The sequence below is a fragment of the Micrasema longulum genome, unplaced genomic scaffold (assembly GCF_059751315.1).
Source record: "Micrasema longulum isolate JH-2025_06_02 unplaced genomic scaffold, ASM5975131v1 h1tg000938l, whole genome shotgun sequence".
Taxonomy (NCBI): domain Eukaryota; kingdom Metazoa; phylum Arthropoda; class Insecta; order Trichoptera; family Brachycentridae; genus Micrasema; species Micrasema longulum.
This window is the reverse complement of record NW_028278129.1, coordinates 50,910-195,088: the sequence shown is the minus strand read 5'-3', so window position 1 is coordinate 195,088 and position 144,179 is coordinate 50,910. Positions and strand designations below refer to the sequence as shown.

General features: G+C 32.3%; 4 protein-coding genes and 1 long non-coding RNA gene across 10 annotated transcripts; 1 reads left to right on the top strand and 4 right to left on the bottom strand.

Annotated features, from left to right (window-relative positions):
- Positions 1-31,874: 31,874 nt before the first annotated feature.
- On the bottom strand, positions 31,875-72,246 carry snama (something that sticks like glue). 5 transcript variants are annotated; one of them, XM_088232021.1, is made up of 17 exons: positions 72,000-72,246; positions 69,835-70,040; positions 69,441-69,693; positions 68,229-68,343; positions 67,934-68,058; positions 66,781-66,941; positions 64,323-64,493; positions 63,107-63,223; positions 62,329-62,499; positions 60,445-60,512; positions 58,169-58,245; positions 57,127-57,237; positions 56,769-56,966; positions 55,951-56,121; positions 54,259-54,381; positions 51,517-51,645; positions 31,875-35,807 (listed from the first exon to the last, which is right to left on the bottom strand). In XM_088232021.1, the coding sequence occupies exons 2-17, from the start codon at positions 69,998-70,000 to the stop codon at positions 32,300-32,302; spliced, it is 5,664 nt and encodes a 1,887-aa protein (XP_088088147.1). In that variant the 5' UTR covers positions 70,001-70,040; positions 72,000-72,246; the 3' UTR covers positions 31,875-32,299. The 5 variants fall into 5 exon arrangements, with proteins under 5 accessions (XP_088088147.1, XP_088088148.1, XP_088088149.1 ...); XM_088232022.1 differs by having other exon boundaries at positions 62,392-62,499; XM_088232023.1 differs by lacking the exon at positions 63,107-63,223.
- Positions 72,247-76,135: 3,889 nt separating this feature from the next.
- On the bottom strand, positions 76,136-81,513 carry LOC148278023 (soluble calcium-activated nucleotidase 1). The gene is made up of 4 exons (XM_088232029.1): positions 80,554-81,513; positions 78,445-78,654; positions 77,505-77,738; positions 76,136-76,434 (listed from the first exon to the last, which is right to left on the bottom strand). The coding sequence occupies exons 1-4, from the start codon at positions 81,088-81,090 to the stop codon at positions 76,231-76,233; spliced, it is 1,185 nt and encodes a 394-aa protein (XP_088088155.1). The 5' UTR covers positions 81,091-81,513; the 3' UTR covers positions 76,136-76,230.
- A 3,381-nt stretch (positions 81,514-84,894) lies between these two features.
- beta'COP (coatomer subunit beta') lies at positions 84,895-100,384 on the bottom strand. Of its 2 annotated transcripts, XM_088232028.1 has the most exons (19): positions 100,285-100,384; positions 99,685-99,843; positions 98,141-98,333; positions 97,464-97,612; positions 96,658-96,832; positions 95,845-95,950; positions 95,297-95,377; positions 94,718-94,851; positions 93,689-93,988; positions 92,739-92,829; positions 92,429-92,594; positions 91,017-91,186; positions 88,718-88,886; positions 87,893-88,118; positions 87,200-87,353; positions 86,565-86,694; positions 85,947-86,137; positions 85,210-85,336; positions 84,895-85,081 (listed from the first exon to the last, which is right to left on the bottom strand). In XM_088232028.1, the coding sequence occupies exons 1-19, from the start codon at positions 100,285-100,287 to the stop codon at positions 85,040-85,042; spliced, it is 2,766 nt and encodes a 921-aa protein (XP_088088154.1). In that variant the 5' UTR covers positions 100,288-100,384; the 3' UTR covers positions 84,895-85,039. The 2 variants fall into 2 exon arrangements, with proteins under 2 accessions (XP_088088154.1, XP_088088153.1); XM_088232027.1 differs by lacking the exon at positions 100,285-100,384 and having other exon boundaries at positions 99,685-99,849.
- Positions 100,385-105,316: 4,932 nt separating this feature from the next.
- Positions 105,317-108,462, top strand: LOC148278021 (uncharacterized). The gene is made up of 2 exons (XR_015823312.1): positions 105,317-106,705; positions 107,847-108,462. It is a non-coding gene; the product is annotated as an uncharacterized LOC148278021 (long non-coding RNA).
- Positions 108,463-109,361: 899 nt separating this feature from the next.
- On the bottom strand, positions 109,362-110,663 carry LOC148278020 (uncharacterized). The gene has a single exon (XM_088232019.1). It carries the CDS (start codon positions 110,660-110,662, stop codon positions 109,817-109,819), a length of 846 nt encoding a protein of 281 aa, XP_088088145.1. The 5' UTR covers position 110,663; the 3' UTR covers positions 109,362-109,816.
- Between the last annotated feature and the right edge of the window lie 33,516 nt (positions 110,664-144,179).

The window sequence follows — 144,179 nt, the reverse complement described above, 5'->3', positions numbered from 1 at the left end:
TTGACAAGTCCCTTTGACTAATCACTACATGCACATCGTGTAAATCCTCATTTAGACTCTTGCATCGCGCTTCCAGTTGCATTCTCTGCAGACTAAAAAAGGGGCAATGCATCAATAGATGGGAGACATCTTGGAGAGTAACATCATTTCATGGACAAGTGTTGATCTCAGATATTTTAAATCTGTGTAAATAACTCATAAATCCTTCGCATCCTGCACGCTGCAGTTTCCTGAATTCAAAAGCATGGTAAATAGATGGAAAAAACATTTTCGTTACCTTTCCTGTGGGTTCTGCCAAATGGCGATCATTCCAGAGCTGTAAAGTTCTGCTTCTTATTATTCTCTTAGCAAAACTTATTGGGAAGTCAGCAAAATCAGGAACTGTTTCTTTTAATGTTGCTTGACGTTGAGTCACACCACATAGACAATGTCAATTTCTTTAAATATTTAGGTACTGAAATGACTAATGATAACAATTATAGTACCGAGATTAGATCACGGCTATCGGCAGCAAGCAAATGTTATTATGGCTTGTTAAAACATCTGGGATCCAAATTGCTTACTAGAAAAACTAAGACCATTATGTACAAAACTCTCCTCAGACCGGTCATTACATGTGGTGACGAATGCTGGGTTATGACCAAAAGAGATGAAAATATGGTATTAGTGTTGGAAAGAAAAATATTAAGGAAGATATTTGGTGCTGTCAACCAAAACGGAGTGTGGCGAAGACGGTTTAATCATAAATTAGAGGCACTGTATGGCAAACCCAACATTGCACAATTCATCAAAATAAAAAGATTACAATGGTTGGGCCATGTGCACAGAATTAATGATAACCGCACCCCAAAAAAGATTCTTTATACCACTCCGGAAGGCAGACGAAGCAGAGGCAGACCAAAATTAAGATGGCTGGATAATGTGGAAAGTGACATTAGAGCGATTGGCCTGACAAACTGGAGAAGAGCCGCGGGGTGCAGGGATGAATGGAGACAAATTCTGGAGAAGGCCAGGACCCGCAACGGGCTGTAGCGCCACTGATGATGATGATATATATACTACAATGATGGTGAAGGTGGAGGTGTATTTTAGTATTTGCATGTTGGTGTAGTGAGTGTCCTGACGAAGAGATGGGTACGTCTCGAAACCGGTAGACTAAAAAAATTGTTAAATGATTTTATACTTATATTTACTAACATTAGTTTTATTATATTAGTTTTGATATATTAGTAATTTAATACAGAATAACGGATCATAAGTCTAAGCAGTTGGACGGTTTGTGATACACTTGTAACAATTACTAATCTGCCTTTATTTTTTTCCTTTTTTTTATCGTATCACTTACACTACAAATAAAAATACTTTTTTACATCAATAGATTACAAAAGAGATAAAAAAACATTTTAGAGAAGGGAATATAGACGTCTATATAATACAGGGATGTGACCTGTCATTAGTTGATTTAACTGGCCATTTTACCCACAGCGTAACATTCCCCATTTTGTCTATGTTTAAACATTCATATTCCTTCAATTCTTTCATCTGTTGATTTTTTAAAGCCTTAGCTCTTTAGAACTTAAAGTTTCATTGATGCGGGTGAGGTTCATCTATTAATTAGTTTGAACATAGGCAGAATGACACAGTGTGTAAAGTGGTTGATTAAACCAGCCAATGACAGGTCATAAGCCTTTTTAATGCCTATACTTCTAAATATCATCTCTATAATGTTCCTCGTATATTTTGTAATGTAATACCAGATACATTATCAGAAAATATTTTCAATGCCTAACTAACAGATTTCTGCAGATTTTTGATATTTTCCGGTGGAAAATGTACATCGAATTAATGAATAGAAAAATTCAAACTTATATAGGAGAAAAATACAATAATTACGTTATAATCATCAAATCAATTTGGAATTAATAAACAAATAGTAATACAACACTAATACTACATACTAATACATTCACGTCCTTATGGTAATCTCAACATTTGTTGCCAATGCGTGAACTGGTGAGTGGATCCACCTCGCGGAGATTTGGAGGAGCGTTTTATTGGGGCTAAGGCTTATGAAACAATGACCTGTTGATATTTTTTCTTATTAAAAGTCTTGAGATATACGTACATATAAACACTTTAGCCCCGTCTTCCCCGTAGCCCGTCTTTCCTCTAACCTCTCCACCCGGCACAACCCTTCCTACCCTATCCGCGTCCCCCGAACAACAATGGGTGTCGTGTGTAAAGTGAATTACGGTATTTATTGGATCCCGAATTGGTTTCGTCGCTATGTCCCGAATACGTTTTATCGCTTGATGAATTTTTTCGAACTGAGCTGAGCCCGTGGCATAAATAAAATCTACTTTCTTTAGCCAATTGATCGCTTCCTTCGACTTATTTTGTGATGTACGTACCAGCAAATCAAAACGTTTCATAAATAGTTTTAGACGATTTGGTAAGGTGTATTTTTTTTTTAATAATTTGACTTAGATTACTCGTTTACGTGTTGTTAGATAATTTTTATTTACTAAATGGATAAAAACATTGCAATTTATCGTAGATAGACACTTCAAAGATATGATACCTACGAAGAGATTTGCAGAACCAGCAAAATAGAGGACATATTAAAATGGAGTAGGCAGAAAAAAGCAGAAAAAAGGCACAGAAGAAACATTCACATTCTATCACTTCTTCACAATATTTTAAATAATCCCACTTCATCTGTTTATCTGAGAGAGCTCATCCAACCTCTTTCACAACACGGACTATCATTTCGTCCTAGTAACAAGTGAACCCTTTTAATACCCTGTCGTCGCTCTAATTTTCTCTATTTCACAGTAGTAGCCGCTCGATTGTAGAATAATTTACCCACTAATGTTAGAGACGCCCCTTCTTTATTTACATTTAAGTCAAGATTGAAATATCACTATCTAAAAAAAATAATTCTTTCCTTTATCCTTCTTATTTCCTTCCCATTCCCTTTCCTCTCTTCATAGTATAGTGTAAATTTTAATTTTTATATTTTTATTTTGTTAATCTTTATTTTTAATTTTTGTATAAAATTGTAAAATTCAATATGTCCATGTATTTATAACTTTCTCAAACTGAACGGTTTGGTTAGGTAGGAAGAAATTTCCTTAAGGCAATATGCCCGCCCTTATATGTATATATATGGTATATGTGTATAAAGTGTCAAATAAATAAATAAAAAACTATTCCGAAAAGGCCACGTTAAGAGTATGGGCACTTGCAACTCCAGGTGCCAGGCCCACCAACGCAGAAACACAACACGTCATCAACAACTGAAAAACTAAATTATGACTCTCGCCGCCCAGCCTTGATTCCGGTTGTCTTTAAAGCAACGTTGTTATTACTTTCAACATTTAATGTAAATTCGTTTCAATTATCACGATAAGCTTCAACCAGTATTGTTGAGCATTCGTTTTGTTGTATTTTATTTAATTATAATTTTTAAAGTTGATAATGAAACTCCACATATAAGTGAAATATTTTAAATAGATCAAGTCAAAGAAGGAATCATGTGTAAGAAATATCACATTGTAAAACGAGGTTCGCCCAGAGACATGCATATTTTATAGGCCCAATTTTTTTTAATTCTTTTTTTACTGATAACGATTTCATTGATTCCGAACCTTTAAAATTTTCCTTCTTTTAAAAAACACGCACTATCCTGGATTTGAACTAAAGATATGAACTTTTTTTTCTATGATATATTTTGTTGCCCTTTAATAATAAGGAATATTATTATGTTTTTTTAATATTTTTCTTTTTTTTTTAATTAGTATAAAGAAAAATATAAAAAAAAAAATATTTTATTTTTTCTTTCTTTTTAACTGTCTATTTATTATAGGAGCAAAAATTCATTAAAAAATTTTTGTATACCCACGAACAGGCCATGCCTTTGTGGGATTTTTCGTTTACTGTTTTTACTATAAATATGTATTTCATTGATATGTAATTATCCTTTATTTTTTAATACTCTGTTTTACCTCTTATGTATATTGTAAAAAAAAATAAAAAATTAATACGTGTATGTAATCTTGTAACAAAACTTCATAAAGTCAAAATTCTATATAATTATCATTTTACACGAAAACAGCTTCAGTACAAGAGGATAGACCCAGCCAAGATTCCCAAGATCGTAATGCAGGAGACTTCTGAGGGTCTTCGGCCTCCAGGACGACTACCAGAGATGGAGAGAAAGTTGGAGGTGTGTATTGCAGGACCAAGATTGATATCGTGCCTGAACTGATGGCTGAATTCATAGAATGAAGATAGAACTTTTTTTTTTAAAACACTTTTGATTGGAAATATTTATTGCTACAATGTTTTGAGTTTGTAAAAAAATTTGTTGATTAAAACTGGATGTAACTTTCTCGGGAGTTATAAATATTAATATATTACAACAGAGACAAAGAATTTACCCCAAGAGGGTTGAATCTTCTTTCAGTTCTTGTCTACAAAAATTTGTACTAACTCAAAATGTTGTAGATAAAACCAGGTGGTCCAATACGTAGGTGGAAAATTCGGTAAAAGTATCACCCGTATCAATAAAAGTTTAAGCTCTTTAACTACACAAAGATCGACAGATGAAAGAATTGATGAAATATAGATGTTCAAACATAGGAATAATGGTGAACGTTACACAGTGTGAAAAACGGCCACTTAAACCAGCCAACGAGTCTCACTCTTCGGATGGCTGGAGAAAACTGAGAGAGCCAGCATTGTTAGGTGACTTTCCCCACTACCATTTCCAACAGTCTGCGCGCGCTCCGACGTACAGTCGCGTAAAAAAAATCACTGACACTTCTTTCCGGATGCACCATGTATGGTAACGAAAAGATTGAATTAAAAAAACAATTTGGTAAAAACCAGAAGATTGGTTGATTCATGCAAAACAACACTATCACCGAACCACACAGCAACCACCGCAGTCTATAATACCAAGAATGTTTAAACAAAGTAATTACTTTAAAATTAGTATGTAATCATATTTCGGGTAGGCACATAGAGTACTCCGAGTATAGAGGCATATTCATACTACATACTTAGAGATACATAAGAAAAGATAAATGGGGATTTTCCCAATAGAATTTACCACTTTGGAATTCACTATTAATTAATTACAATTAAAGATAATCACAGTAGATGAATAAATTACACACTTTTAAACATCGTGTATTTGTTTTTCCGGGTGGATTATTTACTTAAATTGTATTCAGTTATGTATGTGTGTGAAATATGTATTTTATAGGATTTTTACCTGAGAATGGCCACTAAATAAATAAAAAAAATTAAAAAACATAAATTGAATGGAACCAATGCTTCTTTAATGCCTTCTTAATAATTGGTACCTATTTTTTTTATATGTAATAAAATCGGCTTTAAGTTAATTAATCTTTTTACTAACTACAACCAATATTTGTTCTCTTAGTTTATTGTTAATCGTGGCAATCTAAGGATGAGTTCGATATTCATTCGCGAATAACTTCTTAAAAACTGCAACAAGCTCACGCACAACCTTTTGCCTGAGAAGTTATGCACAGACTGAAGTAAAATTCACTGCGCTCCGTCTAATTCTGAAATAAGAAACTGCGTAAATCTGTTGGTTCCTTCAGTCGTTCTCCTGGTCGCCCAGTACTGAATTCACAAGTCCGCGCATGCGCGAAGTGAGCTCTGCGGAAGCAATTTAAACAAACATGTTTAGTTTTCATATTTTGTGACTGTTTTACAACAAATTTAGCATGTGAATTGGTTGACTAGATGGTATTATGATATTGAACTATAAAATATAACTCTTTTATGCTAACATTTTGTAAAATAATTGGTTTTAAGTTTATTTTAAAGCACTCAATTTGAATTTCTATGTTAGTAGTACCCACATATTTTACCTATAATAAAAAATAGCAACGATTTAAAGTTGCGTGCCCTTTCTTCGTAGTCGTTTAAATTTTTATAGAACATGACGATCACGCTCTTAGTTTGATTTTTTTTTTATATACGGTTACGTGAGAAGCTTTTGTTTTTTTTTTTGTTTTAAAAAAAAATAAAAATATTTTTGGCGAATTTCAGAAAAGCACATAGTTCATTTTAAAATTTTCATCGTAACAGCGGGAAAAACAGTTGGTAACAGTCAATAAAAATGCGAAAATCGAGCGAAGGCCTATACCTAGTACCAATTGACTGCTTCCCTACTCAAAAACCTCACCGGACGCTTCTGGAATACACTTCAATTTTAGTGTGTTTTTTGGTTAAACGTATTTATTTATTTATTTAAATCTTAAAGTAGGGCACACATATCATACATATTGTTATGTGTGTTCTAATAATAACATTACAAATATATTTAATTTATAAATTGTTTATCACATATGTCTTGACCATTATTTTAAATTTTGATATGTTTTTTTCTTCATAAATATTTTTTTCCATTTCGTAATACTTTTTAATTGCTTTAAATAAAATTGAATTTTGTGACTTTGCCTTTTTCCTAAATGGAAGTCTAATTTTGTTCTTTTCTCTAGTATTGTGATCGTGTTCATGCTGGTTCCGATCATTTTTTTTCCAAAATTCTGTTTTTTTATTAGAGTTTATAATTTTATGAACAAATATCATTGTATTGTAAAATATTCTTTGTTTATATGTTAATAATTTCATTTCATTTACCATCGACTTTACCCTCGTATATCTGTTTTTTTTCAAAATGATTCTAAAGGCTTTATTTTGTAATACAGTTAGTTTATCTATGTTTTCTTTGTTTGATAAAAATAAAATGCTACTACAGTAGTTAACGTGTGTTTCAATAATTGCTTTGTAAATAGTTTTGCAGGAGTCCTTATCAATAAATCTTCTTCCTTCCCAAAATTGATATAAAATGAGCCACACACAGTACACAAATAATAGCTAATCTAAGATGCTTTAAACATCGTCGCTTCGTTCCAACGATTGAATGACGAATAAATTATGATCGGACATAGACTGAGCCCCCCAAGCCGATGTACACAGCACAATAATGGATAACACAACATTCGGGGAAATAATCGTTTGTGGTTGGGAATACACCCATTCTGTGGGTGGCTTTAAATGATATAGGATAATTTAATTTTAATGTTAACCCATTAGGCCGGCCAAAAAATGTTGTTTTTTATCATTGTACTCAACTCATTATTATTATTAGTATCCGCACTCAGTGGTACATAGGATACTGCATTTGTATTCCAATTGCAGAGTATCTAGTTCATGTTACATTATATATATATTTAGATAATTTATATAGAGCCGTTGTGAAAATCACCCCAAGGGCGCTGTACAATAAATAAATATCCCACCACGTCCTGCAGCTACAGAGCGCATGGACGGTTGGGATTCTTGTTCCTCTCCAATTATGATATACAGGAGCTAGATTACATTACGTATTGCAGCTACAGAGCGCATAGATAATAAGAAATCTAGCCCCTATTAACATTTTTTATTTGACAATAAAGTTAAGAGATTTAGTGATATTTTAAAAAAATATAACAAACAAATTTATAAAAATAGAAGTTAGATAACAAAAGTCTTGCAGCTACTGAGCGCATGGACGGTTGGAATTCTAGACCTCATTAACTAAATTAGTATATTTGATAGTTGATAACATTTACCTCAATAGGTAGCTTCAATAAGCTAGATTACTAATCGTCTGGCAGCTACAAAGTGCATGGACGAGTGAAATTCTGCGAGTGGACGAATCGAAGTTAAGGCGATCAGTCTTATGCTTCAGGTGCCGATACAGAGACAATGAATTAATTTTATTTGTTTGTCCAATTTTTCTAAATACTTTATACTTTTCTCTCTTTTTACAACATGCTATTTTTTCTTGTTTCTCTACTTTATATCTGTATTTTCTTTTTTATTTTTATTTTTTTTGAATTCAGGTAAACATACAGTACAATTTACATTATTTTAGAGTATACAAAATTGTTTTCCAAAAAATGAAGTTTTCATAATTATACTACATACTGAGTACATGTTATTTTTTTATTTTTTTTACAAAACAAGTATAAAATAACAGATGTTTTGTACACATGAAATTTATAATAACGTTTCTACCTCTCTATTTAGTAAAAACTTGTATTTAGAGAGGGAGCTCGTGCTACATTCATTTTAATTTATATGTATATATTTATGTTATATTTTATATACATTTCAATTTTTTTTGTCTAAAACAGGTTTCTTAAAATAAGATATTATATTCTAAAAGATACATAAATTTTTACTGTAAAGAGTTCAGGATAAATTGACCTTCTCACACCTACTCTCCTCGATTCATTTCAATATCCCACCTAGGTGGTCTCTAAACACACGAAACTTTTCCCATATCGAAATACAATACGAATGCAGCAACTAATTCACCCATTAATCGTGCCCTGACCTTGTACAATAATATAAATTTTGACATCGACATTTTACTTGAATATTCTGAAAAAAAAAAAAAAAATTAACTGTAATTATGCTCACTTATATCTTTTTAATGATACTCTCTCACTCACACACACACACACCCTGTTTTGACAAACCTAGTAAAAAAAATAGGCTCTAATTCGAATGCAACTATAATGTCATTTTTTACCTTAGAATTATTCTCTGTAACTGTCATTTTGACATATTTGTTGTGTTGTATTATGTTGCCTTCATAAAATAAATAACTTAAAAAACATAAAAAAACTAAAAAAACATATTAAAAATAAAAAAACATGTTCAAGAAACTACAAAAAACAACATTAATGTAAAAAAAAGTTATATTGAAAGTAATCAAAATTAATAAAAAGTATATTATAACGGAAAAGAAAAACTTACTATCAGTAATTTAAAAATACGAATTGAAATTTATAAAAATAAAAAACACGCATTCTTTTTACTGTATTTCTTTAACTGTTTACTGTTTTCGTACTTAGGTATCCTTAAATCATTTATAAGTTAGTTAGCCTTGTAAGCGTGAAAATTAACTTTAAATAAAATTTAAATAAATAAAATGTCTATGGATTTTCTTCAACAATCATCCAGAGGAAGACTAAATAACTCTTGGATAACTCAATGCTCTAAAATCTTGCAGATAAACGGCCTAAATGAATGTGGCACCCGGAACCAGCCTATACAGCCTCAGAATGAAAAGATCTGACCCCAACGGCCTTCCTAGGCAATGGGGTGGATGAACAGTGCCAGGAAGAAAATAAAAAATTTAATCATGATGTAAAAGCACCTGAAAGGGTTTATTAGTTAATAAATTTAAAATTTAAGTTGTCTGGAACTCTGGTCCTTACTCGGTCAAAACGAAATGCCGATTATCCAACTCTTGTATAATGCCAGTACTCCTATATGGGTGCGAATCTTGGCACCTTACCAAAGCTCAAAACACCAAACCTCTGAGTTTTGAGAGTAAGTGCCTGAGAAGAATTTAGGTATAAGGTGATTTGATTTTCTAACAAATCACCTTATCTAAGTCCGAGAACGAACGTGGCAGCCTCCTATAACTATTTTAAGATTGCTTGGTAAACTTGTTATTTTTTCTTTTTTCTCAGCTGCGCTAGACATGTGATTATATTACCAATTAATCTAATTAATTTTACTATGTATTTTTATTGTTATTTATTGTGACTTGACACGGGCATAGCCTAAAAAGCCTTAATAAGTTCATAAATATTTAATTTTGTAATTTTGAATGAATAAATAAATAAATTTTAAATTTTAAAATTTTAAAAAATATATTTGTACCTCAGGGTGCTCATTTGGCTCTCACCCTGCTTTTCAATTTGTTTATTAATGATGTTGCTAAATCATTCACTCTCGTTTTTGGATCTTCGCGGACGACAACAAAATTCTCAAAATAATTCAAACTTTACAAGACTGTTTTCTTCTTCAATCAGACATTAGCTCTTTTAACCAATGGTGTAAAGTCAATAAATTAGAACTAAATATTAAAAAATGCAAAATAATGTCATTTCATAGAACAAAACAAGATTTCCTTCAAGTACCTATTAGAAAACTCCAAAATTGATGTAGTTGAGTCCATCGGAGATTTAGGAGTTGTTTTGGACTATAAACTGACATACAACGAGCATATAGATAATACAGTAAATAAATCACTGAAATTACTTGGCTTCATTAACACAATACCCTCTGATTTTACTCATGTCCGTACAATCAAAACTCTTTATTGCTCAACTGTTCGCCGTCTTCTAGAATATGCCTCCGTGGTCTGGTCTCCATTCTATGTCAATCGCATACATCACATTGAATCAGTCCCACATCGCTCGCTTCGAAAAATAGCGTGGATGCTTGGACTAGAGAGAGGTTATTATTCTTATGCTGAAATAAAGTCAATGTTAAATATTTCTAGTCTACAAAAACGTAGAACTAATATTGACTCCATATATATGTTCGGCATACTAAATGGTATATTCGATGTTCTATCATTACTGGGACAAGTAAAATTCAATATTCCGACTCGTAGGTTGAGAAACAATGAAGTACTGTTCATCGATAAGCATAGATCAACCTATGGCCTTAATTCTCAAATGACCCGTCTTTGTCGTATTGTTAACTCAAGACAAGATCTGGAATTTTTTGGTTTAAGTTTACAACGATTTAAACGAGCACTAAATAAATAGTCCAGATCTTGTCTCGATGTCCCTTATGTTTGTCAATGCTTCTTTTCTTTTTTTTAAATGTTTTAAACTATTTATTTATTTTAATATTTAAACCCTATAAATTGTATACATGGACAATGTCCGTTAATAAATAAATAAATATATTTGATTTATCAAGTAGACGAAAGTGAAGACCTTCTGTTCGTGTTTAATGGAGGAAATAAAACTGCCAAAGCTGCTTGCGATATTTGCGCAGTGTACGGTGAAGATGTTATAAATAAAAGACCTGTTAGTCAATGGTTTTTGCGTTTCAAAATCGGTTATTTCAAGACCAGTGGACTTCGATGAGGACCACTTAAACCATATTATTCATGAATATCCCCCTTTAAATCACCATAGATTTGACTGAGCAGATGAATCGTAACCACATGACTGCATTCAGCCATCTCATATCACCCTACCGTCTTTGAAATGCCAAAACAATCGACAAGCTGTTCTTTCATTCATAGCGTCTTCACCGTAGACTGCGAAAATATCGCGAGCATCTTTGGAAGCTTTATTTCTTCGACTGAACGCGCAAAAAGATGTATCGAAAAAGCTCACTTGTTTCGCTCATTCTCGAAAAGCTCATTCGTTTACTTGATATTCCGTTTCGAAGGCTTGTAATCAAATAAAATAATTGTTGAAATTTAAAAACAGATACAATATCTTGTATAACAGATTTTTTTCTTTTGAATGACAAATACATATAATTAAGAATAGTCCAGAAACCGCATACGCGCATCAAACAGAACGCGACTAAACTAGTGTAGTTTTACGTTTTTTATTTATTTATTAATATTTTTTCTCTAACAAACTATAATTAATATTAAAAATAATGTGATCACTGGGGTTACCCGTGCCGAGGACACTTAACAATATACTTTTTTTTTTATATTTTTACATTTGAGAATAAACAAAGAAGACTAACTTAATAAACATAGATAATTAACAAAATGTTCGGACAGTTTTAAACATTACGTATTTATGTTTATAATTCATTCATCTACATCTATATTATTTATATTACAAAACGCACAATGAATGAAGAATAACCTACCATAAGCTATACACTTGTGGATCAGTTGATTCAATATTGGTTTGGGCGAATGAGACAATCCATTTTACTTCTACCTAGCTCCACTATCCATTTTTTTACAGTCTTTTTGAACATTTTCTCGTTTGTAATTGTTTTAATAGATAGTGGAAGTAGGTTATAGATTTTAATTGAATAATACTCAAAATCCCTTTTTCCGAAAGTGGTATTAATTTGTATTTGTTGACCCATTAGTTTCTTTGTAGACGTCGCTCAGTACGCAACTCCCGATTTGAATTACATTATGCCGTATTGTGTCGTTTCAAACTGTAGAAATACTGCTTGGGATCAAAAAGAAACAGGACGGGATCACATTTCATGTATAAGTAGCAAATGCATTTACTTATTAAATTTAATTATTTTTCCATCAGTCAGATTGTCAAAGAAAACAAAATGGACATTTTGTTAGTTTTGCCAGGGTAGTCAAATTTTTTTACGCTACTTTGCTCATCTTATGAGTGAACTAGTGAAAATTGAACCTCTTGGATTAAACAACGCCGTATTACCAAATATTATTATCACGACATAAAAATATACGGTTTATGAAAAAAAAAAAAAGGTTTATTTTTTAAGTTCAAAGCTCATTAATTAAATTACTCTTATTAAATTACCCTTTATTTATCTCCTCTGTTGTGCCAACCAATGTTTCTGCGTGTACAATGAAATTTTAGACAAATTAACAAATTGCTTTTTTTTTTAAATATAATAATATTTCATTTGTGTTATGATTATATTTTTCGCGATCTGTAAACATTACGCGGTGACTTTACGCATGCGCTGTAAAGGTGGGGCAAAGTGGGGGGGCTTTTTGGACACAGTCTGATGTAATAAAATATGATTCTACGTTCCTTCTGGACTATTCTTAATTCCGTGGACATATGTTTCCTTTAAAATTTTGTTTTACTTTTGGTGCTCATTTTTAAATTTGGTAGAAAATGGTCACAATTTATGTTATCCCGAATACATATAAAAAAAAGCAATTAACGTCATACAAAATAGACACATAGTCAAAAATTGGCTTGCAATGGTTCTAATGATGCGTGAAGCATATTACCCTTTGGCTATATTAATTCATTATTAAATTGGTGGAAAGCATAGCGTGACATCATTATTGGATGATGTGAATTACGTCATCACCAATTATTTATCGGGCAAATTCTATTCAACTCCGTATCACTTAGTTGCAAAATAATGTAATCCATGTTAAGCATAATATCACATAATATAATCGTCGGAATTTCAAAATACTGTAAAGGACTAATTACGTACAAACTGTTTGATCTCTTGAAAATATATTTTACTTCACAAATATTCATACTGCGAATTTTTAGACTTGTTTCTTAAAAACCTAAACAGTCTAACATTTTTTAATCTGAATCTTCTTCTTTTTCTTCAACCTGTAGCCGTTCACTCCTGAACGTAGGCCTCCTCCATCCTTCTCCATGCCAAACGGTCTCGAACTATTTGTATCCACGCTGTTCCCGAACGCTTCACAATGTCGTCTCTCTGGTTGGAGCCATTTTGTCCATCTATCGTCTGAGTTGCACGCAACATGACCAGTCCAGCGCCATTGATAAAATCGCCCTGACAAAAATATCGCATTTTTTTACCGTCACACCCAATTTCATTCACCTCACAAATTTCATATTCAATTTCATTCAATTCCATTTCTGACATTTGACCTTTATCGATCAGGCACAATTATTGCAATTTAAAGTTTCCATACGCTCATTTCCTCCACATGGTACATTATGCCTTTCCCCCGCCCAGAGTAGGGGATGGAGGGAAAATATTGGGCATCCAAACAAATAATATTAACAAGTACATACTACTCCAAAAAATTTTTTGTACTATTTATTTACAGGTTAACTAGCTTTATTACCTTTATTATTGTTAGCAGATGAACGCTCGAATTGATCTGGTTCGCGGAATGCGTTATCTTTATTTACTTTGCCACCGAACACTAATACAATGAATGCAATTACCGACCTTGTACTGAGGTTCTGGCACCTTATTGCTTGGAACTTATCTCGTGGCAGTCAGGATTAGATAAAATATTGTGGTCAGGAAGGAGAGGCACTCGACGTGGTTTCTTGATAATTATATTGAATATTATATGTGATTACACGACACAGTGAATTAAATGAGATATTGATCGCAAAAATAACTTATTCGCGATTGCGGTGAAAATATAAAAGGCACATGCACACACGATGACAGTTCAGTTGTTATTTAGTTGACTTTTGAAAATCACCTAGACGGTACGCCTTACGATCGTCTGTACTGATCGACAACAAAGTCGGCTCCTTTAACGTCTTGATACATACACTCGGAAAGATAGTAGAACAGATGGAAAAAATCTAATAACTAAATTATTTTTTTAGAGTGGTAACTTTCTAACGCCTGAATACTTGTTTGTTAATAGGGCAGAATCTAGCGGCATTATTTTCACATCAAGGTATTCGTTTTATCAAGGTGACAGGTATGTTGGAATTATATTCGGCTTCAAAATTGACTTATTTCACTCTTATATTTTTAATAGGCTTTTAAGAAAAAAAGTGCCAACCTCAAAACGATTAAAAAATTTAATAAATCATAATTAAAAGAAAAATTGCTCGGTGGAACAAATTTTTTGACACTTTTAATGCGTATATAAACTTATCGGATGGGTTCTAGACCCATCGGTATAAATCGATGTACTTACATCAAAACTTGATGGTGGGGGGTATCGGTAGTGTACCTTTATAGTCGGTCGGGAGACTTTTATCTTCAACTATGACGTCATACTGAAGCTATGTCATTTTAGAGCGTAGATATGTGTACCGTGACGTACGCTTCCCCTTGTTTCATATCGATGTACCCAAAACTTGAAGGGGGGGTTCGGTAGTATATCTTTATAATTGCTAGAAGAAATTTATCTTCAACTGTACCGTCAAGGTGAAGGTATGACGTCTTTATCTTCCCATTATAATCGAGGCCTTGGACATCGAAAAATAAAGGTATGTATTTTTTCATGAGTAGTGTCCGGTGTCCGTCTTTACCCGCTGTCCTGTTCAACCCATCACCCCCCCCCCCTACTCAGCCTCACCTCACTTACCCTTTACGGTGGAAATAGTATGGTCAGGAGTGTAAATGGATTCGCAAACACAATATCCGAACTTCGCTAACAACACTTGATGGAACTTTGTGTTTGATCTGTGGCGACTGAAATTAATGAAAGGCCAACTTTCAGCGAATTTTCATAAATAAACAGATATTTGACATTTCTATTATTAAACTAAAGGTGTTGTATCTATAATCGTCCCGGGAAACTTCAGTTTTGGAAGGGGTGTTGCTACTTTACTACCCGGGTGAGTTCCTACAGAAAGGTTTTCTATTTGCCTTTTAAAGACAAGTAAGGCAACATAAATATAACAAAGTTTGATAGATATCTAGAGATGGTGAATTCCTTTAAAAGGTCAAAACTAAAGTGTACAATAATATAATACATCTAAACATACATCTTAAGCACTGATAAAACTATACATACGTTATTACGAGTACTACTGTAATTTAATTTGTATTATTTACCTTTAATATTAATTTGTTGTTGCTTGTGTTAAAAAAAAAAACAATTTGCTTTTTAATTTTCCTTCTGTTTTTCACTATTATTTATTTTTTTTATTCATAAATTTATTGCAAAAAAATAATATACATACTTAATAACAAGGAATCTATATAAACCAATTAATGTAAAATGAAAACTGAGTGTTCTCTGTTTATGGTAGTCTCCATCTAACATGGCACAGCCTGTTCTAAGATGGATATTTTCTATCTTTAGAGCATAAGTAGTCCTATACTAATAAAACAATAACATAAAAAAGAAAAACTAAAACTACGTTATTATAAATGCCAGCTAATCAAATGTAAGAAATTAAAAATCGTTATTATACAAATATAAAGTATATATATATGCCAAGAATACATGTTACTTAAATATAAATATTATGGTATAATATATAATAAAACAAATATAAAGCAATGAAATACCTAAAAATATAAATAATATGTGTACCAATTATATAAAGTAGTACGTTTTTTGGTTTACATATATTTTTCAAAAAAATCTCTCGCTACACTATTTATATGTGCAGTTATTTTTATTTTAAAATTTGTTTTACATTTTGAGTCTTTTATATTTGGCAATAAATCATTAAATATTTTTGGAGCAATTACATTGTATTTTTTTTACCAAAGGCGGTTGATACAAATGGGACAATACAGTCCATTTGTGTTGCTGAGCGAGTGTTTATATTTCGTTGGGTTCTTTTGACCTCGCTTAATTTATCATAAAATTTAAGTAGTAGGCACCTCACAAACAATTGACAACATCAATCAACATCCAATATCTTTAACTCAGCGGACAGATCTTCCGTTAAATACCTCAAGGGTTTTTTGAGAATGATCTTCATGATCCATTTTTGTGCTATTTTTACTGGTTCAAGGATTGAACGAGAGCAACCTCCCCAAGCTAAATTGCAATATGATAGTTTGCTTTGGCAAAAAGCAAAGTAAATTTGTCTCATAAGTTGAGCATTCAAAATATTTCTTAGGCTTTTATAAATGTTTCTTAAGCTTTATAATGTACATTTTTATGCCTTACCTATTAATGTTATATTTTATCCATATTTCTCTCCTTTTTTACTACGCTAAGTTTGACTTTTGATTTTGCATTGCAGTATCCTTTTTTGGTTTTTACAAACTTGTATTTCAAAATAAATAAATTATTTATTTGTTTATTTTTTAAATTATAACTATATTTTTACTTCCCTGTACTATTTTTGGAAATTCCCCTTGGGCGTATTGTAAAATTAATTATGTGATTTTTTTATTTAAAATGCTTTAACTCTTGTGTGGGTGGCTATGACGCTACATTAGTTTCCATAGGATACAAGACTTAATACATTTATTTATTCATTTTTTTCCATAATAATAAAAATAATGTGACCTCACTGGGGTAACCCGTGCCGAGGACACTTAACAATATATTTTTTAAAGTATATCTCTTATGACAACAAGCTTGCAGACTGGCTGGATTTTCTCCTTAGGTAGTTGTTCATATTTAAATTGCTGAATCTCACTGCTGGATAAATCTCACTGCTGGATAAATCTCACTGCTGGATGAATCTCACCCACATGATAAAGGTTTCAGCTCTTTTACTTCACAAAAAGTCAACAGATGGAAGAGTTGAGGAAATGTAGATGTTCAATCATAGGCAGAACGGTGAATGTTACACAGTGTGTAAAGTGGCAATTTAAACCAGCCAATTACAGGTCATAAGCCCTGTAAATGCCTAGACTCCCATATTCCCTTTCAAAAATGTTTTCCTCTCTGTTGCAACAAATTTTAATATCTCTTATGTTTTAAAATAACGTCTTAAAAAATACGCGTCATGATTATTTTGATAAATTATGGGAAACAGTTTATTAAACAGTTAATCTCTAAGTTTTTTTAAATAACCGTATTTCAAAATATCTCTTTATTTGCCTAACGTTGCATGACATTAAAGCACCGTTAGCAGAAGGATGTTTAAGAGTCAACTCTTGTGTGGCTGTGATGTCACACTAGTCTACACACGACACAAGACTTGAAATATCTCTCTTTTTCTTAATGATGACATTGTATTTTCTGTAATCTTCAAATCGACATTTTCACTCCGGATTCGTAAAATTCGTAAACTATGCTGGATTTTAATTAAAACAATATTTATCCTTGCCATGCGAAGAATGAATGTAACACCAATACGCAATAAATCTGTATAAGAGAGTACGAAGATAGAACTCACATCAAGGAAGACAGAGACGCTATTCTGTGGCCGGTGTTTGTGTGAAACCGATTCAGTTAAACATTGATAGTGATGGGGGACGCATGCATTTAAGATTACCGGCGTATTTATGATTTTTAATATATTTTGCTTTAACCGGGCTAAATTATATCTTAACTTTTTATAATTTGTGGAAAGGGAATTATTAAACAGTGTGGATCCTTGTTTTTTTTTTTTTTAATGTCTGAACTTTAGAATATTTCGCTTTTTGCTTCAAGTAATACGGGAAAGGAATTATTTACCACACTCACAAAACAGACCAAAAGTTTCACTTACATTTCGCCCACATATCGCACACCGCATTTGAGGACGTAAGTCTCCTTAGTGGTACCCACATACAAGGAAATATCGCTAGTTGTAGCCTTGGCATGATCGTACTGAAAGAAGGTAATCCAGAAGAACATAACATTGTCGAGTTTCTGGAAAAAGTTGATAACTAACATTTTACTAGTTTCACGATATTTCACTTTTAAAGTTAAAAGCTCATCCCGAATCAACAATTCGAGTAAATCGGCGAGTTTGATATTGTAAAATATTAAATTTCGTATTTTTATAAATATTTTATTTTAGGGTTCGAACAGTCAGTGGGGTCGCACTGACCATCTGCCAACAGAAAAAATCTGAGGAAATATAAATATTCAAACATAACCAAAATAGTGCGTGTTACACAGCGCCAGCGTATAATTGATCAAAAATGAACTAACTTACTTATTTAGGTATTTGCCGCGTATCAAATTATCAAGATTCACTGCAAGTAGAGTCCAGTACCAATGCAGTGCCCTATGCACCGCTGGATGTGGCTAAGGCAGTGATGATTATGATTACTTTAACAAAAAACCAGAGTGATCAGTACGCCACCTGCATTTTTAATTTCTAGAATAATTAATATTTTAATCACGTAACATGCAGTGAAATTATAATATTTTGTATTTACGTTGCGCTCGGCAAAAATAATTTATTATTGGGACCATTGTTAATGGGAAAACGTGATTTTTGTTTATGCAGTGAGATTTTTAATTAATTAAAGTTATTTGTTTGGTGTTTACAGCAGTAAAACGCTTTTGTGCTGTGAAAACAAAATGCAATTAAGGACAACAAAACCAATCAAAATGCTTTACGTATTTCTACACCAGTGGACACTGATCAATAACCTGAACATTTCCGGATGAATAATGCTGTTCTCTGTGCCTGGACGAGCGTTTTCGGCTCGATGTCTACTTTCGACATTGCAATGTGGTAGTTGGCGCATTCGCCGACCATGCGAGGTCCTGAATTCGATTCCTGGTATGGTGGACAAAATATTGGATTTGGAGGTGGATCTAGGTTCTTCACCGCAATCTTTCGTTGCTTCTGGACTGGCACCTGAAGCGTAGGACTGATCACTTTATCTTCCACCTTACAACAATGATCCAGATACGCTGGAATTAGAGTGCTTAGATTAGAGTTGATAAAAAAAAACTTTGCGTTTTGCCATTACTTATTACATTGCATTATTACATAAAAACTCTTTCTTTACTGTTCACTAGTTCGACCTGTTCGACTAATTCTCCTGCATGACATAATAGAGGAAATGGCTGAGGGGACAAATTACAGAGGGTGCCCCCGACGGGAGTATTTGGAGCAAGGGTGCGAAGGTTGAAACTGCGCCTCATATACCGAATTGAAGAGGACTGCAGAGAATAGAGACCAATGGAGGAAGAGATGCAGGATTTTTCTGCAAACCAATCCCCAGGATTAAAACTGCATAAAAGCAGTTCGACCCGATCTAGAATATGCTTCTCCAATTAGGTCTTGATTCTATAGGACTCATATTGACCATATCGAGTCTGTCCTTCACCGTTTTCTAAGAAAAGTGGCATGGTTGCTCGGGTTGCAAAGAAATTTTCTTCCTCTTGGCTGGATGTCCCATTTACTTGGGGTCAACCCTCTTAGTCTTCAGTCTACATGTCGGATGAGGAGATATGTGGTTTGGTTTATTTTTTACGGCCAATTCCCACCTGACGCCAAGACAGTAACCCCTCTTGCTAACTGGGGCTTAGGATACCGCCGTTGACTATTGTTTCTCCGCTGCCATCCTCAATACGACGTCCTGCCCGACGCCACTGTCTCCCAACAGCCATTGCCCAAAGTATGTCTGTGTGGCATAAGGCCGAAGGTTTGTGCCCCTTTCGCTTGTTCCGCCGTACTGATGCAATTCATCTCCGCCATCATAGCCATTGAGGTCTTTGCCCTAGGCAAGGGATCGCGTTATACCTCGCAATACTGGCTCATCGCCCAAACTTAATCACCTGCAAGGGGGTAATTATTCCTATTTTTAAATGGAGCAATCTCTTAATCTGTTTTCATTTGAGAAACGTAGAACTGAGATGAACCTTATTTACAATTTCAAAATACTTTGATAAAAGTGATGTTCCATCTCTTACATTTAATTTCTTTTCATGTCTCAACCGTGTTAAAACTTGCAATTTATCAAATCTTAGAAGATTTAGATTAAGCTCTTAGAAGAGCTACTTTTGTTTTTATGTTCCAATATCCAGAATGTTTAGATTAGTCAATTCGTCGCACAACTTGGAATTTATTGGGATGGATCTTATTGGTTTGCGATTAACACAATGTGGAATGAAGATGAATTGACATGGCTTATCTCAAAATCTTGTATGTTGATCATGTTCTTGAATATATTGTAAACTATTATTTTATCGTCTTTGTCCTTGTCTCTGCTACACAGATTTATGTTATTTTTGTTCAGTTTCTTGTCCATCTGTGTTTCTCCATATAACTACTGTAATATTAAAACATAATAAATATATTACTCGCGTCAACGTATTTTTTTTCAATTAGGCTAAAATATTTACATTACGCGTCCATTTTTAAGAAAATTGTATTTTTAGTGCGAATTGCAATCGCATTATTTGTTAAAAATATTTTTGGCGTATTAATATTTTTGTTTATATTTATTTATAATTTACTAGCTGACCCGACAGACGTTGTCCTGCCAGAAGGTTGGCTTGCCTTGGAAAAAGACTTTTTATTGATAAGTAGGTACCTAGGTACTTGTTTGTGATTAAATTCTAAAACTTAAAATTGTTAATATTCAAATATTAAACTTAAGCAGGTACTTGTTTATGGTTGAATTCCAAAACATAAAATAAATATTTTTTGAAATATGGCATTCTTTTTGCAAACATCAAACTCCGGTCTTCTCACTAACAGAGGGACTTATGTGGGAATACGATTTTTAAAAATGTATTGAATTTAATGTTATTTTAGTATTTCCAAAAATCCAGTAAAAAGAAATAAATGAATAGAAATAATAAGGAATTTAAGGAAAGAATCCGATGAGATCCACAAAAAACAAATGCTGTTTGTAAACATTCAAAAACATTTATACACAAAAATACAAAATCTTTCCATTTTTTTGTCAATGCATTCTCCTCGAATGCTACCCTGATAGATCGATGAATAAAACATTTATGCTCTTTACTTATTTTTTTACGTATTAGATTGAAGATTTTAATATCTGCGAACACGCACAGCGCAAAGATCTATATTTATCTGAAAACCGCACGTAAATCGGTTAAGCCGTTAAGAAGGAGTTCAGTGACATCACACGTACAGAAGAATTATACATATAAAAATTATAAGAATACGAAAAAAAATCATAATAATATTGCTGTTATATGTAAAATTAGTTATTAAGTACCGTTATTAATAAATTATGTCATCAAATTTGTTGCAACAGAGAAGGAAAACATTTTTGAGAAGGGAAGCCTGGGCATTTACAGAGCTATGACCTTGCATTGGCTGGTTTAAGTGGCCACTTTACACAGTGTCTTACATTCACCATTCTTTCTATGTTCAAAACTTCCGCATTTTCTCAACTCTTCCATCTGTTCTCTTGTGAAGTGAAAGAGCTGGGTATGTATTCCGATGGGAAGTTGAAATGTATCTTGAATTTTATCTACAAAGTAAAATTAAGTTTTCTGTATGAAAAATATAGAATGTTTACAATTTTTTTTTTCTAAGTATGTTCAATTACCGGTTACCGACGAAGATGCATTGAATTTTCATACAAATACAGGGTGTTCTTCAAACCCTGTCACATCCGAAACCACAATGATTAGTATGGAGAAGAAGACATATAAGCATATTTAAAAATATATTTAGCACAAGGAATTTCTTTAAATTTTTTTTTTTTTTAAATGGTTGCTTACTTCTGCAGGGGAGAAGTGAGCGGAGCGCGGCGCAGTATCAGATCCCCCCCTCTCCCTCCTCGTTTCTCCCCTGCAGAAGTAAGCAACCATTTGCTTTTTTTGATATTTTATTTTTTTTAATTTTATTCGTTCTAAAAAATATATTTATGTGCATTGGCACTATATTGATGTATTCTTACTCATACTGATCATCGTAGTTTCAGATGTGACAGGGTATAATGAACACCCTGTAAACACACTTTCGTACATAAATATCGATATTAGTTTATACCGTCTCAGTATTTTATTTATTTATTTTGTTTATTAAGAAAAACAACAGCAATACAAAGAAATATACACAACATTATAAAAAAAACATAAAATAAAGCCAAATCAGTTTTCCACATAAATACAATTATAAAAATCCAGTTCAGTTAAATATAATTTATAGAAGTGCATGTGTGCGAGTTTTTTTTTGTGTGTGAGGATGCGTGTGTAAAAAAGTGGAGAGTGGTTTTGGTAGGTATGTGAATATGTGTGTGATTGTATATGGGTGTGAGGGTAGGTTTAAGGACAGGGTAAGTGTGTATTTGATATATGAGTGAATAGAAACAATTTAAAATTATAATGTAAAAAAATATATATATATTTTTTTTTTATATTTTTTTTTTTTATAATATATATATGTATATACCGATTAAGATAGCCATTCATAATCGCGGCCCTGAAACCTTTATCAAGCGGGTGAGATTCATTCGGCTGAACCATTTCACCTACTTGGCAACGCCTGCAACCCCCTTTATTGTTGATAAATCCACCTGGTCCATGAAGAAGTACAGAAATTGAAAAAATAAGATTTTCAGGCGTTGCCTAGTATGTAGGTGAAATAATTCAATTAGATGAATCTCACCCGCATAAATAAAGGTTTCAGCTCTTCACAAGCATCAACAGATGAAAGAATTGAAGGAATATAGATGTTCAAATATGGGCAGAATGGTGAATGTTACGCAGTGTGTAAAGTGGCCACTTAAACCAGCCATTGACAGGTCATAAGCCCTGTAGATGCCTAGACTTCTATATTACCTTCTCCTAAATGTTCTTAATCTCTGTTGTAATATGTTTATATTATAGAAAATATACCATAGATACTTCGCTAAGAGAAGTGAATTTTTTTCATTCGATTAATTATTCGTAAGTGTGATTTGCCATAATACAAGTGGTAGGTACATTTTGGCCACAGTTGTACTTGTATGCAATAGATTGACACATAGCAAATGAGATTTGTAATTGTAAATTTAAAACGAACACATTTTACTCAAAAAGGATAAAACATGCACTTACAATATTTCAAGTATCAATATTTTTTTTGTTAAATATTTCTTAAGCAAATACATAAAAATAATTAAACCCATTGCGGTGAAGTGAAGCAATTGACAAAATGACCAAACTTTCGACTGAGCTTTTTGCCTGTTTTTTTTTAATGTATTTATTTATTGAAATCTACAGTCATACGTAAACACAATAATACAGTTTCAATATAATCGTAGCTTAATACTAGACTAGAAATTATTTCAAACTTATAAATAACAATATGCTCTAATTAGTCATTGAATTAATATTTAAATTCCTAAATTCCACACAAGTCATGGTATGTCTTTAAAGGTGTAAAAAAATATAATAATATTCCCCATGAACTAAAAACTATTGAAAATAATATATCAATAAAAAAGTTTAAAGTAAATCTGAAGAAATTTTTTGAACACGTGTAAAAACCACATTAAATTTTAATAAGTATGAATGTATTATTGTTTTATGATTTTTCTTTATAAATCCTATGTTTTTTTTTCCTCATGTATTAAAATTATAGAAACTCATAAATAACAACTGCAACTAAGTCACTCTCCAAGGACAAGAGTTATACCCGTATGCAGAGACAAAACTTAAGGTGAGGAAAGTACATTCTAATCTCAAATGCGGAGAATAACCCGAAGGTGAAGACAATAGAATGTACTTTCCTCACCTTAAGTTTTGTCTCTGCATACGGGTATTAGTCTCTTTTTTTAGAGAGTTACAGTGATAACATTTACTAGATGTGTAAAAGTAGATATGTATGGATTTTTTTAAAAACGTGTACCTTTTATAAAATTTTTTAATACATTTTTTTTTTTAATCACTAATTATTCGCATGCAGCGACTTGCAAATCAATACAGTGATGATTAAGATTTATTTTATATCACGCATCTGATGATCAAGTCCTGTGTTTTGAAAAAGAATCAACAATTAAAAGGTCAAAGAATGATTAGTTCTTTACTTTTGTTTGAACCCTTTACTCTTGTGTATAATTATTTTTTTAAAATTATTATTGTTTAGTATTAATATTGGTATTTTTATTTATAACAACCATGAAGTAATCTTTTTAATATATACCTTTTTTATATGGGTAAATATTTATATTTGTTACAAATGTAACATTTCATTTTTTATATATAAATACTGTTGTATACACCATTGTATACAATTCTTGACATTTTTGTTCTTTTTTAATATTATGCTATTTTTTGTTGGACTTTTTATACTGGTTTTATTGTAATTATGTAAAAGGTTCATGGAACCGTAAATAAATAAAAAAATAAATATACATAATGCGTCATAAGTAAATTTATGGATAAGAATTTAGATTTTTTGTGTTGTACATATTCGTCGGCCGCGTGTTGTAATGGTGAGTGCGTTTGCCTACCGTGCAAGAGGTCTCGGGTTCGATTCCTGACATAGTTGACATGAAACATTTATTTAAAAGGGTGTTTTTACACAACAATATTTCATAGTCCCTTGACTGAAGCGGAATATTGATCATCATACCTTCATGTAACAAAAACTATCAAGATACGCTGCGATTGGTATACCAATGCACTTCCCTATACACCATTTGGTGCGGAAAGGGAATGATGATGATGTTGTACATATTTACCTTTGTAAATTAAAAATAAAAATGAAAAAATAATATTGTATTTATCCATCATTACTCACCCACGACGACAATGCCTGCATGCTGTCGCTGATTTCCCTTTTGAATGTAGTATTATTCAAGTTAAAAATATCACTCGGATTGGCTCCAATAATGTTATTGTGCATTTTTTCTCATGTATATTCAAAATTATATAACTTCAAATGGCTAAATAACTACAATAGTGTATGTCACTCTCCAAGCACAAGAGCTAGTCTCTACTTTGGAAAGTTAAAGCTATAATATCAACTATTTTATATATTTATATAAAAGAAGATTGTAATAGAAAAAAAAACATGTATCATGTTATGTTACAATATTGATTAAGAAATAAAAAGTCAAAATAACCCATAAGTTTAACAAATTACAACAGGGATAGAGAATACCTTAAATAAGGGAATATGGAAGTCAGGGCATTTACAGGGCTTATGACCTGTCATTGACTGGTTTAAGTGGCCACTTTACGCACTGTGTAACATTCACCATTTTGAGTCTTTTGTCTACGAACATTTGGACAAACACAAATATTGTAATGAAACCAACTGGTCCAAGAAGAAGTTTAAAAATTGAAAAATTGTTTTCAGGCGTTGCCTAGTATGTGTAATAATTTAGTAAGATGAATATTTTCACAACAATAAAGGTTTTAGCTCTTTAACTTCACTAAAATCAACAAATGGAAGAATTGAAGAAATATGGATGTTCAAACATAGGCAAAATGGTGAATGTTACACAGTGTGTAAAGTGGCCACTTAAACCAGCCAATGACAGGTCACAAGCCCTGTAAATGCCTTGACTTCCATATTCCTTTATTTAAGGTATTCTCTATCCCTGTTGTAATTTGTTAATCTCAATGACCCCCGAGGGGGTAATATCCAGTCTTTTGTCTACGAACATTTGAACAAACTCAAATTTTGTAACCCATAAGTACTTAATGGGTTTCTTAAAGTAAAAGAAATATTTACAATTCTATATTAATATTAGTCTCATATTATTAATCGTAAGAATGTTTTTACTTGGTGGCAATTTTAATACAAAGTTCGAAGTTCGAAAGAGGAATTGTGGACGGGTATTAAGAGAGTGCCTTGAAAATCAAATGAAAACACCAGAATCCAAATAATATCACACTTTATTATTTTTAATCAAAGTTTGTACACTTTACATTAATATTCATACGTAAATATTCTATCTCTCAGAATATAAACATAGGTAACATAATTAAAATTGTATAAAATATAAAAGGCGTAAGCGACTGCGAAAATCGACGACATAATCCCTTTTTAAATCAAATAATACATACATAAAATATAATAAAACAAAAATGTCTGAATTATTTCATTTATGGAAAAGTTTATTTTTTATATTGAAATCAACGCTTTGTTACGCCGCACGGTAATAGCAGGAAAAAATATAGTCGTGTGAGATTGGCTCGTTTCATTAAAGTCGCATTTACCGGTTTATGATTGGCCGACTGTCTACTGTCACAAAAATACGTGTTTTATTTTTCATAGTAATATTTTGGGAAATACGACGATTTTTTTCATTGTACGTTTTCACTTTCATTTTTGTAAAAAAAAATATGGAAAAGGTTTGATTGCGGAATGCATTCAAATTTATTTTTACATAAAAAACTGATTTGGGCTTCGTAATATATACACGGTTTTTCAGGGACAGACCGCGAAACTTCAGAGGAACATTCCTCGTGTTAAGCTTTAAAAAAATTTCTAGTATTTTTTTTCAATTCAAATAAAAATAAAAATAAATTATAATCTCAAAAAAAAAACCTTAAAATTTTCGAACCTAGAATCCCTTCCGCAAACTCCTACCGCTCCTCAACAAAAAAACTGAGATTAAAACGTATTTGACCAACGAAGCGATACGCACTAGACGCGAAAAAGTGAAGCGGTTAGACTAGGAGAGGGGTAGGGGTTTGTGGAGGGACTGCTTGTCCAAGAAATTAAGGATTTACTACATTTTGAGATCATAAAAAAAACTTTTTTTTTTAAATGACTTTTTGGAAAAAAATTATTAGGATTTTTTTTAAAGCTCACCTTTGGGAATTTTCCTCTGAAGTTTCGCGGTCTGGTGGTGAAAACCGTGTATACAAATGTTTATATTTCCTTGCGGATTCCAAATCTATCCCCTTTCAGCCCTGAATATAAAAAAATATATTTATATTCTGTGTACTAAATGAATTATTTGAAATTTTAAGCATATTTAATATTTTTTTTATCTTTTATGCTTTAGAAATTATGTCTCAAACTTAAATGGGTCTCAAACTGATAACCAACCGAAAAAGCTAATTTAAAATGTGTGTATAAAATATATGTTTTTTCAATCAAATTAATTTAATTCTACCGAAATATGTTTGAAACTTGCCTTACATCATTTACAGGGACGACAGAAATTCGCTCTAAAACAAACAAACTAGCCAGAAGCTAGCTGTCAAAGTTAAAAATGAACTTTTCTGTGTAATGCTGAAAACCGACGTATACAAAATAAAATAGGGATGTACTAAAGGGTTCTAGTAATTAAAAAATAAGCTCGTCGCTTTTTTAATTTCGGTAGGGACGAGCAAAAATCTTAAAATTCGTGTATATTTTAATGAACACCCGGGCTGAAAGGGTTAACTTCTTTGTGTCAAAAATGGTAGTTTAAGCCATTCTCCGTATGAGGGCAGAATACGCTACAGCAATGACGCAGTAAAACGTAATGTTCGAGAAAACATTTGTAAAATTCAATTTTGGATCAATTTTAATTTCTTCGTCGCTACATTTTTCCATAAAACTGCAAAGGTTTAAAATGTAAAACACGCAATGGCGTATTGCTGATTAAGACATTAATTCGCTTTGTACATATTTGGCCAGTACCTCGGAAAAAAAAATTAAAACGTATTTAGTACTGTATTCGATTAGTACTAATGAACTAAAATTATAAAAATTAAATGGTTCACATATTGTAGCCCTAATATTAATTATTTAACACTCGATTATAGAAATAAAAAATCAAAATAACCCATAAGTATTTAATGGGTTTCTTAAAGTAAAAGAAATATTTACAATTCCATATTAATATTAGTCACATATAATTAATCGTAAGAATGTTTTTATTTGGTGGCAATTTAAATAAAAAAATATACTAAGTTCGACCGTCGAAAAAAATGCGGGTAAAATTTGTAAGGGTAGGGCTCGTAATTAAGACTCTGAGTAGCGCTTGCTAACGACGCTCAACGTGAACATTTTCTAATATAAATTTTATATTTGAAGCACTAACTTTGTAGTGATCATTACAATAAAATAAATAAAAACCACTTTGTTTTTTTTATTTTTTACCGACCGGATTCAAAGCTATACAAGCTTCTTTGAATGAAATGAATTCTATCCAATTGTATTTTATCAATGTTTACTAAATATTACATATGGCGCAAATAAATCAAGAATTTTTTGTATTGTAAGGACTAGACGAAAGTAAATATTATTTATTTGGTAATTATAATTTTTTTCTTATTATGAATCGCTTTTTTATTTTCTAAGATTTCCAAGTTGTCTAATTTAAATATTTTTTTATAAATAGTAAATTGTAGTAAAAAAAATAGTAAATTGTAGGATTACAGACAAAATGAATTGATTTATCGGCTCCATGTGTAATATTATGTTAACATTGGTAAAATAAACATTCTCGTTTCCATTGCAGTTCTCAACTGGCCATAAAAATATCTTATATTGGATGTTACCAAAAAGTTGTCTGTTTTTTTTTTAATAATGGGAATAAGAGTCAACAAAAAAATAGTCAATAATTCATACCATCTTCACCGTACACTGAACGCGAACAGAAGGTGTCGAAAATGCTCACTTTCGTCTGCTTGACATTAAATTTTGAAGAGGTGTAATCAAATAAAGTAATATTTGTACGTAAAAGCAAACACAATATCTTGAGCAGAATTTTTTCTATCGAATGATAAACCTTTACCATTTTGTTTCAATTTTGGAGTTTATTTTTAAATTTGGAAAAAAACGGACACAACTTATATTAACACCTAATAAAAGAATTCGGTATGTTATGGTTATTACTGGGGTGGATAACGCGTCAGGTATCTCCATCCGACACGTCTGCTATTTACGAAGCCAGTTCGGGTGGATTCCGAAGCATTCCGAACGTATTCACGCATATGCTAGCCGGACTGTAAACAGCTCGGCAAGCGCACACCGCATCTGAGTACTTAAGTACCCTTAACAGGGCCAAAATACAAGAAAAAAAATACTCGTTGCCGAAAAAAAAAACCGTTCAAAGGAGCTCCCTGTAATCTGGTAGCCTTGCCATCTCTGAACTAAAAGAAGGTTACCTAGAAGCACATTATATTATGTACTGTATTCATATATTCATTGAATGGATTGAGGAAAACAGGGAGTCGAATTTTTCACTAACTGAGATTAAATTAATTAGACATGATCAATTCGCCGAAATGATATGCGAATTTTTCACACTGACGTATAGACACGTTATTCCCCTACTAGCCTCGTCTCATATTTATCAAATATTGCGTTGTCCTCAATAATAAGAAATTAGATCAAAATTCACGATACAAATGCAAAAAGTCGTGCGAGAAAGAGATATACAGTCGAACCTATAGCTTAATCACAAATAACTATCGACGTGCTAATAAGCGACGTGATAACAATTTCTCACCATGGTTGTTTATCGTATTCGCGAACACAATGGAACATCCGTGAAAACCTAATATTAAATGTCAACATATTTATGTTTCACGACGCATTAGCCTGCTGCGCAATCACATATTTGAATTTCAACGGTGTACACATGGAAAATATTCCAAAACTGCTATTTTTATTTATTTATTATTTATCATGCTTTTTATTGCATTTAGCCGGCGGTTGGCAAACAAAATGTCAATAAAATCCGTGGTAATTGTAATTTAATTTTCACTTTTTTGTATTGGATACTCCTTACTATTTTGCAAATGCAATATCTGTATCTCAGAGGCAGACGGATGCAAATCCAGAATTTGATCAAATGACATTTCGATTTTCGTATCCAATTTATGATCATGTCCATTGATTTTGAAGAAATAAGTCTTATAATGAAAGAACCAATGTATTAAGATACTGAAAATACAATTTAATGCTGTAAATGATCAGAAATAACTTAAGAGAAATTAGATTATTTAGGCTTTTGTTGAACATGACGTTTAGATTTGCATCCGTCTACCTCTGAGGTACAACAGATATATTTATTATTTTTTAAAGTATACGCCGATTTTTCGCCAGTGAACTGTATATTTATTTATGAAAAAAACAAACCTACACGGGCGTTGACTTAGAGATTACACACGCGTTGACTGCGATAACTTAAGCATGTTTTTTTTTTTTTTTTTTTTAAAAAAGAAATATTTGCGTTCTTATGATTTACCCAAATATTTAATTTTGAGGGCCATTTTCAACGAGTTGTAAATAACTCACTATTAGAAAATGGAATCGAGTTGGGGTAGAGTGGGATTCGAACCGCGGACCTTCGGTCCGTGAGTCCGAGACACTAGCCACAGGACCACAACCCGTTTATTATTGTTTATTGTGATTGCTCAAATGCTTAGCATGTTTTTGAGCATGTCGATAGTTATTTGTGATTGAGCTACTGGGGTGGTATACCAAACGCTCTCGTGGCCGTAAAAAAAAAGCTTTTTATCTCGCGTATTTTGTACATTAAGTGTTTACTACGGCCGCGACAGCGGTTCAGAATAACGCCGCTGGATTTATATCTTTATGAGAAACCTCTTTAAAAGAGAACTAGCTTAAAGTCGTTATTTTACCCCCAAAAACCTCTGCAAGAGAGCGGGAAAAACTCTGTATAAGAGTCATTCTATCTGAAATGACCTCCATATGAGAGAGAGTTGAAACCGTGACCTCCATAAAAGAGAGTTTGGTTTGTAGATGTAACCGCAGCGTCACTGCTTGTGCACGTGCTGACAAGTTGACAATTTGTATGATGTATATGTGTATATCCTTTATGTACATCTTCACCTTATACAGTAGAGCTCCAATTATCCGAACTCTGACTATCCGAATCACTGATTATCCGAATCGCTCTCAGAATTCCAGAAAAAAATAAGACGGTAACGTACTGCGATTCGTAAAATAACGACTTGGCTGCCCGAAAACGGATGATGACAGTCAAACAGCTTACTTTGACCGAGATGTTAAGCAAGCAATGACTTTCATTTACAGTATAGCGCTTGTAACTACGCTTAACATGTCTAAGTGTTGCCTTTTCATTTAATTAAGCAACAGCGCATTTTTCATTTTCAATCATTCATTTTCATTTTCAACACATATACAGTAATGAATTAAAACAGACCCTTTTTTCGGAAAAAAAACTAATTATCCCATTTTTATCCTACCCGAATGGGGTCCGGTCCCAATTGATTCGGATAATTGGAGTTCTACTGTACTTTCATTTTTTTGTACCTGTAACTAAAGCATGTTTTCATCACACACTACATCATTTTTCTGCGTTGCACCACGTCTGATCACGACGAAAGTTTGTTAGAGAATGAAGGTAGGAAAAGCCTTATCGCATATTTTGTATTATTATGAAATAAGCAAAAAATTACGATGGTAACAAGTTACAGAGAAATGTGTATGAACTAAGGAAATGATATATCTTTCTCACACGATCATGGTTTGTTATCTCTTTTTTCTTTATTGTCAAGGGTCACAAAATATTTTCTAAACTTACATTGAAAAATAAAAATAAACTTTTTGTATTCATTTTTTTTTCCTAAAACTTATATATATCTATTGATTATATATATACCTCCTTTACGGAATATTTTATTTATGTTTATCTATAAAGCATAATGTATTTCGATAGTTAAAAAATTTCATTAATAATATTTTTTGTTTATTAGATAAATATTTATTTGACCTACATATTGACTTGTATACAATGAATTTTAATTTTTTACCTGTCATGTAAAACCCCTCTGGGCGTATATGATAAATAAATCTAAGATGCGGCTTGTTAGGGAATAACCAATCTATTTATTATACAATACGTCAGCGACAGAATCCCGTGTTAAAAAACATTTTAAATAAACATATTTATATATTTTGTTTTGCATTTTTTTTATTCTGGGAATAAGTTGTAATATATATATTTTATATGGCTGCGGATTTAAATAAATCATTTAAAATCTGGCAGCTGCTGATATCAGTTTCCCTAACTAGGAATATAAAACAAAATAAATTATTGACGTTGCTGTTAAGGTAAAAACAGTAAATGTCTTCCGGAATCCACTGGGCTTTTCCCTCTCATTCCACGCATCTTCTTAGAAGCGACGCCGACGCGCGACGATTGATCTATTGCAAGTTGCATAAGTACTACAAAAAAAAACATTTTGAATGTGAAGGAAACTTAGATGTTAAGAGGTGCGCTTAGTATAGGTTGATCACTTGTGTTTGGACTTCTTCTTCTTCTTGCTGGCCTTCTTTTTGTGTTTGCGCTTCTTCTTTTTCTTTTTGGGCTCGTCAGAACTGGAGTCGGACTCGCTCGCACTCTCGCTGCTGTGACGTTTGACCTTCTTCTTTTTCACCTTCTTCTTTTTGCGGCGCCGCTTCTTGGATCCCGAGGAGCTGGAGCTGCTGCTGCTGTCGGTGCTGGTCTCCGAACTTGCCGAGTGGGACCTCTTCCTCACGTTGCTCAAGTCTAGGTGAATAGTTTCCGTGTTGCCGGGATCAGCGGCGGCTTCCGGAGTATTCACCTGTTTGTCTTGGTCCTTCGCTTCTGGTTCCGATTCTACAGTCTCATCGTAATCCGGTTCGAAACTCGCTTCGTCCAGTGTCGATTTCTTAACTTCTCCTTCGACCTTCCCGTCACTTTTGGTTTCCACTTTATGTTCTTTAGGATCAGTTGACGTTTGAACTTTTTTAGGGGTCCTATCTCGCCCTTCGTCAGTTTTTTCTTTCTTCTGTTTTTTCTCATCTTTTTCTTTTTTGTGTACCTTTTTATCTTTTTTCCTAATCTTCTTTTCGGGGCTTGCACTTCTGTTAGTTTGCCTATCCCTTTTACGATCTTCTCTCATGACGAGTCTAATATCTCCATCCCCCCTGTGTTTATCGTAATGTCCCGTTTCGTATCTTTCGTGAATTCTTCTCTCGGGAATTCTTTCTCCTTGACTTCTTGGATCAACTTCTTCTATTTTGCTTACAATTCTGCGCCCTCTTTCTCTGCTCGGTTCCATGGTAATTCTTCTATGCGGCTCCTTATCGAATCGTCTCATTTGTGGAGTTCTAGACCGCGACTTAATTCTCTCGATTGTGCTGTGCATTACTCTTTCCTCTCGGCTTCTTCTCGGTGGCTCTTCGACTTTACCTCCCAGTCTTTCCTTGATAGAAAGTTTAGGAGGAGGTGTTCTTTCTAGTTTATTCTTTTTATTTTCATTAATTTCAACCGATCTCTGATCTAAGTTAGATGGAACAGTTATTTGTATATTGTTGATCAAGTTACCGTCGCTGTCCATTGTTTGAGTTTTAAGATCTACAACTTCTCCGCTGTATAACTTAGCTCTATCAGTACTTATTTTCTTGATCTCAATCGGTCGTATGGCATTGATAGCTTTAGCAAATATAGCATTTTCAGCCCTTTTGAGAACTTCCGAGGTAACTTTGCCAGACTTATCACTCGGTGAAAGTTCTCCGGACTCCCGCCTTTCGTTTCCTGATATTTGATCGTCGTCAACCTCCCATTTTGAAAGTTCGGGAATAGGAGCGAGCATTTCACATTTGAGCTTGTCCTTAGTTATTTCAATGGTATCAGGTTTAAGATCAAGGTCGTTAGCTCTTAGTTCTAGTCCATCAAAAGATGAATCTTTTTCATCGTCATTATTAGAATTATCGGGTTGCAAATCCTTCCCATAACTTTCTATTATATTTTTATCTATACCTTCTGATAAAACATCATTATATAAGTCTTCAACAACTTTCTCGGGTGAACCGAGGGTTTCAGAAACATTTTTATCTATTTGTTGAGATTCATCCATTGATTGTGTATTTTGATCTTCCTTTGAAGACATTTTACTGGCAGTGTCTTTAACATCACTCAGCTCATCATCTTTTGGTATGTCGACCTTTTCTCGTTTTTCTTTCTTCTCTTTCCTCTTTTTCTTATCAGTTTCCTTGTCTTTTTTCTTCTTTTTCTTATCTTTTATCTTTTTATCTTTGTTTCTCTCATCGTCCAACTTATTTTTGTCGTGGTCTTTTTTAGAGTCTCTCCTATAATCGAGTTCTTTCGAGCGACCGCGCGACTCTCCACCGCGTCCTTTAGATTTTTCATCTTTGGATTCACGCTTAGGCGTAAGGGATCGCTTTTTTCTCTCTGGACTATAATAAGTTCCATATTCGCGATCTTTTTCTTGATCTCTTGTTTTATCATAGTCTCTGGGCTTATCTTCACGAGACCTCTCATAATTTCTATCGTGGTCCCGATCACGTTTTTCCAAATCCTTTGATCTGTCAGCGTCACGGTGCTCTTTACTTTCTGCATAACGGTCCCTGTTGTAAGGTCTGGAGTGATCCTTCGCTTGACGGTCATGGTACCTACTATTTCGAGAGTGGTTGTCTCTGGATTGCGCATTTGGGTCTCTCGAGTGATGTAACCGTTGTTCATCTCTGGTATGACCTTCTCTGGGGTGGGGCGGACCGTCTCTGGGGTGGGGCGGACCGTCTCTGGGGTGGGGCGGACCGTCTCTCGGGTGCGGAGGACCGTCTCTAGAGTGTACAGGACCATCCCTAAGGTGCCCTGGGCCATCTCTGGGTTCTCTTAGATGGGGTGGCACATCCCTGGGATGAAGAGCGCCATCTCGGGAATGAACTTGAGAATCTCTAGGATGAGGACCGTCCCTGCCGTGTGGGTGTCCCTCTCTAAAGTTTCCATCTCTGTAATTAGGTGGGCCGTCTCTATAAGATGGGCCATCTCTAGGTGGTCCATCGCGGAGGCTTTGACCGTCTCTGAATCTAGGAGGACCATCTCTGAAAAGCGGAGGAGGACCATCTCTGTAATTTCCTTGTTGGTGGTCTCTATATCCTGCAGGAGGAATATCCCTGAAGTTTCCCGGAGGCGGACCGTCTCTGAACCCGGAAGGTTGTCCATCTGGATAGCCATCCCTGAACGATGACGGTGGGCCATCTCGGAAAGGTAGTACTTCTCTGAACCCAACTGGAGGGACACCGTCTCTAAAGGAAGGAGCATCTCTGAATCCAGAAGGAATTTCTCGGAACCCGGGTGGGCCACTATCTCTAAATATTTGAGGGGCGGCATCTCTCATTATGGGGGGCAGATCCCTCATTCCTGGAGGTAGTTCTCTAGCTCCGGGTGGAAGATCTCTCATTCCCGGTGGCATATCTCTAAAACCTGGAGGCCCATCTCTCGGCCCGTGTGGCCCATCCCTGAATCCAGAGGGTCCATCTCTAAAGCTCGGAGGCCCATCTCTCATTCCATGCGGTCCATCCCGCATTCCGGGAGGTCCATCTCTTATTCCATGCAGTCCATCCCTCATTCCCGGCGGTCCGTCCCTCATTCCTAGCGGTCCATCCCTCATTCCCAGCGGACCATCTCTCATTCCCAGTGGTCCATCCCTCATTCCAGGTCCATCCCTCATTCCGGGTGGTCCATCCCTCATCCCGGGTGGACCATCTCTTCCATCTCGGTAAGGTGGTTTGGATTCCCTATAGGGTCCATCTCTGAATGAAGGAATCAGCCTATCTCTCTCTCTATCCCTTTCACTTACACCAGGTGGAACTAAGTCATCCTTCCTATCTATGGGAGAGTGCTCGAATCCAGGTGGAGGGGGTTGCGTTCCTGGAGGAACATCTTCAAATGGAGGCGCATAACGCATTCTAGGAATATCCGGTTCGATAGGAACCGGTAGCAGGGCAGGTGAAGGGCCACTGGTTCTATACCTGCACAAACAAACAAAAAAACTCACTTAGTCGAGAAATATGTTTCCTAAGGATAATAAAGTAAATAAACAATTCATCGGGCCTTACTCATAAACTTGGTATAAAGTTTAGTGGTAGAATAAGGATAGAATTCCCATCCTTATTTTACCACTATGCCTTGGCGTAACTTTATACAAGGTTTATAAGTAAGGCCCATTGTATTATAACCCATCACATTAAAAACTGAGACCCACGTTTCTTCAATGCTCCTCGGAAAACCTTGCTATTTTGTTACCTGGTATTTCTCGAATATTTACTGAGTTCAATAAACTTTCAATGCAAATAATGTCCAGCTGATTTTTCTTATCCAAAAACAATCCTACTATAATCCTACTATAACCAATTAGCTCAAAAGACACAAATAAAGTATATACTCAATGATAGAAATGTAAAAAACAGCGGTCTTGGTTTAAATTTTCTGTATCTTTATATTGTAGACCAAATAAAATACCGCCATTGAGAAAAAAATATTTGTCTTTGTTATAAAAATGCATTACCAGTTGGCCATCACCTAAAAAAGAGCAATCTGACAAAATAAAATAATGTTATATCGAATTCTTGGAGTTGGTGAAGATCAAATTTATGTAAACTGCTTCAAGTACAACAGCGGAGAAGATACCGTGCATACATTTTGTTACAAGAAACCACTGAATTACCATTGTTGTACTGCAGTCGAAGACCCAGTTAGGTTCCAATATCTTAATAATGAGCATTTAAAAAAATTCAATAAAAGTCTCTTTGTTTAGATCAAATATTGATTTCAACACCACTCATTTCTGGAAGCACAAAATATTCCCATAAACAGTTGTAAAAAGTCTAAACAAGGTGTTTTATTTCATTTTTAATTTCATTACTCGAAAAAAAAACCTATATAACAGGCATACAACTGCTTCGAAGCTTAATTTTCAGGTCATTTTTTTACTAATGAATTCAATAAGAATAAACTTTAACAAACTGTTAGTTCGGTTTAAGAATAATTTAATATTTTACATGTTCACTAAAATTATTAAATATTATTTTAATAATTTCTTTGAATAAATTAAATATAGTCCAAATGTGCTATAATAGGTACTGCTCTATATTTCTCAAATTAAAAGTGTAATTTATTGCAGCTAATAAGTTTTTCCCGTAATTATTGCTAGGTTTAATTAATTTATATATATGTCAATCGAAGCTAAACTGGCAGTGCACAACGGAGTTTTAGTCCAAACACTTAGACGAATGTGTGGGAAATCAATGTATGACAGGGTTACGAATGATGAAATCAGGTGAGAGTGTAAATCTGAGACAAGCATAATTGATAAGATTAAGAAAGGGTCTCTGAGATGGTTTGTTCACGTAGAACGAATGGACGACGAGAGAATGGTAAAACAAGTGTATATGGCAAAAATAAACGGCAACGTTAGACGAGGACGACCAAGGAAGACGTGGCATGATCAGATAAACCAAAATCTTAAGTCTGGTCATGTGAAAAACAGACAGAACCGAAGGGCATGTATGACAAGATGTATGAATGTGGAAGAGGCTAGGATTGTAAGCCAGGATAGACGTGTGTGGCGGTCCATTCTCTCTGCCTACCCCTACGGGGAAATGGCGTGATGGTAGTAGTAGTAGTAGTTTAATTAATTTGTCATAATCAATGCGTGAGATTTTCTTCGACTTTAAATGCGGTAAAAAAAATTTGAACTCTTTTTTTTTGTAACTTCATAAGTTATTTTATTTATTTTATTTTACTAACATAAACGGCAAATCTGCCTTTTACAAACATTTATAATATTAACATATTTGGCTTAATATCTTAATTTCTTTATATCTATATATATGTATTTTTGAAACCTGGAAAAAAACTATTTATATAATTTTTCAAGTAAATATCAAAAAAAAATAATGTAGCATTTTTCGCAATACCGTTGTTGTTCTACGATCCTGACAAATTATTAAGTGAAATATATATATATATTATTTTTTTTTGGGAAAATTCACTAAACGTACGAGCGTTGACCACAAATGTGTCATTAATTTCATTTGGGCTAATCCTTTTTAATTGCTATTAAAAAAGCATTTTGTCATCAATTTATATATATGAAAACCAAGCTAGATTATAATTTTCATAGTTACTTGAAAACTTACTTGATCCAAGTTTTACAGTAGAATTTCCTACTACCCGAGAAGATAGTCAGATTCCTTTTTTACAACATATATTTTTAGATAAACATACTAACTATATTTTGAGTTTAGATGGACTAAAGAAATTGCGTTAACTAAGTAGTTCTAACATTTTTACTTAAAGTTAAATTAAGTACAAATTAATAATCCCATATTTTTATTAGAATACATTTTTATATGTATTCTTCCTTAAGATTTCGGATAAATAACTCAATAAAGTTTCCTAAAATACTCCTTTATGTAAAATTGAATTATTTTATGAAAATAGTCAATCCTCAGAATTTGATTAAAATATTGAATTAAAGTGTATCCCGATCACTTCTTGAGGACGCTTCAAGAAGTATTGCTATATCTTATAATACCAACAAATGGATAAAATAAATCAAATGAAACATCAGAAAAAAATTACTGCAAATATAAAGGAAAAAAAATAAATAAATCAAATATTTATTGTAAATGTAAAAAGTATATTCTAAAACTTGGTAATCTTTGGGTAAAAATAAATTAATCAAACTAAATTTGTGAAATATATTCCTGGGCACGGGTTTTCCCAGACAAGGAGATAGCATCCATTTCTTTTCAATCTCATTATGGCCAATTAAACTGGCTAGGTGGGGAAAAGATCAGCATTGCATGTTACATTGATGACGCCGTCGTAATTGCAGAGTCCAAGGATGATCTCCAAAGAATACTTCATAAGCTCTACTTGATATCGCCAAAATACAACATGGAAAATATCCACTGATAAAACCAAAAGCCTCACAATATCAAAGAATCCGGTGAACTGTAAACTAGTGAATAGTAAAATCATAGGGCAAGTGATGAAATTTAAGTATCTCGGAGTTGACATCAGTAGCAAAGGTGAACATAGACAAGGGCAGACACTTCCGAGACAAAATCTCGGCTGAGAAGTTCCGAGCTCTCCGATCTATAACTGAAAACACAGTGCGAGACCGCATGAGAAATACTGATATTGGAAAACAACGAAGGCGATACTGGAATGAACATGTGAACAATGGAACCCCGAAGGAAGAAGACTCCCAGACAGACCCACGAAGAGATGATGCGATAGCTAGCAGTTGACGCCATAAGAGAAAACAGCGGCACAGACAGATCCGTAGGATTTATAGACTAGATGAAGAAGAAGGGAGTTTTCCCAGTAAGGAATACGTAGTTAATTCAACCATATAATATGTTCTAGAGATGAAACGAATATCTAGTAACTATCTGGTATCCAGCCTATCCGGCCTATACGGCCAGATATCAGATAGTAGCTCAATATCTGGCGGATACCTAATATTCATTTAACTGAAAAAATTTCATAAAATCAACACCGCAAAATTGATTTAATGATATTAATTGTGTTTGGGAAAAAGGAAATAACCCTCAGTATTTGAAAAAATGACTTTTTTGCATAAAAAAATTTAGCAGTGTTCAGTATACATCCTAGAAAAAGAATTTTACTCGCAAATAAGAGATGTTCATCAAAAATATTTTTTTGATTAAAAATATATTTGCGTGAAGAAAATAAAGCGCAAGGGATAAACTACCCAAAACCATTATTTGATCAATAGAATTATAAACCATATTGATTAATAAGTGATCGTTAAAAATATGAAGATATTTTAACCCCTTTTTATTTTGAGCCCATTAAAACTTTTGTTTATAACTATGAAAGAAATTCGATGTCCGGCTATCTGGCATAGGGGCTCGCCGAATATCCGGTATCTGGCCAAACTAATGAAGTGATATAATTTTATCTGCTAGTTTTTTTTTTAACTCCCATAAACAGTTTGATCAACCAAATTGGAATGGACATAGGTAGTTTACGCATCATTATATTAAAAATATTAGGGAGAGTCCAATGTCTTGCACGACACCCACTGGCATAGTACAGGTTTAAACTTTGCAATTCTGTTAAGCCTAGACTATTCCCAGTATGCAGTACAAATAATGATATGAATCATAAACATATTATACTCCTTCTCTTAATGCTCTGTCAGGTATCCCCTACGTTGGCGATCCCTCTGGCGAAGGTCGATCTCTGTCCTGTGCTGCCCGGAAAATCTGATCCACAGTCCTGTCTCAAATATTGCCCAGCCAGGACATCTGTCTTCTTCCAGCCTCTCGGCAACCCACAATCTTGTCCTTCAAAATCAAATTAAGCAAGTGGTACTTTTCTCCACGCATTATTTGCCCCAGATATGAAATTTTATAATTTTTTATGGTGGTTGAGAGCTCTCTGTTCATTATAGCTTGACTTAACACTTCTATAGTTCATTTTTAGGTCTATCCGAGATATCTTAAGCATTCTGCAGTATAACCACATCTCAAAAGTTTCCAGCCAAACTGCGTGTCATCTAGATCCCGTTCGCACTTACTCCAAATTCTCGTATGCATAATTTTAAGGAACAACTTCAAGACATGGAGTCATCAGACTAATTGGTCATAGTCACTGCATTTTTTTGAGTGCTACTTTTTGGGCAATGTCAAAAAAGTGGATCTCAACCAGTCTCGGGGATAACCCCTATCCGCCAGCAGGTAGTCAATATTACTGTCACTGATGAGCTTCGATACCTTAACTGGAATATCATATCGTCTGCAAGCTTTTCTATTCCCTGAAGTGTTTATTGCACGAAGAATTTTCGATTTTAACTGTGGTCCATACAAGTCATTATCATTATAAGTTGTATTGTTGGGTATTATCTTTAAATACGTCATGAATATACTTATCCCATGTAAGCATTATTTCCCTTTTGTCTAATATCAATTTATTCGATTCGTCAATCAAGCATGATGAAGCAGTTTTTCATGTGGCACCTGTTAATTCCTTTAGTTTCTAATGCAGCTCTAAAGCATTATAATTACAATCATATAGTTGAAATTCTTCACACTGACACCTCATCCATTCTTCCTTTGCCTCCCTAACTTCATTCCTTATTTCCCTCGGTAGATTTCTATATTGGTTAGAATTCTTCTTGCATTTGTGCCTTTCGTCCATTAAGTGTAGAATGTGGTCAGTCATCCAACTCTACTTTTTGACTGGTTTGTCTGCTTGAAGGTGTTCATTTCAGATCTCACTGAAAACTGATTTTACATTGTTCTTCATTTCTTCCATGGGTTCTTCGGGAAGTCGTCTAATTTTTTCCTCCAGTTTTTGAGTGACAGTGATTCTAAGCACATCCGTTTGTAATTTAGAGTTATCGATTTTGTCAGTTATCTTTGGATTTTTTAATCGTTTAAAGAAAATTTAATACCGGCGAAAAGTAGAATATGACCCGGTCCAATGTCTACCCCTAGGCCTGGGTATGTGGTATCTCTTTTTAGTAAGTTTCTGTATCCATTGTTTATTAATAAATAATATAATCTATTTGATTCCTAACAATGTCATATCTTGGGGTCCCATCCAGTTTAAACCAGGTATTCAAAATAATCATATATAATACTGACACCCTTTAATTCAAATATATTTTCTTAGATTTTAGGAACCCTATAAAAATATCAATAATTGTTTTTCTTTTGTGATTATTTGGGGATCTATAATAGGATTAAGGTCTGATGGTATTGTAGCAAATTTTCTATCTTTAGTCAATAAATCAAACTCCAAATTTCTGAAAAACACAAGTCTTTCTTTAAAATACAAAAAATTTTGATTGCAAATATTTTATCTCTAAAAAAATATTATATAAATAATCTAGGATCAATATGAACAAGAAAAACATACAATCTCGAACTCTTGTTTGGATGAGCTATTAATATCTGTTATTCGAGCCAATTAAGTGACCTCTTCTACACAGAACAGAGTTTAATTTTGAGTAAAATAAATGTATAATTTCCTAATTTTAATCGCCATATTTAGTGCCTATATTGTTCTTGATACGGTTAAAAAGATTTTTACCATAGAGGCATAGACAAAGTTTCATTTTAAATCAAAACCGACGAGTTATTCATATAAATTGGTATCAGTGTGAATGTGGAAGTTTTTTATAGCTCGTGAAGTGTGCAAACTTGAACGATGTAAATGTATCGATAAATTATACACAAATTAAAATATGGTGCTAATAGTAATTTGAGCTCAATTGTGAAAGTTATAAAAGACTAACACAACTTTTAATTTTTTTGTTTCGTAATTAGTTGAAAACATGTTGAATGGCTGTTTTTAAATTTATTTTACTGATTTAAACAACAAAAAAATAGTCCTTTTCTATGGAAGAAAAACAAAACAGCCTTGTTTTACCAATTGAAAGATTATGTATATGAAGTTATTTTTGGTAAATTAATAAACGTATAAAAAAAATGGATACTTTTTAATCTTTCAAAATGGAATAAATTATTTCAAAGTATACTGTCAATGAAGAGGCATCGTTGAAAAATAGATGCTTGAACAATGTGAAGTAAAATTAATATCGTATGCGTAGGTAGAAAATAGGTACCTACAAAAGGTAAAAAATGAACTATTTTTTTTTTACATCTTTTTAGTGGAAGGTAGGAAAAATTTGGGAAATTTTAAAATTGGTTATTTACTGTTATTCATAGAACCTTATAAGATACTTCGTTCCAAACTATAAAAACTGCCATTGCGAATGACTAAACAAGTTAATTATATAGATATGTGAGAAATTATCCTAGTAAAATTGCTTCGAAACTAAGTATGCCTGTTAAAGGGGTCAAACCAAAAATTAACTCCAATTCTTGAATCTTCCAGAGTTCCAATCTTGAGATGATCCCACAGAGTGCCGAAAATTATGAATTCGCTAACAAAATATTCATTTTTATGTTTCAATACGTCAGGTGGAATTCAATATAAAGATTTACCCAAAATACATTTAAAATGCACCATTTTATTAAAAAATAGAACATAAAATTGGATACCAAACATTGTATTCGGATTCAATAATACAGTTTTAAATGACAAACATGTTGTCATTTAATAATATTCTTATATAGTGTTATGGATCTAAGATACAATTATCGACAGTTGAAATCCAAACCGCCAGTTTGATTAATAATTTTAATCCATTAAGACGGTATTTTTAAGACTTAAACTATGTTTTTATAAGAAAGTGGTGCCACTATCTAGCGGCAATATGCTGTGATGTGGTGGCGTAACAAGACAGCCATCTTAACGATGGCCAGAGATGTCAACTTAAAGAGAGCGATGCTGTGATCACCCAATTTGATTAACTGAGAAACTAATTTTACTAACTTATTTTTATAAAACTGAGATGCACTGCGGCAAAAAATGAACAATCTAGACATACTTAGCATTATTAGTAGATATATATGGAAAATGAGAAGCCATTGTAAGTGGTAGTTTGGAGAACGAGATATTTAAAAATCATGTTACAGAGTATTTATTTCAAATTTTTTGTGATTTTCGTAAAAAATCAATCGAAATTTTGATAGTCCAGATATAAAAATCTTCATTGCTGCATGAAAAAAACACAAAAATGTTCCACACTCTACGAAACCTCCGCTATCTGATTTGCAGATAGTTTAATGGTATCATCCATCGCTACATAACGGGCGCTAGATAATGGCACCGCTCTCTTAGGAAACTATATAACCATTCAGCACGTCATTGTTTTTTTGCCTATTAAAAGGAGGAAAGAAAAAAATCTAAATGAAATATTTCAGTGGTTATAATTAATTATCTTATACTGTTTTTGAAGCATAGAACAATACAAATAAAAAAATGATAAAACAAAATTGGTAACATTATAAATTTGTTTTTTATTTTATTTTGATGAAAAAGTTGCTAAGAGTATGACTCATAATTTATACGTTTGGATTGGGTTTCACAGTAAGAGTCACTCATTATTCTGTCGCAATGGGTAAAACAAAATATTATATTTGCAATTGTGTGATTTGTCAAGTTTATTAGGTTTTTAAAATTTAATAATGCTGATATTACAAGTTTTTTAATGCTAAATAATTTTGTTTATCTAAACGAAACAAACTCAGTCAAGTGTATTTGATGACGTTCCACTCTTTTCTGCTATGTAATCTCTATTATTTTTAAAAACTGTAAACTAAATGAAAGGGAATTTCATTTAACGAAATATATAACATGTTCTCAAAATTCAAAACTGCACATTGTATTATATTTTAATTTAGTAGCTTGAAGATTTTGTGTTACTTGTTGACATCCTGAAATTTATATTTTAATTCTGCCAGGATGTGGTGTAATTTTTCAAATCATTGCCCAAAAAAGTGGAATTTTTTAAGTCTCTTTTTTTGTCTTTCTCAAGATGATTTCTATTTATGCAGTTTTTCATATTTTGGAACAGGTTAAAACATATTTAGTTCTACGCAGTCCCCACTGGTGTTTGGTTGTGTATTTTGCTCTACTTGGCTTAAAACAATAAATGTCCCATAAACTTTTCGCATTCTTTTTTTTGTTTTAATTATATGTCTGCTCATAAGAAAAAAATATGGTCAAGCTAGCCAAGAAAGGATGAAAAGAAGGATTGCGAGTGTGCTCAAAAAGATTGGAAAAGGGAGATTGTTTTTATGAATATATTAGTTTAAAAAATATAAAATGTAAAAAATGTTGTTCAAAGACTAATAATGATAAAAAGACAATAAACACATATTTCTTATCATTAGTAAGTCTAATACATTTTCTTTTATACCAGTTTTTGTTCCTAATTTTGCTAAAAAAAAACCCTCTGGAAAAGCTGGTAAGACATATGAAAAAATCTGGAGTTCAAAATAAATGCCCTTCTGTGAAATAAATGTATAAATCCGATAAATTCCACCTGTTTATTGAAAAATAGCTCCTACTAAAAAGGATGTAAAGAGGTCATAAAAAATCCATAAATATTTTCAGTTCATCGCATCTTTATTCTTTTTTACCCGAATTTATAAAATAAAAACAGAATCAAAGTTAACCAAACTATTTTGTACTGCGTTTGTAGCTCTGCGGTGAATAAAAAATCTTTATCGTATCATTGGAATTCCTGTTTCAGCATCTGTAGCATCTTCAATTCATTACAGAATGTTGTTTCAATCCGTTGTTTCATTTCTTGATTTCCCCGATATTTAATTTCTACATGAAATAATTCTTCAATCAACATTTTAAATACTAACAAAAATATCCAAATAGTAATAAATAAAATATGCACTGTACTAAGTCTAAGTTTTTAATACATTATATTTATTAAACAATCATTTTAAATGTCCAAATGTTTGTAGACGAATATCGGATTCTAAGAATTTACAGGGCTTATAAATAGGGTATTTTCACAAATCAGAAATGGCGTTGAAAACAAATTAAATGAAAAGAGAGGATTTTTATGAATCTAATTGATAAAAAACAAGCTTTAAATCATAATTTTCGAGTTTAAAAGCACATACAAAATGGCTCACAGTTGGCGTCATGTCATTTAGATGTCACCCATCATCCCGACAAGTGCACTTCAAAAAACACTGTGCACAAGTATGGCCCATAGGGTGCGAAATATCTTGTTTTCAGGTGATTAAAAATATGGGTATTTTAAACCATTGTAGATAGTTTATTTGATGTCGCAAGGAAGAAATAATAATGCAGTTACCAACATAATTTTTTACTAATTTGAAAATAATGATGATTTTAAAAGATCCTATTGTTGCTGGTTAAGTAATCACTTAAATTTTACATTATCAGATCATTCCCTTATCCCGATCCAATGATAGAATAGGGCACTGCATTTCTAAAACCGGGACTTTGCAGCCTACAAGTAGGACGCACATTTTTTTATCACATGAGGATTTCTAGAAAATTTAGGAAACTTTAAAAATATATATATAAATGTAAAGGAAATGTATTCCCTTTAATTTTGAATGTTACAGCGGTTCGCGTTGTCGATAAAGCAGTGTTTCACAGTTAGACGGTAAAACAGATAAAACCAAGATGGCGACATTATGTCAGATTTTTACATGGCTTAGGTAAATAAAGAATAAAGATTGTTTGAATAAATCATAGGAGTAAATTGGAAAGAGATTGACTTAATAAACTTAAATGTCGTTTATTTGTTTTCACAGGTAAGAGTGTTGATAAAAATATGTTAATGAAGTTCGTTATGTGATATAAAACTGATAAAATAAATCTTTGTTTTCACGGAGCAACACAAGTACTTAATTAGTTAATCAATTAAAAGGAATCAATATTATATATATATAAAATTGTATGTACCTAACAGTGCATATTTTTTACATAGTATTAATATTAAAAAAATAATTAACAATATTATATGACTTTTTCAAAAAATGTACTTAAAAATATACAGAATATAATGCAAATGTTTACATAATAACGAATATGGAATGAGACAATTAAATATTTCAACAGACACATTGATGCTTATTGTGAATTCACTGTACATTTTGTAAGTAAGTCTATAAGTATAGCAATATATACAGTGAACGACAATCAAAGGTGCAAGATCATCAAAACGACAATTGAACTTCGACACTTATTTTTATAACAGTACATCAGGCTTGTAGGTAACATACTCATTATACTTAATTTTATATTTCGTTTCAAATAAATTTCGGTGGAAGTAAAAAGTATTATATAGACTATAGTGAAAGAAAACATTTTTGTGTGTGAATTTTTTAGAAGAGTGGAGTATAATGAAGCTGCTGTGAAAAAATCGCCAAACAGGTTACCTAACGAGGAAATCAGGTGGCGAAGGAAGAGCAAGTTGTCTGATAGAGATGAGCAAGAAATAAAAAAACTATTTTATTATTTTTAATTCGTACTAAGCAAATATCTGCCTAACTGTGGGATCATTCACAGAAGAATGAAATGGGGTTAAGTGCATAGAGACCGATAAAACATCTTTTAACTCAAGAAAATTAAGAAAAACTAGAGTGGACTCTTGAGAGACGCAACTGTACTTAATGATTATTGTGCAATCGTGTTTTCAGAGGTATCAAAATTCTATTTGATTGAGTCGGATGAGAAGACTACATGTATGTCGTAGAAAAGGTAAACAATATAGTTACAGATGAATCTTTCCAACTGTTAAAAACCACTCAATGATTATTGACCGTGAAGTTAGCTACAGATTACAGCAATACAACGGGCTGTAGGTACTCGAGTTGAGAATTGAGAGCGCTAACCGAAACCGTCCATTACGCGTTTGTTAAACTAAAAACCAAACTAAAACCAAACCAAAAATTTGGAACGCTTTTGTTCTATGAAATAGAACTTAAGGGCTTCTCTAGAGAATTATTACTCTGAGGGAGAAATTGATCATAAATTGAAAAAAAAATTGCAAACAAGAAATCATACAGTAAAACCCCCTTTTTACGTTTTTTAAAGGATCAAGAAAAAAAAGTTTAATACGGAGGAAAAAATAGAAATAACATAAAAATAAAATTGATTTGCTACACTATGGTGTACATATACTTCCAGAAAAATAGTAAAAACGGTGATAAGTGGAAATTGACCATATTTTTTTTTACCTATTTTCAATGATCTCACTAAAATATTTTTATACTTTTTCAAACAATATTATGTAATCTATTTTTTTATTTGATTTAAAAACAGCATGTTATATTATTTTATGTGTAATTAAAAAAAACGAAAATATAATTTATGATTTGCATAAAATAACATAGTATAATTTTTCCCCTAAATGTTCGGAAATTTTATTTTTACGGTATCACTTTTTTTTTTAAGGCATCACTAAAAAAAACTGTCATATAGATCGCGGCTTTTTGAACCATCTTTTTTATAACTTTAAATATTTATATTGTTATGTTTAAAACATCGCAATTCAATGATATTAAAACTTTATTGTTTCTAAATATGACGTTTTTGTTCAAATGAAAACTAAGATTAACCCTAAACGAAGACACTTAAACAAAAAGGTTCATTACACTGCACCTGCTTTGAATTTAGGTTAAGACAATAATTTATGCTTTATTAGTTGTTTACCTGTTTTTATTCTTGTGGCGCGTGGGCCGTGGCATCATTTTTACAACATAATGTCATTTTTGACACATCAAGTGAATTCCGAAATTTTTAAGCGTAAAACCGAGGTTATGAAAAATATAAAAAACGTTAATTGGAGGGAATATTTGTATGAGAATGTATGAAGAAAAATGGGTCCTGAACATTTCGGTGTAAAAAGCGGGAAAACGTAAAATCGAGGAACGTAAAAACAAGGTTTTACTGTACATCTATTTTATTTTTATTTTACTTGCTGTTACATGGTAAAATTTTCTGCTTTGGAATTGGTCTGTGGACATTTATTTATTTATTTATTTATTATATATACGGCCTAAGCCAATGCAACAGTTACATGAAGAAACATATATACAAGAAACTAAACAAAAAGAACATAAAACTGTGTAGCAAAGGCAAACAAGGGCAATAAAATAATGGTAAACAATATATTCAAGAACATGATCAACATACAAGATTTCGAGATAACCCATGCCGATTCATCTTCATCCCACACTGAGGTAATGGTAAGGAGATCTACGAAAAGTCGGAAGATCTACCCCAAAGAATTCTAATTTGTGTGACGAATTGACTAATCTACACATTCTGGACAATAGGATATAAAAACAAAAGTTGCTCTTAGAAGATTTGATAAATAGGAAGTTGACTTTCTGGTGACACGGTTGGGAACATAAAAATAAATTGATTGCAACAGAGATGGGGGATCACTTATAGCATTTAATATTTTGAAAATGCATACAAGGGCCATCTCTGTCGTACGTAAGTAGTTATTTCGACATAGAAATAATTAACCCTATGCAACCCGAGCAACGATGCCACTTTTCTTAGAAAACAGTGCTTTGATGGTGTTAATATATTTGACATGGGCAATAAATAAGCATTTTGGGCACACTATGCAAAAATAATTCTCTGTGAGAAAATGAATGAATTATTGGAACAAAAATTAACACATTCCACACTTTTTTCTTGTATGGAAATAAATCATATTTTTTATATTTTTTTTAATAATTCACTTCCGATTGGAACGTAGTTGTTGTTGTGTAGAGTTTATGTTGGAAAAAAATTCATCATTAGGACGCGTTCTAAAATTTTGCAGTGAATAAAAAGATTTAACCGATTTGTGTACGTACTAATTGACAGAATACATTCCAAATCAAAATCTGATCAGTTTTTAAATATGTAAAATGCGGGCTTAAAGAATAGATATTGGGCAATTTAGCAACATGCTTAACATGCATGTATTAATTTGTGTTATTATGTTTTTCCTATAACAGAATTATTTTATTTAATTATTATAACAAACGCAATTTGTTTTGTAGGAAAACAATGAACAAATAGTAAGAAAATAAATTTAGACTAACAAGCTTTAAAAATTTATTTGTTACAAACTACTTTTTTTTAAATCACCAAGGCTAGATGTCTATAATCAAAATCTTCTTGAGCAGAAATGTATCACAATTTAAAGATATAAACATTTGTACATTTTTTGGAAACAAATTGTTAACAAAGTTTCTGAACATATTTATACGTGAAATGTGACCAAATTTAAATATAAAATAAAAAGACAGAATGTTCTTTCTAAGAGTTTATTAGAATTGTAAAAATATTAACACGTATCACAGTATGTATCACAGACATAATAAAAAATACATTACAAATTAATAACTGAAGAAGAGTTTATTTTTAAGAAGTATTTGTGATGTATGTGTAAAATATACGAATTTGCAGGTATTTGCGATTAGGAGACTATTTGTAGAGAAAAGTGGGGAAAAATTTGGATCAATTTTGTTTGAAAATTGTTGCGTTTACGTCATATACCTAAATATTTATTTTTGGAGCCATTTTTAACTAGTCATAAATGACTGCGCAAGAAAATGGTAATCAAGTTGGGCAATGTGGCATCAGAATGGTACTCTTTCAAATGAAAATACATAATGCATATATCGGTGGGAAAAAACTGTAAAATCTTGTAAAACTGACATTTATGTAAAGGGGTATAAGTCACTATTAGTTGATTGTGCAGGAGTCATTTAAAGTTTCTCACTGATTTGAATGTTTAAAACACACTTTTACAAGCTTAGGAATAAATTAGGTACAGGTCATATTGTGTTTCTGCTCATATTTGCGATTTCCATGATATTAAAAGCAATTTTGATACAAAATGTTTTCCAACTTGTATCTCTTCGCCCAACCTTCCGTAGACCTTATGGAATGGAACTGCATACTTACCTCATTTTTTCAATTCTAGTGACATGTACTCTTTACCTAAATGCCAGAGAATTGTGGGGTTTTGAAAATATTTCATTTTTAAGAATATGCATACTATTTTATGATTACAGAAAAAAATATTTTAATGTTACTTTGATTCTTTAAAAAAAGTTCCGTGTATTAAAAACATAATTCAGAAATATAAAGTTGTTTCCATACATGGAAACAATTGGAAAAATGAGAGTAAATTATATTTTACTGTAGTCAGTGGTCATTTAAGAATGTGTGAATTATGTTTTATAAATATAACATACTTGAAATAAAGCAATGATGTCAAATATATTTTTAAAATGTACATATGGGTTCATTTGATTAAAGAAGTATATTCATTTTAAAAAATGCATTAAAATATTGTTATTTAACAAAATAATAATAATAATATTACACATTTTTTTTATTAAGCAAAAATAAAATACTTTAATATTAAAACTATGAAATTGAACATTTACGGCTATTAAGTAATCAGGGTAAAATGTTTTCACTGTCTATGTATCATATGACCGAAAGAAAAGAGAGTAGCATTTAGAAAAAGGGGTGTTACTAATATTATTTTCATTTTATATGCATATTTTCTACATTTAAAATATGTTACAATATGCTTTATTTTATCCCTAAAGGATAGCAAAATGTGATGATCTTTCGTGCTATAAATATTTAGTAGAGTAGGTATTTAAAGTTATGATAATATAAAAGGTATAAAATTAAAATCAGTATCGCTAACATAATGTTTTGTCAGTGAAAATAATTTCTGTGTTATATTTTATCACATATTTATATATTTACTAGTTTCAACATTTAAAAAAAATTACAAATAATATATAACAGTTTCAGGTATAAAAATATCACAGTTTTTTTGTACATATAATACAAGGGTTATTAAAACATAATAATAACAACTATCAAATAATAAGTATTACGAACAGTGTGTCAATAATCAATTTCAACATCCAATAAAATCAAATCAAATATCCTAGTCAACAAAATAACGTTTTCAATAAGTTCAAATTTACAAGAAAAATAAACAACAAAAAAAAAACAAATGCTAGAAGAATACTTCCAATTTTTAAATAATGAAAAAGTACCAGTGTTACCACTGTAAAAAAATATTAATCAAAGAGTGACATGAGCAATGTTGCTATTGTAAAGAAAAAAATACAACCATTATAATTTAAATAGTCAGGTACTTCGGACAAGTTATATTTGTGGTCAACAGCACTTTATACGCATAACACGCGAGGAATTTCCGAACACAATATTTTGTTTGAGTGTAGAGCGTACCTGGATGAGGGGTATCCTGGTCCATCTGAGGGGAAGGAGCGAGGTGGCATAGATCCGGACAGAGGTCGTATAGGGGGGGATCTTCGAGGAGAACGGCTCAATTCACGGTACGGGGGTGCATTCATAAATCTGTAAATATAAAAAATAAGGTTAGGATACTTAGTTACTATGCACTGTGGATTGAATGTATGTTAACCGCTTCGATTCGTTAAAATTGCAGAAATAGATTGTGATACTGGTGTGCCATCAACACACTAAATTCGGTGGAACATGCATTTAAGAAGTGGTATAATGTGTTTTTTTATAATTCGTCAGTGTTTTAGGATAGGTAGATACATCATTTTAAGGGTATCTAAAAACTGCTTAAATGGGATACTTGAACACGCCAATACATGACAGATGATGGTAGACATAACCATAATACATCGTATTCAGGAATAACGTTGAAATAAATGCCAATAATTATTTTTGACGACTTTTACTCGAGAAAAATTAAGTACGAGAAAAGATGATGCAAGTTATATTTTTTACAGTTGTTTGATACGAAAAACAAAGAGAAATTTTGACATTTTGTTTTCAAATCATAATAGGATCTTTTCAAGTTTTTTTTTTTAATGGAAAAACAAATATTTGCATTCTTATGATTTACCCAGATATTTAATTTTGAGGGCCATTTAAAATAAGTTGTAAATAACTCGCTATTAGAAATAGGGAATCAAGTTGGGGTAGTGGGATTTGAACCACGGACCTTTGAGCCGTGAGTCCGAGACACTAGCCACAGGACCACAAAAAGTAAAAAATTACAATATTTTTTTCGTGCGACCTCGGATCATAATGCGTGACGTCAAAATGATGTGTTGTCAACTGCGAGCCATTTTGTATATGCTTATTTTTAAACCCGAAAATTATAAATGAAAACATGTTTATCATACATTGGTAGTCATATCATTAGAATCGTAAAAATCTGCATTAAATTTGTAATGTATTTTTGACGTTATCCCCGTTTTATGAAAATACCCTATTAAAGACCTACCAATCATAATTTATTTTTTAAGAAAAATTTTACTTGATATTTATGTAAAATGATTTTTAAAATGTGTATAATACAGCAAAAATATTTATCATGTTAATAGCAATCTCTCACAATTCAAATTTAATTAAATCTGCAATTAAGTTAGTAAAATACAACTGTCAGTTTGACCACCATAACACTATTTATAATTTCCAACAGACAATAGGTACTGAATTTAATGACGTTTTTATAACTATGCAAAAAGTAATCAAATAAATGTTTTTAAAAAACACTTTCATTTAAAGCAGCTGCATCATTTTAACATTAACACTTGATTATATATAAGTGTACGAACAAATCGTTGATATAACCTATTTCATTGTTTCATTTAAAATGTTTCGATTTAAATAGGTTGGATTAGAATATGGAGCGAAGTCTTTTTTTATTAATTTGTGGCGTATCCGAAAAACCTCAATAAAAATTATGATGTTTCTGTTGATTGACGTCAGTAGCCGCTACTCAGGGGCGACTTTGTGGCGTTACGAAATTCTTTTATGAGAAATTCATGGAGTAGCCGAAATACTGTAATAAAAACGAGGAAGTTTTAAGACTTTTCTGGCGTAGCCGTAATAAAAACGAGAATATTTTTGTTGAGTGACATTAGCAGGTACTACTCAGGGATGAGCTTGTGGTATTACGAAATTGAACAGTGCAGGTATCTGCCTTATTACAATATTATGTATTTACAATTTCTATTTTAGTATTTTTACACGGTTATTTTTTTTGTATTATTATTTTTCAATCTTTATTCCGTTTTTTAAATCATATTTGTAACTCTATAATATAATTTTTGTAAGTATTCTTTTTATATTTTTTGGTGTTTTTCTTAATATTGTATTGTATAATAGTTTATTATTAGAATGTTATTATTTCTTCTAATTTACTGTATTTTTCCCTGTTAATTACTATGGCTAAATATGGGTTCAGCCTAAAAAGCCATAACAAGTTCATGAATACATGTTATAATAATGTGCCGATTGATCACAAATTATGGACACAATCATAAAATTTAAAACTTGTGGGTTTATTTCGATGGCCATGTAACTGTTACTGTCAATAAATAAAAAATAAAAATTTTTGGACATATTTTTTGGTAATCGACACTTAATAAAAACAAGAGATATCAAATTTCAACTGCCAGTTGATTAGAATTTCAATCATCCTTTTTTTGATAATTCTAAAACTATGAAAACCAAATACAAAAAAAATAATTCCTGTCATGTATTGGCGTGCTCAAGTCTCAAAGTTACACCGTGCAAACATACTTATCTTTAACATATCAATAATTTCTAAACAGAAATAACTTGCATTAAAATTTCATCATCATTCCCTTCACACACGTAATGGTGCATAGGGCACTAAATTCGTACACCAACCACAGCGAATCATGATTATTTTTGTTACATGAAGGTAGGATGATATGTCAGTCTTATGCTTCAGGTGCCAGTCCAGGGACTATGAAATGTTCTAGTGTAAAAAGTGAAACACCGTTTTAAATAAATATTTTATATCAACCATGTCGGTAATCAAACCCGAGACCTCTTTCATACACTGTATCTATTATGGAAATGGGTTTTGTGACCTATTATAGCAAAAGAAAAAAAATTAGGACTATAAGAAAGATTGTTCTAGTAAAATAATATACATCGGAGAACAATTTGATAACACACCTCGGCCTATTGGGACTGCCTTGAGCCGGCAGGGCCCGTTGAGGGGAGCGGAATCTGGCTGGGGAACGGCGACGCGGGACTCGAACATTGCGAGGTGAAACCGATCGACTCCGGGAACGAGATCTAAAAACAAAATAATATATAAAATTTATATTCGAAGCATTAACTTTGTGGTTATTCATTATAATTCAAATTTAAAAAAACTTTGTTTTTAACCACTTAACATACCGATTATATTGTGATGATTTTGATTCAATCGACAGGAAAACTAAAAGAGACTTTAATATTAACGAGTAAAATAACACTTAAGGTGCCTAAACAATAATTTTTTGAATTTGCAAACCATTCGGTAGAAAATAATTTTAATATAGACACTGGGTTGAAGGTTCTAATACATATAACATTATAATTAGACAACTAAGAAATATCAGAAATTAAAAAACGATAAATAATCAAATAAACAATATATCCTATATTCCACTCCCGCCGGAGTTTGCTGTGTCCGTTCTCTTATTACTTCATTCTTCAAAAAGTCAAACCACCGCACACCCAAGATTTTTCTGAGACACCTATTCTCAAAACTCTGAATTTTGCTGTTTTTGGCCCTAGTGAGGTGTCACAGGCGTTATATAGTCGGCATTTGGTTTTCACTGGGTAAATATCTGATCTCCAGACAGCCTTCATACTGTTGAATGTGGCGACTGCTATTCCTAGCCGCACTTCCAGTTCTTTTTGAAAGCTGCCATTTTCCATAACATATACTCCCAGGTATTTGAAACTCTCGACCCTCTCGATTACGCGGGGATTTTGGACATCACGGCATAAAGTGTTACACAATACATGGGTTTTTGCAATATTGATTTTTAAACCCATGCATGCGGAGTACCTATTTAGGCTATCTACAGTGGCCTGAAGACCCCTGACTGAATCGTCAATTATAACAGCTTCATCGGCATACTCTAGATCGCAGAGTTTACACGAGGAGATGGATTTTCCTCAATCTAGTGGAATTGAATTCCTTAAGATAAAGTCCATGAGGATTATGAAAAGGAATGGGGCAAGGACGCAACCTTGACGAACTCCGGTGATGACCTCAAACCAATCTGTGACAACATCGTTGATTCTGATTCGGCATACGCCATTTGAGTGAAGGGCTTTGATAAGTTGGACTAGTTTTATAGGCACCCTATATGCTTCTAGCATTTTCCCGAGTGTGGGTCTGTGCGGACTATCAAACGCTTTTTTGTAATCTAAAAAGTAGTCCGTTTATTTTTAAAAACAGAAATTATCTTTATTTCCCCTGTCTGCCCCAAATCGTGCATAGGGTACTGCATTGGCACTCTAATTGTAGCGTATCTAGATAATTTTTGTTACGTGGAAGGTGAAGTGATCAGTCTTACGCTTCAGGTACCAACCAGCCCAGGGACCCTGAAATATTGCAGTGTTTAACCACCATTAAAACAAACATTTCACGTCGACCCTGACAGGAATCGAACCAGGGACCTGAAGAATGGTAGGATGCGCCAACCACTACACTACAAAATTTTTACCCGAGAGTAGCCATTTGAGTCGAAAATGCTCATCCAGGATTCTGGTTCTATTTCACACACAAAGCTGTATCCTTCATCCGCCTGGACACCATCATAAATCCAGTTCTTGTCTATAAACATAAATAGATAAAGAGGACATTACCTGCTGATGGAGAATGACTTGGACCTCCTGTCTCTGGAACGTCTCCGCAGGGGGACTGCAGCGGAGGGGATCCTCCGGGGAGGAGGGGTGCGCGAGAAGGAGCGCCCGTACTTGTCGGGGACCCGGCGCAGCGGAGACCTCACGGAGGGCGGCCGCGAGCGGGAGGGGGATCTGGCCAAGAAATTCACAATCGTAAAGAAACAGCTCGACAAACATTTTTTTTTTGCAAATAGAATATTAAATGATTATGCTTACGTATCCTAAATGGCGACCGTCATGAATGTTTTTCAAATTCATGAAAGAGTATTACTATGCTACTGGTACACAAATAGGAATAAAATAATAATAAAAGGTATAATATATCGACTGTGTGTTCAGGCTTCAAACCACAATCCAGGAAAAACAGTTTTATTATTTTTAATGTATTTTAAACCAATTTTGTAGGTCTTATACATAGTCTAGTAAAAGGATTTGAAATGCAAACATCTATTGATTAACAAACAAATCTCAATCAAAGCAAAAAGTCCTCGCTTAAACATGATTTTGTCATTTCCATTGCGTATATACGTAAGTGTACCGTGGACTTCAGGTGCCCTCGATAACTATCCATGTTTATGCCTCGCAGAAAAACTCACAGATCGGGAGAATTTATCTTCAACTATACCAACTCCAAGTAATGCCCACGGATGTTCGATTAGGTTAAAATCAAGGCCACGGCAAATTGGCACGGACAAATCGAAACCCCAAATAGCAAAAGAGCTGAAGAAAGCACTTTATGAGTTATGTATAAATACTATACGTAGAAACTATGGCCTTACCTGGAATACGGAGTCCTAGATCTAATGACCCTGCTCCGACTGCGAGTTCTAGATCTAGTGAACCTGGACCGAGAACGGAGTGACCTTGTTCTGGATCTAGTGAGTGACCTGGTCCGTGATCTCTTCTCTCTCATTCTGGCGCGTTCTTCTTTTTCTCGGATCATGCGTTCAAACGCTTCCAAAGGATCTTCCGAAATGCTGCAAAAAAAACAAAAATTATACAACGTGGTTTACGAATAAAACATCATTAGATTAATTGAGAAAATAAAACAATTCATTCAACTGTAAGTATAATTTCTCTACAATTAAAATGTGAGACTTTCGTCGGTTTTATAAATGAATAAAATAAAAAATTTACCCCGGGGGTCCTTGGGTAGGGGGCCCTCTTATTCCTGGAGGCAGAGGCTGGTAAGGGGGCTGGTAGGGCACAGCAGGGGCGCCATACATGCGAGGCGCTCCGGCATAGGCACTGGAATTAATAAATAAACTAATTGTAAAAATCTTTACAAAATCAATTCACACAGATGATTGATTCTTCGGAAACCCGAGTAAAGCTAAATTTTAACAAAGGTATAACGAAGATAGTAGTAATATTAAATTATTAAGCATCCAGGAGTTAGTTGAGCAGTTATTCGCCAACTTTTGAAATGGACAAAATTGGAACAGACAAATTAAAATCTCAAGTCTGGTCATGTCAAAATTAAGGCACAATCGAAGCGAAGTCAAATCGAAGGAAGATGAATGTGGAAGTAGCTAGAAATGTATGCCAGGATAACAGTAGACGCACGTAGCATTCTATCCTCTCTGCCTATCCCTACAGGAATGGTGTAATGGTAGTAGTAGGAAATCAGAAGAAAAAATTCTAATAAAACCTAATCAATTTTAATCATGACTTTAATAAAAATACAGGAGTTAAAATCTTACATATACATAATAAAGGGTTAAAAGTAAATAATATGGAAATATTTCACATTAGGAAAGCTTTAAAAAATAATGTTACTTTGATCAATAACCAAACAACCTTTCAATATAGCCCATTTGTTCCATTGTAATGGTCACCCTATACCTACTAAACTCACGCCCCTCCCTCTTTTCAACTATTTCTCCCACAACATAAAATATTTTCATAACCTAATCAGTGCACGTTTGTCCTAATCAGTGCATGTGCTTATTAAAATGCATGTCGTGTTAGTTTTATAATTTCGTGCAACAACTATGGTGGAGGTGTATAGTGGGTTTTGCATGTTAGTTTAATTAGTGTCCTGGCGAAGAGACGGGTATATCTCGAAACTGGTAGACATTGAAAAGTCAGTAAGCGGTTATATACAAATATTTAATAACATTATTAAGATAAATAAGATTTTATATTGTATATGTTTATTATTGAAATTTTAACTTACTTGTACGGTTGTGCTGGAGGTCTGACTTGGCCAGGATATGATGCAGATTGTCCCGGTGGTCGAACATAATCCTGACCCTAAAATAATAATAGACCTCACAATTATAATACATATATTATGTAAGCACCGAGTTCAGTATAAATTGACTTTATTGTAACGAGTATAAGATAATCAACGATCTATTTGTTATGAATGTTACCCTCATTGTGTCTGTAATAACCGATGTTCTAGTAATAATTCAATTTAATAAGTATGTGTAGTATTTTCATTGAGAAACTAATAAAATATATTTTATAATAATTACAAATCTAAAAAGTACATTATGATAAAAAAATATTGACCACATAAAGCTATTGAACGAAATCTGCTGGTGGAGTGGATACAAACAAAATTCTGTTAGTTAGAGACATGCCTGTGAATTTCGATTGATACTGCTCTAAGGCCCGGTTGTTTGATCGTTAGTAATAGTGAAAAATCCGTAGTAATAGTAAAAAATTGACAAAATGGGTTGTTTCATCCATAGTAACTAACGGTGGATAGTAAAAGTCTTTAACCATTAGTTAAAAATTTTACCTGCCAATGTTGGCGAGTAAAACGTTTTACTATAGTAGAATAATCAAGATGGGGTCATTTTTTGACGTTTACCGGTTGTCATTATTTGCTCACGTCTCTCAGTATTGCTTTTATTTATGAATACGGAATGGATTACGCTTATTATGATCAATATAAATCGGAGGGTTCTATTAATGATAAAATTTTGTACTTATTGTCAAGAAAACGAAAACATTTTGAAAACAATTTGGCAGTATTATTTCACCAAACCTAGGACGGACAATCTTGTGTCAGTCAAATCTTGTCTTCTTTTTAAAAATAATTCAGTTAAAGTTTTAAAAAATGTTTTGGATATTTTATAAATTATAAATAATGGTATGAACAAAGAACATATAAATATTATATTATATTCCTGCATTATAATATTCCAGGGCTAAAATTTGCTATCTTGTTGGATTGACAGTATTTTAGTTGTCATTTATTTTTTCTTATCATTCTTGCTTTCAAATAAGATATTATAATATTGTTATTTCAATAATATTTTTTATTTTTTATATTTTTCAAGGATATTTTTCATTAAATTGTATTTAAAAAAAATAATTATAAGATTCTGTTTACCGATGTTATTTTGTTGCGTTTACTCAATACCCATACCATGTTGTCACGTGGTTTAATTTGTTCGGTGTTTAGACGTTTTCAAAGTTACATTCCACAGTGTAACCATTTGTAAAAAATAAATAAAGCACAATATTCAATTTTTGAGCTTTGGAATCGAAAAACCAGTGGTTACATTTTACTATGGTCAAAATGCGGGTGAAACAATGCACTGATAGTAGAACGATAGTAAAACCAAAATCGTTGGTAAATTAAACTATGGTAAAACTCTACTTTTACTAACGATCAAACAACCGAGCCTAAGTTTGCTCACGCTCACTACTGAATTAGTTTACTAAAACATCAAAGAACCGACAGTACAGATAGTATTTTATTTAGTGCAAATTCTAATGTAGTTGTGTTTGGATTTGTCTTGTTTTGATAATTTTGTAATTGTCGAAAATGATACTGAATTCACCAGAAAAACCTAGAAAAATTTGGTAGACTTTTGCAAAAAATCATCTTTAACCTAACAGTCATTGTTTTTCGGCTAAACAATTTTTACTTTAAGGAAATTGTTTGTTTTACATCTATAATTTAATGTGATGTATGACTTAACATATCATGCAACGGACAGAAAATAATAATACTTCTCATACTATTTTAGGTGGTATTAATTATTATTAATTATTTCTTTAGTACAGATATGACTTTTTAGGGGGAAAAGGCATTCATTTTCTTAATTAACTAAATTTAAAACAAATTTGTTTGTTAAATTATACCTTGATAAAGAATCTTGTGTAATAGGTGCGAAGGTTTTCACTGTCACTGTTATCAATATGTTTCTTTTTTGGGTGATACCAAGTTTGTTTACTAAACTGTTGGATTTGTTCCGACAGCAAATCCAACACACACGGTATCACCCAAAAGAGAAACATATTGAAGCTTGTGTAACTTTGAAACCGGTCAGTAGAAAAAAAACTAAATAAGTGGTACAATGAGCTTTTTTAATAAGACATCATGGTCGACAGTATCACACAATATTAGTGCTACAAATATAAAAAAGAAAAAAAAAATATTTAGGGATCCCACTAGTAAAAATTAACTTGTAAAATAAATAGGTAACTTACAGCATGAGCATTTGGCGGAGTTTCTATTCCTGGGGGTTTCAAAGGAGCTCTTCTGTGGGAGTTAGCTCCTGTAAAAATAAATAAATTCACTTTATTGTATGCATGCCCGAACATTTTGCGATTTTTATAATATGTATAAATTAAAACGTAAAACTTCATTATTGTTTATTACTATTAAGCTTATTTAGAAAGAAAATATTTAAAATATAAAAAATTGTGGCATTCCTGAGAAATTTTTCTGCGTTTTGTTCAAATTAAAAAGTACACATATGCAATACACAAATGTAAAAAAACAACCAAAACCAAAGCAGGTTCGATAAAATGAACCAAATATCTACAAAACTTATACAATAAATGATAGGGTGGGTGAGAATGAGGGGAACTCGCTGTGTTGTGGGAAGAAAATTAACAGAAAAATTATGTTAAGTGTTGTAAAAGACGTAAATATTCACTCAGGTTAATAATCTAACACAAAACTCTACGAATACTGGTTACTTAAATCTAAACTAGTGAATTTAAAAAAAAAAAAAAAACCATGCGATTTTGTTAGTAGTTTTATCATTTTGGTAGGATTTTTATTTATAAATGGAACTATCGTTCTTCAAAATTGTATTCGCTAACCATAAATTCGATGTAGCGTGACATGAAAATTTGCAAATAAATATTTGTATATTTTTTTTCCAATTCCAATAATGCACTATTTTATTTTCAATTTCTTCATCTATTAACAAAACTTATCCCCATTTACAGCATTACTTTTTTACAAAAGCATTCAAAAGTCTGATTATTTGTTACAAGAGTAGTCGATTTAGTTTAGATTTTAGATTTAGTCCAGGTATTATGAAATATTAATAAAAAAAACACCACTTTAAAAATATGTTAATGCTTTGTCAGCCTTGTTGAAAATATAAGCTGGGACCAAATGTGCTATAGACAGGCACACTAATGCTAATACCAGATGTTCAGAAAAACAATTCTCCATCTATTGAAAATATGCTATCATGTGTTCTGAATTGATTTTGGAGTCCATGAAGAGAGGAGCACTCTCCCGTTGTCTATGGTTTTCATCGTCTATTCCTGGGTCCTAGTCAATGCCTTATTTTTTTTTTTACATTTTTTTTTTGCACCACAACAGGCCAGGAGGCCTAATTACAGTGGTGAATTACATCACAGAGCACCCAGGCTTGAGAAAAATCACGCCTTACACTATGGGCGTTGTCCATTTCTGCAGATTTATATCCCCGCCATCCGTGCATTTTATTTTTCATAAAGTGTCATTTTCCCAACAAGTTACTATGTTTGTCAATTTTGCCCGATCATTTTGTGAGATTTCATTTTCATTCCATTTATATCTGTAGTTTTACCTATCATTATAACTCTCATTCTGTTTCTTTTGATTTCTGGAGTCCAGGTGTATTACGAGCATTATAAAAAACTAAATCTACGAATGACCGGAATAACAAAATTGTCGGAAATAGACAGAGCGACCATAGAGTAGGTCCCCAGAAATAAACTATAAAAACCACAGACAAAGGGAAAGAAAATGAACGCTTCTCTCATATGAACTCCAGAAATCAATAGAAACACAATAAGAGTATTAATGGTACATAAAACTCCATTGTTATTGGATTACAGGCAAGCTGTATTTGCTGGTATGCCTGTATCTAATCATCCAAGAAGTTTTCGACTATTTCAAGTGGACAACCGTGTTCAGCAAATTATTCTAGTCTGAAACCACTCCGCCGGGGAGACAACTACTATCAGGGACGACAAGGAATGAATATATTTTCCGTTTCGGTGATTTTCTAAGGAAAAGGGGGACAGATAAAGTTTAGTAACAGCATCTCTACGGCATGCAACACTGGACGGGGCGGTGTACGGTACCGTAATTCCTCGGGTGATGGGGGTGATTGTGTGGGTGTGTGTGTGGGGGGGGCGGGAGGCTACCGTTGCTGGGGCCGTGCGGCACCTCCACGGTGATGTTGTCCTCGTAAGAGCCATCCGAGTCCTCCAGGGCGTCGTTGTCGCGGGATACGCGCCGCACGGGCTCGACTCCTATACCGCGACAAACAAATCATAATAATATTTCTGGAGTTAGTAATATAAGATTTCAGGCACAAGAATTGAACCAGAAATTCAAGCAGGGTAGCCAAATGAACTTTTATGTCATTATTTAAACTACGTATTAAACAAATAATCAATCAACAAACCCTAATCCGAACTTGATGGTGCATAGGGCGCTGCATTGGAAGGCTACATCCAGTTTATCTTAACCGCGTGTTACATTGGTATTACAATTGCAGTGTATCGTGGATCATTTTTGTTACATGGAAGGTAAGGCGATCTGTCTTCACTTCAAGTGCCAGTCCAGGGACAATGAAATATTCTGGCGACACTTTTTAAAACACATATTTCACGTCGACCCTACCATGGAAAAGAACACGGGAGTTGAAGCATATGAGACAAATGCGCCAATCTCTACACTTCGAGGCGATATGTATAGGCTCGATTTCCTTTTTCGGATTTTTACCATAATGAAAACACTCACCCAGAGTGAAATAAATTACAAGTAAATTAATTTTACAAGTCAGATATTCTTTAAATATTTACAACCGAAAACAACTTTTATACATCTACAATAATAAAGTTGTTAGTTACAAACCTGGGGGCTGCGTTGGACCATTGGAGGTTTTAGGGTCTTGGTCCTTTTTTTCCGGTATTTTGGGGAGCTCAGTAGCTGGAGTGGATTGGGGCTCAACGGGTGTAGGTTTTGGAGGAGCTGATAAAGTAATAAAAGCAAACTCAACACACAAAAAAATACTAATTAAAAAATTCATCCACCATATGAATAACAAAAAAGAAAAAAGGCAAAAAAAACACGATGTGTTAAAAATTAAATCATAGTCTGCTAATAATAGAGAAGCCTATACACATATATGCAGTGCGAGCACTAAAGGGACAGGCATGAAGTTAGCTATTATACAAATATCTTTCCAGTCACCAAATATGTGGACACAGTGGTAATAGAATTCTACAAGTTTTATGTTATATGACGTGCTTCACCTTACAAGAACATTTTTATCTGGAGATAACTATGAAATTAAGATTGGCTGTAGTTTTATGGTTTGCAGTCCAGCCGGGATTTTAATAAATAAAACACATGTTTCTAGCGGGGAGAAGACAAGATTTAAAAAAGGAAAAAGTTAATTTAATTTATTTAAACATTGTCCCCTGAATCAATTTGTATAAGAAAATTAATACCTTAGCAGATTTCATAAAATCATTCAATGTGATAGGTATGAAATTATGGTATACTCCTGCTTTAATGGACAGTGTTCGGGTTAAACCACAATTCTGGAAAAAGCAGTTTGATTATTTCAAATACGTTATAACCAATTGCGTAGGTCTTATACACATTCTGGCAAAAGGATTTAAGTCAATAGACATTTGCAGTTCTAATTGTTTTGCTAGAATGTGTATTAGACCTACGCAATTGGTTTAAAACACATTAGAAATAATGAAACTGCATTTTCCAGAATTGTGGTTTGAAGCCTTTGACCTGAACACAGTCGATGATATAAACATGAATATTTAACCTCTTACCAATCTAACAATATCAATTACGACAAAATCCGAAACGGGAGGTTTATTTATTAGAAATTATAGAATTATTGTGATGAATGGGAAAAAAATGCCATGATACAATTGCATGAAACAATGAGAATCCATGCCAATCGTGCCAATTAATTCTTCATGTCACAAGGTCATTCCTTCTACACATTTACAGTTAAGAATATTTTTGTTCAATTAAATAATAGCCATCATATCAATATTGTTTAAAAGCATCAGAACAAAACACACAATACGGAATAGTTTACCCTTGGAAACGGGAGCTGGTCTCGGTCTCGGAGTGTATCCGGTCTGGTTCCGGAATGTTGTTACCGAGTTGCGGAGAAACCTGTTGGGGATGAGGGTCCCCGGAGAGATGTCCTTATCCCGGCAGTCGGGACACTCGTGATCTTCGGATTCTAGCAGCGCACTTCTAATACCTGAAAGCGAAATATCTAATAGTTAATATGTTAACCCAAATATGGTGAAAACGTCATTTTATTTTGCTTTAACCCTTTACAGCACACTTAAAACAAAGTGGTACATAAACATACCACCAGGATTGAGGGATTTAAAAAAAATATATTAATAATAAGTCTTATGTCACAAGAGTATCATAATAACTTCCACTGGTAGATCAGTATTTCACTTGGCTTTTTAAAATGCAAGAGGTTTGTTATCTTTAAAAAGAAAATATTTTATTAGGTTTGCAAGATGTAAATCAACACAAAATATGTGTCCTATAAAGGGTTAAAATACTGTTGTGCACAATCAATTTTAGAGACAACATTTTCAAACAATTTTACAGTAAAATTCATTTTCATAAATTACCAAATCAATGACTATTAAATCAAACTCAGTTATGAATTAGGAGGAAGATTGGATGGACTGAATTTGCTAGTTATAAGAATTGCTCGTTTTACCAAGGTTTTTTTTAAAAATCCAATCGCCATTGCATATTGTAAAGTTAACAAATAAATATACATATAGTTAGTTTATACAGATAAATAAAACTACTAAGGAAAATTACTAAATTTCAAATGCAGGTAAAAAAACATTCTTATTTCTCCACTCTGGAGAAGGATAAAGAAAACTTTTTACACACTTCAACATTGTTTGCACCACATTCTGTTTCACAAATAATTGCCACTTTTTCTCGAATTGAGAGACACTTCCTCTTGTTAGTAGACATGTTTATAATTCAAGGGTTAGTTTATAACTGATCTAACATCACCCACTCGTAGTGTTTATTATTCATTGACAATAGAACATTAAAAGAATATAATTTTAAAAAACGTAAAAAACCTTTGAAATAAGGATGTCGTCCATAAACTACAAAAGAAGTTGTAAATTGTAATGCAGTGCCGAGCCGGTACGTACCGAGTTCACAAAGCTTGGATTTTTCACACTTATGGCGGCCGCCGTGGTGTAGTGGTCAAGACGCTTGACTTACAATCGGAAGGTTCTGGGTTTGATTCCCGGTGAGAACACAAAAATTTAATGTGATTTTTCTCAAGCCTGGGTGTCCTGTGCTGTAATTCACCACTGTAATTGGGCCTTTTGGCCTATTGTGGTCCAAAAAAAACATAAATAAAATTTTCCAATGTTATCGGCGAAAACACCAATTATAGTGTCATAAATGTCATCTGATCCCGGTGCCCAGTGGCATCGGTCCCGAGTTAGCCACACATTCGGATTTTTTACTTAGGTTCTTATTTTAAAAATTATGTTTTTAAACAATAAAAGAGTTTTTGACAATATTTTTATTAGGTATGTCCGAAAAATAGCTCGTTATAAATGTATGGTAAAAACCATTGACTAAAATGTCAACAAATGTTTCCTCATCACATCCGAGATCTCGCTATTTCTGTGAACATATTATAACCAAGTTCGACTGTTTCTATTAAAATATTGGAGAATTTATAACCAAACCTAAAAAGAGTATTCTATTATTTACTGTTTAAAGGAATAACCTGCTAAGGCTCTATTGTAGAGGCTTATCACCAGGTAGGGAAGAAAGGATATGGAATGAAGTTATGATTAATACACCACAACACCCAGACCAATTGAGAAAAAAATCTTTGCTAGATTTTTCCTCGCAACTAGCGGGAATCGAACCCGCGACGCCAGTTTCACAGTTGGCCGTCTAACCAACTGCGCCACGGCGCCTGCCGAGATAAACGAATAACAGAGATGGGGAACCTTTTAGAGAAGGAATATAAAAGTCTAGGCATTTACAGAACTCATGACCTGTCATTGGCTGGTTTAAGTGGCCACTTTACACACTGTCACCATTTTGCCTACATTTTGTTTTGTAAACTTAATGAATGTTTTTTTTTTTATTAATATTTTAATGAACACAAGCACTTACATACAATAATTATGTGTGTATTAATTGTAAAATTGAACATAATACATTAATAAAGTATTTGTATATATTGTAGGTCAGCACCCTTGAGGTAATTTTCACAAAAATAAGGTATAAAATTTTTACAGAAAAAATACATGTATGTTGGTAATTCCCATACACAAGCTCATCTTTTATAAAAATTAACTCTTATTATGATTTGCTAAAGTGTGGAAGAAATTATTATCTTTAGAAGTTTGACTAATATTAAACTATAAATTAATAAAAATTTTAATAAGACATTATTTTATCAATCTTCTTAAAGCAGGGTGTAAAAAACTTAATAAAAAAAAAATATTTACAAAACAGTTTGTACTTACACTCGTCACAAAATGAGTTCCCACAGCACGGAATCATGACTGCGTCAGTAAGAAGGTCATGACAGAGTGAACACAGAAGATCTTCGGGTATTTCCTGACGAGGAGCATCATTAGCTCCAGTTACCGGTTCCACTCCAGAATCGGAAGCCTGATAAGCCTCACTGAAAAAATTAGCAAAAATTATTTATCAATTTCAGTTGAAAGCTTTTAATTACGACCATGCACAATCAAAACAATTTACACCAGGAATTTTCTGAAATTCAAAAATTGACTGAGAATGTGCATCAACTAATTAGGAATTTATATTAAACACTATCAATATTTGAGAAGAAAAAGTAAGTTTAATTTGACAAATGTTTTAAATAATAATTTTAAAATTAAAAAAGATTTTGAGAATGAGATTTTTTTATTGGGGATGCATGTAGTTAATTTTTATTTAAATATTCAATACAGAAAGCACATTTAAAAAATACAAATCCATTAAGTGGTTTTTCTTTTTTAAAGGTATTTTTAATTTCTCATTAAGATAACAAAACGTTATTTTGACAAAATAAACTGAAATATTTGCGCATTGTAAAAATTGCATATTTTTCTTTTTGTTATCAATGAAAAATATATAAAAAAAGAAACCACCATCGAAATGTACATTGTTTAAATTATATTCTTAATTTATTTTTAAATGCCACTTAACAGATATTGCAGGCGCAATGATGATACATTAAAAACTAAAACAAACGTCATACGGGGTAAGTCCTCCCTCACACATAGCCACAGTTTTGCTTTTTAAACGTTTTAGGATATTCGAGGCCATATTTTATGCTATTCAGTATATCCAGGCAATTAGCAATACTGCGATGAGGGGTACAATCAAAGCTTTTAAAGTTTCTATGTCTTGTTATTTTTCCGGTTGGATTGAAAATATCAAATTTTCAGAAAATTACTTTAAAAAAATTGATAGTAAACATGAAAAACTGGAGAAATACATTAGTATTTATGAACAGTTTCAGGAGAGGGGTGGGCGCATTCATTGTATTCAGGCAATTTATGTATGAACTACAAACTGCAGACCTGATTTAGAAGGACGCACAATCCTTAAAGCACGCATGTATGTCTAGGGAGCGGACGTGGAAAACAGTAAAGTAAAAAGGCTTACTGATCAACAACTGGGACTGCAAATACTCCGTTTGGAGTCATCATAGCACCCGGAGCAGTAGGACCTTCAACGGGAACCATGAAACTACAAGGAATTCCCGTACTTCTTTTGATGTCTATCGGCTCCTAAAACAATTCAAAACAAAATACCATCACATTCAGAACATAAACATCGAGAAAGAAAATAATTTAAGAGATTTTAGCATAAAGTACTTCTTATCCCCAAAAGCATTATTTTGTACACATAGGGTTAAGTTTGAATGATTGGAAAATAATAATAAAGTGAATGTACTTACGGCAGATGTTGATAAGGGGCAGTTCCTAATCCAATGTCCCGGCATGGAGCACTTATAGCACCTGTAGTTAGCGGGCACAGCACCTTGCTGATTAGCACCTCGAATCTTCTCATAGCTTTATGAAACAAAACCAAAACTTGTGATACTTGACAAATAATGTTTTTCTCAACACTTGTCCGGCTTCGACACATTCCATGAATCATCATGAGTAGTTGCACGTGCGAGCTATCTTTCTTTTCCGCTCACTCACATAATACACATGTACATGCACGTGTCACAAGCGTGAGTGAGACAGATGCCTGGTACATTCGAATTTTTATGTAATGTTTATTTTATAAAGAGTTTTTTAGAATTTTAAAAATATTTTTCTAATCCGTTTATTGCAAAATTTCGCTTATGTAGCCATGTCCAGAACGTATCCGCAGCAATCAACGGGGGTTACGTGTATTGAAGAATTACATTTAATGCAATTTTTTTAGATCAAATCAACTGTAAAGTTTATATTTGAAGCACTCACTTTGTGGTTATTCATTATAATAAAATAAATAAAAGAACTTTGTTTTTAACCACTAATTTTTATTTTTCACCGACCGGTTTCAAAGCAAACAAGCTTCTTTGTCAAGGTTTACGTAACTAATGAATTGATTCCTTTTTATTTTATTTCTATCATGTTCACTAAATACTACACGTGGACCCAATAAATCAAGTGTTTTTTTTTTTATATCAGATTACCACCAGTGTAAGAAAAAAAACATTTAATTTATTGGGTCCACGTGTAGTATTTAGTGAACATGATAGAAATAAAATAAAAAGGAATCAATTCATTAGTTACGTAAACCTTGACAAAGAAGCTTGTTTGCTTTGAAACCGGTCGGAGAAAAATAAAAGTTAGTGGTTAAAAACAAAGTTGTTTTATTTATTTTATCAAATCAACTGTGTTTAGGACAAAGGCTTCAAACTACAATACTGGAACAAGCAGTTTAAGTCTTATACACATTCTAGCAAAAATATTTGAACCACATACACCTATTGGCTTAAATCCTCTTGATCTTGTGTATGGGACCTACCCATTTGGTTAGAATAACATAATAACTAATCAAACAACTAGTGGGCAAAATTGTGTTTTGAAGCCTTTATTCTAAAAGAGTCAAAATTTTGTAATTTTTATTTTATTTTACCTTCGGTTGCTTTTAACGTCAATATCCTACTTACTTGCTGGGATCATAATCGAGGGTAGACTGCGACATCATGGCGTTGATCTTATCATCCTCGCTCCCCTCCATCCGGGAGAGGTCGGACGATCCCTTAGCGGTGCTGGTGCCATCGGCGTTCCGGGCACTCCCGGGCAGTGCCGGCCCTCGATTGGGCGGACCATCCCAGCTCTTTTTAGGCTGCTGGGCCAGGGGAACCCGGGCCACAAGGAGGGAAGTGTTTTTAGGGATTAGAGCCGTATTGTCCGAATATACTAAAAACAAAAAAACAATTATTAAAAAAAAAATTGAAACATTTCATGACAACAATATAGGGAATCGAACCCGAGACCACTTACATGGTAGGCAAACGCGCTGATGAACTAGACCACGAGGTGAAAGATAGATAGTCTTACCTTCCTTTGTCTGGGCATTTGTGACCTGCAGGTCAAAATCTGAGGTCTTCCCTATCCTCTTCTGTTGAAATATTGCGGCTTTAAGGTCAGCCACAGATATGTGCAAACCGTCGAATGTGACCGTATCATACTCCAGCGAACTCTTGAACTTGTAATGCACAGACATTGTGCCTGCTTTAATTCATCATACTGCTAGTCACTACGAGCTGCAAAAAGAAAAAAATCACCAACTAAATCAGGAATGCCCAACTAAAATCAGTTGGTGGGTCAAATAAAATAATGCACTTCTTTGATGGGTCACACATAAATATTTCTTAACTTTATAATTAACATAATATTTTCTTAAATAGAAAATAAACAAACAACTTATTATTGTTTTATGTTTTTTCTTTATATATCCTATGATTTTTTTTTTCTCATGTACTCATATTTAAAATTATGTAAACTCTTATAAATAAACAACTACAGCAGTGTAAGTCACTCTCCAAGCACAAGAGCTAGTCTCTTTTTTGGAGAGTTACAGTGATAACATTTACTAACATGTACCATTTATGAAATTTATTAATAAAAAAAACTTAAAATTAAAATAGATATTTTATTATTTTCAATTTATTTTAATTTTTATGTCAACCTTTAATTTAGACATTGCGCATCGTAATTGATTTATTAATTACGCGAATCAAAAAAAAAAATGCGAATCTTTTGTAAACAAAGATGTTTTTGAAAAAAATAAATTTACCATATGACAGCTAAAAAAAATCATTGTTTTTGCAATGTGGGGATCTGAAAACAGGCCACAAGACCTTTAAAACCGATCCGGGTAAGTGGGTGGGGCTTTCAATGTTGACTTTTGTGAAGTAAAAGAGCCGAAACCTTTATCATGTGGGTGAGATTCATCCGGCTGAACCAATTCTAACTGGCTAAGTGTTGTCACGGCGTTGAACATTCAGAATGTCGATCATAGATAGCAATGTTACGGGGATGTTCACATTGATCGACGGTCGATATTGGTGTATTATTTGTTCATTTCACCAATAAAAAAATGTATAGAAATTTTAAAGCCACGGAAAGGCCACTCAAACCCTTCAATTGGGCCACATGTGGCCCGCCGGCCAAGGTTTGGACATGCAAGACCTAATAAAAGGAATTAAGTATGATTGTATAACATACGGCAATTTGTTATCTACGCTTACCCCCGCAAATCATGGCCTTGATGTAAAATATTTTTTATTTGAAGGGAATATTTTCATTTTTATAATTTACCCAAATATTTCAATTTAGGGGGCCATTTACAAGTTGTAAATAACTCACTATTGGAAAATGGTTATCAAGTTTGAGTAGAGTAGGGTTTGAACCTCGGACCTCTGATCCCTAAATCTACAGGACCACAACCCAACATCGTAAAAAAAAAGTTTTTACTAACAGTAAAATCTTCCTTGTGTAAATATTTTTACATATATTAACAATTTAGAAAACTGTGAGAATCTAATCACTTTAACCTCGGCAAATTTTTGTGCTAAAATAATATAGATTACTAGCAGTGTTTTTCATTTTTCATACGAGAATAATTTAACATAATCTTAAACAAAGTAAAACTTAAAATGACGGAATCGTGAAAACATGTTTTATTGCAGGTACATAGATTTTAACTACAATCATTAAATTGGCTGAAAGTCAGGTGTTTGAAAATTGAAGAACAGGGTGGTTTTGGTTAATCAAACTATTGCATGTAATAATGATGGATGGGTTTGTTTTCGTTATGTGAACTTCTATTATGAAGATCAAAAACGAAGCATTAAATAAGCAAACACATATATGTTGTATGTACGTACGTTATCTTTGAACATAACCCCAAACAATTAATTTTCGGGAGGTCTCTGTAACAATCCAAATAATCTTGTCAAAAAAGCATTTTTTAATTATACATACATTGATTCTGGATTTGAGTAAACTATGACATAGTCAATTAGTTTCTTATTAATAATTATTCACGGCAAATAAAAATCTAAGCGTTGGATAAACGATAAGATTCATCGTTTGAAAATAACTTTTTGGAACGTTACAACACTCGATTAAATTCATCGGAGAATTAAACAAGTTTTCACTTAAGCGTTTCAAAAGAGAAGAAAAAATATTAGAATAACACGCAACGGGAAGTAACTCACTTGATACAACGCTGTCAAGCCGCCATGACTTTCGATGCAGGGAAAGTCTATTCGCGAATCAGACGAATTGGAAATAGATATACACATACTCTGGCGTCAATGATTTTGTTTAGTACTCATGTGAAACGACAAAATATATGAAAGATAAATTTCTTCACTAACAGATACAATGTGCGAATTTAACTAAATAGTTTAAAAGAGCGTTAAAAAAACACTTGCGTCCGATTTCACAAAATAATTCAACCATAGAAAACTAAAATAGATATAACATTATTGAAGAAAAAAAAGGTAAAGGATGTTAAAAATATATATATTTACTGGTACCTACATAGAATTCCAAATATTTTGGTGTTCATAATAAAATGTATTTTGGTATATTCTCAAAAAACATAAACTGATGAAGTGTGAAAATTTATATCGGGTTGTGGTCCCGTGGCTAGTGTCTCGGACTCACGGCTCAAAGGTTTGTGGTTCGAATTTAACTCTACCGCAACTTGTTTCCCATTTTCTAATAATGAGTTATTTACAACTCGTTGAAAATGGCCCTCAAAGTTAAATATTTGGGCTAATCATAAGAATGCAAATATTTCTTATTCTTCAAAAAACTTACGAATGATGAAATCAGGCGAGAGTGTAAATTTGAGTCAAGTATAATTGATAAGATTAAGAAAGGGTCTCTGAGATGGTTTGGTCACGTAGAACGAATGGACGATGAAAGAATGGTAAAACAAGTATATATGGCGAAAAAGAACGGTAACTTGAGATGAGGACGACCAAGAAAAACGTGGCATGATTAAATTAACCAAAATTTTAAGTCTGGTCATGTCAAGAGCAGACAGAACCGAAGGGCATGTATGACAAGATGTATGAATGTGGAAGAAGCTAGGAATGTATACCAGGATAGACGTGTGTGGCGGTCCATTCTCTCTGCCTTTGCCTACGGGGAAATGGCGTGATGGTAGTAGTAGTAGTATATATATAATGTAGTTTCCAAAAGGGTGTGCGTGAAAAAATATATGACAGTGAAAAAAAGTATTTTCAACGCGTACCTATTGATTTTATAAGTTATGGAAATAAAAAAAACCATTTACGAAAGAAAACACTAAATTTTAATTCTGTTTATTGTATGAAATGTTCTGAATAATATTTTGTGTTATTTATTTTTGTTTATTGTTTTTTTATAGTATTGGCGTTCTTATTATTTGCCAAAATATTTCAATTTTGGCACCATTTTCAACGAGTTTGAAATAAATCATTATTGGAAAATGAGAATGACGTTGGGGTAGAGTAAAATTCAAACCACAGACGTCTGATTTGTAAGTCGTCCAGAATACTAGCCACGAAAGCAGAACTTGAGTTATTGGGTACAGGAAGTACACATAAGTGACTGTTTTTCATACACAAATATAATAAACCCTTTGTTATAATTTTAACCGGCAATGTTTATTACGGGTACATAAATATTTTCCAATTTTCTTTTGAAGAAGATGTTGCTTTAACAATAAGTCCGCCAAAATAGTTTTTCTTTGTATATGAAGTTTAGAAATAAATAAAATTTATTTTTATTCACAGTTTTTTTTAAAATACTATTTTATGTATAATTAGCAACCAAATTAATATTGTAACGTTAAATAATATTACAATTAGAAAGGATCAAGGTAACGCCGCACCAAGGCCAAAATAAAGGTACTCATACTCACCGACGCGAGAGCGACGGCAATGTTCCAATTTACAATTACACTCAAAGATTGCAATTTACACCGCTACATCGTGGCCGCTAGATTACGGCTCCGCTTTCTTAGGAAACCATAGCTTAAGGCAGCTTAATGTCTATGATTATACAAAATGTCTATGGTTTATTAACCGAAAATAATATTCTATGCAAGCATTTTCATGGCTGTTTAGTGTCCTGTCGTATAATCTCTGGTCCTATCCATTTGATTTTAAGGCGGCAAACAGTTCTGGTTTTTTGTGTATACATCGGAGACTGTGTTGAATCTACATTGATTTAAGATAATAATTTTAAATTAACATGGATTCCGTCGATATAAATGATTCTGATTTCTGTGATAATCTTAACAGAAATTTGGACTCGCTAGTAGCGTCCCTCAAAGACAAAAAGGATAAAATTATATTTGTTGAAAGTAAGGAAATAAATTATGCACATATAATGAAATTTACATTGTAAATCAGTTTTAACGATTTTTTTACGAATTATTTCAGCTAAAGCTGCCATATTGTCGGTTGAATTTGCTTCAATGCTTGAAATTCTAAAAACAGAAAAACTTGCCGAACTGCAGAAAATTTTTGAAAATGTTGAAACGAATAACCCAGAATAAAACATTCATATTTCTCCCTAATTTTGTTTACAGTTTCTACTATTAATATAAATGAATAAAATCTGAACCAAAAATAGCCACTGTTATTTCATCCTTTGAGCAAAAAGAGCTTTTGTTTTGTCTAGTTCTATATTTACATGAAAAAAATTGCGAGAATCCATAGGGCATCTGTTTTTTGTTTTAGTTAAAAATGGCTATCAAAAGATAAAGCTAAAAAAGAAAAGTTTTTAATATGGTTTTTCAAATAAAAATATCTGTTTCTCTCTTTCCCACATTCGCTTCAAGTGGAGCATGTGGACATCACCAGTTGCCTCCAGGAGACCCTATCGCCAGCCTGCAATCTCGCCTCCTCCCATGTCAACCCAGCGACCCTTGGTTTAAAAAACATCAAGGACTCCTTAAATTAATTTTGTTATGTAAATTACGCATTATCATTGCTCATATTCTTGGAAAAGAATAGGAGCAAATTGGAGGATTTATGATTCAATAAAAACATAAGTTCCTAGGACAACCAGGATACTTTGGAAGAAAACTCTGCTTTTTATGTAAATGCTGACTAATTAAATTCTTGTCTAAATTAAATCTTACAACAAATTCCTTTTGTAATGATTTTTATGGTGGAAATTCTCCAGTCTAGTAAACACAGGGCTCATGGCCTCATAGAGTTAGGGATGCGTTATTATTTTTTTGTAATATGTATCTTTATCTGAATAAATATTTTTGTTAAATAAAAAATTACATAAAAACGGAGTTGAGATATTTAACAAATCATTTTGGCTTTTCTCAACTATTACTACTACTATCATGCTATTTCCCTGTAGGGGTAGGCAAAGAGAATGGCCTGCCACATACGTCTATCCTGGCGTATATTCCCAGCTTCTTCCCCATTTATACATCTTGTCATACATGCCCTTTGGTTCTGTCTGCTTTTGACATGACCAGACTTAAGATTTTGGTTTATCTGATCATGCCACGTCTTCCTTGGTAGTCCTTGTCTCACATTACTGTTTATTTTCGCCATATATACTTGTTTTACCATTCGTTATACGTTTAGTAATAATTTGTTTTAAATACTATATTTTACTTATTCTACTTACATGTATGTATTTTATTGTACATGCAACTTATATATAAAAGGAACTAAGTGCCGTTTATTTCAATAAAATAAAATGACCAAACCATCTCAGAGACCCTTTCTTAATCTTATCAGTTATACTTGACTCAGATTTACACTTTCGCCTGATTTCATCATTTGTAACCCTGTCATACATTGATTTCCTACACATTTGTCTGAGAGATCGCATTTCAACCGCATTCACTCGGCTTTCATCCTTCCTCTGCCAGTTCCATGTTTCACTTCCATACATAAGTGTTGGGACTAATACTTCATTGTGCACAGCCAGTTTAGCTTTGATTGACATATTTTTATTAGGAATTACTGTACTTAGTACGCCGTTAATTTTTTTGTCCGCATTCACTCCTTTCGACATCTTTTTCTACTCTTCCATCTCTTAAAAACATACTTCCCAGATACACAATTTCTTTTACTTGTTCAAGACATTCGTTGTTTACATTTATTATGCAGTCAGTAACCTCACTTCCCCTTTCAAATACCATCACTTTTGACTTACTTTCGTTCATCGCCAATTCGCTCTCCATACATTCTAGTGACTATTTTTTGCAAATCCTTTTTGCTGCTTGCTAACAGAACTGCATTATCAGCATACAACAAGCAGCTCTTCTCAACATTATCGATAATGACAAATGTGATACACTAAAAAGGAAACTCCAACTATATTTGTAAATTTAATATAATTATTTGAATTGAATACTGTACATCATATACAAATTGATTTAACACAGACAATTTTGCAATGCTTATTGCACTAAGTTCATATGAACTCTAGTCCTTCGAATTTCATGTTGGATATTTTGGTTTCCTCCATTAAGATTTCGCCATTGGTCCTGAATGCCATGATAAACGAGGCTGTCGTACCCTGGTACTCCATTGTCCTAAGTGCTACTATTGCTTCGTCATTACTTCCCGGAATAAACTTGAAGGATGAATATCCATGCGTTGGAGATGGACTACCAACCTGTAACAAATAATGTTAAGTTAATGATACAATATTTAACGATAGTTCAGAATAAAGATAATATTCAATCTAAATTTTCATAATATTAATCTTAGAATCATTAAACATTTTATCTTATAATATACATAAAGGAAGAAGGGGGATATACAGTATTATCATAGTAATTTCTATGCCATAATTTGTTTAGTAACAATATAGAGATATAGGTTTCGAGTTTTCAGAAATAAACTCTTAACAGTTTCACATTCTTCATTCATTGATACCGTAATTATTTTACTTTTTTTATTTAAAACTTCAAGTACAAAGATTAAGTACTTTGGCGGACTTATTGCTAAAAGCGATATCTTCCAGCCAGCCAAAAACAAGACAGGTCAAAAGAAGAGATTGGTCAAACTTTTGTACTAAAAAACCATAAATATGTATCAAAAGATACATACATATGTTAAAATAAAAAAACCTTATTAATTAAAAATAACAGCTGTTTTTTAATTGGGAGATAAGGCTTGCACATATAAACATTAATATTTTTTTTTAAAGTACATTACACACATATTAAATGATGAGGAAATGTAGAATCAGATGATGAGGAAATGTGGAATCAGATAATGAGTTTTTTTTTATATGGGAGTTGCTTTATTATTTACCTTGCTTATAATATACAAGGTTATTATACAATAGTTAGATAATGAGTTTGGAAGGAGAGAGAAAGAGGAACCAAGTAAAGAAAAGGGGATAAAAAAAATTATTTAAAATAAACAGTAAAAATTCAGGGAGGTCAGGATTCTGAGGATATGTAGTAATGTTTTTTTATTGGCAGATAAAATTAATAATTGACAATCTTTTATAGTGTATTCACTTTTCTGTCATAATGTCAAATCACCGGGCTACAGTACTTGATTTTGGTGGAGGAATATTAAGGTGACAAATTCTATCTTGAACAAGAAAAAATAATATACAAAAACTAGTTCTCACATAGGATAAGATTTAGAATAATCATGTTTTAAAAATGATTTATTATTTTTATTTGAATCAATGTTTATCCAGCTAATTTTTTCAAAATGTAAACTTACTTTGACAACATTAATATCGGAAAAATTAGGATCAGATGTGATTAGGACATTACATCCTTTAGATTCATCCTTTGTTTCGTTGTACGGTTCAAATGAGCACCTTCGTGGTAGGAAGAACCATTGATTTTTGTAAGATGACCAGGATCCAGACTCGTGGATCATGTAACCCGGCCAATCTATTCCAATGGCCCGTCTTATTGCTTTATATGGTACTACCCAGTTCTCGTGCCGAACCTACAAAAAAGTAGATAGATATTATTATAACACAATTCTGTACCACTAAAGATTAAATTTAAAAAATTAAAACGTGAATTCTAATAATTCAACTACATATTCATTTTGTGTAAAATAATTCAAATAAACTTAATATGCCGACCGGTTTTAGAATAAGACTGCTCCTTTGTCAAGGCTTAAAAATAATATATGTATCCATACTTAGAAAATAATTTATTATCCATTTTATTTATTCAAAATATTTTATTTTCTAATTACCTGCCTCACTAAGTAGCCCTGTATTGAGGCAGGAATCACTTTTTTTTTTCAGTTGAGTCGGTGGATATTCAATACAGTATATTATAAATGGAATTTTTCACTAACTGCTCCTGATAGGTCCATAATCCATCTTTTTATTTATTTAACTTTTTGTACATAATGTTATTTGTACATTGGCGGGCTTATTGCCAAATGGAAATTTCTTCTAACCAACCAATAAAATAAAAGTTTTATTTTTATAATTCAAGTTACAGAACATATTCAATAGAATTTTTTTTAAATTGAATTGATTGGATCAAAAATATATTATAGCAGATATAATATGTAAAATAGTCAACAAGAATTTTCTAATGAGTTGGGGCAAGTTCACAAGTACGGGTGGTTCCTAGTTGTGTCACTGTACTCAATAAATGTATGTATTATGTTATTAAAGAAAATAAAGAAATACCTCTCCGTGATTATTGATGAGTTTTATCCACATGGGGTCCACACTTTCGAATTGCCCCCCAGGTGTTGTCCATTCTTTTCCCATGGATCCAACATACATTATTTCCCCGCGTACTGTGGCCCACTCTGCCTTGAAACCCTTACTCGATCGTCCATCGCCGTCCACCAAAACTACCCAAGGTATTACATTATTATCTACTATTTCATAAACCTAGAATAAAAATTAAAATACTATACTGGATATATGTATATAATTCGAAGAAGCTTACAGAGTAGATGGCACAGAAATAACTATGTTTTTAGAAAGTATACACAATAGTGTTTAAATATTAATTGGAAAATGTCTTTGGACTGGCACCTAAAGCAGAAGACTGATCATCTTACCTTCATGTAACGAAAATAATTAAGATACACTAAAGTTATTGTATCAATGCAGTGCCCTATGCACCATTAGATGTGGAAAGAAAAATATGAATATACACAAAAAGCAGTACGCTGACAATTAAGTTAAAAAATGCAATTGAAGGAAAATATTTTATTTAATCAATTTAATTTAATGTTAAAAACCGATTATTGCATTCAAATTTTTCTAATACTCATTTAAACTTATTTGACACCAAAATAAATGTATTAAATAAGAATATTGCTTAACAATGCTGGAATAAGCATAAATATTATTACAAAAAATAGCAGGAAACGCAGAGTAAATTTCATTTAAATTATTTATTGACAATTCTTGATGGAATTCCATTGTAATGATGTAAATACAAGTTATTACATCATTGCAGAGTAAATTGTTTATTTTTTTACCTAAATGCACGAGTGAGTAAATATTGGGTGTAAAATTAAATGACGACTGACTAAAATTAGCTCATTGCGATTTAGTTAGATTATTACTTTTTAGTAACAAGTTGAAAAATTTCTAAAAAAATCTTTAGGCTCCGATAACTCGGTCAGCACTAATTTTCAAACCCTGGTGGATAGTGATCAATTTATTGCATATGACTTCTAGCATAACCCCTTTCAAAAGGTTAAATTTCCAGACACCCCATTTATTTATGTATGTGTGGTCTATTTCTGTAATTAAAGAGTGATTTTTCGAAGAATCCTATGTCAAAATTTATTAATTTGAAAGTAAGAATGCCATTGTAATCACAATTAAAAGCTGCATAACCAGCAAGAATTTGTTCAGTAACGGTCACTAAATCTAATACTATAAGGCTTTAAAATTTTACATATTTCCTCAACATACCCTCAAATATTCTTATTTTAATAAGAATGTTGATGATTGGCATATTACCAAAGTCTATTTAACCCTTTTCTTAGCAATGTATCCTATAGGATACATACTATGATCTCATTTTTTCTCGTGAACTAAAAAACGAGTAAAACAGCACTCAATTAAAACTGCTTTACCATATTTTTCACTTTAAACTGCATTATCTCAGTTCATAATAAACTTTGATTAAAACAAAAAAATGAAATATTATGGGATTCTGAAGCCTTTTCAACCATCAAATGTTTGACAAACTTTTCTCTCTCCTTCCAAACTCATTATCTGATCCCACATATTCTCATCATTTAACACGTATAACATAATGTACTTTAATTTTTTTAAATTAATTAATTTCTTTAAAAAAAATATTAATGTTAATATGAGCAAGCCTTATCTCCCAATTAAAAAACAGCTGTTATTTTTAATTAATTAGGTTTATTTATTATAACATATTTATGTATCTTTTCATATATATTTATGGTTTTTTAGTACAAAATTTTGACCAATCTCTTCTTTTGACCTGTCTGTTTATTGGCTGGCTGGAAGATGTCGCTTTTAGCAATAAGTCCGCTAAAGTACTTATTCTTTGTACTTGAAGTTTTAATAAATAAATAAATGTGTAAAAAAATATTTTAACGTTCTGCCAAGATAAGGGTTAAGTGATCTAATTGCATAGCTTGAGTCTAAAATTACTTTGATAAGTCATATAAAAGAAACACTTGATCTGATAAAACACAAATAACTGTTTTTAACTTAGGCCACTTTGAAAAATAACTTTAATCAATTTTAAATAAGAAACCACGCATTAAGTGAGTTATGCATATAATTACTTACCATTCCTGATCTATCGTCGAATGTAAGAAGTCTTCCATCGAATACCACAAGTTCAGATAACTCCATTCCTCTTCCCTTCAGAGCGTAGCTTGAACTCAATATTAAAGGTGGCTTGGTGTCCCAAGTCACAACAACAGAACTGTGAATAGGACTATAACTTAGGTAGCCTTTTTGTAAGAAACTGTGCCATGTGTGCTTCTTATCCTCCGCTACTGAATTGGTGTCTAAATCTGCCACAATGGCTATCCTAAATGAAATCATCCCCCCCGACTTGATAGGGGGGGTCAAAGGATAGGTGTAATTATATTGTCTGGGTTGGAAAGCCCATTGGTGAGTGAAGGAAGGTGATTCCTTTTTACTATAGTAATAAAACACAAATAGAATTACTACACCTACAGTACTGACTAGAGATATGAATTGTGTTTGGATTCTGACTGTTCTGTTACCGACTCTGTATGCAGTCGGCGTCCTCAGCGCCGAGCGCCAATCTCTCAACGAATTCCTCATTGGATCTCCTTCGTCGTCTAGCAATAGCATGACTTTTAAACATATACGATCGACATTACCTTCTTGACTTTACATTGTATTTAACAAAACGACAGATAACGTTCAACTATCAAATTCGTGACCATCGTCTTACGATTTTATGCATTTTTTGACACATATGCAGATAATTTATTTACACAATTGACATTTCAACTGTCACGTGGCAATGAAAAGTGAACTACAAAAAAATGTGGCGTGAGATTCGACAATTTTTTTTTATCGGGTAAATTTAGATACATTACGCAGAGATTTATTGATGGGATTAAGAAATTTAATTTCAAATAGATAATAATTTCAACAAGTGAAGATATTTTTGACATTCAAGTCAACGACGCGATTGTCTCTTGCCGACCATAGACGAGTGAAGAAGACGGGATCATATCCATAGAGAGGAAACACAAAAAACATGTAAGTAGGTTCCAAAAGTGCGACATACACTTATAATTTTGTCTAAACTCAAATCTTCTTCTTTTTTTTGGCCTTTTCACCTCTCAACTCGGGTGTTCTGGCCAGTGTAGATTTTTTGGTTTTTTTCTCACATGTGTTAGTAATATAATATATAAAAATTAGTATGTTAGTATTTAATATAATATATACATATAATAAAATAACATATTTACAGCTTAACACCATTTAGAACTAGATATTTACATAAAATTTTAAATACATTTTTATTGAGAGGGGACAGGAGAGTTACAATATGAATAGGGAATGAGATATTAATATCAGAAAGGTCGGATAGGAAATCAGGATTACAATCGTTTATGGGGCATACAAAAAAACATGGTTTAAATCTTCCTCATCAAGCTGGCATTCGCAAATGACAGAGTCCCAGACATGGATTTTAAACAGGTGAGAACCATTGCAGCAGTACCCAATGCGCATTCTGCGTATGGAGGATGTCTCAAAATTGTTCAGAATTACTTTGGAAAACCAAGGCTTTTCTGTTACATTTGGCTTCAGTTGGAAAAGATGTCTATCCTTGGCTTAAACTCAACTCGACCAAAGCAACCAAAGTCCTTTGGAATTTGCTATGGTGTATAATAATTTATATAAAATAATCAAATCATCATCCCGTTTCCCGTAGAGTTAAGGAGAGAGGATAGAACGCCACATTGCTCCGTTTTCTCTCTCTTTTTCTATTGGCATACAGACTTTGCTTCCTCTGCATTCATACACCTTCTCACGCACATGCCTCGATTATTAATAATTCTGTCTACCTCATTTTGTATAGCCATCAAAATTTACATTGTAAACCTTTTTAGTAATTATTTCGACATCCATTCACTCTACGTGTTCAAACTAATGCAAATCTCCTTCTTGATTTAGTTGATAATATAATACATAATGCATGAATCTCGACACTTGTGCATCTATCGCACATTTAGTTTTACCATACACCCGAGAGATCGCATTTCTTCAACACTCAGCCTACTTTCATTCTTTTTTTTCTGAATAAGTTTAGTGCGACGGGAAATTGGATATAAAAAATGTTTTTGAATTCGGTAAAAATTAGAGCATTTAATTGTGCGGCGAAGTTTCTCTGAAATGCATTAAAAATATATTTACTGTAATTTTTTGTCAAATTTCTCTAAGTCCCCTTCGCAGGTTCAGAAATAACCATGAACAATATGAACATCTCAATATTTTGAATATGTTCAAAGGTTTGTAGACAAAATAATGAATTTGACCCCCTAGGGAGTCATCATGTTAAAAGTTTCAGCTCTTTAACTTCACTAAAATCAACAGATGGAAGAAATATGGATGTTCAAATATAGGCAAAATGGTGAATATTACACAGTATGTAAAGTGGCCACTTAAACCAGCCAATTATAGGTCATAAGCCCTGCACATGCCTAGACTTCCATATTCCCTTCTCTAAAATGTTTGCCATCCCTGTTGTAGTTTGTTAATATGAAAATCTTATGTTCTTCAGTTAACTGAAGAACAAGATTTTTTAAGAAGTTATAATACAAGTCAAATTAATTATCACTTACATACACTTAATCATTAAATAATCAAACTGGTAAATTCAATTCAAGACTCAGATTTTCTGAATTAAATTGAGTTCATCTTTAAACCACTTGATAAATAATATTTTTATGTACACCAAATTTAGAAAGTCAACTGTATATTATTTTTAACATTAAATTGCTATTTTCTACTAAAATTATAAAATAAATTAGAATAAATTATTTCCAGTTTGTCACTGACTAAGAAGCCATATATTGTTTATCCTGTATTGTCTTTTATGATATATTTTGAGAGTTCAGCATTCACCCTTCTGATTTTTATGTTATTTCTTTTTATTCTGTAGTAAGACCGATAGACATTTATTTTGAAATTTAGCTGAGTATGTAACCGTTTTGAATGGGAGCGTCCCATTTTTAGGTAGTCTGTCCTGTTTTCCCCAAGCACAGTTTTGGTATGCTGAAATGTCCTGCTTTCAGAAAAAGATTAACCCTATCAAGTACATATCTAGTTATGAGTTATTTACGCTAAATTAGATGTGGTTTTCTGTTATAAACATTATTAAAATGGGTACAAAAAGTCAGCCATAATGTTCTAAAAGTGGTGTGTTGATTGCCATAAAAAAAATGATTTATTTAAGGTTAAATGAACTTTTCACCAAATTACAATAATTGCAGTTAAAAAAAAACAACTTTTTTTTTGTATTTTTGTGATTGTAATTGGTAAAAATTATTTTTGAAAAAACATGCAGTTTGTTTTGATTTTCTGCAACTATAGAGTGAACTTATTTATTATATTTATGATTCACGAGAGTTTGACACAGGCAACTTAAAAAAACATGGTCACGGTTCAAATTTAAAATAAAATTGCAAAAAAAGTCATCAGACGGTAGCACATCGCAGTGCAGTGATGGCAGATACGAGCATCTAGCGGATTAAAGTGCCATCAAAATAAAATAATTTTGTGTCTAACGGGATTTAAAGGACGGCGGATTTTCTGGCAATGGCCGGGATCACTAAAATAATAGGGAGTCCAGAGTTGCATTTTCTATCGCACTGGCAATTTCTCCAGGCAAATATTTATTTAGAAAAACTGGTATGTACTAAGATGAGGTGATTTAAATAATGACTAGGTATTATCTCTCAACCAGGGCTGTTATTCTAAAAGCTCTCGCGCCCGTAGAGAACATTTTTAGTATGCAAATACGCGCTTTAAAAGTGTTTTCTATGGCCGCGAGAGCGTTCAGAATAAGAGCACAGATGTGTATATAAGCCGGAATAAACAAAAATTATAAATAAATATGTGTTTTCTTGAATAGCTAAATTTATTGAAACAAAGAGGGAAAATATTTTTGAGAATAGTTTACAGGGTTTATAATCTGTCATTTCCTCAGCTCTTCCATTGGTTGAGTTTTGTAAAGTAAAAAAAACTCTTGCCGGTCTTAGGACGGGGTAGTGACCCTAGTTAGGCTGGTAATAATATAGTAAAAAAAAAAAACAACATATAGATATAACATATGCATAAGCTCTTTATTAGTATTTATGTATAGTTCCCCATCTTGTTTTTTTTGTGAACTGTTTTGTAAACAAATAAATAAATAAAATAAGAGTTGTGTTTTCTCTCTGTTGAAATAAATTTAAATCTTAATAACTCCCTAAAGTGAAATCCAGCCTTGTCTACAAATATTTGGACATAGTCAAAATATTATTGACATATTTATTACCTAATGAGGAAAAAATAAATGGTCCCATTAGGTATGTCATAAAAAAAAACAAAAGCAGTTTATGGGCCACATAAAATACAATAGGAAATAAAAGTATTGGAAAATTGCACAACGTGGATTTATTGTTAGAAAATTACTGGAATAAAAACAATATTGAATCCAATGTAAGACTTGTTGTGAAAATAAAACAATTAGTAATATATTTTTTTAATATTTGCACATAATATATTTATTTTAATAAAGTAATTACTCCATCTGATCTAAATCTTCATCAAGTAGCCCTTCATCCTGAAAAAAATGTAAACGAGATTATATCTTTTTTTCCGATAGTGAAAAAAAAACCTAGCAAATGAATGTAGAAATTTTGGGAAATATAGAAACTTTTTTTTTTCAAAATAATAGTGAATGTTGCTTACTGCTAATCCTTCAATGTTGTCATCGAGGTTAAATTCAGCCAGGGACGCTTCCAAATCTTCTTCAGATTCTTTATCGAGCATTTCCTCTACAGATGCCGTCGTTCTTGCAGTTGATGGTCGCCTCTCTCTAACAGAGAAAAAAATAATTAATCAATAAATAATTACTTTTAAAAATATAAAAAATGGCAACACAAGACTCGATTTTTATAGCCTAATTAGTGATTTAAATACTACTGTTACCATTTAAACCATGAAATTATAAAGACTATGGATAAGCTGTCAATAATAAAGCTACGTCAAAATATAAAATGCATTTTTAAATGTTTATTTAAAGTACAATATATTTTATTTATGAATTGTTAAACTGAAAAAAGTTTCAAACAAAACTATTAGGAAATTTGAATGCAGATTTCATCTAAAAAGAAATAACTAAAGATCCAGATGAATTTTACATACACTTTGATATCTAAAGATAAAGTATTTATTTTTATAGAAGCGTTAAAATGTCAGGGTGAGTGCCTGATTGAATTCATTTACCATTTTCCTGAGTTTGGGGGGTGACAATAGCTCACACTAACGTTAGTTAAATGGCATCTCTACATGCCGAAGCTCATGAAATTTATTTTGTGTGGCTTTAGTAAACGCTATACATAGAGAAAATAAAAAACAAACCTTCTGAATCCAAAAATTCACAATGTTTTCAAGCTAACTTATAAACAAAATTACTTTTGACTTACTTGTCATTCTCTTCTGGAGATTTTTCAGTCTCTTCTGCCTTGGTCCATCTTCCATTTTGCTGTGCAGCTTCCATTTCGAGTTCCAAGTCCCGCTCTACATTGGATAACTGTTCTGAAGCCAAGTCGTGCTGTAGTTGCTTTTGTAATGCTATGCCACAATTTTTCTGGTAATCCTCGAGCAAAAGTGATTTCTAAAAAGAAAGAAAAAAAAACAGATTTACTTATTGATTATCAAGTTAAATGGCACGGCAGTATATTTTTCCTGATATATTTTAAAAAAATATTCTATGTTTTTATTGCTGTATTCATTTCTAATAAGTATTGGTCCATTGTAATCTGTCAAGAAAGAGTGGAAAAAAATGAGGAGGGTTGGTGTTCTCTATTATTTCGGCCATTCTCTTAAGCTGGGTACCTATATGACAGTTAATTGAGTTCAAATAGGGGTATTTATTGCTGGTGGAATGAAACCACGGCCGATATATTTGTACATAAAATTAAATATTTATAATAATATTAAGTTGAGAGTATCAATATTATTAGATTTCTTTTATTGACAGGGGATAAGTAGAATTTTATACACATTACTAAACTAATTATAAAATAATTTATGAAATGCACCTTATATTCCGGGAAGAGATTGTCATATGTCGCAGGATCTGCTAGTGACTGTCCAGTCTTCTCATTAGTGACTGACGCCTGCTCTCGCCATTTTTGTACTACTTCAGATATGCGGGAAGGTAAGTATGATCTGTAAATTTAAAATTAAATAAATAATAATTTAAAATCACAAAAAATACCACTCAAAATATTTTCATTTATGAGCCATTTTCAAATGGTATGAAAAAAACTGCTAGAATTTGGAAATTGAGCTGCGGTATAATGAGGAGCTAAGCTCAGGCCACTGATGCGGAGTTTGGCTTGATACGGGATTACATCAAATGAAATATTGCATAGAATCACTTCTGTAAAGTGCCTTTGAGGGGCGGAAAATGGCCCTACATAAATGAATAGTAATAATCCAACTAATATTATATTTAAAATGTGTACTACTGAACTTTTATAAAACAGAAAACACGAAAATAATTGAACTTCATAGATTTTTACAATTACACATTTCAATACTGAGAGTGTGAATGGCACTCTTTTCCGACGTTTCAGACTATGTTACAGTGTCATCTGGGTTGATGTTGATTTATGAAAACAGAATGATTGATTCCTACTTAAATCTGGTACATATTATATTTTAATATTACCTGGCAAAGAAAGCGGCCAGTGGTAAACTATCCCCTTGAACTAGAAGGTCCAGACATCCGTCCAAGTCTCCGAGTAAAAATTTCAATAGGAACTTCATATTTGCATTACCCTCTTTAGTATTGCTTGACATGTCTTGGAGTAGGGCTTCATTACCTAAAAATTACAAATAAACTATGTAAAATAATACAAATGGCTAGGTATTTTTAGCCTTTCCCATACTGAAGCTCCATAAATTTTAAATGATCCAAATGAGGTCTTTTGGGACCTTAATGCACCTATCGACCTGCCCTGACGTGCTCGCATCCCGGGCGCTCGTTGCCGAATTAATCAAACAAAGAAAATAAAAACATGGAGTACGTGAGAGTCAGTGTTTCTCAAATAAAGCAATATAATTTATTTAAACTTTTGGTGCTCATTTTAAAAGTTTAATAAAAACGGACACAACACTTATGTTCAGACCTAATATTTATTTTTCAAATCGAATGTTTTGGGTAGGTAGGAAGAAATTGCATTAAGGCAATATGCCCGCCCCTATGTGTATATAAACTGTATATGTATACATAGTGTTTAAATTTAAAGATAAAGAATATGTCGTTTACCATGGCAAATTATAATTAAAAATTAGGTCTACATTACCTTTCAAAGTTGGCCCTAATACCGATGAATGTACTAAACAAAAAATAATAATTTACCTGAGCTAGTTGCCAGAGTTAGGAGTCCCGTGTCATCATTGGCCTGTCGGAAGCAGTGGTCAGCGAGCTGAAGGTCCGACTGCTGCATGGCCAGGTCTGCTAGTCGGAGCCATCGCTGTGGGCTATCAGCCAGGAGTTTGGCTTGTTCCGAATCTCCCAACTGAAGAGCCAGCTCGAATCGGTGCTCAGGGTCTGTGGAAACTGCTAATGCTTGGTGTTTGAAGCCCTAGAATAAAAAAAATAATGTAATGATAACATACTCATTATAAACACGTTTGTAACAGCAAAATACTCGATAACTAAACTAAATAAATATTTCATTAGCTTAGTTTTATATTCATTCTCTAAACTAAGCCCGTAAAACTTATAGTAAAGCATCATTTTAATTTACAAATCCACACTATTTTTAAACCATACCAGAAAGACAGAATTCGTGACAAAGAAGTTAGATGCATGAAAAAAGAAAGCCAGAGTACTTTAGCAGACATTAAATGCGAGGAGAGAAGTATAAAATACTCTGTATCATATTATAAGGAAAAGTTTAAAGAAAACAGTGTAGAAGACGACATATCTTCTGACTTAAAAACTTAAGAGAGTGGTTTCACAAATCCTAATTTGGAGCGGCTGTGGACAAAATGAAAATTACCATGATGATAGCCTCCGCCGTGGAGTGTCACCATAAGAAGAAGATAGAAAATTATCAATCTTATGGGATAGCTGTTTGCATAATAATGAATACCAATAATGATCACAACACAGAAGTAAAGTGTAAAACAATATATGTTACAATACAAATATGTACATAATAATAAATATGATGAATACCTGTTTTTCAAGGAAGTGGGCCACTCTAGTACGGTGTTCTTTAGGAACGGTTGGGAGTACTCTGTCGGCCGTTTCAAAGTCTCCTCTCATCACGGCAGTTTGGTACTCTAATACTGATAGCAACAGGGAATATGAAGCCACATTTAGCTCCTTGTCACCGACATATAGCCTAGAAATATCAAATATGGAATAATCAAACAACTTTTGAAACTGCCAAAATAAATAGTTTACTGAAAAATAATATTCATTCTTGAGTATCACCGCTATTTTACCGGCCAAAATATATAGAATAAGCCTAATTTTTAATGGAGAATAAAAAGAACCAAGAATTAAATGAATTGAGAAGCTACACACAGCAGACTGTAAAAGCACATTTTTATTTTTATTTTCTCGGATAAGAATCCTAAAAATAATATTGTATAATGTTGCCTATTTTCAAAATTTATTTTGTTCAGTTTTATAAAAAAAAAAACTGAGTATGCCAGTTTATAGCTCACCCATTTTTAGGTTACATATTTTGTTTACTTTTAACCTTATTCTTTGTTATAATAATTAATAAAATAATAGTTATATTTTCTCCCCTTCAAACTACATTTGAAAATATGAACGTAATTTAACGTAGTTATGCAGAAAGCGTCCAACCCTCAAAATGCTAAAAATGAGTAATGGCGGTTTCGATGGCATACTACGATATCTTTATGTGCTGAAAACATCCAAGCTCCAAGTGTTATACTTTTTTGCCAATTAAAGAAATTTCTAACCCACATCACGGCTATCACTGTTATATTCACTTTAAAAACGTCGAAGTGGTTTAACTGTTTTCTGCAGCTCTTTTTTTTTTTTTTTAATTTCTTTAATTGGAAAAAAACTATAGCACTTGGAGCTTGGACGTTTTCAGCACATCAAGATATTGTAGTGTGTTATCAAAATCGGCATTAAACTCATTTTGAGGGTTGGACGCTTTCTGCATAACTACGTCCAATTCATCTTGTCCCTTTAAAACATTTCCAAAGTGCCATAAAACTGTTACAAGAGTCATTATGTCCATAGAATGGTAACAAAAGTCAATGATACATCTTCAAATAATGAAAAATATATCTATAATATGTTATAAATATTGTGATTTTCATTAACGCTATATTTAATTAGTTTTTTTTAACTCTTAAAAGACTGTGGTAAATAATCCCTTTACGCGCGGTGATGTAACATCGTGTTACCACTATTAAAAGACGAAATATTCTTCAGAAATTTGAAAAAAAACCATAGAAATATACTATTTAATAATTCCTTTTCCATTATTTATGCAAAGAAACATGTAATTTAGCCTTGTTATAGCAACAACAAAAAAATCATAAATACGCCGCTCATATTACGCGTGTGCGTCCCTTATCGCAGTCATCAACCGACTGAAGACTGAATCTGTTTTACACTTTACTTTACTTACTTTTTTTGTCTCTTTCACATTAATACCCGCCACAGAACAGCATCTCTGTCTTTCTTGTAATGAGTTCTATCTTCGTGCTTTTTCTTATACAGATGTTTTGCTGAATTAGCGGACAATCTTTCTTCGCGTAAGGATCAATATTTTTTGTATTAACACCCAGCATAGTTATACAAATTTCACTTTTTAAATCTGGTGTGAAAATGTCCATTTGAAGATTACAAAAAATATGAGTTCATCATTTAAAAAAATAAAAGAGATATATCAAGTCTTGTGTCCTATGTCGACTAGTGTGACATCACAGCCACACAAGAGTTAAACACAGTCTATACGCATTTTTTGTGAATACAATCTCAAAACAAAGCGAGATAAACTTTGGAAATGGGTGACTCAATTAATGTTAGTTATATTTTTTAATTCACTGTTTTTAAATTTAGGTCACATTATTTTTAAGCTCTTATCAGTAAAAATCTCTACCAACAAGCCAAAAAAAAATGACCTGGTAGGCTTTTAGTTAATCATTGATCGATTAACAACTAAATGTTGATCGATTTTTGGATCGCTTAAAAAGATGACTAGTTTTTTCAACGCGGGATTCGTACACTGTCCGAAAGATGGGAGAAAGAAGTGACCAGCGATGGTCAATACTTTGGTTACTAAATTTATAAACAGTTTTTTAAAATAAGACCTCGAATTTCGGAAAAAAAACGGCGGAAGCAAAGTTGTACACCTAATGGACATGTATAATTTGTTTTGTATGAAATCATGAATTGAAGTTAAAATGCCAACCGGTTTCGGGAGATTACTGTTCCTTGTATGCATATACCGCTTAAAATGTTAATTTTATATGAGACATACCTATTCTCTTTAGGAACATATCCCAGGAGGTACATTGTGTGATCCAGGTGAGCTATAGTGACAGTTTCTCCACCAACGTAATAATTGATGCGGTTAACAGAATTAGTGTAGATAAAACAATCACCGACCCACAATCCAGTCTTGACACTTTCATTCACCTCACCCAGTACCTAAAAATAATTAAAAAATGCATATTTTTAATGATGTTTTAACCTTTTAAAATTTGATAAACTTTCTAATAATCCTACTGGTGCCGTGCAGTGTCAAAACATGAGGTGTATTTTTTATTATTTTTATTCAAAAAAGATAACTGGTTTTGGTCGTGTATTTTACTCCATTTAAATTAATAATAATTACACATGAAACTTTTAAGCATCTAGAACCCGGCCACTGTTTTTAATTATTTTTTATGGTCTAGCTAAGCTAACCAAGAAAAGGCACAAAGGATTGTATGGCGTTCTCAAAAAGATCATAAAAAGAAGGAAGACGTGAAATAGTGAGTTTTGTGACACTTGTCCCACTAAACAAAAAATGCATATAAGAGATTATTTTTATAAATAGCCAGGAGTATCTGAATATGGCGATCTTTTAAAATAATGGTTCCATGGTATCTTCTTATTGTATGGCATTTATAAGCTCTTGAAATATGTACAAATCCGGCCACCTTATTTTTATTATTACATATTATAACCAATGCGTGTAGTTATTGGTGTATTCACCCGCAATGCTTGAGGTCCTGGTTTGATTCCGGTTAAGTAAGATATAAATATTGATTGAAAAATGTGTTTTTGTCTGTAATTTTCATAGTTCTAGGACTGGATCTGGAGCTAAGACTGATCATCTAAGTGATCATCTAAATGATCAAGATACGCTGCATTTGGAGTACCAATACACCATTGGATGCGGATAAGGTTATAGTGACAATGTTATTCAGTACAAGAGTTTTATTTTATATTGTTAATATTATAAAAATCGGAAAAAATAATAAGGATCTCAATGTTAAATCAAACGCTGATTTGGGTCAACTGATAATTTTATTTGGTATTTCAAAAATCAAACAACTGTTTATACTTGTTAAGGAATTTTCAAATGAACGTTAACTACATTAGTTTAAAAATGCCTTAATATGGCAAAACGTATATCCGATTTCTTTGAAAAATTATTAAAATTAGTATGCACAAATCAGTTTTTGATTAATATTAAGATTTTAACATGGAGTTCTACATAATAAAAGCTAACAATAAATCAATAAATAAGTTAACTGCAAAAGTGAATCTCTAATATCTTGGTTTGTGACCGAAATTATTAATTGACTATTATTAATTCTAAGAGTAATCAATCAATAACATTAATAAATAAAACAGTTATTAATTACAATGTGAAATAAGTTAGATAAAAATATTAATGAATACCTCAAAAGCATCTTCAATTCCATCATCCGTTATTTGTGTATTATTTTCCTTAGCCTGCGCAACAACTGCGGCATCATATTTCAGTATAAAGTAGGAGTCTTCGGTGGCTAAACACACTAATGTACCGTTCTCCGTCCAGTAAACATGTTTCGGTTGAATTTCAATCCTGAAATGAGGCCATAAAACAAAAGATTCGTGGTTTAGTAAGAGGGCAATCACGAATGGTGCTAATGATGAAATAGAAAAGATAATTGTATTCAAGCAAAAATATACAGATCAAATAATAGTATAAAGGATTACAAATTCTTACCTTCTAATGAGTTCTAGAGATTCCCAATCGTAGAATGTAAAAGCCATGCCACTGACTGATTTAATGCCGAGCATATATCCTCCGAATATTCCTATAAATAAAATTAAGACAATGTTTATTAATAAGTATCTTTTTAGGGTGATCCCGTGTGAGTTGGATTCGCCCCGACCTTTTGGCAATTGCAGGGTGTTTCATAGAAAAAATATTTGCTTAAATCCTAGGAAATTGTACCATGTCGCAGTCGGCAGTAGGCACATTCCGTAACATTTTTGCAGTGTGTAGTGCTTGAAACCATATTGAGTTGAATTTTAGCTCATCGTGCTAGTAAATGTTATTTTAATCATTTTAATTGTCTCTTTTATTATTTGTGCGCTGTAATTTCTAGGTTTATGCAAAATCTTTGGTTCGAAGGCAAAATGTCCCGTGTCTATAGTGTTCCGCTATTGCAGATTTTTCAGGGTGCCCGAGTTTGAAAAAAAATTGAGTTGAGAAAAATTGCAGCGCTATGCAAATGCATTATTAGGTGCAGATAACAAAATATAAAACACAAAGATGGAGATAAAAAACAGAAAAAAGAGTTATTTACTTAAGAGAATAATATTGAGATGGGTGGTGATGTTGTTTAATTTACAACCAAAAGAATGTATTCTCAAAATTGAAATGCATAGATAAATAATAAGAAAGAATTTTTCAAAACATGGCTAACACTTCAGGTGCTAGTCCAGACAAGGACCATGAAATATTGCAATAGAAAAACATCTTTAGATGAAAATTAATACAAGTGAACTAAGGAATCAAACCTTAGACCTCGTGCATGATAGCCAAATTCAGTAAATATTAACAATATTTTGAGTTTGTCCAAATTTTTGCAGACATATTTCAGACATTTTTCAGTAAATATTACACGACTGAGAAAATAATGAAGAGAATCTAAATTTTAAAAGTGTTACCTTCGGCTCCATAGTCCGGTTTAAAGCTCTTTCTCTCCTTAAAGTTCTTGAATACTTTGATAGTGCTGGGAGACTCCAGGGTCGCATACTCCGAGCTGTCGCTGGCCCATACAAACTCTTGCGCTGTACCAAACGCCTTGTTCCTGAGGGCCATTGCGGTATAGATGATGTATTCACCATCTCCACTGACGACTACGAATCTGCCATTGGGATTGTGGGCGATAGTCTGAGGGAATATTTCACAGGATCCCATGTCCTTAACGACGACGGGGAGACGCTCGCCATCTTTTATCTCGGTATCTAAAATAAAAATTATATAAAATACAGGGAAGCGAGCATTAAATATAATAGAGAAGAATTAAGAAAATAAAAAGAATGATAGAACAAATATACATATTATATGGTAAGGACGAATGGTAATGTAAGACGAGGGCAGTCAAGATAGACTTGACATGATAAACTGAAAACTCAAGTCTTGTCATGTCAAAAGTAGGTAATTAAAGGACACGTATGAAAGTAGAAGAAACTAAGAGTGTACGTCAAGATAGACGCATATTGCATTTTATCATTTCTGCTTATTCTTGCTGAAACGGAATGTTGATAGTACTTTACCGGGCGTGGGATTACAGAAATTGATAAAGAAAGAGAGGAAAGTGTCAGAAACAGAGTTAATGGAGCAAAAATCAGTCCTAACAAATTGTTGAGTTGAGATTGATCGACAACTTCTATTACTAGCTATAATGTATGGAAGGAGTTGAAAGACAAATAATGAAAGTACGCTTAATGCTGTCAAACACGATCGCTCGGGCAGATGCGCAGTAAAAGTATAAATAAGATTGTATATTCATCCTTTTAAATTGGTAAAACTTCTTACGGATTTAATATTAGAATCAAATAAATATGAGATGCCTTCAAACAGTTTGAAGGCATCTTATATTTTTATTTTTTTCTAAAAAATAAAATTTGCTATTAACCTAATAATAATAATCCCAGTTTACAAATTGATTTGAATATTTTAAATTGCCATACCTTCAGGAAGTGCTTTCAGATTAGCTTGTTGTATTTCGGAATGTTTAGCCCATATGATTTTCCCTCCATTAACATCCATGGACATGGCGGGCTCCTCACGTCCTACTTTTACCATTATTGACCCCTGATCATATCTGCAAAAAAATCCATAAATGTTTATCTATTAGATTTTTACAAAAGCAAATAAATTTAAAGTTTAAACTTTATAGTAGTACATACAATAACGAGATACCATAATGTGTTGACAATATTATCAAGTAAGAAAAAATTATAAATGTATGTGTATTTTTATGATTCATAATTATTTTAATGTCATGTAAAACTAGTGCATATTAAGATGTAAGGTCCGAAAATAAAAGGAATATAAATAAATATTTTAAGGCATACTTTTGCAAAATTAAAGAATATATTTTTAAGAATTTCGCGGAACTAAATTAGTAGCATGTACTGAAAAACTTTTTATAAAAGTAAAAAGCGTGTTTTTAATATTTTATTAAAATAGGACAACAAACCAAAATGGCTTATAAAGAGGATAGTATATAATAATTAAAGCACACAAAATAACAAACTTTGACTTACCCAAGCGCCACATTATTAGAACCATGCATACATGAAATAGTCCAAACTCTTTCAAAACCATAATTTAGTGAAGACTCCAATCTGTAATACAAAAAAAAGATTACGTATTAAAAATAACATAAATAAAATAAAATAATGGAAAAACATTTAATCATTTCACATTAAGTTTTTTCAGCACAGTAATGACTAAAATCGGATTATATTAACTCATGCATGTGATAATAATTAAACACAATTAAAATTATGATTTTATAAAAAACTTTTTTTTTTTAAATAAATATTTGAGGTTTAAAATAACCAATTGCTTTTAGTATGAATTTTTGTTCTTCCTATGAAAAAAGGTAGGTAATATATGATTCATTTCTATTAGCAAATAAAAAGCATTGAAGAAATTTCGACAGAAATTACATGGTTTTAACATTTTACTATAACAAAAATATTTTACTTGTTAATTTTACACCTCTGACGTAAAAAAAATAAACTGGTTTTCATTCCAATGTTTGGTTAGGTTCAAATTTTAAATTAGAATTTTGAAGTAATTTGGGTACCTGTATGTTCCCGCATGCCAGATTTTAACAGTCCCATCTTCTGACCCTGTTAACAGGATTGGAAGTTCTGGATGGAATGATACTGCAGACACATTCTGTGTATGACCTGCATAAAAAAACATATATAATGAGAATAACCTGCATATAAAAATGTATATAATGAATAAGTATTATGCCCAATAGTCGTTAAAAATTATCCCTTCAACAGTCATAAAACTATATTTTCAGTTAACATTAACAATATTTTTTACAGGCAAAGTAAGACATGGTTTGTTTCAATCTAGGGTAATTTAATCTCTTGAGAGCTGAGATAAACCTGGCCACCAGAAAAACTATTTTTTTCTTTATAAATGGTAAGGGAAGTAAATATAAACCAAAATGATCAAAAATTATTTTTTTATTACTTACAAAATTAATAAATTTTTATTTAATTGAATAAATAATTATTAAATTTATTAAAGAAATATTTTCTTTTTTGAAAAATTATAATTTATATTAAGACAATTGATTAATCATTTGTATTTTGCAGGTTTGTCTACTTAAATACGTTCTAATAATGTAATTTCTTTGAATAAAACTCATACGTAAACGCGAAAGAGTTGCATAACTGGATGCCAGTTTGAGTAATTTGCACTCGAGGATTTTAGACAGAAACAATAAACCAGAGACTTGTTTAAAATTGCCAGTTTACAGTGTTAAAAAAAATTTGAAAACTAGAAGTCTACATATGTGTTATGCACCCAGGGACGCTACAGATTAAATCTTTACTTTACATACACAAACTATTAAAATATATGGAGGAATTATACGAACCATCCAAGACCTGTACACATGTTTTGTTTTGATAGTCCCAAATCCTGACAGTTCTGTCATCCGCTCCGCTAATCAGGTAAGGTTTATCTCCACCGTGATAATAATCAACACAGTTGACCCCTTTTTCATGGCCTTCCAGAGTAAAGTTGGCTGTGGAAGAACCTAATTGCCAAACCTAAAGAAAATAAATATATCACCAATAAAAGATAGCTCTAAAAAACATTACAATTACATACAAGAAAATTATTTTATCTCTGTAAGAAAATTTACAACAACATATATGAGCGACCCATTCAGTTATATTTAGATGAATGGTGAATCTATAAGATTTGTAAAGAATAAATTAAAAAAACACATGTAAAACTATTATATTAGTGATCGAGTTGATTGAGAGTGAGCTGATTTTGTCCACATTTTTTAGCATTCTTATCATACTGTACCATGCATATCAATGGTGGAAGGACAAAAGTTCCTAAGCAACATATACCCAACTTTACAGAAGAGCCAATTATTTATTTTTTTTAATTATTAAAAAATCTCATAAATATTTATTTTATTTTTTAACTATCTTAAAAAACCCGTTCGGGTTATATAAGAAATATTATTAGGTCTAGTCATGTTATGTCTTGTCTTGTTAGTGTAGTTATCATGTGCTTTTTCAAGTTGATTTTAAATTTGTCTCGAGTGTGTTTTTTTTGTGATTTTAAATTGACTCTTTTGTAAAGCTGCTACATGTGACTTAGGAACTTTTGTCTTTCCACCGTCGATATGAAATAAATAATGGATTTTATACTGTGTGTGTTTACCTTTACAGTTCTGTCCAAGCTAGCACTGGCAAATGTGTTATTGTCCTTTGGATTGATGACGATTTTCATTACATAATGTGTATGTCCTTCGAAGACTTGCTGACATGCCCACGCCCGCTCCCAGTTCCATAATTTGATGAGCATATCATCTAGAAAAGTTCAATTAATTTTGGTTGATGGTTAAATACCAACAGGTAATTTGGCTGTCAACACGTTGACGGGTATGCCGTCAAAATCGTGTCTCCCATTTAGAAAATGGCAGGTATTATAGCCATCAGTTCAAAAGATGCTAGAAGTGAAAAGATGGCTATATCCTACGTGAAACCGTAGTAAATATATGTCAGGAGATATTGTGTCTCTATAAAAAATAGTCAACAACAAAAGTGTTCCAGTATGTTAGTCAAATAAGATTTACTTCAAACCATCAACTACAGTCCGAATTGGAAGTGAAATATCAAAAAATAAGAAAGTATGTATCCATGAGTTCATCCGATGTCAGAAAAGTGTCCGCAAATGTGTTCACCATCGAAGTCATGGTGAATATAATATTATGTTCATCATTAAAACTTTGAGGTAATAGCCCCGGATAAGGATAATCAGCCCCGAGCCGATGATCAGCAACAGTGTTGCAATTTGAAAGTTAATATTATTGTGAATAGTTGCATAATTATGCTTACCACTGCTGGTTAGAATATACGGTTGTGTCGGGTGAACAGCGATGCACCGAACATAGTCAGAGTGAGCTTCGAAGGAATGCACTCTTTCTAAGGTATTGTAGTTGAAGATCCGAATCTGCATGTCATCGGAGCCGGTCACGATCCAATTCTTCCTCGGGACAAACTGTGCGGCTCGCACGGGGAGGTTGCATACCTACAATATCAAAATAAATATAACATAATTGTTTTATAGTGACTCCGGGCAGGTAAATGTACACGAGAACTGTACGGTTTAATGTGTTTGCTGTGAATATTTGCGTCAGTGGGTATTAAAGACAATAATTTAGTTTTAGCAACTTCATAAGTATTAAGTATTTAATTGTTAAATCAACATATTTACAAGTCAACTTTATCAAAAATTAAGTGTAAGGTACTTATTGGAGAAATTGCAACACTAGCACATTATTTTGCTATGAAATCAGTAATTTTTTGTACAGTAAATGTACATACAAATTGAAGACCTTGTTTTAAAAACCTCAAATGTTACAAACCAACCATTTTTCAGGAGAGTGTTTAAACTGAATACCACGGTTTTACTATTGTTTTAATGTCTTTCAATTAAATAAAATCATAGATATACTTTAAGTGCACTGCATAGACAAATATTGTAAACATATTTAAATATTAAATAAAATATTAGGGTGACATTTGCTGTTTTTAGACAATATTTGGATCTTTGTGGTTTATAGTGCAAACTAAACAAAAATTGGTATGAATAGTTAAAAAAAAAAATAGCAGTTTTTCAAAAACTTGTAAAGTAGTTGAACTCTCCATATTTAGATTTGTAAGATTTGTTCAAAGGGTAATTTATAAAAAATATTTTTTTCCAATGAAGGAATAAGGTTTCATACTGCACTTGTAATGCATCTCACACTCAACTAACAATGTTACAGCGGTGTTTTGTTTCTGAACTTAAAGCCAGCCTAGTCAGCAAAAAATATTGCTAAAACAATCAAATTGTATTATTACAGAGAGGGAAAATATTTTTGAGAAGGGAATATGGAAGTCTAGGCCTTACAGGGCTTATGATCGGTCATTAGCTGGTTTAAGTGGCCACATTATATTTTGTGTAACATCCACCATTCTACCTATGTTTAAACATTCACACTTTCTCAATTATTCCATTTGTGGACTTTTAAGAAGTAAAAGAGCTGAAGCCTTTATTGACGTGGGTGAGATTCACCTGGCTGAATTATTTCACCAAATAGGCAACGCCTGGATGGAAGAGTTGAGGAAATGTGGATGTTAAAACATAGGCAGAATGGGGAATGTTACACAGTGTGTCAAGTGGGTACTTGAAACAGCCAATGGCGGATCATAAGCCATGTAAATGCCTAGACTTGGAAGTCTGGAAACATGGATGTTTCTTCTCAAAAATGTTTTCTCTCTCTGTTGCAGTAAATTAAGATCTTAATAGCTCCCCAGGAAGAGAATTCTAGCCGGTCTACAAAAATTTGGACAAACTCAAATTATGTGTTGTGGATTTAAATTTGAATTCAACTTACCTCGAATCTTTTGACTTGCAACTGAGTCTCATAATTCCATATATTGACATCTCCGCTGTAGAGGGAGCACAGAAGCCACGGCTCAGTTGGATGTTGATCCACACACTTTACCCTGTCGGAGCGAGCTGTGAGCTTCCTCTTAATGTCCAACCTAAGAGGCTGCATTAAAAATAAATGTAATTAAAACGACAAAATCACAAATAATATTAATTTGTTTCAAACTACGGGCCATGATTTGCCGTAACCAGGGACACTTAACGCCGGCCATGAAATTTAGATTTCATACACGTATGTATCAAAATCGCTGATGAAATCTATGGAAATTATGCACAAGTAAACATTAAAATTACAATAAGTTATCCTTACTACCCTGAGAAAATACTCTAGTATAAAATAAATTAATCAAAATTAGGTTTGAAAAGTACAAAATACATGAATTATATCGGAAATAATCGTACGCCCCGGAGTCATTCATAAACGTCACAATGGGGAATGTAATTAAGGATAAACTGTAAACTAAAAGATAAATGGGTCTTTACCAAATACTTTCAATAGAATGTGTCGGTTTTTGTTCAATTTTAAAAGTGTTTGAATACGAACCATTGTGTTTTAGTTATTTATATGGCCTCAAAAATGTACTCTAGTAAATTGACATCAGATCCAAACATGACACGCGGCCTCCATAGATAAAATACGATACACGGTCACTTTGACAGATGTCTTCTTTTTCTATTTAATTTATTTTTCAGAGTGCTTACTTTTGAAAAGCTATTATTTTTTTATGGATAAAAGGTCATATATATTTTATTCATCTAATAGATGGGCGAATCCACAAAAATCCAGTATATTAGTTTGCAATCTAATCGTTTATAAATAAGTTGTATAAGTTGTGACATTTCGACCAAAAAAACGACATCAAAATAAATTTATTTAGTTTTGTAATCCATTAGCAAATGAAACAAAAAATTCAGATTAAAAAATAAAATATCGTTTTTGGATTTATTTAGAAATAACCTCGGGTAAGTATAATTGTAAAATTGTTTCAGATTTTTTCCAGAGATTTCTTAGTATTTAAAAGGATTATTTATTAAAATATAATTTCATACTTCGAAGATAAGAATACATTTAGTAAATAAATGTAAATAATCAAATAAAAAACTTGTTTTATTTTATCTTTGGATGCAAAATGTATTATTATTTAAACAATTATTTTGGGATTTATAAAAATAAAATATTACATGTGATTGATCTTACGGGTGTGATTTTTAGGTCTCAATGGTACAATTGTAAATGAACAATACTGAATAATATATTAGACAAGAAAACAAAATAAACCGATTGTTAAATTATTCAAAATCACGTGGTTATAGACATCTATGGATCAGTAGGAGTTATAATGTAATTAGAGACATCTACAAATGAATGGCGTTTACAATAATGTCAGATACATCTACAAATGAGTAGCAGTTTTTAGTACAATTGTATAGCTATAGATGTCGAACAGTTTTTAACATTGCTATTTGTTCATAGATGTCTCTATACACCCGATTTAAATCATTTCTCCAAAATTATTTGCTTTAAATTTATTTCTTAATTTCATCATCATTCTCTTTCCGCACTTAATGGTGCACAGTGCACTGAATTGGTACACCAATCGCATCATATCTCGGTCATTTTTGTTCCATGAAGGTAACAGTCCAGGGATTATGAAATATTCTAGTCATAAGAACACCCTTTTAAATAATATTTCACATGAACCATCTCGGGAATCGAACCCGAGACCTCTTGCATGGTAGACAAATGCGCTGACCATTACATCACGAGGCCGAAATTCGTTTATTTGTATCATAAAATATTCGACGGGTTTTGAGGTTACTTAATATTTTTAGCGCGTAATGTTCAAATAACTCCCTATGGATTTATTGAATATACGTTACGGTAAGGTACTGCCATAACTAAAGTTAGTTCCACTTTTTTCCCACAAGTTATTTTTACGATGTTTGAAAAATAGACTCGAAATTGAAATAAGTATTTGTGAAAATAAAATATGAATAAAAAAAAAACCGTCTAAAACTGGTAAAAAAAGCACATTGAAAATTATTTTCAGGCTTTTCCGAGCACCCACCTATCTAGGTAAAATAATTAGGGATTTTACATTCGTTGAAAGGTTTGTTTTAAATCAATTATATTATAGCATACATTCTTGTGTTTTTTGTGATCTCACAGGGAAGGAATCCTCCGCGCGCGAGGCAAGCGTCTCGGCTCATACTACACAGGGGCTGCGTTTCAGCTCTTTCTCTTCACAAAAATCAACAGACGGAAGAATTTAAGAAATGTGGATGTTTAAATATAGGCAAAGTGTGTAAAGTGATCACAGGCCAGCCAATCGACAGATCAGAAACCCCGTAAATGCCTAACCACACATTCTAGACTTAAAGTGTCCTAGTACAGATGAAAAATATATTTTGCTAAGTGGCGCAGTATTCCAATATTACTGCTCTGAGGTATCATATGACATTCAAGATGGTGAGCGGTGGTACGGTTACAAGTGGTAAGTGATTTACTATGAATCTTCTTTGTTCGCGTTATCTTCATAAATCAAGGGACTGTAATGTTTATTTTGGTACCCTAAAATGTTCTTTGAACAGTTTAGGTCTTCTCAAGTTTGGTGATTAATTTTTAAGTGCCTAATAAGGCACATTATACAATCATAAAAATAAATATTCAATCAAAAGCAGCCGCGGGAATGGTTTGATAAGAAATTACAAAACCGTCGCACCCAGAAGGTTAAGAGGAAAGGTGGTCTAATTTTTCTCCATACAAACCTATTTTCGTATTTTCTCATTGGATTATGGCACTAGAATGATGATTTAATTTAATGATTAACACGCTATAGATATTTCTAATTAGCGTGCCTCTGCTGTTTTGCTTTTTTGATAAATTGTTTCCTATCGGACCTAGGACTATTCAAAAACTCAAAAAATTGCCCAGTTGTATCTACCATCTTTGGACGTTCGGTATACAAATATCATAAATTGTTTAGGAAAACGGAAAACACACATATACAGGAATTTTCATTTTGAGACGTGCAGTTGTCTTTTTCGCCCTGTATCAGAGAAGCATCTACGATAGAGTGACAGAAAAACTATGGTCAAATACTTATTCATCAAATTTATCTCATACAGCCTATCCTCACAAGAAGGTTCTCCATTGCTGTTGAAATAGTATATTACGCTTTAATCCAGTCTTCGATAACATGTGGTATAATAGGGTGGGGAGGAGTCTTAAACGCGCATAGTCGCTCAATAGAAATTGCACAGAAAAAAATAATTAAAATAATTTACAAAAAACATAGACTATTTCCTAGTAATAAATTATACGTAGAGAGTGGACTCCTTAGTTTTACAAAATTATATTTATTTCAGTGCCCGAATGTCCCATTTCATATAGATATTGCTGCCACTAATAATGCTATGAATTCACCTATTTCAAGATTGCACAGTCTAAGGAACCAGATCAGTTGTATTGACATTTTTCACATTAGCCAAATGAAGTTTAAACTTGCTATTAAAGAAATAGTTTAGGATTTTGACTGATGTTAAGTATTTATGTTCATTTATAAAAAAAAAAAAAAAAATGTATAAATAAATACATGTCAAATATATTTACAAACGTACGACTAAATATTTGTTTTTTTTTAGTTTTTAAAATTTAAACTTTATATATTTAAAAAAAAAAAAGTAATATGAAATTTTTCAAAAGGTTTAATATTTTGTTTCTTTTTATATTTTATTTTTAAAACGGTTGAGAACCCCTGAGCTCTTATCAGGAGACAGTATTATTCCTAGGGCATTCAATATACATTGCAACAATACCAACAAATCAATGATTTATGATTTTTGCTATTTCGAATATACCGCGTTATTTTTATTTTTATTATTTTCCTACCTAAGTACGTTAAGTATTAAAATCCCATTGTTATTATATAGAACATTTATAAAACAACTATGTAATATGTATAGATATATTGTATTTCATAATTTTGTAATAGAACACTGTATGTTAATTGTATTTGTGTTAATGTTTATAAAAGGCATTTGTGCCGTGTATACACTAATAAATAAAGGCATTATGTTGGTACGAGGTTAACATATTAAAAAATAGGAAAATAATTGAAAAATAAAAACACTTTTAGTTAATTGAATAAATGTTGGTTTTATTGGTATAGCTATAATGATGCATATAAGTGGTACACATTTTTTTAACATAAAAGAAAATTAAAAAAATTAAAAAAACTATAAAATAACTAGTGAATAACAAGTAAAACATATGATTACATATTTTTTTAATCACAATTGCGGGTCTTAAACGTGGTCATGGATGTTTTCGACATAAGACTTTAAAATACATTTTTAAATGTATAAGATATTGAGATTGTCATCTCAATGATAAATAACACATTTCAAAATTTCAAAAACTACCTACTTATAAAATAGTTAAAATTACGCTGACCTACGAGTAATTTTAAAGTAATTGTTTTATAGTATGTAATTATATTAGATTAAAATAAATAAATTTTATTTATGTAATTGACTCAATTTAATATAAATTATTAAGTATCTAGATTGTATTTATAAATATATATAATAATTTCGAAACGCTATATTTTCAATTTTTAGTCGATAAAGTGGCGTTTTATAGCAGTCGTTCATTTTGCGTGAAGCGGTCATTTAAAAAACCAAAAATACTTTATTGCAAATATGATTTTTCCCTTGAAAAAAGAATACGCAGGATTTCATTTCGTGAAACAAACTGATGTATTTTTTTTAAAGTGAGAAAATTATTTGTATTTTTTTACTCAGAAGACAGAAACCTAATTATTAAAGTTTTTTCCAATCTGTTATTTTTTTTGTATAAAATATAAAACTTTATTTGATGTGTAAAGTTTATAAAAGTGATCATTAAATTTTTCGTGTCCGGGTGAACGAAGAATGCAGTTGAAATAAAACCAATACCCTAGACGAGTGTTTACCACTCGATGAGTAGGTACTCTCAGATAAAAATACTAAAAAAGGAAATTAAATGGAGACATTCTATTTCTTATTCTTGTATCTGGGAGTCAATGCAAAACAACCCCCTGACGTCACTGCGACCTGCGTAGATCTATCGTGACAAGGCCTCGTTTATTGATTCTTGCCTTCCGAGCTTAGTTCTTCGAGAAGCCGGTCTTATCTCGAGGGCGAATGCATATCTGTATCTCAGGGAGTGTGGATTTTAACCCGTGGCTTTTCCCGACTGACTTCTTACTAGGAATGCTCGGCTACCGATCATTGTTGGGGAGAAGGAATATTCATTTGGGTGTTCACTTTTTTCAACTCATTGGTGGCCTTATCCATAATTCTGATATTGAATTGAATTCTGAATGAATACGGTCTATTTGTCCCTTTGACAAAGGCAACACAGGTTGTTCTGCCTACCACGATGCAGAACCAACCTGCCAATGGTTATGCCGGTAGGTAGAGCAACCGTGTTATTGAATCGTATCGCCTCGGATGTCAATATATTTCATGACAGTGGGATTACTCTTAGGAGGGCAATTTCCAAATTGTAATATGTATGTCAATTTTACATGACTTTTTTTTTCTCTTTTCTATTTAATAAATCTTATATGTATGTTTTGTAATGTGTTGAGAATTGATTGGGTCCTTTGTAATGTTCTAGATGTAACTAAACATAAATAAATGAAATGAAATAATATATTGCTAAATCTCTTTGTCCAAGTCCTTAAGTATCGGGCTTTTGGGTTAAGGGCGAGCGCTCTCACACCCTCAGGTTCAACCAATTATCCACCAAAGATCATATCATCACATCCACCTAACACCTGTAAAGGTGAACTAGCAAGAGCCACAACTTGTAAAAGAACGGCACATTTTTTCTCAGAATTTCCTCTTAGCTTTACTAAACGCTGTATAAAACAAAATACGCAGCAGCGTTGGGAGGATCATTATCGCGCTTCTTCTACAGGTAAAATCACTAAAATGTTTTTCCCAATGCTGGCTGATGCAGCAAACTTCCGTCGTCATCACCAAAGTACTTTCGAAACGACCCAAATTTTTACCGGACACGGAGCCATGAGTAGTTACCTATATAGGTTTAAATAAAGGAATAATGACTATTGTCCATGCGATGATATTTCTTCACAGAGTATCGAACATCTGTTATTTCAGAGCCCATTGTTCAGTTTACAACGCCATAATCTTGAAGCAGAATGCAGGAAAGATGGGATATCTTTAACAGATATCCACACTGTCGTTAAAAGTTGTTATTACGCGCTATTGTTCTTGGACTTTGCAACAATGGTGATTGGTTTCATAAAGTTAATAAACCAAAATCAGTGATCGAACTTCCTATTTCCAAGATGAACAAAAACGATTTTTCTCCGAGTACTTTAGCCTTGTACATGACACGTTAGGCTACTAAATACAGGGGTCCAAATATATATAATTAAAAAAAAAACGCCGGTAAAGGTGTTTCATCGTCTGCACTATAGGATCTACATCTAGAAATATTGGAGAGATTCATTTTAGCAATTTGTTTATTCAATCTACAGTGCTCTGTGAGGGCTCTAGTGATAACCGCATTTGGTTTCATTACGTTGTAAGTAAACTGTTGCGAGTAGCTCTTCAGAAGTTCCTTGGCATGGTGCTGACTAGGTGCTTTTTGCCAGAGCATTCTGCTCGGGCCCGCGACCTAAGTTCATTGAGAGGAGCAGTAGAGATAAGTCCGCTTGTGGTTTAGTGGTTGGAGCGTTTATATTCTAATCCATAAAATATCTCCCTATGATATTTAATAACACATAAATCTAATGGTTAAAACAGGAATACATTGGGTGATAAGCAATTTAAATAAAGATATTTATGTTTAGATAGTGTCCTTAATATAACGCTACAATTTCAAAAATATAAAAGCTTGACATATAAACAAAAACGAAGGAATAATCTATTATATAAATAAAACACGAGTGATACTTTAATCCACAAATTTGGAATATCCAGTGACCGGTTTCATCGCTTTCGCGACATCTTCGAGACTGGTATCTTTATTAAAAAGTTAAATGTATTTATACAGAACATAATTCATATTGCACCCAAAGGCCATAAACTTGACAAATTAGAAATTCTCGAAATTAATAGATTAAAAAATAAACCCGACGTAGAATTACTTAATGAACAGATAACACATGTGCATTCCCCATTACTTTACCCATTGTAATATAATTTTACTAATGACTTTTTACCCTTTGTTTTTCAGAAATCATTATTTACTAAACCACACTCACGAAGGATGGGACACCAACAATAAAATAAAATACTTAAACTCATTAAAATAACATTATATCCATTCATTAGTTAACCCATAGAAAATTTGTCGATAATGATCCTTAAGATAAAAATAACTTTATTTAATTTACTTACATATAACTTCGAATTATGTATCCTTACCTCTGTTCTGTATAAATACATTTAACTTTTTAATAAAGATACCAGTCTCGAAGATGTCGCGAAAGCGATGAAACCGGTCACTGGATATTCCAAATTTGTGGATTAAAGTATCACTCGTGTTTTATTTGTATAATAAATTACAATGAACTTCCATCAAGAATTTTCACTTACAAACTTAAATGTTGAAGGAATAATCATTAGTATACATCTTAACGTAGATAAGAAATTATTAAGAAATGTGGAAATTTGGCTGGTTTAATTTCCCACATTTTCTAATCATCTCCGTTGAGATATATTCCTTTAATTATTCGTCTCTGTTAGACATCGGCAAACTTATATTGCATCCTAAGAGGGCTAACTTTCAGTACGTCTACAAAAAATAAAACATTCGCAAAATATTGTTTAAAAAAAAACTTAAGTACATTGTAGATAATAAATAAAATTGACATGCAATTTTGAGTATTAGAAAGTGATTATTTAATAAATTAATTTTAAAACTGTTAAATTTTATTAAATATTAGAAGCGTGTTTTTCTAATGCGTTATTATTAATTTACTCAAAAAATAATAATTGCTTGAAGAATGTTTGTTTATACCGTTAAATTGCACAAAACCTATAAAAACATAAAAATATTATTAATTATTACTCCTAATTCACGAGTTTATAATTATTACTTAATTCAATGAAAAGGTAAAATGAAATCCTATAATAAAAGATTACTACAGAAAATGCTAGGAATGCATGTTTGTAATAATATTGCCATAAAAAAGCCCTCTAATATGAAAAAAGAAAATAAAGATTTATTACAGCTATAGGTTTGTTTATGGTAGATTTTAAGCTGGTTTCTGAATCAAAAACAGCCAACTCCAATTTAAATAAATACAAAATAAAATCAGATAAAATTTCAGTCCTTACTGCATGAACTAGTATGAAAAATATTGACAATTTATTCATTTAATTACACTTTAAACTTCGTACGATTTTCATTTTTTTTTTATCAAACAATTGACATAAATGTTAAAAAGTTAAGTTGAAGTTTTGTCAGCCTCGTAGTGTAGTATTTAGGGCGTTTGTCTACCATGTCTAAGGTACCAAATTCGATTTCCGGCAATGTTGACACGAAATATTAATTTGAAGTATGTTTTTTCACAGCAATGTTTCACAGCCCCTCGACTGTCACCCGAGGCGTACGACTGATCCTTTTAGCTTCACGTAACAGGTGATCGAGATACGCTGCATTTAGTGTACGTACTGATACAACGCCACACTCACCATCGGCTGTGGATAAAGAAGTGGTAATTATAAAAAATATGTATTTAAATTTAATTAAAGTTTTCTTTTAAAGTTTTCACTGAAACTCGTTTGATACTTGCCGATATGTATTCTTATAAAAAAGGAGATGCTGTTTTTTACTGTACAACGAAGCGTGTTATTTCACAAATTATATGATTAGATAATAAACGCGTCGATCAAAGTTAATCACTAATTATAATGTTTACTATTTAATGCGCGCAATAAAATGTAAATTTTACATTACACCCTACACAAAAATGCATTCATTATGATAAAATACACACTAGAAATAATTTATTCGGTTATTGAAGCCTAGCCAGCATCAGTGATTAATGTAACAGTACTAAATATTTTAAAACTAAGGTGCCGGTGTTTACATAGATTGATGTTATCTGCGCTGGTAAAAGCTATAAACTTCGATGACATTTTTAAAAAGTATAAAATTAAACAGTATTTTAAAGTGTATTTTTAACAACAATGGTGGCAAAGATTCGATTTTGATTTAGTTGATTAATAATAGTGAACACATTTCAATCACTACTATGCTACAAAAACATGGAAATTAACTTATTATAAAGTAATATTGAATATTTAAATTTATTGCAACAGAGAGGGAAAACATTTTTGAGACGGGAATATGGAAGTCTAGGCATTTACAGGGCTTATGACCTGTCATTGGATGGTTTAAGTGGCCACTTTACACACTGTGTAACATTCACCATTCTGCATTTAAACATCCACATTTCCTCAACTCTTCCATCTGTTGACTTTTGTGAAGTAATGGAGCTGAAACCTTTATCATGTGGGTGAGATTCACCCGGCTGAACCAAATCACCTACTAGGCAACGCCTGAAAACTATTTTCCAATTTTTATACTTCTTCTTTTACCAGGTAGTTCATTCAACAATGTTTGACAGGTCATACGTCCTGTACATATTCCCTTCTTGAAAATGTTATCCCTCTCTGTTGCAATAAATTTAAATATGAATAGTTATTCAATAGTTATTAAATATCAATAGTTATTCCATAGGGAGGAAATCAAGCCAGTCTGCTAGCATTTGGACATACTCAAACATTGTTGATATTGAATATTACTTACGAACAGTATTTAAATGTGTAGATTGTCGCATTGCGAATGTTGACATATGGATAATTTAATAAAATATTAGCTAGTTTTTAATATTTTTAAATGCTGGTTCTAACTATAAAAATACATAGCGTTTCAACTGCACAGATCATCCATCAAATAATTTTACTAAATAACATTCTTTGTCGCTTCTTCTGGTATCGCCTTATATTCCTTACAATCTACTCGGTTAAATTACTAATTTATTTTATTAAGGATAGAAGTTTTGAAGCGCGTCGGAATACAGCGCGTTGTACGAGTCTCTTAATAAGAAAACGTCGTGCGGTTTTCCATTGAAGGAGTAAGGTCCCTTTTTCAGATTTGTTACTTTCGTGTCGAATGGCTTTTTAGTCTGAGTCGGCCTCTGGTAGCCGAAGTCGTCGGGTCTCTGCGGCCTGGCGACGGGGCGGGAGTATATCTGGGCATACGGGTCGGGAGCTTGGTAAGTCGGTGCTCCACTCCACTGATAAACGTTAGTCGGTTTTCCATTGGAGACGAAGTCGATTGGCACGTTGATGAACGGGTTGACTGGAGGAGGAACCGGGGGACCTAGAGACGGAGGCTGAGATATGTAGCCGACGCCCGGAACGAACATGTAAGGGGTCGGAGGCAGTCGAATATAGTAAATCGGACTGTTGTCATAAGATAAAGAGTTGGGATTTCCGATGTTTTTGTAGGGGTTTTGTTTCCTTCTCGATGGCGAAGCTCTCGATCGGTCATCCTCTACTTCATCGGCGGTTCCGAATGCCAACTCTTCGTCTCCGCCGTAATCTAAACCCCCGGACAAAAACTGAGGTAAATAATCATAATACGCCAAAGCTTTATTTTGTCTTCCTCTTTTTCCTGGTTTCCTCGTTTCCTCAGCTTCTTCCGTTCCTTTGTCAGTAGGATTGAATAGCTGAAATGATTTCGCTTCTCTGTTTTGTTGGCTATCTGTTTCTGCTAATTTTTGCGATGCATCTTCAATTGATCTTCTAAGTCGTTCGAAGAAAGGTGCTGCTGTTGTTGATGTCAGAATTGTGATGAAAAGGATGACCCCCAGCTTTCTGCTCCCCATTTTATCTGAAACAAACGAAAAAACACTATTAGGTAAATTGCACTATTTCAATGCGAAATCGCGTCAGATGTCGGAAATCGTACAACAATATATGAATGCAAAATATCGTATAATATATTATAGAGTTATAACTATTAATTTACTATTCTGAAGACGCCCGTCAGAAGGTGAAAGCGCTAATAATTGGTCAAATGAATAAGTGAAACTGTTGAAAAAACAGTATAAAATAAGCTCTCTGAAAGCCATGAACAGTTAAGCAACACAAGCCAGGAGCCAATAATATATCCATCGATTGTTTTGATGAGAAGGAAGTTTCAATTTTTTTACTTAAACTTAAAAATACTAATTCAATTGGCCCAGATTTTGTACCTACTTTCATCCTGAAAGGTTGTATTGAGTTTTTAAAAGGACCACTATGTTTTCTTTTTAACCAGTCTTTAAATTTGGGTACCTTTCCTGAAGTTTGGAAGAAGTCTAAGGTAACTCCAATTTTCAAAAGTGGCTCCAAGACTTCTATTGAGAATTACAGGCCAGTTGCTATCCTTTCTGCTCCGGCCAAAGTTTTCGAGTCATTGTTACATCACTTCATTTCATCAAAAGTGAACCCTTTTTTGGTTGATGAACAGCATGGATTCAGATCTGGACGATCAACCGAATCTAATCTTGTGGTATTTACTGAATACGTGTCGAGAGCCTTGGATAGAGGTCATCAAGTTGATTGCTCATATAATGATTTTGCCAAGGCTTTTGACAGGGTGAATCACGATGTGTTGCTTAGTAAATTAAATAAAATTGGTTTTAGTAATAAACTATTAATATTTTTTGCAAATTATTTTAAAAATAGAAGTCAATTTGTCACTTATGGACTTTTTACTTCTAAACCCTTTCTTACATTTTCAGGAGTCCCACAGGGCTCTAATTTAGGTCCACTTTTATTCTCTATTTTTATAAATGACATCACTAGCGTAGTATCGCATTCACGAGTTCTGTTGTTTGCAGATGATCTAAAATTGTTTCTGGAGATATCCACCTTGAATGATTGTCGCCTTCTCCAGTCTGATATAAATAATATATTTGATTGGGGAACACAGAACAAACTAAAATTTAATGTTTCTAAATGTTATGTTCTGTCATATACGAGGGCATTAAAAACTATTGTTATACGGTATTGTATGGGAGTGTGTTCACTTAAGCGAACTGCCACTATCAAAGATCTGGGAATTATGTTTGATGCTAGACTGAAATTTCATACTCACATAGGCACTGTCTGTGACAATGCGCGCAAAATGTTGGGATTTGTTCTCCGAACAGCTAAGGTGTTCTTGAATACTCGTGTTCTAAGGCTTCTTTATAACTCATTGGTGCGAAGCAGACTTGAGTGTGGATCTCTGATCTGGGCGCCCCACGAATTGAAGTACTCTCTTATGCTGGAGATGGTTCAGAAGAAATTTCTGAGGTATCTTTACTTAAGGGAGTGCGGATATTATCCGTGGTTGTACCCGTCTGACTTCATACTGGGAATGCTTGGCTACAATAGTTTGGAGAAAAGAAGAAATGCATACTTGCTTATGTATTTTTTCCGATTGATCCGTGGTATTACGATCAACATAGGTATAACGGAGAGTATTTTTCTTTATGTTCCTAATGACTACCTTAGACATAGACAGCTTAAGCTGTTTTATCTTCCTGCTTGCAGAACCAACCTGCCGATGGTAATGCCAGTAGGAAGAGCAATGTCTTTACTCAACCGTATCTCTTCGGATATTGACATCTTTCATATTAGTGAAAAAAAGTTCAGAGAGGATTGCATTCTTTCTCTATAATTGCTGGGTATTTTTTATTTTTACCATTTTTGTATATTTAAATTTTAGTGTTCATTTTTTCGTTTTATGTATGCATTGAATTTTTTTGTTATGTACATAAACGTTTTTAAAATAAATAAATTGAAATAAATTGAAATTAATATGTTTAAGGTCGACGTAACCGAGTAAATTGGTGCACAGGACTACGAAAATGTGCATGACTAACTCCACGTTATGCAGCAAACCAAATATTAAAAAATATTGTTATCTTTCTTCTTTTAATAAAATTACTTCCAACTGACAATGTTTTAATTGAATTTCGAGCATGAAAACTGTTGCATTAATATTGGCATGCTAATATTATTACTAACACAATACCTGCCTGTACATGTGTAATTATGCATATACATATGTAATTTATGGTACTATTCCACTATCCCATAGAATAGAGATATCGTTGTTAGGGATATAACAGTTTACATGCAGAATACCTTGGCTATGCAGGTAATAATCGTTATCTATAATTCAGATCATGACACGATGAATATGGCCAGGCAGGCAGATACTTGGCGGATATAAATTGTAATTACAAGTCAATCAACGATGATTAAAACTTTATTCGTAGTGAAAGTTATGAAATTGAAATGATAATCTAAATTTTTAGGTTGGGTATACAATTTGGTTCAACAATATATAATGAAAAGACATAATACGTTAAAATGACACGAAGGACATTTACAAAACGGTCCGGTAAAAACGATTCGGCGCTTTATTCCTCTTTAAAAACCATAGAACAGCTTGCATTAAAGATCAGAATCTAGCTTGTATAAGCTAGGAGGATAAATATTATTCTCTAATTCATATAGTGTCTATGCGACTCGACTGTGTAATCGTCTCCCATCCACTACCAAAGATGTTTCTATAGTATATCTGTTTAAATCACGCCTGGAAAAACATTTCCTTTATCTTCCTTAATCTCTTCTCTTTTCTTAAGGCTGTAGTCTGGTAAAACGAACGCAAAATTATGAAATCATTCGAATTTGCCATTTTAAAACGAATGTTTTTTTTTTAAACGCGCAATAATAAAAAAAAAACATAAATTAGATAAAAACTATATTTTTACGGCTTAATAAGCCTTAACTTTTCGTAGAAATAAAAGAAAATGCCACAAAAATGTATTTGATTTAAAATGCTTGTATTTCTTTTTAAAATAAAAAAATAAAATTTTAACTTCAACGACTTTCATGTTTAATTTATTACCTTCAAATTATTGCAACAAGTTTTTGTTCAATACTTAGTCTTTATTGAGATCTTAGATACCTAAGTTTAGTCTAAATTCGAAATGGCGTAATCTGCCGGTATAAAAGTAATTATATTTTAGCTACTCAAAATTTTTAAGTATATTTTTTAACAGAAATACCTTTAAAAAATATTGTTTTCAACTAATTTACGTTTTTTTATTCTTGCGCAATTAAAAAGAAACATTCGTTTTAAAATGGCAAAATCGTGTGATTTCATAATTTTGCGTTCGTTTACTGTAGTCTGGACTACAGCCTTAATCTTTCTTTATTACCCTTTCTCACTGAAGACTAGTATCGATATGAAATAATTTATATACACATATTGCTAATTCTGTTTTTGTATCATTATATTTTTATTGTAGCATACATTTTGAAAATTAAATTATATAAATAACACTTCTAAATTGATTTATTAGTTGGTTGGAATAAATTATTTTCCATTTGGCAATAAGCCCGACAATGAGGATAACTGTGGCTTTGCATAATTTTAGAACAAATCAATAGTAATACATTCAAAATTCCTCTCAAACATAACCATAATACACGCTTCACGTATAACGATGGTTTGGTAGTACCAAAAGTATGTAACAAGTATGGTAATAGAACTCTCAAATATTTAGTACCTAGCATTTTTAATTTATTGCCGAAAGAACTTAAATTTAACTCACATTGTAACAATAGCAAAATAAGAGAGGGGCTACTCGATCAAAAGTTTATACATGAATAGTAGCTTATGTGTAAATATTTAAATTTTTCATATATTTTCTTGTATTTAAAAAACAATTAGAAAAATATTATTATTATTATTTGTATATTCATGTATATTCTGAACTTTCCGGCTGTTAATAACATCTGTTAATTATTATTTTTTTAATGTAGATAATATTATATAAGTTAGTATAAATATAATCTCCACCAACAACAAAAAGTGGCTTGGTGGGATTTTAGTTATAGTAAACATATGGAAATAGAAATGTTATAACTGTAAAAATGTATAATTATACTAAAATAATTTGATTTTTTTTTTCAAATACATATGCGCAAGAACTTAAATAAATAAATAAAACATATCCAAGAAGTTTTCTAATTATTTTTTTATCGATGAACGACGTATGTCCTAAGCGTCTATCACCAGAAGCATTAAGTAAAATCGATTCATATTCTATATACCTATTCCCTATGCTTGGAAAACACCTCAGCGGTACCACAAGATGGCGCTTTGAGATATGAAGATTCCATCACCTTAATGTTTATGAATATAAATAAGATTGTGCAATTATAATTTTATAGCACCATTACTATGTCTTTATGACACTGGCAAAAGACAGCAATAAAATGGAAGGCATTCGCGATTTTCTTTTAATTATTCGCAAAATTTATTCCAATAATTCGCAACATGTCGCGAAGATGGGAAAAGTCATACCTGTAGTTTTTATAGTTTTTTTTATGCAAAAAAAAATATTTGAGTTCTTTAACCAAAATTGAAATTTTAAGAGACTATTTCCTGAAAGTCGTCAATAACTTGTGCTGTAAAAATAAAATTCATAATGATAACACGGAACCACAGCCCGGTTCAAAATTTAAATTTAAAAGTTGCGAGTTTTGTTTAAATATTACTATTTATTTTTTTAAATTTTAAAACAGAGCATACATAAACATATTTTTAAATGTGCTCTAATTAATTAATTATTAATTTATTGACTATTTAACACATATTTCTTAACCTGCTGTTTGAATTTTTTTTTCTTCATAAATGTTTTCCCCCTTTTATAATATTTTTTTACTGCTGAAAACTGAATTTTGTGATTTAGCTTTTTTTTAAATGGAGTCTGGTTTTACCTTTTTCCAAAATTCCGTGTTATTCTACTAATTAATATTATTATACAGAAACATCAGCGTATTGTAGAAAGATATAACTACATGAGTAATAGTACCAATGCAATGTCCTATGCACCATTCGGTGCTGAAAGCGTATGATGATAAAGTATGTCCAAATGTATAGAGACAAGGCTGAGTTGCACTCCCTGGAGTATTTTTTTAAATTCAATATAAAACCATTACATCGTTTACCGCTAGGAGTAAGCAGAGAGGATAGAACGCCCCAGTACTCTATATTTGCATACACAACTCGCTTCCTCTATATTCATTCGTCTTCAAATGTAGGCACATCGATTATTGTTACTTTTGATATGTCCATTAAATACTAGATATTTGCTGAATTCGGTAATGGTATATCTTTCTCGGTCTTCCTCGTTTTCTGCATAGAAATTATTGATTGGAATGATTAAAATAGCGCTATTTTTGTAAAACACACATCAAGAACCATTTTGCTGATATATCTTGCAGGTACAGGGTAGATAAGCAGTTGAAATATTAATAAGAATTAATTAATTTATTGTTAAATATATTTTAATCACTAAGACGCTTGACTCACGTACGAAAGGTTCTGGCTTCGATTCGGTGAGAAAACAAACATTACATGGGATTTTACTCAAGCATGGGTGTTATGTGCTTTAATTTATCACTGTAATTGAGCTTCCTGGCCTGTTGTAGTATCAAAAAAAACCTTAGCATTTAGATGATTTAATATAGTTAAAATACATTTTTTTTACACTTCCTGATTCGATATGTTTCTTTTACAATTTGTCATTTAGCGCATTTAAAATTTTCACCCACAAAAGAATAAACAGATTTGAAATCCATTTCATCGATGACAGACTTTCAATTAACGCAATAAAACGGTTTCTTTTATACAGGAAGTTTTAAAATGACATTTTACAACGGTACTCTGGTGACATTATTTTGCGTGCATATAAATGTATCGTTTATTTGCTTTTACCGGAAGTTAAAAGCAATATTCCCCTATAAAACCATTTTTAAATAATAAACAGACATGTCTGCAAATTAATTTTAGCAAGTCGCCAATCAAACGGAAGCAGACGGCTTTCTTTTTCGTGAAATTGAATTTGATATCGATTAAAAAAAAGAAAAAGAGAATCTGACGTGTTAAGAAAATTGATGTAATATTGGAAGAGCATGTATGAGTACGCCAAACGTGGGTTCCTTTTTCAAATTATATTTCAATGATGACTCATTGAGAGTAATATTAAAATTTGCAGATTATTAATTTATTTAAATTGAGTTTCTCTACTGACATTTCTTGGTGGAACTGCATGTTAATTATAATGTCATTTTAAAATTCAAATGAATTTATTTTAACAAAATAACATTAAAAATAACAAAATATTTTAGCTGTTATATTGGGACAATAAATGACATCAGAAATCCCTGAGCAGTGGTTCGACATTATTTAGGTATAATACTCTCAAAAAGCAAGAGTATTTGCATTTTAAACATCGTTTCACTGGTGAAAGATGTCGATCTCCAAAATGATAATGTTAAGCTGCCTGACTGCTCCTCCAATTGGCATAACCAGAGGCAGGTTGGTTCTGGAACCCGGGAGGTAAAACGTTCTGTGCTGACGCCGTCGTAGATAATTATCAGGAATATTAAAATTTGAGCTCTGTAAAATGACTGAGTAAACCTCATACTAGTCTGAAAAATGGGTCAGCGTCATTTTCACTAGTGACCGGGTTTTGTCGTGACCGACATCGCCAGACTGGTGGGGATAGTATTTTTATTACTAATTATTTATTTATTTACTTATTTATTAACGGACATTGCCTATTTATACAATTTAAAGGGTTTAAATATTACAATAAAAGAATAGATAAAAACATTTTTAAAAAAGAAAAGAAACAAACATAAGAGAGATCAAGACAAGATCTAGACTATTTATTTAGTGCTGGTTTGAATCGCTGTAAACTTAAACCAAAAAAATCCATATCTTGTCTTGAGTTAACAATACGAAAAAGACGGGGCATTGGAGGCCATAGTTTGTTCTATGCTGATCAATGAATAGTAATTTATTGTTTCTCAACCTACGAGTCGGAATATTGAATTTTACTTGTCCCAGTAATGATGGAACATCGATTATACCATTTAGTATGCCGAACATATATACATATATAATATGGATACATAATCAAAATTAGTTCTACGTTTTTGTAGACTAGAAATATTTTACATTGTCTAGTCCAAGCATCCACGCTACTTTTCGAAGCGTGCGATGTTGGACTGATTCAATGTGATTTATGCGATTCACATAGAATGGAGACCAGACCACGGAGGCATATTCTAGAAGAGGGCGAACAGTTGAGCAACAAAGAATTTCGATTGTACGGACATTAGTAAAATCAGAGGATATTCTGTTAATGGAGCCAAGTAATTTCAGTGAATTATTTACTGTATTATCTAAATGTTCGTTGTATGTCAGTATAGCACAACAAGAAAATCATAAGTACTGTTTCATATAGCTGGGCAAAGTGAACACAAAACTGTATATTTTATGAAATGCATGAATAAATACATATAATTACTATTCACCATCTTTGAAAAAGTTCGAAAGGTTTGTTCTATAGAAACAATACCCTACACTAAATATATCAGATACGTGGGAATAACTATTGCCGAGTTCATGAAGTCTATTTAATACGGCATTACAAGTATACACTGTCTGTGAATTGTTGCTACAAAACGGTGGCACCTGTCTAGTCATTCTTCCAGGCACCCTGAAGTTGATGAGATATAATAGTTCCGGGCAATCCCATATTGAATTTACAATTTTGAATATATTTAAAAGGTCTATAATTTTTCTTCTATCGTTAAGTTTTAACAAATTAAATGTTTTTAGTAAAAACTCGTAATTTAAAAATTCAATTATTTATTAACATTTGCTTAATTACCTTCGCTTAATCAACTTTATAGTCACTTTTTTCTTGCTGAATTTATACCCAAGATCTTGCTTTTACATTACAATAATATCTGAAAAGAAAAGAAAATATTACTTGCTTTATTTAGTTTTATTTTATTTGGGAAACCAACAGTTCTCCATGTATATTTATAGTAAACAACAGATATTTTTAATACCAAAAACATTTTTTACTTTGTGGTATGAAATTTTACACTTCATCACCATTATTCCCTTTCCGCACCTAATGGTGCATAGGAGCTGCATTGGTACACCAATTGCAGCGTATCTTGATCTTTATTGTAACATGAAGGTAGTATGATCAGTTTCACGCTTCAGATACCAGTCCAGGGACTATAAAATCGTAGCCATACTAGCAAAAAGCTTTAACTCTCAAATCCCTGCTTGCCCTGCTCTCAAATCCCCTGAGAAATCACATATTTAAGTTTTGTTCCAATTTTACTCTTTTATATCTTATTTAAATACAGTAAGATGTTAAGTGCTTATTTAAGAACATGTTTTTGATTTTTCCGTTTCTCAATTTTATATTAAGTTATTTAAAGCTTTTAGCCTGAATAAAATACGGGTATCCGATTTAACCTTAAATTTATTTTTAAAACTACAGATATATAAAATTTAATATGACTCAGTGTATTTTCCCAGTTTGTAGAGCATCAAAAACATTACAAAACTGCATCACTCAGTCAAATCGGGTTGTGGTCCCGTGGCTAGTGTCTCAGACTCACGGCTCAGAGGTCCGTGGTTCGAATCCCATTCTACCCCAACTTCCCATTTTCTAATAGTGAGTTATTTACAACTCGTTGAAAATGGCCCTCAAAATTAAATACTTGGGTAAACCATAAGAACGCAAATATTTCTTTTTATTAAAAAAAAAATCCGCATATTTTCGAGTTAACGTTTTTTGCCAGTATGCCCACGAAATAATCTATTGTAAAAACATGATTTTATTTGTTTAAATGGTATTTTAACACTGCAATATTTCACTGTCCTTGACCGGTACCTGGAGCGTACGACTGATCATCTTATCTTCCGTGCAATAAAAATGATCTAGATGCGATCGGAGTGACAGTGCAGTGCCCTATAAACCACCGGGTCAGGATAGGGAAATAATTATATGTGGGCTCAAATTATGTGATTTTATTATTTACTATATAATAGAACCCACTCGGAGACCAACATACTTTAATGGGTTGTATTTTCTAATGAACTAATTTCCTCGTGAGTTATTTCACGTGTTCTTGCTGCAGGAAACGCAATGTCCCGAAGCTACCCGAAGGCTTCTAATTAATCTGATAGAAAGCTCGAACATCCCGGTCCACGTTTCTAATAAAAGTAATAAGTAATTAGCCCAAGGTATTCCCAAGGAAAATAAGGATGTGTAATGGTTCCCGTTTATTGAATTCCCCGCGCAGTGTACTCGTACGTTATATATTGCAGCCTGAAGCAAACAAATAAATAATTAAATTGTCCCATTAAACACTGCAGATAAAATAACAATAAATTTGAATAAAAACATTTAATATACACCGTTTTCAGGGCCATACCGCGAATTTTCAGAGAAATAATTTCTATGATGTATTAAAAATAATATCCCTTTGAATTTTTTGGAAAATTGCACTTAAAAAAAATTGAGAAAAAAAACGTGATCAGCCAACAAAGCAATACGCACTGGATGTGGACTAGGGAAGAAACTGGGTCCCCTACCTTAGAGTTATGAGTTTTTGGAAGGGATGCTGGTCCGTGACATTAAGGATTGTCTCCATTTTCAATTATTATTTTTTTCATTAAAAAAAATGTTTTTACAAAAAATCATAATGATTTTTAAAAATAGTTTACGATGAGTAATCTTCAATTCAATTTTTAAACAAGTATTGATATTAATTAATTTAAATAAACAAGTTGCTAGTTCTTTTAACATCTATTTTACACACATTTAAAAATGTACAAAAAATAATATTTATGATTTTTCTTTAGAAACTTTGCTGGCCTGTATTTAAACTTTATATTTATTATGTATGTAATTTATTTACTTCATGAAGAAGTATAGAAATTGAAAAAAAAATATTTTCATGCGTTGGCTAGTATGTAGGTGAAATAATTCAATTAGATGAATCTCACCCGCATAAATAAAGGTTTCAGCTCTTTAACTTCACAAACATCAACAGATGAAATAATTGAAGGAATATAGATGTTCAAATATAGGCAGAATAGTGAATGTTACACAGTGTGTAAAGTGGCCACTTAAACCAGCCATTGACAGGTCATAAGCCCTGTAGATGCCAAGACTTCTATATTACCTTCTCTTAAATGTTCTTCATCTCTGTTGTAGTATGTTAATTTTAATATTGTTTTGTTATCTATACACATATTTGGTAACATACATCAATAAAGGAGCTCTTTTATTTTGCTTACAGACTTACGTTACTTTTCTGATTTGAAGAAGAAGAGCAGTGTAAAAACTCATACAAGGCATTGATACTTTACCTAGACAACATTCCATCCCAAAGCCGCTTTAATTTTAATTGAAAAATAGGCAGGTAACCTTCATTTCACACTCAATTATGTTCATAATGTGTTCAAATGTGCGCATTCCCTTCAATTACCGGCAGAATGATTTATATGCGCTCGATTTATTACACAAAATGTTTAATTAATCAGTTAATCCAAACCGGATTACCGGTTATGGATTATTTGCAGGTACCGGCGGCCCTTATTAGCGAAGATTATATTTTCACTAATTCAATTAGTACCGTAACGGTAAAAGTTGTTTCAGGTTTGTTTAAAACAGCGCCGGTAACTTACTGTTTTATCAGATTTACTTTTCTCGTAAAAACCGGGTATCGGAGTAAACCGGAATACGGTGCATACGGAGTAACTAACTCTCTTTTCAAAGTACCGGGTAGTAAGAAATGCAGTGGCACTTAGGTAAATATTTGCATATCGCAACAGAGATGGAGACAATTTCAGGAAAGGCAAAAAGGACGTCTAGGCATTTAGATAAAAAGTCACATATCACATAAATTGAGAAAAAGAGTTCAGTTCAGTTCTGTTTTTAAGTTATTCTGTGCTATTTTTTGAAACAGTTAAAAATAATAACTATATATTAACATATTACAACAGAGATGAAGAACATTTAAGAGAAGGTAGTATGGAAGTCTAGGCATCTACAGGGCTTATGACCTGTCAATGGCTGGTTTATGTGGCCACTTTACACACTGTGTAACATTCACCATAATGCCCATATTTGAACATCTATATTCCTAAAGTGGCCACAAAAACCAGCCATTGACAGGTTATAAGCCCTGTAGATGCCCAGACTTCTATATTACCTTCTCTTAAATGTTCTTCATCTCTGTTGTAATAGGTTAATATAAACAGCGCCCCGGGGAGTTGAATCCAGTCTTTGTCTACAAAAATTTGGACAAACTCAAAATATTGTTAATAACTACATAGTTGAAAATGCCTCCAAATTCAAAACCTCTGTGTTTGTTAAAAGAAAATAATTATTTATTTATTTGTTTCATATTTTACTCTTACAAACTATAAACAATAACAAAAATAATGTGACCTCACTGGGGTTACCCGTGCCGAAGAGACTTAACAATATACTTTTTTGAAACGATTTTACATTTGAGAATAAACAAAGAAGACTTACTTAATAAACAGAGATAATAAACAAAATATTCAGACTGTTTCAAAAACTAGGTATATACGAGTATGTACATCTATATTATTTATATTACAAAACGCACAGTGAAAATAACAAAAACCTAACATAAGCTATACACTTGTAAAGCGGTTGATTCAATATTGTTTTGGGCGAATTAGACCATCCATTTTACTTCTACCTAGCTCCATTATTATTTTTTTTATAGCCCTTTTAAACATTTTTTCGTTACTAATTGTTTTAATACATAGTGGAAGTAGGTTGAAGATTCATATTATTATTATTATCCATTTATCATGTTTAAAAATATGGCTACACGAAATTACATAGAAAACATTGAATTAATAAAATTGATTCAAAAATGAAAATATGTTATTAATTTAAAGAAATGAATTTTCTCTACATAAAAAGGACTTTTTTAGAATTTAAATATTAATTAACATAGGCTAACGAGTCAATCTTCACAACCTTAAATTATCAATAATATTGTAACCTTGAGTTATATTTTATTATATTTTTTATAATGATCGTTTTTAATTTGATTATTTCCTATTTTGCTTATATATATATACATGTCTATAGAATAATGTTATTATTTTAAATAAACTAATAAACAGTAAAATCGAATCCTAAAGTATTTTATTTTTTTAAAAAGAAATTAGCGTTCTTATGATTAACCCAAATATTTCTATTTCGGGGGCCATTTCAACGAGTCGTAAATAACTATTAGAAAATGGGAACTAAGTTGTGGTAAAGCGGGGTGCGAACTACGAACCTTTGATCCGTAAGTACGCGACACTAGCCACGAGACCACAGCCCAATTCAGACTTGAAAGACCGTGAGTTGAAAGACCAAAACTCCGTGTGCCCTAGACTGACAAGACAAAATCTTCTGTTTTACACAGATAATGCGCCAATTCAACTATTTAAAACAATCTACAATACCTAGAATACGCTAGCAATACAACAATAGATTTACCGAGGTTGATATTTTTCATGGCAATGAGCGTAAACTTAAGGCAAAAGGTATAGAAATATTAAGAAAAGCACATATTGCCTCAATTATTATAATTAAATACATATATTTTACAACATTATTTTTGGTACGTGTATTTTGTACATACACAAATCTGGATTTCTCCCAAGGGGGAGTAGGTTTATTATAGAATTTAACTCGGAAGAGTCTTAAATACATAAAATAAAGTAATATGCTAATTAAAAATACTTAACTTCAATATCAATACATAGATGGCGCTCCAACACGCTTGTGAATGGTTTCTCATTTAATAACATATATACAAAAATCAAAAAAATGTTACCTGTGTCGATATTCGCTAATAAGCGGAATGTGGAATGTTGTAATACGTAAAATGGCCACTTAACTTAACCCAGACACAGGTCATAAGCCCTGTAAACGCTCGAATATCCATAATCCTGAATTTGAAAAAAAAAATTCTACCTCATCTCTGTAGGAATGTTAATAAAAAACATATATTTTATCTTTTCAGTTTTATTAAACATAATTTGAATAATGGTCTTCGGTGTAAACATTTATTTGTGTGTGCACGGGTGTCCTACAACTAACATAGAAAAAAGAGTCAATATATTTTGTACTTTTTTATGAGAAATTTTGTACGACAATACAATGAAATTTAAACGTATTATTGATATATAGGCACTCTTTTAACGTTTATTTACTTCAAAAACATCAAACTGTATTATCTTTACAAAAAATCTTTATATGATTAATAAATAACGCTTACTTTTTACTAATTACAAAATAGTGTTTTTTCTATCCTGGGGGATTTTTTTTTAAAATTCACTATTGTTTTTTTACACGATATTTAATGTTGCACCATAGAGGTATTAGGGCTAAACAAATGTATCTCCATTTAAAAAAAAAACTAAAAACTAAAAGGAAAATATTAAAAACAAATTAAATTTCATATAAAATTCAAAACAAACTTACTTTAATTCCACTTATTAAAAAAATAGCAAATGTTTAAACCATAAAAAATAACTAATTTGTCTCGCCTGTAAATTTGTGTTTTTTTGACTTACTGTAGTTTATCTCTCGCATACAGATATGAATTACATTCATAGGAGTTACGACAATGCGATTCGGAATAATATTAGAAAAAAAAAGGAAAAGCCTTAATAAGTTCATGAATAATAAATAAATAAAATAAATAAACAAAATATTGAAAAAACACGTATTCAGAACAACGAAGAAACAAAGTGTTTGAGAACAACCCTGTATCTTGTAGAAAACTTGTAATAGTTTAGTTTTGCAGTAGTAGGTCTATCCTACGTCCGACGGGGGAGAGTTAATTATACAAGTTGTATATTTCTACAATCTGCGATTACAATAGAGTTCAGCAAAATGCATCCGCAAAATACTAATGAGCCGATAGAAACTTACCGTCCTATTTTACTTATTCCAAGTACACGTAATTAAATATGTTATTGTAGATACTTGTACATAAGGCTTTAAAAAGTATTGGTTTGGAAATGAATATTCATAAAATAAAGATTATGAGTCCAACAGAACGAGACATTTTCATTAACAGTAAATAAATCGAAGTGGTTGATAAATATATATATCTAGGACACAACGTCAAACTTGGTTAAGATGACCAGATAGTGGAGTGACCAAGAAGATTAGGGCTAAGTTGGGCTGCTTTCGGCTAACTAAAATATATTTTTGAAAATAAAGAAGTCCCTATATGCTTAAAAAGACAAGTATATATTTTTTAATTTTTATTTATTTACAATTAAAAAAAAACCCGTTAGGGTTACATTAGAAATTTAATATTGTAAAGTCATTTTATGTCTCGTCTAGTCTAGTTAGTTCAGTCATCATGTGCTTTTTCAGATTGATTTTAAATTTGTCTCCATTAAAATTTTTCTAGTAGTAAGGTAGGTCGTTGTAGTGTTTAAGTCCATTATGTAGTATTTTTGACTGTCCTGTGTTTGTCTTTGCTTTTTCAATATGATAGTGTTGTTGTTGTCTGGTGTTATATTTGTGTATGTCAGCATTTTTGACTAATATTATGTCGTCGTCTTGTATGTTTCCCAGTGTTATTTTGTGCACAATTTTTAAGGTCTCAATTTTAGTCAAGTAGTTTATGTCAAACTGGTGTGTTTTTTTGTACAGTTCAGTCGTAGAGGTCAGGTAGGGTAGGTTGTATGTTAGTTTAAGAATTTTATTTTGTTGTCTTTGTATTTTTGTTATGTCTGTCTTGTTGCCAGTTCCCCAGAAGGCGATCATGTGAATCGTGTATATTGCCGGTGACAATATACGGATTAGAAACCATGTATGTAAAACAAAAAAGTAGTAAGAAATTGAAATGCACGCAATGATCCATGGAAAGACAGATGCTCGGTGTATGTCTAAGAGACAGAGTAAGAAATAAAGAAATGAGGCGCCGAACTGGAGTTGTGAATATCATGGATCGTGCAGCGAAATCGAAATGGCAGTGGGCAGGACACTTGGCGAGACAAAATGATGGCAGGTGGACACCCAGAATAATAAAAGAAGTGTTGGAAGGCCACTCGCCGAATGCAACCCTGGTAGGTCGGTGAAAAAAACATTTATGCCTCTAACTTTTTTTCACAGATTCGATTGAAAATTTAAATATCTACAAAAACTCAGCGCAAAGATATACATTTCACTGAAAACCGCACGTAAATCGGTCGAGCCGTTTAGAAGTTCGGTGACATCACACGTACATACGAATTATATATATAAAAATAGCAACGCGAGTAATCCTAAGTTAGTGATGTTAGTTAGTTAGTTGGTAAGTGTGTGATAATTAAGTTAGTTCTTATGACTTGTTGAAAACCGTTGAAAAAGTCATTGATGTATGGCTCTTGACCTAATGGAGTTAGGGATTCGTTATAATTTTTTGAAACATGTATATATCTTTGTATGAATAAATAAGTAAAAATAAATAAGAAGGATGAAAATATTGTAGGTATATTATAATATTTTTACTATAAAACAAAACCTGATGTTTTTTTTACGAGAATATAATTTTTTAGAAATATTTTTTTTATAAATATTGACATTATACTATAAAAAGAGGGGGTGATGGAGAGGGAATGGAAGGGGGAGGAGAAAGGAAAAACAATAATGTTCATGAAGTGACATTTCATACGTGATTTGAATATGAATATAGAAGGGACGTCTCTGGTATTAGTGGGTGGATTATTCCATAGTCAATCAGCTACTACTGTGAGACAGGAGACAAATAAAATTACAGCGGTGAACGGGTATTTAAAGGGTTCTCTCGTTACTAGAACAAATATATATTCGACGCACAACGATTAAAAGACACAAAAAAGATAAGGTTTAAAGACAGACCAGCGATGTTTCAAAATAAAAATTAAACATTTTAAATTATGTTACAACAAAAGACGACGACGGTCGACGTATAACTCAAAAGTTTAAGTGGTTTTTTCAAATTTATAAAATAAATAGTGTGGATCTTATTCCATTTAAAACCACCCCACCCCATTCATATAATTCCTTCGCGAAAGTATTTATATCACCAATTGAGTAATAAATCGTATCTTATCTCTTTGATCATTGCCCACATCTTTACGCCCCATCAATTCACACTTCAGAATCACCTATCTTTATGGCCCTTGTTTTAAACTCTATTTGATTAATAATAATTAAACGATCTAATTCCAAGATTATATAGTGGGTTTTACTTTAAGTGGGTTTAAAAAACTACTGAAAAAATTTTCGGGAATTTCCTAGTAGGTAAAATTAATTAGGTTTAAAGGATGTATGTACAGTGCGTTTGAATGATTGAAAAGGCTATGCTAATGTGTTAGATTTCGTCGGTGAACGAAGTAAATATACGAATTTTGTTTGCGTTAGTAAGCGCAGTAGAATATTTCTTTTGGAAACGTTCAGCCATAAACGTTCGGAAACACATAAGCAAAGGTTTATTAAAAATTTGAATCACATGCACATCAATTAATTTTTCATTTCTTTTACGTCACAACAATCATCGAAACAAATAATTTTATTATTCTCCCCTCAAAAAACATAAGTGTTTTATAAAAAATGTTTTGGGTACATCCGAATATTTGTAGACAAATCCCAGATAATAATAATAATAATAATTAGAAAGTGGAAGTCTAAGTATTTGTAGAGCTCTTGATCTTAATCGCTCGGGTTAAGTGATAACTTTACGTGTACTTTATGTGTACAATTCAGCATATTTTAGTTTATCTATCGTTAGATTCATGAAAATTTCGAAGCAATTACAATGGTCATAAATATAAGTGGAAATAGATTGTAAAATCAACTAGTTCTTAGTTGTTAGGAGCCAAATGTAATATTTTTTTATTTTTTTTAATGAATTTAAATGTCACTTGTCCCATCTATGGTAGAAAAACAAAGGAAACATTTCAAATTTATTGAAGAATAAATTATAATGGAGTAATTAAAAGGTGTTGAACGTTGATATTAGTATATTTGAGGACGAGCGACGTCTACAAATAAAATAATGGGTCAAAACGTAAACCTACTCATTCATGAGTAGTTTAGTCGCCTTATGTTTTATGTGCGTATCCGTTTTTTTGGACTATTCTTAATTCTATGAGAATATGTTTAAAATTTTTTTTTTAAACATGTTCATCACAAGTTATCGACAAATAAACTTTGAATTTTCACACAACTGTACACATTTTCTTATATGCACATAGATGTTAGTTTATACCGTCTCGATATGTACCGATGCAGATAGTGTTTGTAATCGCGGGCCTGTTCGTGTTCGCACTCCCAGTGAGGCGGTCGAGTTTGATAGAGCGAGTGAGTGACATCTGGAAGATTAATTTCTGCGGGGTTCTAATCGCCCATAAAAAACATTAGATTGAATAAATAATATTCTTATTTCTCGCAAATAAGCGGTGGCATTATTTTTCCCAGCGGGAAGGTTTGCCGTGGATTCATGTTATGAAAATCAATTAAAACCTATCCTGTTAAATATTTTGAGTAAATAACTATTCTTTTAGTACAAAACATTATCTAATTGTTAGTTTCTTAACGAAACAACGGGTTTGTGCGCAGTAATAGGGTACAAAACACATTTTTACACAATTCCTATAGTAACTGTAGAATAACCACCACAATAAATCTTTGTTTACCACAGAAATAATGGCATGTATTAAAAGCTTAGGTTTACAGATTACACAAAGAACATTAAAATATTGATTCTCATATTTTAAGCTCGCTATACTCACAGTGGTCGGCCTTGTGGTGTAATGGTCAGCGCGTTTGTCTGCCATGCAAGAGGTTTCGGGTTGGATACCCGACATGGTTGATATGAAATACTCATTCAAAATGGTGTTTTTACTTTAGAATATTTCATAGTCTCTAGACTAGCTCTAGAAGCATAAGACTGATCATCTTATCTTCATGTAACAAAAATAATCAAGATAAGCTACGATTATTGTAACAATGCAGTGCCCTATGCACCATTAGATACGAAAAGTGGAATGATGATGATGCTGGTTAAAATTTTTATTTTTTTCTTCTAATGTCTGTATTTATTATTTATTATTGTATTCGCTCAGCCATGTTGTTAGATGGAGTAGGTTAGGTTAGGTTAGGTTAGGTAAGGTCCTAACCAGAGGACGCTCCGTATTCATTTTTTTATTCACTAGTTTAAGATGATTCCCTAGTATCAAATATGTATACTTATTTATGCAATAGATTTTTTAAATAAATAAAAGTAAATAAATATTACATAATTTATTCATTTGTTCAATATTGTAATTGGCATGGTAAGAACAAGAGCCTGACTCTATTTGGCAAGTTCAACGAAAACTAAATGCATTTGTATTACAATATTTGAGTTTGTCCAAATGTTTGTAGACAAAATACTGGATCACTACTTAAACCAGCCAATGACAGGTCACAAGCCCTATAAATGCCTAGACTAACATATTAACTTATTCAAGATATTCTCCATCCCTGTTATAATTTGTTAAGCATTTTTGTTTGCTTACGTTTTGGGAATTTTTAAATTTATTTTTTTAAAATCTAACCCAAAGTTTGTCTATCCCTGAGATATCCAGAATCCAATCCGAGGAGGGAGAAGGATTTTTAATGCTTTGAAAGTAATAACAAACAGTGATTCTTTTGTTAACTGAAACCATGAAATATGACAAAGCGAATATCGTTAAACTAGGCGCGGTTGTGGTGTTGTAAAACAATATTGTAACAACATAATGTGGGTATACGTGGTTTTATGTTTAAAGCCACGGCGTATGCTGAGCAATTGATAAATGTGATTAAGTCTGAGACGAAGAACCATAACTAACATGGCTTTTATTATACATGATACTTAAAGATTTTTTTTTTTATCGACGATATTTTGCGCTCATTCTATTTGTTTTTAGACAACAATTAGCATATACTTATAATAGTCCAGAAACCGCGTACGCGCATCAAACTGAAGCCGACTAAAGTACTCATAAAGGAGTAGTTTTCGTAGACATTGCTTTGAACGCAACTGCCGATTTAAATTCAATTATGCCGTGTTGTGTCGTTTGTAAGTGTCTAATAAAGGTGCATACAAGCGTATCTTTTTTTTTAAAAAAAAGGGAAACATAACTAATTTTTTTGCTTCGGTAACAGTGATTTTTTTTTTGTTTAGCTGTTTCGGCTGTTTTTAAGGAATATCTGTATTAAAATAAACGTTTTTTTTTTAAACCACATATTATATGCACGAACAAATGCTGCCTGAATATAACAAATAACAATGAAAAAATTTACATTGACACAAAATTAACATAAATTAAACATTTTTGTCGGCCTCGTGGTGTAATAGTCAGCGCGTTTGCCTACCAAACAAGAGGTCTCGGGTTCAATTCCCGACATGTTTGATATGAAACATTTATTTAAAAGGGTGTTTTCAAATCAGAGTATTTCAAAGTACCAGGACTGGTACCTGAAGCGTAAGACTGATCATCTTATCTTCATGTTCCAAAAAATTATCAAGACGCGCTTCGATTAATGTACCCAATGCAGTGGCCTATGCACCATTAGGTGCGGAAAGGGAATGATGATCATTATGATACATAATTTTATTTCCATCAATTTTGAAGATGGCGTTATGTCGTAAATTTATAAAAATGTTACTTTTTTACTTAAAAAAAGATTATTTTTTATCAAAAAAGAAAAATTAGCGTTCTTATAATTTACCCAAATATTTCAATTTTGGTGACCATTTTTAACGAGCTGTAAATAACTCACTATAAGAAAATGGAAATCAAGTTGGGGTAGAGTGGGGTTTGACCACTACACCACGGCGGCCTCCGTGGTGTAGTGGTCAAGACGCTTGACTCACACACGAAAGGTTCCGGGTTCGATTCCCGGTGAGAACACAAAAATTAAAATGTGTATTTTCTCAAGCCTGGGTGTTCTGTGATGTAATTCCCCACTGTAATTGGGCCTCCTGGCCTGTTGTGGTGCAAAAATAAATACTACTGTAATCCTGGTATTAAAATACTACTGAACCTTAGGCCTCTGGCCCGTGAGTCCGCAACACTAGGCAAGGGACCACAACCCGATTAATTTATAATTTTTTTGTTTCATGAAAGTAAGATGATCAGACTTACGCTTCAGGTGCCAATCCAGGGACTATAAAATATTCTAGTGTAAAAACACCTTTTTAAAATAAATATTTCATATCAACCATGTCGGGAATCGAATCTGAGACCGCTTGTATGGTGGGCAAACACGCTGACTATTACACCACGAAGCCGACAACTTATGAAGGCAGAGAAAAATGTTGTTATTAGGTTTTATGAAATGCGGATGTTTAAACATAGTCAGAACAGTGAATGTCACACGGTGAGTAAAGTGGCTACTCAAATCAACGTTTGACAGGTTGTAAGCCCCGTAAATGCGTAAACTTCCTTATTTTCTTCTTTAAAATGTTTTCCCTCTCTGTTCCAACAAATTTAGATCTTACTCACTACCCAAAATGGAAATCCAGCCTGTCTACAAATATTCGGTTATACTTTCTTTTTTTTTTTTTGCAACACAACAGGCCAGGAGGCCTAATTACAGTGGTGAATTACATCACAGAGCACCCAGGCTTGAGAAAAATCACATTTTTAATTTTTGTGTTCTCACCGGGAATCGAACCCGGAACCTTCCGTGCGTGAGTCAAGCGTCTTGACCACTACACCACGGAGGCCGCCACTTAAAACATTGTAAATTTAATATTATTTAATGGAAAAACACATGTAAGAAACAAGGTGCTGCCTAAACACAGTAAATTCCTAGCCAGCCGGGACCTAAAACATTGAGTCTCTACGCATTACTAAAACAGTGAAATAAATAAACTTCATAGTGGTTGGTGACGTGTTAGTTTGGTGTGTTGGAGGGCCTGACACTTTTTGTTGCCAGTGCTCATAAGTATTTGATTTATTTAATAGGAAGATATTTACCATTGATATATATTTATACACTAGACACGTCATTTAGCACCCGACTTGTGTTCCGTTCAATTTAATTTCCGGAGCTTATCTTGTATTCGGAGGGAAATAGTGTTTTTCCTTTTATGGATTAAAAAAGGGCGCGACGTACAGCTTTGAATTCAGAGTAAGCGTCACAAACAGTTAGTCATTTTTACTTGATGTTGTTGATAATTTTTAGAAAATGATTTCAAATTTGCGTTGCATGAAGCATAATCCTATTGAATTATAACTCAGTAATCTATATTATATATCGCTAGCCCAAAGCAACAGTGAGATATATCTGAATAACATATTCTGAGATAGTCGGACTTTGAGGGGTTCAAAGGGTCTAACCAAATTAAATTATTTGAATAAGATTATAAATTCTATATTTTCACATAGGTTAACTATCTAACTTAATTTTTTTTTTATTTAAAAATATTCATTTATAAACCTATCTGCATGCTTATCTCAAAATTGTTAATTTCGGATTTTTCTTACTATTGCTTTGGGATAGCGATATACTAATTTATTTATACTCCTATACTTATATAATTTATTTATTTCACAGTTGTAAAATGAACATCAATTATTTGTTTCGGGTCCTGACTGGCTAGATAATCCCTATGATTAGGGAGGATCCTCTTTTAACCATGTGTTTTTTAAAATTAAATTATGCTTAAACAATTAAAATCAAAAATAATAATATTCAAAATTAAAAGTGAATTAGGAAAAATACCGATAATTATAAAAATTTAATCATAAATATAAATTAGAAAGCATACCATTAATAATTTTAAAAAAATACACATTAATGTAAATACTAATAATAATAAGAAAAATAAAATTACACACCTTAAAAAAAACTATTTATAATCTAAATGCGAAAGTGTGTTTGTCTGTTTGTTAATGTTATCTTCACGTCGCAATGGAGCGACCGACTGACGTGATTTTTTGCATTAAGATAGTCGGAGTGATAAGAAGTAAAATAAGTTACTTACTTTTCATGCCGAAATTAAAAATAGTTGGGGGACCGGCAATCGATACAAGTTGCTTTCTATCTCGAAAAAATACATCGTTTCATCCCCGAAATTCTTATTGTTAAACGATGAAACTAACTCGTTTACTTTTAGTACTTTTTATAAGTTATCTTTTATTTTGCCTAAAATCACTCTTAAAATTATTTATTTTTCTTTAGTAGAATCAATAATAATATATGGTATAAAGTCGTGGGGACATTCAACTAAAACTAATATTAAAATGATCCAGGGTCTACAGTATTCTATAGCTAAGCGAATTGTACCTGGAGAGATTTACGAACAAAGAAGTAATAATGATCTCCTGTACAAAACAATCAAAACTCTGCCTGTTCGAGGACTACTGTGGCTTTGCATCATTTTGGAACAATTTAATAGTTATACATTAAAGTTTCCTCTCAAACATAACCATAATACACGCTTCACGTCTAATGATGGCTTGGTAGTACCAAAAGTATGTAATACATATGGAAATAGAACTAAAATTTAATTTATTACCAAAAGAACTTAAATTTAACTCACATTGTAACAAGAGCAAAATAAGAGAGTGGCTACTCGATCAAGAGTTTATATATGAATAGTAGCTTAGGTCTAAATATTTTATTTTTTCATATATTTTCTTGTATTTAAAAAATTAATATATATATATTATTATTTGTATAAACATGTTTATTCTGATCTTTCCGGCTGTTAATTTTTATATGTTATTCATTGTTTTTAAAAATGTAAATAATATTATTAAGTCAGTATAAATATAATCTTCACCAACAAGCTACAAAAAGTGGCTTGGTGGGATTTTAGTTTTAGTAAAAATATAACAAGTGTTTTTTTTTTTAAATTGTAAAAGTGTATAATTATGCTATTAAAAAAAAAAAAAAATACTTTTACCTTTTTGGGTACTTTACGTGGTACTCCACGCGAGCAAAGACGCGTGTAAAAGCAATTTAAATATAATATATTAAAAGCAAAACCGTACAAAATCAGAATTCACCCATTAATAAAGAAATTAGCTTGTTGAATACGGCTTCTGTGGATAATATAAAAAGAATGGCAATATTTGACATAGTTAATTCAACTATGTATCAATTTTTCTGTATATATCGGCAGTTTAGCATCTATCTGCTTTCTATGCATTAACTTTTAACGTATATTAACTGTTTGCATTACGTGTTGGGTTAAACAGCCCGTAAAGTAATGTAGACTAAAATTGGCAAGTAAATTAATAAAAAAATAAATTCAACATTCTTTAACATAATATGAAGCCACAGTCAATTTATGAACACGAAAAAATGGCAGGAAGTTGGTTAAAAAAAATATGTACGAGTATTTAAACCGCCATGAGATTATCCCTGTAATCAGCGGCATTTTATTTCATATTCCGGAGTCTAAATATATCCGAATAGAGTTATTTATGAGCGTTTAGTATCCATTAGCTTGAGTCTGTATAGAACTTCAATAATATAATTACTAGATTCCGTTCGTATTAAATTATGTATTACAAATTATGACCATCGGTTAATAAATTGAAATATAATATGCTCCCACACAAGAATACCTCATAATAGCATGTCGAGTCAAGCCTGCATCATTTATATATAATATCTTAGCTAGTCTAACTTTTAACCCTTCCTGGTCTGAAGGGGGTATCTCTGGTCCCCCAGATATTATTTTTTTTAAATGACTTTTTTGTTAATCATCACATTGATTTAATTTTTAGAATACTCTAACTCCATTATTTACAAAACTCTCCTCAGATCGGTCGTTGCATATGGTAGAATGCTGGGTTATGACCAAAAGAGATGAAAACGTGGTATGAGTATTTAAAAGAAAAATATTAAGGAAGATGTTTGGTGCTGTAAACCAAAACGGAGTGTGGAGGAGACGGTTTAATCGTGAATAAGAGACCCTGTATGGCGAACCCAAAATTGCACAAGTCATCAAAATAAGAAGATTACAATGATTGGACCATGTGCACAGAATGAATGATATGCACAGCAAAATGTTACTTTATACCACTCCGGAAGCCAGACGAAGCAGAAGCAGACCAAAATTAAGATAGCTGGGTAATGTGAAAAGTGGCATTAGAGCAATTGGCCTGACAAACTGGAAAAGAGCCGCAAGGTGCAGGGAGGAATGGAAACAGATTTTGGAGGAGGCCAAGGCCCACAACGGGCTGTAGCGCCACTGATGAAGATAACTCCGTAATGTTAAGTATTCAGCACATTATTATCACGATGAAGACTCCATAATGAATGCACGTTTGTCTTTGCTTTCTCCCCGTGCAAACAGCAAACATAAAAATTAATCGTTTTACGGTTTAATAATGCATTTTGCTGTTCGGACGCAAAATTCCAGCCGTAACCATAAAAAAACTGGATTTCATGCTTTACATTTTACATGCATTTCCCTTCCTAACTCTTGCGACGCAGCATTAGACCAGTGCTCTTAAAGGTGTCACTATGAGAGCAGCGCGATGCCTTACAGCATCCTCTCGCAATAGTATTTGAAAAAAAAAGTATGAATTCAGCAGAAAACTAGAAATATTATGAAAGAGTTTAATAAACAACATCATTCCCCTTTCGCACCTATTAGTGCACAGGGCACGGCATTGGTACACCAATCGCAGTGTAATTTGATCATTTTTGTTACATGATGGTAAGATGATCAGTCTTACGCTTCAGGTACCAGTCCAGGTACTATAAAATATACCAGTGTAAAAACACGTTTTTAAATAAAATTTAATGTCAACCATGAGCCCGAGACCTCTTGCATGGTAGGCAAACGCGCTGACCACCACACCATTAGGCCGACAAAGTTTTATAAACACTACCATGAAAATCGTATGGACATTTGTAATTATTTTTTTATGTCGTATTTATAGCATTTTAGCTGGGGTATTCCTGAACTTCCCTTTGGAACTCACGGATTTTTTTCTCTATCAGGCTCAGAAAGGTTAAGAGAGCATCATTAATATGATTATCGTCATTGGTACTCCAACCGCAGCGTATGTTGATAATTTTTTAGACATAAGATATTATTTTTGAATTTTTTTTTTATTATATAAATAAAAGACGACTGATACTTTAATCCACAAATTTAAAATATACAGTGACCGGTTTCATCGCTTTCGCGACATCATCGAGATTGGTATCTTTATTAAGGAGTTCAATGTATTTATACAAAACAGAGGTAAGGATAGATAATTTAAAATTATATGAAAGTAAATTAAATAAAGTTATTTTTATCTTAAGGATCATTATAATTTATTTTTTTGGGTTAAATAATGAGTTTAAACCAAGGATAAACCGGTCACTGGATGTTCCAAATTTGTGGATTAAAGTATCACTCGTCTTTTGTTTATATAATAAATTATAATGAACTTCCATCAAGAATTTTCACTTACAAACTTAAATGTTTTCATAAAATATTCAATTAAAAATGTGTTATTACACTAAAAATATGTCATAGTCACTAGTACGATTATCTGAAGCCCAAGACTGATCACCTGACCGTCATCTAGCAAAAAATATGATAAATTAATACATTTCTTTGTTTATTTTTTTAATTTTTTTTATAGGAAGCTAACAGGTCTAAACTATTTTATCAATCTGTAATTACTGAATGTTAACATAAGGTGTGTTCGTTTTATTTTTATTTATATATAATGCATGTTTATCAAAGTGCAAATATCTTATGTGAAAAGTAACATAACTACAAAAATTGGACAATTGAAAAAAGGAAAAAATATACAAAAATTATTTTTAACAACTTAAGGTTCAGCTAATATTTTTACAGGTGACAAATAGTAATTGTGATTTTTTTATTTAAGTTTCGAGGAACCTATGACAAAAACTTCCATCACAGCAAGTTGTAATAAAAAATTACGTTTAGAATTTGAAAGTATAAATAAAAAAAAAAACATATTTTTTAAAACAAGAACATTTAACACAACGGCAATGCGAAAAATAGGTTGCAGAACGTATGTTTAAAATAAATAGCTTAACGGATTAACATAAAAAAGAACTAAACGTGATAATTTAATTTTCAAAAGTTTTTTAAATATCAAAATTTGTGACACATATAATACCATCATCAATAACTAATCTTTTTCATTCTACGAAATGACGATCTTGGCCTAATCATGCTCAACCTTTATTTTCCTTGGGCCACGTACATATCTGTACCTCAGAGGCAGACAGATGCAAATCCAGAATTTGATGAAATGACAATTTGATTTTCGTATCCAGTTTATAATCATGTCCATTAATTTTGAAGAAATGTAAGTCTTGTAATGAAAAACCTAAGGTATTAAGATACCGATCATACAAATTAATGTTATTAGAAATCACTTAGAGAAAGTAGATTCTTTGGGCTATTGTAAAACATTTAACGTTTGGATTTGCATCCGTCTGCCTCTGAGGTACATATATATTATCTGTGCTAAGATTGTGCTTTCAATCACCCAAACAGTTTTTATAAATTAAAAACAAACAATCTACGTCCATTGAGGCTTCCGAGCAGTGTTTCAAATTAGGTACCATGTAAAAATATTGCCCCAAAATTTCACCCGTGCCATTAATGAAACTATTAATTTTATATACAGATTCGAAGCCAGGGTTATTTTGTTATTTTTAAAAAACTTTATTTTTAATTATAATTGTTTTGGTCGAATACAACTATTAAGATCTGTAAAAATAGGGCAAATATCAATCAGCAGGTATTTAGTAAAATATACTAAAACCTGTAAAAATAGCCAAAATATGCAAATGTATATGCGTTTATGCAATTGCATATAATCCGGTTTCTAATAATAATACTTATTGCTTATCAGCATACCAGCCAATACCCGCTCAAACATTAACAACAGCGTGTTTCCCTAAACAATATTTTTTTTCGTCATATCTACATATATACTATACTGCCGGAGTCACGTTCCTGATAATAAATGTGTTTCGGGCCGCGTATAAAAGCTTAATGGGCCGCAGATTTAGTACAGCTGGTCTAATAAAATCATTAATTTTAATACGAACTCAATTTATTAAGGAATAAATTTTCATCTCGAAACCGGTTAAGAATTATTGTAATCATTGTTGATTTATTAGTATTTAATTACGAATAGCAAAGTTATTGAAAATGTTGTTTTTTTTACCTTAATTAGGGCCTTCTATCAAAACATGATAACATCGGCTAAAAAAAGTTACGAGTATATAGATTTACAAATTAGCATTAAAAGCAGCATTAAAACGGCACAAACAGAAAGGATGAACAATATGAACACAAACAATAGACAACAAAAATATATGTACAGGAATAACATAAAATATTATTTGTACTGATAAACATGTGCCCAAACTAAGAAAATTGCAACGTTTTGAATGAAATTGAAATAGGTACTATAAAAAAACCCCACCGAAAATCTGATAGCACGTATTTAACAGAAAAGAGATATATTAAATAAACACATGTTAAGCAGATACAATTGAACATTCTATTCTTCCCAATTGTATATAAATTAAGAACCTTGAAATGTTTATTTGAAAAGCAGTGTTTTTGTAAAAACTTACAATTAAATATAAATTTGACAAATAAAGTACTCGTATCAACAAGAGTGCAAAAATTAATTAATACTGAATATTTATTTATTCATTTTTTTCACATTAAAAACAAACATACATAAAAAAAAGTGTCCTTACTGGGGGTTACCCGTGCCGAGGGCACCTAACACTGTACTTCTTTATTTTTTACATGTGAGAATATACAAAGAAAACTTAATATAAAGCGAGAAATTACAAAATGTTAAGACAGTTATAAATACTACGTATTTATATTTAATTTCTGTAATCCTACCTATATTATTTATATTATAAAACGCACAATAAAATAACAAAAACACAACATATACTATAGGTTTGTGGAGCGAGTGATTTAATATTGGTTTGGGAGAATAAGACAATCCATTTTAGTTCTACTCACCTCCACTATCCATTTTTTATAGCCTTTTTGAACATTTTCTCGCTACTTATAGACAGTGGAAGTAAGTTATAGATTTCAATTGCATAATACTCCTAATCCCTTTGTCCGAATATTTTTAATATTTTGCAAAAATGCTCCATTTTTTTGTTCATAGAAGTGTAATGAACACATTTAAATATAATTATATCTTTAGAATATGAAACTACAGTAGAACTCTTTTTATTCAAACTCCAGTCATCCGGATTGCCAAATATCCAGATCGCTTTTAATTAAAATTTAATTGCGAAATTAACTTTACTAGACATTTTTAACTGTTTGAGTCCGCATGTATGTTCAAACGAACATTTACTTTGCGGTTTTATTTTTCCATTAATAAATAAAAAAGTAATATCGAATTTTTATTTTCTAATAGCTGGCAATCTTCTCTATGGAGTCATTTTTTGTCCGCTAGATGGCAATCCATAATCCCATCTAAAATGTTATTTATATTTTGACAGTTCGACTTTCGTTAGATCATTTGATTCCTTCCGTTATTATTTTTATTATTTAAGGTTAAATAACAACTGGCCTAGCCCAGCAAAAAGTTATTTTGTATGTAATAAAATGTATTTTAGTACTTTTGTAACCAACTGGAATCAATTTCCCATACTAATAAAAAGAACACATATTTCATTTAAATAAAGCAAAAAATATGACTACAGTCCTTCAGAAAATGAATGCACTGTTTATTAATTTAAATGCTTCAGTGCATATAAAGATTCTGACTACAAAGGATTTTTAATCAGCCCTGAACATAACTAGGCATAACCAGGTTTTCAAATTAGTATCAGGGAGTAAAAGATGTACAAAGTGAATACTGGAAGATTGCCAATGTTAACTTACGGGTGGTCACCCTGGCGAAGTTCCAATACGAGAAATAATTGTTAAAAACAGGGTTGCCAAAAATCAAATACTGATAAATTTTAATACCATTATTATTTTCCTATCCGCACTCAGCGATACAAAGGACATTGGATTGGTACTTCAATTCAGCGCATCTCGATCATTTTGGTTTCATGGAAGGTAAGGTGATCAGTCTTACACTTCAGGTGCCAGTCCAGGAACAATGAAATATTGCAGTGTAAGACTACATTTAAATACAATATTTCACATCCCCCTGCCAGGAATCGAACCCAGAATCTCACATAAAGTAGGCGAATGCGCCAACCATTACACTGTGAGGCGCAATTGTACACACTTGACTTTCATTGTTAGGATTTTTGCCTTAAAGCAGCCATCGAGTCGAAAACACTCGTCCTGGATTCTGGTTCTGTTTCACATGAAAAAATTTATTTTTTAATCGCTCTGACAGGGACTGAACAAAAAATTAACATACCTGTGCCTATTAATCAGGCTGTGGTCCCGTGTCCCGTTTACCAATATCACTCTACCATTACTCGATTCACATATTTGCAGCACAAGTTGTAAACCATTATAGCCAATACCCACTAAGCAAAAAAAAAAAAAATTAGTCTCGACTGTCCATGTCTGGTTTTCGAATGTTGTATATGATATTGTTCTGATATTCTCGTATTGTTTGATTTAAAATATTTACTGATAATTCTTGATGGAACTCCATTGTAATGATAAGTATTATTATTAAGTTTTTTTTAAATGTACTTACACTTACTACTACTACTACTACTACCATCACGCCATTTCCCCGTAGGGGTAGGCAGAGAGAATGGACCGCCACACACGTCTATCCTGGCATACACTCCTAGCCTCTTCCACATTCATACATCTTGTCATACATGCCCTTCGGTTCTGTCTGCTTTTGACATGACCAGACTTAAGATTTTGGTTTATCTGATCATGCCACGTCTTCCTTGGTCGTCCTCGTCTAACGTTGCCGTTCATTTTTGCCATATATACTTGTTTTACCATTCTCTCGTCGTCCATTCGTTCTACGTGACACGTCTATCCTGGCATACACTCCTAGCCTCTTCCACATTCATACATCTTGTCATACATGCCCTTCGGTTCTGTCTGCTTTTGACATGACCAGACTTAAGATTTTGGTTTATCTGATCATGCCACGTCTTCCTTGGTCGTCCTCGTCTAACGTTGCCGTTCATTTTTGCCATATATACTTGTTTTACCATTCTCTCGTCGTCCATTCGTTCTACGTGACCAAACCATCTCAGAGACCCTTTCTTAATCTTATCAATTATACTTGTCTCAGATTTACACTCTCGCCTGATTTCATCATTCGTAACCCTGTCATTCGTAACCCTGTCATACTTACACTTAAAGGAATATTTAGTTTTATATAAATTATCTTTTAACTGTATAATATTTATCAGTCTGAAGATGTTCATTAGAAGGCGTAAGCGCTAATTAGTCAAACAAATAAGTGGAAGTGATTTTTAATTAATAACTAATATGTAAATATAAGTTATTACATAGTATTGTGTCCACGTTTTTCAGGTTCAGAACCGGGTTGGGTTGCCGTGGTAGTATTGTGGACTCACGAGCCAAAGGTCCGAGGCTCAAAAAATCCCATTCGACCACAACTCGATTTCCATTTTTTCCAGCACAAGCTATTTACGACTAAAATAAGAACTCAATTATTTATCTTAAAAAAATATAAATTAATCTTTTTTTTTCAGGTTTTAGTTCTTCGTCTACAATGACATCATTGAACCCGAAACCTTCCATGGGTGAGTCAAGTGTCTCAGCCATTACACCATGGAGGTTTGATGATTAGATTTCGAACTTTTGTTACGTGTTACACGTGATTCAGATGCCAAAATAGGGAAGATTTAAAATATTTTTATGTTTTTTAAATGAATATTTTTAATGACAATCATAAATATTCCATTTAATTGTGATTGGTGGGACATTTAATTCCAGAATTTGACCAACATTGATTTGTAACTATGTCATTAGAATTCATACAATACATTCACAAGTTACAAATCCTTGGTACGTAACGTAACATATACATACATATATCTATACAAATAACATCAAACTGGTGATGAACGCTGTAAAAGAATACGAACGACACACGGTATAATAACCTAGAAAAACTCATTGTGTATCTTAGCGGCCGTTAAAAGCTAATACATTTTCTGAATAAATAATAGGCCTAAGAAAAGGTATATTTTTTTATAAATATTTATTGAACATTTTTAATTGAGATAAATAATTACTACTTACGGCTCTGTGTATTGAGTTTACCTGAAATTTAGTACGGCGTCAGAACGTAGCGCGCTTTGAATATTAAAACCTGATTAGGCCAATGCTCTTTATTAAATAGAACAGCTCGTTCCTTCAGGGCTCCTTGGACGACCCTGATATATGCGCAGGATACTCATATAACAAATATTACTTAAGGATCTTCGTAAGGGGCGCAATCAAATAAAACAGCCATTTTTACATTATAAAATAACACAAAAAAATCACTGGCGTATACCACACACGCGTTATTATTTCAATAACTGCATTCATATTAAGCAAATTAATATTGCGTTGCCATTAACAATTTTAAATTCAGTCAGCAAATTACAATACACAGACAAACGTTAGTGAGATAAAGACATATACATAATTCTTTGGTTAATATTAAACTTGTATACAACTTATTACCATAGTTACGACACTGAATTTATAGTTATAAAAGACGCTATATATTTTATGTACTGAAGGGAAGTCTGTATGCAAAGACGGAGTAGTATGGCGTTCTATGGTTTATTTAATTGTCAAATATAGTACTAATAATCCTTTCAATGTGATGTCACTAATAATGACTGACAAAAACAAAAAATTTAGCCAAAACTGAATTTCAACTTCAGTTTTTTGGCCGAAATCGAAACGAAAACTTATTTAAATGAGTTAGAAGTCACTTTTTACTGCCCAACATAAGGCTTTTTTGTTGTTCAACATTACGAGTTCATTAAAATAAATGTTATAATAAAATACATAGTGAAATAAAAAACATAAATTTAATGTTTAGTTTAAGCGCTTTTTTTAACATTCAACAGTATGAAGGCTGTCTGGAGATCGGATATTTACTCAGTGAAAACAAAATCCCGCTTGTATCGCCTGCATAACACCTATTCTACTCTAAGGGTGTGAATAGTGCACCTCACCATAGCCCAAAACAGCAAAATTCTGAGTTTTGATAATAGGTGTCTCAGAAGAATCTTGGGCGTGCGATGGTTTGACTTTATAAGGAATGAAGTAATAAGAAAATGGACGGGACAAACCCCGGCGAAAACTGTCATCAAGCGAAGGCGATACAGTTGGCTGGGCCATATATTGCGGATACCTTCTGAGAGCCTTAACTACGTTTGTCTACTTTACAAGGCATCAGGTTTTCGACGTCCTGGACGTCCACTGCTGACTGTTTGTCGGCAGTTCGTGTCAGAACTACGGGATGTGAATATGACTTGGGAGAATACACAGCAGCTGAAAGCCGACAGAGACGCTTGGAGGATCTTCGCGGACACCATGTGCTCCAACTGGGGAGCGGATATGGGCATGGTAAGCGCTTTTTGGTTCGTTTTTATAAGTTATATGTTAGTTATTCTATGTACGTTATAGGAACTTTAACTTAATTTTCACAAAGGAATAAAAAAACACATAAATATGCAAGATCTTAGAACTCATGAGAAGTTATAGTCACGAGCCATAATATTCACCCGAGTACAGCCAAACGTAATTTGACACATCGTGACCACAGGGTTCGGCCGAGTTGAAGTTTTGGCCAATTTTCGGCCAAAACCGAAACCGCAGTTAGAAACTCCGGTCAGCCACTAGTAATTAAATTTGAATAGTGAATAATCGTTAAATCATTCGTATTAATGACATAATTACGGAATCAATCTTTTGGTGACTTATGTAAAAGGCTTCGAAGTTTATGATAGTAATAATTTAAATTGATGTCATTAAATTTTGGTAATGAATTTGTGTAACTGAATTTAATGCAAGTGAATTTACACAGTTTTTGCTACCATTCATGTAATTCGTCCTTACCCAACACAGGACTTTGGTACCGTGGAGTTGAGACTAAAAAAATGCAAATTAGTACTGTAAAAAAATAAATTAAATGTGGTCATAAGAAAGAATCATATTTTTTATTACAAAAATACGTTATTTTAAATCATAAGAGATATTTAAATTTGTTGCAACAGAGAGGACAATATTTTTGAAAGAAAATATGGGAGTCTAGGCATTTACAGGGCTTATGACCTGTCATTGGCTAGTTTAAGCGGCCACTTTACACACTGTGTAACATTCACCATTCTGCCTATGTTTGAACATCCACACTTCCTCAATTCTTCCATTTGTGGACTTTTGTGAAGTAGAGGAGCTAAAACCTTTATCATGCGGGTGAGATTCATCCGGCTGAACCAATTCACCTACTAGGCA

Coding starts and splice junctions, on each gene's coding strand:
- LOC148278023 (XM_088232029.1), bottom strand. CDS start 81,090: ATGCTATTGCTAGACGACGAAGGAGATCCAATGAGGAATTCGTTGAGA. Junction 77,739..78,444: donor TCATCAATAATCACGGAGAG/GTATTTCTTTAT, acceptor ACTTTTTTGTAG/GTTCGGCACGAGAACTGGGT. Junction 76,435..77,504: donor CCGATATTAATGTTGTCAAA/GTAAGTTTACAT, acceptor TATTTGTTACAG/GTTGGTAGTCCATCTCCAAC.
- LOC148278020 (XM_088232019.1), bottom strand. CDS start 110,662: ATGGGGAGCAGAAAGCTGGGGGTCATCCTTTTCATCACAATTCTGACA.
- snama (XM_088232021.1), bottom strand. CDS start 70,000: ATGTCTGTGCATTACAAGTTCAAGAGTTCGCTGGAGTATGATACGGTC. Junction 66,942..67,933: donor GCAGTCCCAGTTGTTGATCA/GTAAGCCTTTTT, acceptor TAATTTTTTCAG/TGAGGCTTATCAGGCTTCCG. Junction 64,494..66,780: donor GAACTCATTTTGTGACGAGT/GTAAGTACAAAC, acceptor TTTCGCTTTCAG/GTATTAGAAGTGCGCTGCTA.
- beta'COP (XM_088232027.1), bottom strand. CDS start 99,849: ATGCAGCCTCTTAGGTTGGACATTAAGAGGAAGCTCACAGCTCGCTCC. Junction 85,337..85,946: donor TCTCCAGAAGAGAATGACAA/GTAAGTCAAAAG, acceptor TTTCTCTGTTAG/AGAGAGGCGACCATCAACTG. Junction 85,082..85,209: donor ACAACATTGAAGGATTAGCA/GTAAGCAACATT, acceptor CATTTTTTTCAG/GATGAAGGGCTACTTGATGA.